The sequence below is a fragment of the Vanellus vanellus genome, assembly GCF_965231255.1.
Source record: "Vanellus vanellus genome assembly, chromosome: 4".
NCBI lineage: Eukaryota > Metazoa > Chordata > Aves > Charadriiformes > Charadriidae > Vanellus > Vanellus vanellus.
The window spans coordinates 46,111,958-46,256,136 of record NC_138909.1 but is presented as its reverse complement, the minus strand read 5'-3'; the positions used below and the strand labels follow the sequence as shown (position 1 = coordinate 46,256,136).

At 44.7% G+C, this 144,179-nt stretch overlaps 2 protein-coding genes across 2 annotated transcripts; both read right to left on the bottom strand.

The window, feature by feature from the left end:
• Positions 1 to 19,686: 19,686 nt before the first annotated feature.
• LOC309671537 (5-hydroxytryptamine receptor 7-like) lies at positions 19,687 to 28,321 on the bottom strand (the record flags this gene model as incomplete). Its single annotated transcript, XM_082482796.1, has 2 exons — positions 19,687 to 20,458; positions 27,813 to 28,321. 2 exons carry the CDS (start codon positions 28,319 to 28,321, stop codon positions 19,687 to 19,689), a joined length of 1,281 nt encoding a protein of 426 aa, XP_082338922.1.
• Positions 28,322 to 44,610: 16,289 nt separating this feature from the next.
• On the bottom strand, positions 44,611 to 135,013 carry SLC4A11 (solute carrier family 4 member 11; the record flags this gene model as incomplete). The annotated part of the gene is made up of 21 exons (XM_082482777.1): positions 44,611 to 44,674; positions 47,819 to 47,988; positions 50,155 to 50,350; positions 55,100 to 55,273; positions 58,122 to 58,290; positions 59,453 to 59,559; positions 60,330 to 60,579; positions 65,149 to 65,222; positions 65,530 to 65,662; positions 66,554 to 66,667; positions 67,503 to 67,628; positions 75,165 to 75,249; positions 80,176 to 80,382; positions 83,583 to 83,706; positions 92,930 to 93,011; positions 93,545 to 93,607; positions 94,246 to 94,477; positions 98,864 to 98,910; positions 109,147 to 109,299; positions 121,703 to 121,753; positions 134,788 to 135,013. The coding sequence occupies 21 exons, from the start codon at positions 135,011 to 135,013 to the stop codon at positions 44,611 to 44,613; spliced, it is 2,847 nt and encodes a 948-aa protein (XP_082338903.1).
• Between the last annotated feature and the right edge of the window lie 9,166 nt (positions 135,014 to 144,179).

Sequence of the window (144,179 nt, the reverse complement as noted above, 5' to 3'; positions counted from 1 at the left end):
CCTGCCCTCACGTCTCTTCCTGCTCCTCACTACTGAATGGAAAAGCATCTCGTCCACTTCTTTTTTAGCAGATCTGGCATGAAATTTAGGTGGTCTCAGGTTTCTTCCCACCAGAGTACCCCAAAGCATTGGGAAGGGAGGTAAGTGGAGGATATGCTTTAATTTGTCTGGCCAGATGCTTTCTTTGACATTGTGATTATAAACTTGATCCTGTCTAAACAGTTGTCTGGGTTCCCTCCCTAGTTTTGCTCCAGTACTGATGCAGGGGCAACAAGAAGGAAAGCAGCTCTTCTGGGTCTACCTGATAGATGGATATTGGGTAGAAATGAAAGGCTGGTCTGAACGCCCCGCCTCCTCGTTGCCTTCCTTCAAAGCACTGTCTGTGCTGAAGAATGGAGGTGAGATGTCTTGGCCACATCCGAGGGAGGGGATGGAGGGTGCTTGGTGAGGCTATGATGTCAGGATAGAGCTGTGCCTGCCTTGTTCCTGCTGCCAGATCCCCCCCTCCTCCCCTCCACTCATCATGATTAGATTATTAATGATAAGGAAAGGAAATACTCAGGTATATATACCATCAGAGGGTGTGCAATATAATTGCCCAAATCTGACATCTCGCAAGAGTCAGACTCCCTGGGGAAACTGAGGCCCTGGGTCCAGTAGGGATGTGACCCCAAATCCCAGGAAACCCTTAAGAGGTCCCAAAGAGAAGCCAACACTTGTGGCCCCAGTGAACATTGCTAGACACCCTCCTTTAGGTTTTAGTTAAGTGCCAGCCAACCAAACATATGGTCCTCTTCTTCCTTACCGACACAGGCCCGAGTCCCACAGTATCTCTCAGAGGAGACATCCTGTATCAGCACTGCTGGCATGTCCCCTGGCTGTCCAGTCAGCCTCACTGGGGACATGAGCAGCAGGACCAGCAGGCAAATAAAAGCACTTAGAAGAGCAATGCCCATCCCATTTGGTATTCTATTAGGCTTCCACTTCTCTTTTTTTTAATGTACTATTAGGAGACGGTAAGCATTGCTCTGGGTTTGGGCAGAAAGGACCTCAAAGGGAAAGAAAAGTCACCCGCAAGCCTTGGAGGCACAGGCAGATACATGCAGAAAAAAAAAAAAAAAAAAAACAGAAAAAAAAAAAATGCCCTTAAAATGTTGTTTTGTTTCTCTTGCAGTTGCTTATTTTACTGCAGAGGAGTTTGAAGTTCTCCATTTCCTGGGTGTGTTACAGGAGCAGCAGAGTTGAGACACAAGCTTTTAATGAAGTTTATGTAAATTTGGGTATGTTTATATTTAGCAAAACAGATTTAGGAGTACTAATAAAGCAGCAGATGAGGCGTAGAAAAGAGCTGGTGCAGTTTTTCACCACTGTTATTTTTCAGCTTCCTCCCACCATTCCCAACAAAAAGTCTGTTTCTGTTGCCAGTTTCCCTTCAAAACAATTGCTTTTGGAAACCCGTTTATCCCTAAGTGCTGCTGAAGCATCTCACCAAGTTCAGTTGCGCCACATCGCCTTTCTTCTGGGAACAACTGGGGGCAATTCAGCCCATATTTGCTTTCCCTGAAAGCAAATTAAATTTTTCCAACTCCACTGACTGATCTTTGTTCACTAACATGGGAGCATTGAGACAGGCCAAGGCAAGGCCAGGGTTTTCGTTATTTATAGTCAGACTGAAGCTGAAGCAGCCTTTTCCTTTGGAAGAAAGGTGAGGGTTGGTGCAGCCACTGAGTTCTGCTGGGCTTGGATGCAGAGATCTGCTCTGTGGATGCTGAGGATGCAGGATGAGCCTCAGCCCTGGGGATGTGGGTGGAGGAGGTGGCAGAGCTGTCACTGTCCAGTGACAGGTGGTGAGCGATCCTGTGCTTGTGGCTAGGAGAAGAGCAGGGGCTACCAACAGAGACCTGTGACTGTTATCCCTTCTGATGCACTGCCTGACCCTGGAGGAAGCAGCAGGTCCATCTTTGAAGACCACGGTGAAGTGACACATAGAGAAGCTGGAAAATTTGTGGGTGGCAAGTCAGGACAAAGAGTGTGATGGGTCTCCAGGTCCTCATCTATTGCATGGGACAGCTGGCTAACATACCGTGACTATTAACCTAAGAGCAGACATGCAGTGCATTGTCCACTGTCTATCCACACAATGCTGTGACCTGTGCTGACAAGTGCTTTGATTTTGCAAAGTGTGTGTGCTTGGAAGGGGGGGGATGAAGGAGGAATGAAGCAAGACCCCACGACCTGTAATGACCTGAGGGATGAGCCAGAGCTGTCTATCTCCATCACAGAAACACCCCTGAAGGGGTTAGAGGGGTGTTGCAGGGTTGACAGGTTTCATCCTGCCTCTTATCTCAGCCGGTCAAGGCCTCCACAGCCACACTTGGGTCTACCTGGACATTCCCTTACAGATGGGGAAAGCCGAGGAGCAGAGACAAATGACTCAGCATGTCCTCAGAAAAAGATTCTTCTGACCCCCACCTCTCCTGACATTCTGCTGCAGCCTCTTCAAAATATTTTCTGCTTGTCCCAGTAGTGTTTGTATTCAGAAATGAGCCTGATTTGAGGCTTGTTGGCATTATGCATTTCTATGGCAGTAACATCCAGTGCAACCCAGCAGTGTCTGCTCAGGATATTCCCTACTGGGTCCAAGTCACAGAGCCACCGAGTGCCCCCTCAGCAAGACCAACCTGGGATGGGGTTTCCAAGGAAGGAAGGGTGGTCCCAGGCCTCATTTTGAACAAATCTGTCCTTATCAGAAAGGAGCAGAAGCCCTTTGTGCACGCAGGGGAGTTCACATTGAACATAGCTGCCAGCTGCACACATGAACCCAATGAGATCTGCAGGCTTATCCCTGTGTCCGCTGGATGGCTAATGCTCTCTGTGCTTCATCCAGCCTATCTGAAACGTTTATCCATCCTTGTTGGTTCCCTCCCTCCCCCTGGGGTACCTCATTGCGATCACAAAACTGCTCAGTTTGGTGAAGAAGAGCAGTCTTTGATAACAGAGATTTCTATATTTGTCAGAGGTCAACATGAAACAGAAGGTAATGCAAATTATTACAAGCTACTAGGCAAAAGGTACTACAGAATTACCAAGAAATTTTCCATTTATGCCACCTTCATGCTTCACATTTCATTAACAAAGGGGATAGGGTCTAAATTTAGGACTGGCATGGTCAAAGCTTAGGTTTGAGGTGGGGCTTCCCCACAAGCTGACAGCCCCAAATGAAACAAAGCAGCGTGGTTCAGGAGGTGATAACGAATCAGCAAAACCCCATGCCATTCTCTGTCCACCTCTTACATCATGGCAAGGCCAAATTCCTGCCAGACGGATAGACAGCCAACAGATGAGGGTCTCGCTTCTTGTCTGCGTGATTTAATGGGCAGCAGACACACTGCATGAGAAAAACACAGCCACTTTCCTTCAACTCAGTCTGGGTTTCAAGTTTTCCTCAGGGAGCCCGTTCCTACAACACAAAGAGAGTCTTGAAGAACATGAACCCCCCCATATATTGGCAAGCACTCATGGTATTTTTTTTTTTCACAGGAAGCAACCATCTGTTTTACCAACATCTACCAGTGCTTTAATGCACACTGGGGAGAACGTTTGCAGAAGCTGTATGTTAGTAAATCAACACTGCTGAGCTGAGCATTGTATCCAGATTTTGGCTGCAAGGCTCTGACACAAAGAGAAAGGAAATGTGATCCACTGAGATCCATTAATTAGGCAAGCATGCTAATCAGGAAGTTTTGCTTCTGGGAGGACTTTGGGTCATGCTGTAGCTGTTGGGGGCATCTGAGACCATGTCCTCCCAGGGAGGACTTCATAGACCAAGTTCAGTGCTGCAGAAGTGGCACATTAATGTTTTTTACCTGGTCACCTCCTCTTTACTCCAGCTCATCTGGGATGAACCTACAGTCCATCTGGATCAGTCACCCTGATAGGGCTGTCAGACATCCAGAAAACATCATGACCACCTTCAGGACATCTTCCTTGCCATGGACATGGACTTATGGTATTTGCAGGCATCTCAGATTCTGACCAGTGGAGGAAGGGACAGCCCAAAGGAGTCAGGTGGAGCTGGGTGAGCATCTGGGGCTTCTCACCTAATCAGAGATACCTTTGGAGGAAATAGGCTTTTCTAGACCACTGACACCAAAACGCAGTCTCAGACGCCTGAGTGACCCCGTTGTTTGTGGTGACACGGGGATGGAAAACCAAAAGTCTCTGAGGACTGACAGATTCACAGCATTTTGACTAAATGCTGAACTTCAGTTGAATTTTCAGCTGCAGCTTCTTTTCAACCTGAAATGAATCTACATATCCCTAACTTAAGGTGCTGGAGGAGGAGGAGGACATTTCTGGATAAAAAGTGTTCAGTCCAGGAACCAGCTGTGATTGCTAAATCAGGAGATTTAGACACACGGGGGAAAAAAAAAAAGCAAAAAGACTGACTGAAAAGCTAAAAACACAGCCTGAAACATGGAGTCTGTCTAAGAGCTGCATTTTCACCCTTCTTTAATATGGGCTCCTCTAAAGCAAGGAAGAAGGGCACTGCAACCACAGACCAGACCCACAATGTTAATACCTACATAAAAGGTGTAAGACAGCAGGAGATAAGGCAGCCCAAAACTCTCCCCTTAGGTATCATGCCCGAGCTTTTACAAAATTACAAGCATGAAAAAACTGTATCTGGGACAACATGTGATTAGAAAATGCAAGAGGGGCTGAGCACTGCCTCTCATGGCTGCCCAAGGCCAACCCTTGCGCCAGCCAAATTAAAAGGGGCTGCTTGAGGCACCCCAAAAAAATGTTACCCTTGCCCTAGGGCAAGCACCAGAGGCACAGAAGATGCCGCTCAGAAAGGAGATGTTTTCCTGCTCTCCTGTTGGTCATCAGCCTCAGGACAAGTTGATTAACCCACTAATTGCTAAGCAGATATCAGTGTGATGCTGAGCTACTAAGGTGCATAAGGGCTTCTCCAGCTGAGGGTTTGAGACATCCCAGCTGGTATCCTTTGCCAGCCAGTTGTGGTGGCCCAAAAGGGAAGGAGCTGGGGGAACTGGTGAGTGTATTGACCAGCAGATGCTGCCGATTACTACATTCAGCTTCTGACATGTCGGTGAGTCTTGTTAATCCAAGTTTACATTTTAAAGAGAGAATAGGAACTTCCAGTCAAGAGGATTTATATGCAAGGACTTAACAGTTAAATTTATTCATGGCTAAACTGAGGAGCCCAGAGTTATTAAAGCATGAAATTGTGCCAGTCAATTAAAGTGTCAATCATAGCCAGCCTCATTTAGGAGAGTTGCTTTAATCCCAAGAAAGGAACATTTTTTTTAGCCTAGTGAGAGAGTACATTGACTTGAAGTTGGTTTTAGTGAAACAGTTGTTCCTCAGTTACTGTTCAAAGATTTGCCTTTTTTTTTATTATTATTTTCTGCTGTGCTCCTTCCAAGGTGACTTGTGTGATCCCCAAGTAGCGACATAGATGCAATTTGAGCTGGAGTAACTCTAGTGGGCTACACAGCAAACAAACAAAAAAAGCCAAATAAGAAAACTGATCAAAGAGATATTTAAACTGGCAAATATCAGAGTTTTGAGATGTCTTTTGCTTTTAAGCATATAACGGATTCTTCTTTTGTTTTTGGAACTCAGCAATTAGATTATTCTGCTTGTCAGTTTATGCAACATGTGTTTTTTTATTTGCTTTTAAAGCCTTTTTTTTCCCCTCTGGGCTGAAATCCCAGAATGTTTACTGCATTAGTGCTATGTTTTTAACAAATGATGACTGTCCTTTGGCCCTAGGTATAGCACAGCTATGTAGAGCAAGTCACATACCGGATTGTAATGAATGTATAGTCAGGAGAAACATCTCCAGAGGTGGTTTACCTGGAGATGATTGTAAGCCTAGGTGCCATATATGATCTCTTATTCCTTCTCAACTAAAGCTCATGAAAGAGAGAAAAAAAACATCTCAGGGTTGGAGGGGAAACAGGAACTCAGGGAGCCCAAAGACTTGGCCAGGCTTGCACTGTAAGTCATAGGTGGAGCTTGGTAGAAAGCCCAGCTGTCCTGCCAACTCATTTGTACACTTCATTCCCATTGATGACTAGCAGGAGCTATTTCACTTGAGCTAGAGGTATTTTGGAGGTGGAGGCAGCTTTGGGTACACTTTCCAGCAGCAAAGTAGTGGTGTGAGAGTTGGCAAGGTTGGTGGGAGGAGGAGGTGGTGGCTGACCTGCTTTTTCCCCCTTCCCCTTCCTGCAGAAGGGCCTTTCCAATGCCAAACCCAGCTGTGACATGAGCCAAGGAAAGGGAAAGCTTTGGGTGATTTAAGAATGAAACTCAGGCTGCAAGACAGCTCTGTACCCCTCTCTGACTGCAGTGGGTCACAAAATCTTCCAGTACCACCTGCTCTGCTGGATGCAGAGGTAGATAACCTCTCTTTCCCATTTGTTCCGAGGCCCTGAACACCAGTTGCCCACACTGATACATCCATTTCTTCCTGTCTTCTTCTTTGGGAAGGGGTTCATTCCCTTTAAGAAACACCTCAGGCATGGGTCTGGGGATGGCCCATGCCAAGGACAAGGTTTTGTAGGCACTATGGGTGAGATTGCATCAGGCTGGGGTCCCACTGCTGCCTCAGCAAGCCTTGCAACTCAGGCACCACTGCACAGCTCGATATCACACTGCAAGCCACAGCATTGTTATTTGAGGCCTAGAGTAGACAGAGGCCAAGAGTTGTGTTGGGTGGACACAGCCACCCTGACCCAGAAGACAAGCCTTGAGTTCTATGGGCATGAGCCCCTCTGTGCTGCTTAGCTGGCTGGCTTGAGATGCCTTCCAGGGGTAGGCTTTAACAGTATACAAGTGTTGCCTGAGTTTTCCCACCTGGGCAGGCCCCTGGCCTTGCCCGGCCACAGTGAGCCATCAGGGACAACACGGACAATTAGGCTTTGTGCGTGAGCGTTGGCTGGAGGCTCACATGAAAACATAAATGCAAGTCCACACCTGTTGGTTTTTGTTTTCCTCCTGGTGCGTTGCTTGAGATCTTGTGAAGGGCATGTATACTAGTGTCTGTGCTCTTCTGATCACCTCTGTCCAGCAAATGGGTCCAAACTGGAACAGGCAAAGGGTAGAGGAACAAAGAGTTTGTCTTAGAAGAGGAGACAAAAAGGTTTTTGGCTCATCCCACCTAGACAGCAAAAGCTAAGACATCATATAATTGCTCTCTATAAATATCCTGAGCAGGGAGTGCAAAAGGTAAGCACTGGAAACAAAGAGCCATTTCATGGAAAGCTCTTGCTGCCAAACTGGAAACTGCCCTGACCTTGCAGTGAAGGGATCCAGGCTGGGATGAGGAGGGGAGATCTTGGGCATCACAGTTGTGAGTGTCTGGAAAGGTCTTGGAAGGGAAAAAAAAAGGGGGGAGGGAGGGGGAAACTTGGGGGAGCTTATTCTTCAGCTTGGCCTCGATACACTCGAGAAAGGGGTTTTATAACAAAGTGTCTGTGAGGACCCAGGAGGTCTCTCCAGTCCTCCACTCCTGCCTCCGTAATGAAGATAATAGCACTTCATGCCTTGCAGGGGGATGAGAGACTAAGTATGTTGCAGAGGGAAGAGCACTGAGGTGCAACAGTGATTCGAGCATTATATATACCTGAGACAGTTGCATCAAGCTGTAATTTACAGTATTAAAAACAAGCCTATTTAATTACCAGGCTGCAAATTATTTTTTCCTGTTTCCACCTGCCGTGAGATATTGTGAGGAAAAAATAGCACATGTGCAAGGAGAGCCTTAATAAAAACTTCGGAGAAATATAAGTGGGTCTCATCTCCATAGGTATCAAGGTAACTTCTCTTGGTACTGAGAAGAAATTTTCCAAGGCTGGCTGTTTGATTTATTGTCCAAATCCTAAACTGGAACATCTCTGGCTTAGTTTTGGCAGTAAGAACAAAAGTACTAAGTGTAAGATGTCCACGTTGTTTTTCATTTTGCTGATGGATGTTTTGACAGCCAAGAGACTTGTCCCTATGATCTCCTTTTATTTCCCCCCCCCCCCCCCCCCACTTATTTTTATAGGACATTGGGGGGTGGGGAGAGAACTGAACTTCCCATCAGCTGGTGGCATTGTGTCAATCAGAGATATTTCTTTTTGTTAAATTCCAACTAATGTCTTCTCAGCTTTCTAAAAGCTGTAATATTTTTGAAGGGTCATCATCTTAGTCCTTGTGGCATTCAAAATGTTGCATGTGTGTATTTTTAATCACTGGCTTAAAATAAAGTTCACCACCGATTTAAGACGACCTCATTTGAATCTGGTCGGACCCTCCCGGGTCAGCTTTGACCCTGATTTGTCAGGTTAGTGAGGCTGAGTAAGCTAAATTTGCCAGCAATGAGACTTAAAAACCAAGCAGCCATGCCTTTTGGGTCAGTGCATCGTTGATGGGAAAGCTGACATCCCACAGTCCCTCCGGGTACTTTTACATGGCCAGCTAAGCATTTGTGCATCCGTCACATCCAAATTAAACCACAAGACTGCTCTAAATGGCCACTTCAGCCCAAGATCTTGAGCTGGGCAGAGAGGAGGGGAAAGGCCGTGTGGTGGGACAAGACTCTACCTGTGTATCTCCAATACAGGGAGGTGCACCCATAGGAGACCTAGCTCTATAGCTATATAATCTAATGCACTATAGCTGTAATAATAATAATATAATTATTATTATATCATGCATTTTATAATCTAGTGCATCAGCTTCATCCCAAGTCCGTTCCTTCAAGAAGTTCCAGCACGCACTGAAGTACTCATAATTTTCCCATCGAGTTAAGGACCCATCTTCTTTCTCTCTACTTCTATGCACTAGAAATTGCAAGATTTCTAACCTATTTTAATGGCATCACTGACACAGACCATGGCACTCCTTGTGTATGTGGGATTTCTGAGTCACCACCAGCCAATTATGCCAAGTGTTTTGACCCAGCTTTCCAAGACATGGCTACAGCTCTAGCTGTGGCAGAATTATACGCAGGCATGATAGGATTCATCCATTCAAATGCAGATACCTTCAATGTAGACATCTGCTCTGAGCAAGTCCCTGTGGGCTTTCTTTATAGTGCCTAGAAAGAAGCAGTCAGTTTGGTGTGGAATTCATCTCATCCACAGCAGACACCTAAATTTGGTCAAGAAAAAAACTTCCTAACAGTGTTTATTTCTCCCTAGCAAGGGCAATGGGAGCATTGTGTGATAACTCAAACATAAGAAGGCATCCAAAATTAGGTGATGTGAGTCCACCTGTTTCCATGGTCAGTGGAGAATTTTAAGTTGAACCTCAATGGTTTTGGTGCCTCTGGGTACCAGAGAAGCCAATGGAGATAATCTGTGTGTCTTCATACTGCAAGGATTTGGGAAGCCTTCATTGGTTGGGCCTGTGAAATGTAAAATAAACTAGTTTTCTAGCCAGTCAGGTTTGTATTCTTTTGAGGTATTTCCTGAAAGAAATTAAAGGAAACATCTAGCCTTTTATGTCTAGACACCATCCCCTATAAAGTTTAGATCCCAAAATGCTCTCCTGGGAATAGGAGGTATAAAGAGATAGCTCCATCATGCTGTGCTGTGACCCAGAAGAAGAAGAAAGGAAATACGGCCTCTTCAAAGAACCGCAGCTCATGCCCTTTAGCTCCTTTTTACTCTCCTGAATTATTACTGCTATGCTAACAAAGCCCATTTTGATTGCCTTAATCGAGTACCTAAATTCTGCAATATGGGAGTGAACTCAGCCACGAGAGCTGTAAGTTGAAGAGCAGGTTGTGGCTGATATCTGGGCAAATCATGGTATGAGAGGAGCTAACTCAGATGCACAACGTGTGCATGCCAGTTCTTGCGTGGGGAGGTCGCCAGAAGAGTATGTCCCCAGGCTTGACATGCCCTAAATATTGTCTTGCAAAATTATCCATCAGAGCACGGGCTGTTATGGGTAGCAACCCACGTATGGCGGTGGCCATGCCCAAGAGTTGCTAGCCTTTAGCTTTGAGCACAACCTTTTTTTTTGTGACTAATCGCAAAGTATTATTGGAGTAGGGGAAGGCACAGTTTCCTTCCCCTTGCCCCCTTTTGCAGCTGTGTTTGGTGATTTAGGAGACTGGGTGCTAGAATTCAAACCTAGTAATGGGATTGTGTTGATGTACTGATTTGCTCTATATCTGATGGTTGTACTGCTTTATTCTTCTCTGGGCTCAGTAGTATTACTAGTAGTTCATCTTTGTTGACACATCTTTCCTTGAAGCTTTTTAAAAAATATATTAGTGGGTTTCATAAAATATATGTGCTATATAAAAAAACAGAGGTGGAAAGGCGCTACATCACACTGATTTCAAGAAAACAACACACATCCTGAATTGTTATTTGCTTGATTTTCTTTCCCTGATCTTTGGTTCTTGCAGCATTTTCTCACAGCAATATTTTTGCTTCCTTTGTTACATGTCTGTTATTCCTACTAACATTTTTCCAACCACAGATGCAACCCTAGATTCATTTTGAAAAAGGTATTACAGGGTGTCGCTTTTTAGGAAACAACCTTACATTGTGAACTAGTGGGGCAGGAAAAGTCTGAATTAATTTTTGGAGGGTCTTCGGGCTAAAATCTGATAGTGCCATGGGTTTTCTGGTTAGGACCAGTTTTCAGAACTGTACTGGGTGCCCGAGAGAGAAATACTTTTTCTTTCTAGCACTGTTTAATATTTTTTAGTGTTCCTGTTGTTAAACTAAGGACTTATCATCATTAGACACTTCCAGTCAGTTTTCATTTAATTGCCAGCAGAAAAACATAAAGTAAGTGAGGAAGAACAGCGAGACAAACTGTAGGAAACCTGTCTCCCAATGGGATTTGTGGGTAACCCGTTAATTTTGGCATCCAGACACATGTAATAGGTGGTGGACAACACAGTCTATACCTACTGGGGACAGATGCCTCTTTGGTGACCATACCGGAAACGCTTTTCTTTCTCCCAGAGCAGCATGAACAACACTTTACAGAGACAGATATTGCCTGTAGCAATCTACTTCCCAGCTACTTTGAAGGCAATTTCATCCTTTGGTTTGGGGATGCAATCTGTATCCCAACTCTGCAATTCCAAGCCTCATGCTAATTGCTCTTAATTTAAATGACATATTTATATTGTTGCTGTACAGATGCTATAGCCCTTGCTTTACGATGCCATGGTTTGGCAGCCTTGAAGGCTCAGAGGGTGTCTGCACCCATCTTCTCCCAACAGTCTTCCACCATACCAGGAGGACATTATGTCCTGGCCTGGCTCTGAGAGCTCACAGAGCCCTGTATCTGATCTGAAATGCTGTTTGAATTGTTTCCCTACGGACTGTTGTGCTGGCAGGGCCAGAAAGACCATGCATAGGTGGGGCAGGAGGGGTGGGTGAGACATCGGTAGTCCCCAGGGTGCTGGGTATTTGGGCTGCACCCAAGGAACAACGTGTCTGCAGGCACCGTTGGACACATCAGTCTGTTTGCACGCTGATTTGTTCTTGCTAAAGGCTGTTGGCATTCTGATGTCTTTTGAAGATATAACAGAGAAGTGAGTCCTGAGAAGTGACAGCACTAAACTCTGATTAATGTCTCCAAGGAGTTAGATAGTCAACCAGAACGATTTTCTTTAAGCTGCATCAGTTTCCATATGTAGCTCAGATTTTTGTTGACAATGCTGTAGAAACGTGGTGCTTGGAAAGAGTGTGGTTTGTTATGCGGAATGTTTCTCTTTCAGCCTTTAAGAAGAGATGAAAAAGATCTCCCAAAGCTCTGTTTAAAGATCCCAGGATATTCATTTTCATAGTAATTAAGGAGGTGATTGTCCTGCATACTCCCATGCAACCCATACCTGAGGGTTCAGGTCCTCAGCTAGGAGGTCTGCGCACAATCTTGAGATGGGAGGAAGCATGGCAATGTGAAGTTCAAGGCTGGTGGAAGCCACAGATAACGCCCATGCAGCTTTGCTAGGGCATTGCAGGACTATACTTAAAACCTGCTATTGCTTCTCATTTAGGCAGAGCATCTTCTAGAGATGGGGCTGCAGTTCACCTAGGTATGTTCACACCAGGCACATGACATAAGCTGCCCAAAAGCTTTAGTCTCTGAGTTATATGACCAAGGCATTTCACAATCTAAAAATGTACCTTTGGTGTTTGGACTGTCTGCATTCAAACAGAAAAATCACAGGCTTCGAGCAGAGTCCTTGTGAGCTGTGCTAATGATTTACAAGCACCAGGCTGTGTTGTCACGTTCTGTCACCACGTGTCTGGCATTTGGCCACCCTCTTCCTCCGTCTTTTCCTTTGCTGTGTTAACAGACTGTTGACCACATTTGAAGGGTCAGAAATGTGAAGCTAAGGGTGGCAGAGAGGCTGAAAAAGTGGATCCAAATAACACTGTTTTTATACAGCCTTTCTCATCACCTGGAAAGAGTTAATTTTCATCGTCTTTTGCATGAGCTGGAGCAAGTACTGAAAGTTTCCAGCTATCTACACACCCATCACACACAAGAATTGCAGCCTGTAAAGAAGACCTTGCTTTTTTTAATTGCTAGAGCAGCCATTTGGCAAGTTGTGAGTCCTGCTGCTGTCCAAGGTCCACGTGCTCGGTGGGGGGAGCAGGAAAATGTACAGCGTGTGTAGGCTGCCCAGATCTGAGCCTAAGCATGTCTGAAATAGCTTGGAATGTGGCCGCTTTGGAAGCGGGGCAGGCTCAGGGCTTAGACTCAGTACTTTGATGCTGAAACACAGTGGGGTGAGCACGTAAATGCTGGGGGCTGAGCTGGGTGTAATGATATGAATATGTCCTGACTCTGTCAGTGATCATGCCTCCAGGAGGGCTGTTCTTGCTACCTGCCCACCCAAGCAATGTTTAGCTCCAGCAGTCAAAGGACGTGGGATTCAACCAAATTTATGAACATTGTCCTCCATCAGGTTGGATGTCAGACCCTCTGTTCATGTGGGCTGTGGAGAGAGCTCCTCTTCCACCTAGACTGGGAAACCATGCCATGCTGCACCTCCACCTTCTCCACATCCCCTGCCCAGGGACCCTATTCATGTCCATCACCAGCGAATCCTACCCAGGTCCAATTGCCACCACCTATTTCTGTTCCTTACACCCTGGGGTCAACTGCTTTCATGAGACCTCTTGGGTTCACGTGTTCCATCCTAGAGCCACAAGACCATTCCCGGGGTTATTTTTCCACAGGAGATGCTGCCTTTACCCCCCTTTAAGAGTGCCATGGTACTCTTGTCACAGAGAAGCAGATATCTCAAATAGGAAATGTGGAAACAACCCAGATGGGAGTTTTTGTGTGCTGTAAATGGGTGTCCACCTGGATGACCAAGAAGCCAAGCCCAAGGTTCATCCAGGGAGAAATATTGATGTAGCCAAAGAGAGCTAAATAAAACTCTTGGTTTGCAAGATATAGTATGCTCCTCTCAGAATAAGGCGTTCGTACATCATCTTTCAACTCCCACTTTCTTCTTGATTTCTTCCGAAACTGTATGTTCTGTGTGAAAGATCTTGTAGTCGTTAAAAGAAAAGTTGAACCATATAACAGATTCTGCTTCCTTCCCTGTGTGCCAGTGCTGAGAAGGGCTGGAAATAGACCCCTGTTGCCTTAATTATGTGCCACAAAAGGACTTTATAGCAGTGACTTGCCCTTTCATTTTGTGTTATTGGGATTTTGCTTAAGCTCTGTCTCGGAGTAATGCAAACAGAATACAGTCAGGCAACTGAAGATCTTGCATGGTGAATATTAAATGTGTCCAGATTAAGATGGCAGTAAAAAAACAAAGGGAAACCATTTCTTATGTAGGAACACAGGTGGAAAGTGTCATGTGCTGACTTTCAGTTTTATAAGACTTTCAACTTAAATGCTACTAAGAGAAGGTTCAAAGTAGAAGGAGCTTTTTCACGTGGCAGGTAGAAGATCTGTAGATTGTCTTGCCAAAGAATATGGATGATAAATTTTAACATGAATTTGAGTGGAAGAATAGACAAGTTATCCCATTCATAGAATAATTAGGTTGGAAGGGAAACCTGGAGGTCTCTGGCCCCATGTCATGCTCAAAGCAAAGACAGCTTCAGAGGCAGATTAGTTTGCTCAAGGCCTGATCCAGCTGAGGTTTGAATATGTCCAAAGAAGAAGATTCTCCCATCGTTCTGGGTGAATCTGCCTCCATCCTGTAATCCCCCTCAAAGTAGAGGTTGTCCACAATTAGCCCTCTCTTTTGCCTTTTCCTCACCGGGCTCAGCAGTGCCCTGGGCACCAGGTCCTGCTCTGCCAGGTGCCCCAACTGTTACATGGGGTACAGATGCGAGATTTGGCATTTGTCTGTGGAAAAGCAGGAGGTTACTCTGAGGCTTGCACAGAAACCATGTCTAAACAGGGAGTTTCCTGAACTAAAAGTGGTTGGATGCTTTAAAAGCAGTGGAGGGTGGGAAGGCATATGATCCAGACTGTCCTTGTTCTAATACTCTTCCCAAGGCATCTCCTTATGTCTGCTGTTGGAGAGGACTCATAGGCTGGATAGAGTTTTTATTTCAAAGAGAAGAATGTGGCAGAGGTCTACAAAACCATGACTGGTCTGGAGAAGGTGAATAGGGGAGATCACTCATTCCCCTTCCTAATGCAAGGATTAGCCAGTGCCTAATGAGCTCAACAGACGGCAGATTCAAAATGAGTGAAAGGAGACAGTTCTTTTCCTGAAAAGTAATTAAATTGTGCAACTCACTGCCTTGGGATGCAGAGTGGGAAAAACATAAGTCAGTTAGAAGAAAAGCACAAGTTGGAGGGTATTAAACACCACAAGAGCTCTTCTGGCTCAGCAAGTTGCTGAACCTTTAATTGCTGGGACACGAAGGATGCACTAGAGATACCACAACAGGTTTACTGGTCCATCTCTGTAAGAACCCACCACTGGTCTCTGTTTGAGGTAGGATCCTGGGCTACATCAGCTTCCAGTCTGACATGGTGCAGCTGTCTTAACACTATGTTATCATCAGGAGATGGTAGAGATGGCAGGACCCAAGTGGAGATGAAGAACACAGAGGGTTTGAGCTGTTGATGCAAATCTCTGGCACTTGTCTATCTCAGCGAAACCCATCCATGTAGTGCTGACTTCAGAGAGTGGGGAGGTTTCATGCTCTTTGGGAAGAGACACGCAGGCTTTTACCGCCTTGGGCTTTTCATTACATCTCTAACTGATCTCACCTGGCTTTGCTCAACGTCATTATCAAAAACTTCCAAATGCCAGCTGGGGCAGCCTTAGGGGTTTGTCAAAACTGTCTTTTCTCCCCAGATTGCTTCTGCCTGTGTTTCTGTATGTGTTTCCCTTGCACGTGGAGTGGAATAAAAAGCTGACTTGAGACCTACTCGTTTTATGCCTGAATTACTGCGATTTTCTCTGCCCGAGGCTCCTCATTCTTTTCCACTGCACTGCTGTTGGTCTGCTGGGACTCTCTCGTTGCTCATTAAAGTTTCTCTTGCCCTCCTAAACTGATACTTTTCTCCATGAGCTCAGATTTTTGCCTAAACATGGACTCTCACACAGCTAATTTCTCTTAAATCTGACCTAGTTTGGTTAGGCACATGCTTGTGCACTAAAATCAATTTCAAAATGGTTGAGATTTATTTTAAGCCTTTTTTTTTTCCCAGATGTCAAATGCATTGATTCCTCTCTGATTTAAAAAAAAAAAAAAAACCAAAAAAAACCAAAAAAAAACCAACAAAACAAACATGAAAAACACAGAGTATTTTCCGCATGATTTAGCAGCTCGTCTACAAGGTTCTTGACTGGCTTAACTAAATGGTTAGTGCTCACTCGTGTGCAGAAAAGGCCTTGGTGTCTTTGGATGCACATTATTTAGGTTAAATAACCTAAACACAATTTAATCTTGGAGAGTTAAAAAGCAAAAGTTTATGTGTATGTCTCACAGATGGAGACAATAACTACTGGAAAAATCATGCAAGCTATCTTGGTTTTTGAGCAAAATATTTTGTTTCAGTGAAGCTGTCATGTTTAAACATTTTTGGATGTAAACTTTTGGAATCGTTTCTGGGAACAAAATGTTTTCTTTAAACACATCTACAGCTTAAAATGAAAATATCAGGAAAAAAAAATTATCAGGTAAGTCTTGAGTGAAACAAAACATTCGATTCCAAATCAAAGAAAACATTGTTTTTTAAGACAAATGAAGCACTTTGCTTGTTTCCTTGCTTAGAAGAATTTTGGGGTTTGTATCATCCAGAATCATATTCTTTACCCTACTCTTTTTCTTCTGGAAGAACCATCAAATCAGAAAAAAACAGTATTCGTCTAACTTCATTTAAAAAGCTTAAACACTGTTTCATAGCTTTTCTGCAGAATACTTTTATGCAGTGCTAGAAATACCATCAGGATAGGGACGTTAAGTGGAATTAAACAAGATTATGAATTTCGAAGGCAGTTTAAGAACCTGTAATACAGAAAATAAGTAAACCCATGCCACTGTGACCTTAGGCATACAAATATACCTCAGCAGAACAAACCAGACTCTTTTATTATGTGCTGAATATGAAACAGGCTGTCTCGGGGCTTTCATATCCTGACAAGGCAGTCTGAATTAGCAGCTGGTTAGTTTTAATCCAGACAGCTCTGTCAAAACGGCACTGTTAGCTCTATAGCAGGGAAGGAGCTGGGGGAGCCCAGGGACGAAATCGGACCCTGCAGCAACTTCATGTCCCTGTGGCAGGCCAGACCCAGCGACCAGCTGCTGCTAAAATGTTGTGACAGAGGAGACGATGTCCCAAAGTGTTTTCTGCGAGGAAAGGGATTGTTTTTGATAAGCAGGTCCTCAGATGGGCAGTCAGACTGTGCCCTAGAGATGTGGTGTGGGGGGACTTATTGTATGGGCTTGGAAGCAGAAGCGTCATGAGAAGTTGCAACCAAGCTGGGGAAGGGTGATGTGTAGCCAGTGCACCAAGGTGAACATAGAGTCATAGAATGCTTTAAAGACATAGATTTTTTTAAAGATCATCTAGCTCCAACCCCCCTGCCGTGGGCAGGGACACCTTCCACTAGACCAGGTTGGTCAAAGCACCATCCAACCTGGCCTTGAACACTTCCAGGAGAGGGCCTCCACAACTTCTCTGGGAAACCTGTTCCAGTGTCTCACCACCCTCAGAGTAAGGAATTTCTTCCTAACATCTAATCTAAATCTACCCTTTCTCAGTTTAAAACCATTACCCCTCATCCTATCAGTACGCTCCCTGACAAAGAGTCCCTCCCCACCTTTCCTGTAGGCCCCCTTTTGGTACTGGAAGGCTGCTATAAGATCTCCCCGGAGCTTTCTCCATGAAGGGAAAGTAGAAAGGTTGTGGCAAGGTTTAGTACCAGTTCATGTGACAGCAGTGTGAAAGCAAGAGGGTGAGGGTATGCTCATGGCTTCTGCTTCATTGCATTGGTAGGGTCTCTGGTCTGCAGGATGCAAGACCACAGCACACCTCAGAGACACCACTCAAGTTTCTCTGGGCAATAGCAGCCATCTTTGGCAGAATGGTGAAGGAGAGGTCCTTACTGCTGGCATGCACCCTAGGCAGTTCAGCAAGGCTGGATTTTGAGTTTGTCCTGGGCAAGAATATATGACTTTAGAGATGCAGAGCAGCCTCTGAACAGTGGGCTCTAGGGACTGAATGTGGCTGCAAGGCCAGGCTGCAAGGCTTGCAATGCTCTGCTTTCAGCAGACAGTGTTGTCCTGTCATGGTGGGGGAAGCTCAGGCAGCCTTGCACAAACCTAACACTATCATACAACCATACATGGCAAACCATGGGAGTAGAAAGCAGTTAACCATCTTAACAGAATCACTCCCTACTCTCCAAAAAGCTCCTGGGTGGGATAGCAGGTGAAGCAGGGCTCCAGCTAAAGCTTTAGGATCTCTCCTGACTAGGTCCTCCTTAAATCTCTTTGCTGTCTGATCTTTAAGCATTTCCCACTGGAGAGCCATGCGACAGCTACAACAACCTCCCCTGCTCCTGTGTGCAATTCTGGCTCCAGCTGTGAGGACACGAGGTTGGAGAATGTCTGGACACATTGCTGTTCCTATGGCCAACCTCTCAGTCCCTCGGGACATTCCCAGTGGGCTTGAGCCAATTTCTCTGCTGTGAATCACCAGTCTAAACTGGAAACCCTTTTGGGCATCTATAGAAAAAGCAGGTATAAAAGGACATAGGAGAGAAGTATCTATTAAAAAGAGAGGAAGTGAGATCACAAGAGATTTCACAGGAGAAATCTTGATTACTAAGCCAAACCATGCCAGCAGTCAATGAAGACATCCAAAGTCAACTCATGGAGTTGTCATACTGCATGACATTGCAAGAGATGAGACGACCACCACTCAGACACTCTTGCTTGATAAAGAAAATACCTGTAGTGGAGGGAGGGCTAGAAACTCCTTTCCCGAGCTTCTGAACAGTCTGGCTTTGACAAGAGAACCCAGATAAGAAATGCTCGAACAGCTGACCCCACCGGAGCAGGCATCATCTACAAATGGGCAAGGGTTTGTGGGGCTGCAAAGCAAGGTTGATGCAAGGAGGTTGGTCAAGAGCAAAGAGGACTGCAGGAAGACAAGTCCCACCACCACATAAAAGTACAAAGACACTTTCAAGTCAAAGTGACCAAAGAATCTACACCAAATAAGGAAACCAGACTTTTTTTTTTTTTTTTTTAAAAAAAGGATTCATCATTTAGTGTATTTTTTCAAGCTTGCTGGACATCATACTGAAGCACTGTAAAGCTGTCAGAGAAATTACTTTTTTTTCTGTTGTCAACCAAAGCGTGCTGTTATGGAGTCAATTAGCCACAAATTATGAACACACATCGCTTGTCTGAGAATGAATTACAGTACAACCCAATAAACATAACTGTCTTTGTTCACTGGTCATTGCCCTGATGAGGAGGCTGTTGGACTTTCCTATCCAACCATAAAGGAAACTTCATGTTCATCTGTGTTTCATTCTGTGAGGGGAAATGGGGTCATTGGTATTACTGCTCTGACGTGCAAACCTGGACATGAGCTCTGTGTGTAAAATGCAATTACATTGGTGGAAGGAGTTCATATAAGCTAGGATGGCACGAGTGCTTGGATCTATAACGGAGCCTATAGCTGCTGTCACATTCAATAGAGAGGTGCAGCCAGCATCATCTTTACATAGTATATTCTGTGCCCTCCACAGACCTTAGAGCCCTTTTGGAAGGTGGAGAGCTACAGTCTTATCAAGTTTTTATGGTTTTGTTGTTGTTGTTGTTTGGTTGGGAGGGTTGATTTTTCCTTTTCTTTTCTTTTTTTTTTTTTTTTTTTTTAACAGAGGGGGAAACTGAGGCACAGAAAGGTGGTGTGATTTGCCCACAGTCGGTAGTAGACCTTGAACCCTCCAGTCTTGCTCATGGCTTCTCAGCTCCCACCTGGGACATTGTGAGAAGGAAGGGCTGCCCACTTGTTCCCAAGGTGAGGAGAACCGCAGCTCCTCTTGGGGTGAGGGGAAAGGGTGTCACTCTCAGTGGTGATGTCTGGCAAGGGGACAATGGCACACATGGTTTCCTCCAGTCCCAAGAAGCAAGGAACCTGAAAGGGAGAAGCAGGAGTTCATTGGTCAAGCACTGAGCTGCTCTACAGGATGCATTCGTGCCTCTCTGTGGCTTTCAGAGCCTCGTGCATGCTGGCGGCAGAGAGCCTCCTGTTGATGTTCCTGTACCTGCATCTCAGGAGGTTCCAGAAAGTAGTCCTCAAGTCTCGGTTAAAGAAAGCATAAATCAAGGGGTTGATGAGGGAATTGGTGTATCCCAGCCAGAGCAGAGTCCTCTCCAGCCGCAGGGGCATGCAGCTGCAGCGGATGCCGCAGATGAAAGGCCGAGCTGTTGACATCAGGAAGAATGGAAGCCAGCAAAACGTGAATGCCCCCACGATAATGCCAAGGGTCCTGGCTGCTTTCTGCTCCCGTTTGAAGATGGAAATATTCTTTCGGTCTTGCCGGAGCAGTTTGGAGAGCGTAGCGCATTCCTCCACTGCTTTGGTACGCTTGGAGCTGTGATGGCTCCGGCTGGAGGCCTCCAGGCAGTAGACGCCTTCCTCGTCATAGTGCTTGGGTAAGTTCATGAACCGATGCTTCTCAGCGCTGACCTTGGCAGCTTTGTAGATCTGGCTGTACATGACAAGCATGACCGCCATGGGGATGTAGAACGCAACCCCCGTGGAGTAGACTGTGTACCCAAAGTCCTGGCTGATGAGACAGACTCTTTCCACGGTGACGTTCTTGGCCCAGCCAAAAAGAGGAGGAAGGGTGATGGAGGCAGACAGGAGCCAAACGATGAAGACCATCTTGGCCATCAACTTCCCATTTTGTCTCACGGGGTATGTCAGTGGCCGAGTAATCCCCAGATACCTGGAAAAAAGAAGAGTTGCAAAGTGTTAGGAGGGTTGCAAGGTGTGAGTGCTGTTGAGTGGTGTTCATTCCTAACCAGCTGTTTATGCTTTGTCACAGGAGAGTTTCAGCCCTGGAAGGGGGACACAAGAAATGAATTCCTGAAATGAAAATATTCCCAGGCATGTGCAGCTGCACCGTCTTCTGTGAAATGCATTTCACATCCCTTCAGTCTCTTGCCTGTTTCCGCTATTCCCCACTGCTTTCTTGCAACCACCCCATGAATGTTGTCGTTTACCAGCTGAGTGCAGCCTGAGCTCCACATGGTTTCCTTGGGAATAAAAATGCTTAGTTTTCCACCAGAACTAATCTGCACAGAGAACATGCAACAACTTCCAGCCATGGCATGTAACTCACTCCAGACTGTCACCCTCCCAGGGAAACAACCAGGAGTGCGATGAGTGATCCACAGAGTAATACTTGCACCAGGATACATCAGGACTGACTCCAGATGAAATGAATAGACTCATATCAGCGTTTAATAGGAAGTGGAAGAGACAACACCCTTCTTTCATTTGTCCAATCAACTTGGGAACTCAGGGAAGAAATGCAACCTGCAGCAGAGATGCTCCTGAGGCAGTGTGAGAGCAAGGAGCAATCTTGCCTTTGGGATGACTTAAGGATGTGTCTGGATGGGCACAGAAAGCAAAGCTAGTGATCAGGTGATGGACTGTGGTGCAAGACTGACAGCTGTTGACTCACACCTTCTTTAAGCTGATAGACTGTGTGTTTGCATCTTGAAGCACTGGCACCCATGGGAGATACCACTCTCAGCAGCATGCCCCATTGCTCCCCTCTCCATCCAGCCTGAAATACTAGGACAAACCTACAGTTTCCTGCAACATTTGCTGGAAATGGTCCCTAGAAACCAAGACAGGATCAAGTGCCAGTTGCAAATAGCTGGAGCATTCTGTTCCCTTGCATGGCCCACAGGTCCTGAAGCGATGGTGTCCAACCCTCCCTGGGTAAAATTCGAGGAGCTCCAAATAGGAGATCCCAAACCCGTGGGATGACCTCATAAGTCCTCATGCCTGGAGGTAGGAGTTACCTTGTTAGCTTGACTGAAAGGAGCTGGAGACTGCATCACCCATCAGCTCCAGGTTAGACTACAGGGTGTAATTTTGAACCATCTCCAGCCTTGATTGAGAGCGTTCATGTGACTAACAAATTGTGTCAACTTTTAGTTGGCAATTATAAACTATTTAATAAATCAGTAGAAAGCTGGCCACTGCCTGCTACCCAGTCTCAATCAGTCTAGCCAAATTCTCCAGCTGTCATATAGATTTCTTTTGTCACAGCCTTTTGCTTCAAACCTGCCTGCTCTCAGGATTTTGTAGACATTTTAGGCAGACCTAAGGCATCACCTTAGGCAGACCTAGGCATCACCTCCTAATTGTCTTGGACAAACTGTCCAAGGGGCAGTGGGAACAGCAGCTGAATGGATACTACTTTTTGCTGAAAGCCATTCAAGGGAAGAATGGGCTTTTCTGCCAAAAAGAAAATTTCTGCAGAGAGTTTTACCTCTGTTGTATCATTATTTTTCCCCCCAAATCAGTCTTATTGTAAGTGTTGGGAGATTTTTCTTTCCTTTTCCAGATCCTCCCCCAAGATTGGAAGAAGATGGAAATAAAAAAAAATAATCCAATTCCTTCTCCCTTCCTCACTGCTAAATAAATTCAAAGCCCAAAGTATTCTCCCCTGACTCCCTGATAAAATGAATTTGAATTCATTCACTGAGTTATTCTTTTCCTGTTTTTCTCTGTATTTTCTTCAGCTGGCCTTGGTCACAAAAAAACACCAAGCAAAACTCTCCACGACCACCTATGCTGCTTGAATGCCCAGCAGCAATACAGGCTGAAGGATGACATTCATGGATGCAAAGGCAACGCGACCTCTTGGGAAAGGGCTTTTAACCCCATCACCCCTTGGAGCCCTGGCTATGAAGGAGGAGACCTGATCAGATGGAGATGGACAACAGGGTTGGTTTTGGTCCTGTGCTTCCGAAACATGCCATTGACTCCTTTCTACTTGGGCTGAGCACAGTGAGAAGTGATGGACCTGGCTGGAAGATCAGGACTCAGAGAGTTGGGTGGGAGCAGGTTGGAAGGATGCTGCCAAATATCCCTCCTGCTGTAGGAAGGGGCTATGGAGGGAGAGCAGACTTGATGTTCCCAAGGCTGGGAGAAAACCATGCCCTGCTGCTGCATCTCCAAATTCAGCACCCAAAAAGCACTCCTCTGTATATCCAAGCCCAAAACTTTGCAAACTAATATATGCTGTGTTGTGTGATATCCTTTATTATGCTATTACTGGGTTTTCTTTAGAAGCTGATCCACTCGGGATTTGCTGAAACTTCAAGGAATTTACACGCTAGCCAAGTAAAATGCACAGTGACAAGATTTAAAAAGCAGGCAAAGCTGACACATTTCATCTGCGGGTGCCTTGTGCAGTCGCTGCTGGAGGAAATGGGGCCATTTTGAGGTCTTTGCTTACAATTTTGATGAGAGCGGGAAGACCTCAAAATAGGCCAGCGTTTACAGCAGTGCGGGAGGTGAGATTGCACAGACATGCAATGAAATTCAAATCAAATTCTCTTGCTTTGACTTTGGGTTTTTGTGTGTGCGTGTGTGTGCGTGTCTTGTTGTTAATCAAATTTAGTGGTAATCAGGTAACAAAAACCAATTCCCGGAGCAGCGATTTACCAGAGGTTTCTGCAGCTTTGCAGGACCCCCACCGTGCAGAGCTGACTGTGTAGCTGCTCGTTCCTTGTGCAATAAACTCCTTCCATGTCCTCGCTCCCACGGATGCCTGGGCAGCCCAAGCCCTGGCCATGGGGTAGGAGACCTGCCCCAGGCTGGGTTCCACCATCAATCCCATGGATAGGCAAATTCAGCACATTTAGTCTACACTGAATGTTAATAATTGAATCTTTATGCCAGGGGTTAAATAATAAAGAAAAGCAAAACCTCTCCAAGGTGCCCCTATCTGCATTCTGCAGCTGGCAAACTGGGAAAGGACAAATCTCTGCTCACACAGGTTGGTTGAGCCCAGATGAACTCAGAATGGGGGTTTCCCAGACCACACTGTTTTACCACAATCCCATGCCTCCTCTGGGCCAAAATTAAGCTCCATACCTTGCTTCCAGGCTGACACTGTGCCTGCCCCATCCTGCTGAAGGAGAGGAAACCTCCAGGTGGATGATGTCAAGGGCAGCTGGAGGCTGCAGCTACCTGTGGCTTCATTTCCCCGTACCCTAAGCCAGGGCTGGTGGGAGCATCCCAGGGATACATTCCAGCTCACTGGAGATACAATGCAGGGACTTACCTGGCCTGGCATGTGTTTGGATGAAGGACACAGGAAAGGCAATCCAGCATAACGCTGTGCGGGTTTCATCCCACCAGCTCTTTTGGGAGGCATCCTTTTTACTGAGGACAATGCCAATTTGGAGTACATCATCTGATTTTGGGTAGAAAATACTTGCCAGGGAGATGGGAGAGCCCCAGCGGGGCTGCCTGGGAAATGGATGGAGATTTTTTCCTCCACTAGGAAAACCTGAAGTGATATGTGGGGTTTGGAAAGCTTCTTTCATCAGCTGCTTGGCATTTTTATGGAGAGTTTCATCAAAAGCTGAACAGCCAAAAGGAGGTTTTTTCTTGTTGTTCTGTTTTTGGTTTGTGGCAATAAAGAATCTATAACATTGGCAGACTTTTATATAAGAAAATGTAAAAGAAAGATGGATGTTTCCAGCATCTTTCTTTTTAAGAGAAAAATCAATCAACCCCCCTTCAGACAAGATTAGTTCTACCAGCTTCAATCAAGAGGCTTTTAGAAAGCGCTCTGCATTAATAATCAATAATAGCAGCCCACATTTTAATACTACCCGTCATCTTGGACAAACCAAGCTTCTTTTATATCTAACCTAACCAAAATATGGTTCTTCAGCCATCAATAATAATGCAGCCTCCTCTGTGGCAGAAACAGGCAGCTGCCTCATGGTGTTGACCGAGGTGGCACTCAGGACAGAACTAGAGGAGACATTTAGGTTTCCAAGAAGCACCAGTGCTGTTCCTCTTTCTTGCAGGGCAGGAGGAACTGCTTGCCATCATCACTGGGTGAAATTTCAGTTAGTGCTTTACTGAGGTGACCAACTATTTCATCTCTTTTGGAGCAGATGTTTCAGGCTCTCTGCAAATGCAGCTGTCCTTTTGCCTTAGCTTTGTGGTTGCCTTTGCTTTGTATCAGCACAGAAGCTCAACAGTGTGCTTTTGGAGATGTTTCCATCAGGACCTAAACCAAAAATCCTGCCCATATGAAGGCCAGGAGGAGGTGGTGATCCAGGTGGGGTCCTGGATCCGTCGTCTCCCTCTATCCACCTCCATCAGCTACCTTGTGGGAGTAGTGAGGAAGACAGGTTGATGTGTAGCAAGGATGACTTACAGGATGCTCATGATACCACCCCAGGATAATTCACACAACTCACAGCCCATTCCTGGGGACCTTTGGGGGAGAAAGCAGTGGGATGGTGCCCCAGCCACCTACTCCTCCTTCATGCATCAGAAGACATCCCAGTTTTTCCCTTTCCCTCCTCAAGTCCCAGTACGGTCTGAGCCCACCGACCCCCCTGCAATCACAGCATGCCCTTCCTTCTACCCAGAGCCAAGGTGGCAACAGCTGGGAGGACTGTCCACCCCCTTTCCTCTGCCCTGCCAGTCTTCCTTCTGCTCAAATGACAACTTTGCTCTTCTTCACCTTTCCTGGCTAGAAACGCATCTTGAGCAATCCCCCTCTCACTGCTCAACTTCCCCATCAGGCATTTGGGGGGGGGGGAGGGGGGCACGAAGGTCTGGGAGCAAACAGTGATGCTGCAGCCCTGCCGGGCTCCCAGCACAGTGTGGTCCGCTTGCAAACACACTCAAAGAACAAGCCCATACCAGAAGACTCAGGCTCTACGGCAGCCTCTTGTATCAGGTTTTTCCTCCATCACCCTGCTGAGATGTCTGAAGCACAGAAAGGTCAATCTGTTGTATAAAAGCACCCAGCAACCTGCTCCCTCTCTCATTTCTTTTGCTGCAGCCCCCCCTTTCCTCTCTGACATCCAAAAAGGATGGTGGGGTTTGCTCAGCCGGCACCTGGAGATGTTGCAGCAGAGTTGAGTAGGTGCTTGAGAGCTGCGTGAGATGAGGTATGGGACCATCTGCCTATGGGGTGGGGTGGTTTTCCTTCTCTACAGCTCAGCGCTGGCAGCAGCATGAGTTTTGCAGCAAGGGCCTGAGGTTGCCCTGCTCCTGGGTTCCGTGGAGCCCCACCAAGTCTGTCTGGGTGAGCTGGGCAGAGATGCTCCCACAGAGAACTGGGGGGGTTTCCGAAGACAGAAGAAATGTGCCCACCAGTGCCTCCAGCATTGCCCAGTTAAAAGAGATCCTACTTGGCTGTATGACCCATAGGTGCAACTCAGAGCAGCACTGGGGCTGCTCCCATTTCAGCCAGGGATCTCAGTTACACAGATGCTACTCCTGTCCATCCCACACTGAGCAGAGTCCTCCTCCTGCCTTTCCCGTGGCCCTCAGCACTGCCTAGGATTCAGCCTTGGCACGTGTGGACCCCCTTATGCCGGTGTCCGCACCTCCCCAGAAACCTCCTGCCCAGACCCAGTCCAGCAGGGAAAGACAGACCAACGTCAACCGGAGGCTCCTGCCTGCTCTGTGTCTCTGGATTTTGGTCTGCTCACGGGAGTGGTGACATCGGGCAAAAGAGATGTGATGAACAAAAGAGACGAGAGATGGAAAAGGGAAGGGAAGGGAAGGGAAGGGAAGGGAAGGGAAGGGAAGGGAAGGGAAGGGAAGGGAAGGGAAGGGAAGGGAAGGGAAGGGAAGGGAAGGGAAGGGAAGGGAAGGGAAGGGAAGGGAAGGGAAGGGAAGGGAAGGGAAGGGAAGGGAAGGGAAGGGAAGGGAAGGGAAGGGAAGGGAAGGGAAGGGAAATTTTTAAAGCAAAGCCAATGTGATTAGTATGTAGCTGCTTCCCTCACTCATCAAGAGGAAGCACTGACGTTTCATTACTGCATTTGATCTCTTCCCTCTAACAGAGACAGACTTCTGTCAGCTCTGAATACACCTGCTTTTTATGAACAGGCTTTTTATTAAAACAAAGCAGGTTCAGGACCTTGCCATGCAGCCTGGGAGTGATTCTGCGTTCTAACCAGCAGTGCTGAGCTGATCGGGACCATGGGGCAAAGGGCGGCTCGTAGGGGAGCAGCGGCTGGCGAGGAGCGAGGGCTTCAGAGCAGGACTTGCTCTTTACTTGCTGGGGGTTAACATCAATCAGCAGCAGCAGGATTTTCTAGGTCCTTTTTGCCTTTGTCACTCGGCTTCATATCTGGGGAGGGTGACCAGGGTGGTTGTATAGCAGTGACAGCCAGGACATGGGCACAGCACCTCTGGGGTAGCTGCCGGCACCCAACACAGGCGCTGCCAATGCTGCACTGTGTTGTGCTCAGCTGAAGGCAAAGCGTCTCGTCAACTGTCTCCCTCCCCGAGCTGCTTATCACAAACCAGCCTGGCTCAGCGGTGCCAGCGTAAACCCAAACCAACCCCCTGAGAAAGCCAGCGCGCGCGTCAGATCTGGATCCGGCCCACCGGCTTGTCAGCGCAATGTCCCTAATGACGCAGGCTGCTATAATTAGACCCACGGGGGTGCTGACTTGCCCGAGTCTTGCCAATTTGCCAGACGGGCTTAGCCTTTCCCTCCCGACCCCAGGTGTGGGAGTTGAAGCCAATGCATCCTCACAAATGCATGTGCTGGGCTAAAGCAGGGGTTTCGGGGACTTGGGATGGGGTGGGGAGAGTTGCCAACATCCTTAGCCAAGGCACAAATCCAGGGAGCAGCAGAGCATCCCATAGGACTGGGCTCCAGAAGCCCCATAACCTGGAGTTTTCAAAGCGCGTATAGGTGGGTTTTATTTTTGTTTTCTTGAATAATTTTATGGTCTAGCCTCCTTCCAGGAGGTCAGGTCATGGGCCTATCCTCTAGGCTCTGTTCCTCAAGGTAAGGAAGAACAATGTGAAACAGCTGCCTAGAGGGGGAGGACTAAGCAAGTAACTTAGAGAAGTTACTTGAGAAAGCACCTTAAGGCCAGCTCCTCCAAAGGGACTGAGGCACCTAATTCATACAAAAAGCCTTCAGCTACCCCATGCACCTGGAAAATACATGTGGAAGCATTATTCAATGAGGAACATGATTCCGGTAGGCCTCAGCCTCCAGAAACACCCTTATATTTGAGCCCACTTGAATACGTGGCAGGTGCATTGTCCTCCCTTACCTGTCCACACTGATGATGCACAAGGTCATGATGGAGGCGGTGCAACACATAACGTCCATGGCGATAAACACATTGCAAAAAACCTTCCCAAAGAGCCACTCTCCCCCCACCAGGTCTGTGATAGTCACAAAGGGCATGACAGCGAAGGCCACCGACAGGTCGGCGGCTGCGAGGGACACCACCAGGTAGTTGGAGGGCTGCCGGAGCTTCTTGACGATGCACACAGAGATGATGACCAGACCGTTGCCAGCGATGGTCATGAGGATGATGATGGAGAGCACCACTCCAATGACAATCTTCTCAGTGTCCCCATAGAGCAAGATCTCCTCGCCACAGTCCGTCACGTTGGTGAGGTTGGAGGATGGCAGGTCTGGCTCGGCTGGGATGGAGGGTTCCTCAGTCATGAATGGATTTGGGAGCGATTTCTGAGCCGGGTGCTGCTGCTCTGCGTTCTCCACAAAGAGAAGATGGTGCTCCAGAAACCGCCTGGGGCTGGCCCTTAGCAACATGCTCTAAGCTCACCACAGTGGGCAAGGGCACGAGATTTCTTCCAGCAGTGACACCTCCAGTGACAAACCAGAACATTTTATCACAAACAGGCTAAGAAAATAAAATATCCCCCTCCCTCCCCTTCCATCAGCTCATGCCTCCCAAAGCTGCAGCTGGATCTCGTGCTCAGCAAGAAGCCGCTTCCCAAGTCTGCTTGAAGACACACAGGTTGCTGGAGGATGCTCAGGGAAAGCTTGTCTCCACTTTTAAAGGAGCACAAGCTGCCCGGTCCCCCTGCAACGGCTGACTGATCATCTGTGTGCTTTTCCGGAGGGACAGATAAAGGGAGCTGATCGTAATTGCCCATGTTATTATGCGTTACTGCCAAGCCGTGCTGCTGGTCTTGCACTTCTTTAGAACATTTAAATCCCATGAAACGACATGCATATTCTTGTACATGTGTTTCGAAGAGTATGTGACAACACAAGTCACAGCCCCAAACGTGCGCACACATGTCACCGGCTGTATCTCCTGCATGCCTTAACACACAAACTTCAAAGCTGTGACCGTAGAGCCATGCACACGGCATGTAGTGGCAACACACGACTGTAGATACCCACAGGAGCATGGCGCAGAGATGCAGCACGCAGTGAGATTGTACCCATCACATGCAGCATCCCCGGGGTACCATGCACAGGCAGGTGAGGGTCAGGGCATCCCAGCCCGTGGCTGGAGCCGTGAGCATCCCCACCACACACATAGAGGAGGTGCACGGAGAGCAGCTACCGCGCTTCCACCCCCGGGTATTCAACCCTGTAAGTACTTCCCAGGCACGGGCAGGGAAACTTTAGGACAGGGCTCACCCCTGTGCAGGGCTCCAAGCATCACGCACAACCTGCAGCCTCCTCGTTTTGTTTCAAAGCCCCTTTTCCCCTTGAAGGGAGTTTTGTTTAAATCAAAGCAGGATTGCAATCCCCCCCCCCCACCACCACACACACACACACACTTTTGCAGCTCCCCCCCCACCTCAGGCTGGGGTGATGGGGGTCCCGGAGTTACCTGTGCCGAGGTGGTGAGACATCCTCCAGGCGAGCTCCTGCGAGCTCCGGGCAGGCGAGAAAGCAAAGAGCCACCCCCGGAGCATCCTTCTCCCCTCCCCGCCTCGCCGGTCCCTCCTACCGCCCTCCCCTCGCCTCTCCCCGGGCAGGGACCCAGATGGTCCCTGGCTCCCTCTGAGCTCCAGGGAGGAGCGAAGACCGGGGAAGGGGGGTGGGGTGTCCAAGCCGGGTCCTGCAGCCACCCCAGCCCTGCAGCGATGGGTGGGCGTGTGTGTGGGAGGGGGGACGTGCGAGGACCTCGAGGGAGAGGCTGGAAGTTGCGAAGATGCCTTTGAACGCGGTCCTGCAGCTCAGCGAGGCAGGCACAGGGGCAGCTTGAAACCCCGAGGAGGGGTACAGAGAGAGGTTATTTCCAGAGCACCCTTCCCCATCATTATTTTATTTATTTATTTATTTATTTTACAGGAGAGGGTTTCTTTCCTCGCTCCATGCATTTCTCCACCCCTCTGCTTTTAGGAGGCCCCGTATCCATTCAACTCCGTGCTAAAGAGCAGCAAACAGCCAGGGAGAGGCAGATCCCTAAAGGTGAGCCTTTCCCTATCCTAGCAAAATCGAAACAGAGAGAACAACAAACCAGGCAAAAGCATGCAGAGATCCACATCCATTTCCCTTGCTGCCAAATGGTTCACGGGTGCTTTAGTGGTGGGATCGCTCCAATGCTTCAATCCAGGGCATCAGACAGCTGCTGTTCGTTCCTCCCTGGGTGAAAGAAGCAGAGCAGAGTCATCTCCTGCATTGGTTGCTCCTAAAGGCCATTCCCTGGGGAGTTCAGCCCGTCTGCCGCCTCTCTGGGGTGGGGGGAGACAGTGTGGGGCTTCTCCCCTTGCACAGGCTCCACTCTGCACCCCTTGGGGTGATGGGTGTCCAGCTAGGAGAGGTGCAGGCAGGTGGTTTTGGAGATGTTTTCAGGTTCAGAAAGTGTTTCTTGCTGCCCTGCCCCATGCTAAGCACGTCGGGAGTGAGATGGGCACTTCCATCCCTGGTGCCACCAGCTCCCTTGCCCATCCTGGGGCTGTGCAAACACCCTGGCACCCTCCAGCCCTCCCGGGGACAGCACGGAGGGCTCTCTATGGAAAAAAACACCGTTAAATGTCTGAGATGCAGAGCACTGCACTACCTTGGGTCATAGTTGGCACCAACCCCACGAGATTTTTGGGGCAGATGTTCCTTGCAAAAGTACATCTGTAAGGAAAGCACCGGTGAGTTAAGCAGGGCTGTTAAGGCTGTACTTAACAGTAGGGTTTCTCCTGTGCTGCTCAAGCATCACAGCGTGTGTGGGAGGTTGGCTAAAATAGCTTCCTCACCAGGGCAGGGTGTGCTGAAGCTCTGGCTTTCTGGCTCTTTGCATTACGTGGGAGTTTTTTTTCCCAGCCCCTTGAGAGTGACAACATGCCAAGATGAGATGGGTCTGATACACAAAGACAACCTACAAAGCCCGGTCCCTGCCCGACTGGGAGAGCAAGGGCTGCTTCAGTGGCCAGTCTGAACTCACCAATATTTAGTGGAAAAATGCACCCTGTATTTCCAAAGAGAAAGGGGGATCTGCAGAACTCCCCGCTGCAGGACCAAAAAAAGTCTGCAGTCTCAAAACTCAGACAAAGCCTCCCAAGAATAAAACCATTCGCTAAGGACCAGCTTTTACATGCCAAGGCAGTCTGTCACCAGGTGCCCCGAGAGCTTCAGGAAAACCATCTGCACACGAGCTGCCAACTCCTGCCCTGCTTCCCACCTCTGGGGTCAGGGTCTGGCGGAAGGATACGTGGTGGGGGACAAGCAGGAGGAGTTTTTCCAGCTTCCCTGGAGGTTCCCTTTGGGAGAGCAGCAAGCAGCTCCTGTGCATTAGCAAAGAATGACAGGGAGAGATTTTTTTCCTTTCAATGCACAGCTGGGAAGCAGCTGGCTTATGCACAGTGGTCAAGTTCAGGACCTGGCAGAGGAAGGAAGGAGAGAAGGTGCTTATAAAGGTGATGAGCTTCATGGTCCCTTTGCTCCAGCTGGCCTTTACCTATGGCAGCGCCCCAGAGTCCTGCAATAGCTTCAGGGAGCAGAATTAACCTCCCTCTCTCCTGTCCCAGCCCCATTTCTTTAGGATACAACATATATCTTCTGACTTCTGAAACCCCTGAAGGTCTGGGGGCTCCAGAGGAGGTTCCCACCCCCCTTTCCAGGGGGATATGAGCTGCTCTGATAATTTGGGGCACTGCAAAACTCCTGGAAAACCAAGGGCAGCAAGCTGCTGGCTAGCTCATGGGTCACACACTGAGTTGCTGGAGGGCACGTTCTCTGCACGGACTGATTTTTTTTTGAGAACAGAAGGGAAAACACCATTTTTTGTGTGAAGGGAGGATTAAAAATAATAATAATTCTTCTCCCTAAAAATCTTAGTGCAGCATTTCTCTAGCTGCAGGCCACAATGACCTTACTAAGACACTTGCTCCTGGGGCACACTGGGAAGTGCTAATTGCATTTAATGGCAATTAGTGGAGGAAATGGCCAGCATGCCTTAGCTTAGCCACCAATGGCTTTCTCTCTTTGGCTGAGAAGAAAGCACGGATTTGGAGGAGCAGGGCTGTTGCTGGAGTGAGATGAATGAGCCCCAAGGAAAATTCTCCTTGCAAAATAAAGCTGAGAAGTTGAAGACCCAAAATAGCCAAAGTTTTTCCCCTCCATCTTCAGGCAGACAAGAGATACAGTCAGTCCTCCCACCGTGCCGTGAAGGCAGTGCAGAGATACATTCTTCCATCTTCATGTACAAAAAACCATTAAAGTGGCTATTTTATTAACTATTAATTGTTAATATTACACCCAATTAACTCTAATGGCAAGGTAATAGGCACCGTTATTAATATGCAAATTCTGAGAAATCTCATTAATTCCAAGGTCCTCAACCTCTCAATGTTTTCAGGACTAGCATGCCAAAGCAATCTTCTCTGCATCGCAGGTGTTGACATTTCTCTCTCCAAGCAGGCAGAGCCTGCCCAGATGGATACAATTAATCACTTGAGGCTACCAGCTTTCAAGGAGCCTTGCTAAGAACTGCTCTTGCCTCTAGAAAAGTTCCCAATGAACTGGTGTGGGGTACCTAAACCCTCTCTGATTTGGAAACAGAGGGGCTTAACCCACTTTCACAGCGGGGCGGCCAATAACCCCACCATGCGCAGATACCGTAGTGCTTCTCCAGTGGTTGTGGTTGGGAATGATGATGCCTGAGGCGTTTCAAGGACCCAAAATGCTCAGTGAATCACCTCCTCTCCATGGACATATGTCCTGCTTTCCCTCCAAGGCTTCCCACTCCCAAAGACAGCCCCATTTCCTCCTGGTGAGCATTGAAGCCCAGTTTCCCAGAGGTGTTCACCCAGCAAACACCATCTCAGTATTGTGGGAATGTGGTACCCAAGAGATGGTTGGGTGTCCCAGACAATGGACCTCCAGACTTGGGGTCCAGCCCAGGGTGGCCTGCTTCAGCCCCTCAGTGCCTGCTGAAATGGGGCTGGCAGAGGTCTTTGGCACATGAACTGGAGTTTGGGGGGAAACTGACACACTTGAAAGGCCCAAGAAGGCAGTGAAGCTCTGCATTTAAATTTTCAAACCACACACGCCCTTTAAAAATCAACCCACAATTTTAAAAAGAACAAAAGGTGTTTGAAGAAGGGTCCCTAAATAAGACCCAATAGCATTGAAGTGGAGCCGTTTCGCTTGGACAAGGACAAGACGTCCTCCCCATCCCTCTTCCAAGGCATGAAGCCCTCAGCCCATCTGAGCATCCCTGCATCCTCCCATCCCTTTGTTTTCCCTCTGCACCACAGCAGTGGTATAGGGAATTGCCTCCTTGCAGAAACCCATCCTCTGGGAAGGAGGCAAACTGCAGGGGCACAGTGAGGAGACACTGCTCAGAGCGCCCTGCGGGGACCAGGGGACAGGTCTCATAGCAGTGACATCGGTAGCCAAAGGATTTCAGCAAAGGGCTACAACCAGCAAAGGGCATTCTGCCTAAAATCTTTTTCCACAAAGGGAAAAGCCAATGCAGAATTGATAAGTTAATGATGTACCTGTGACTCATAACTCTCAGAGTTGGGTCTTTGGTTTGTTTTTTCTTACTAAATCTCTCTGAAATAGAAAAAAGAAGAAAACAACCCAACTTTTCATCTATTTATAAAGGCACTGCATGCATTTTCCTGTTTAAGCAGATGGGGAGCAATTGGGAACCCCGTGGGAAAACACCATCCAAAGGAGACGTCCAAATAGCTCTTCTCAAAAAGGTGTATTTGCTGAAGAGAAGTGGGTATTAATGCTGTCAGAAACAGCCACGCTCCCTCTGCTGGAGTCTGCACAGACAGCAAGCAGCTTTTAGTGTTTAAATCTCCCATGATTTGCAAATTTGGGTTATCTGGGAGGGCTCTCAAAAAATTATCCCTGTGCCCCATCGCAGTTAAAGTCAGGGTAAACCATGTGCTGGCACCACCAGTGCCTCTTCCCAATGTCCCGCAAAGGTGGGACTGTCCCAGGGGAGGATGGGGGCAAAGCTGGAGGGTCATTTGCTGCAGGATGGGGATGAGGTGGAGGGAGAGGAGCCTCCAACAGCAAACTTTTGGGTTGCAGACCCTCCTGTCCACCCTGAAGCTGTCTATGGTGGGTGCTAAAAGGTTTTCCAGGGGGGCTGATGAAACTAGCAGAGAAAAATCAAAAAGCTTGAAATAGAAGAGGAAAGGGTGAAAAATGAGAGATTTAGCTGAAGTTTCCAACACAAACAGCCCTGCAGCTCTGGCTCGCAGTTGTAGCCACCCATTCGCCAGACTTTTATTAGCGAGCTGGTATCTTTAGTGCTCATTATTTATTCAAAGTGATGGACATGCAGCATTTCCACCTGCCGCTCTCCCGTCCACCGTCTCCAAGGGTTTAGGTAGAGTCTGATTTTAAATATATGCAGTGAGGTAGGTGCTGATTTAGTTTTTTGAGTTTAGATAGAGAGTCACACAGTGCCGACCCACCCCCGCCTCGATGCATGGTCCTGGTGTTACACCTCCAGACCATCCAAATTGGAGAGGGATAGAAGTGGGTGAGGCAGAGCAAACATTCCTGGACAAACCTTTACTAAAAGCCAGCAGGACACGGCCCTCTGGAGAGCAACGGGAAGAGCACAGATTAGTTCAGACCATCATGGCAAAGCTAGAGCTGGAAACGTGAGCTATGCTTACAGAGAGGTGGTCTTGCAGAGCTCTGTCTCGCTTGCGGTTTCTCCACACACTTAGAGCGAAACACCAAAGAAAAATCTCGGCGTGGGCTTCCCTGGTCCACGGCTTTGGGCACGAGTGCTGCACGAAGGCAGATGCTTTCTGCTTGGGGTTAGGAACTGGCTGAGGTTGCATCGAGCCATGCACCCACCAGCTCCCCATTTTGAGCGACTGGAAGCGGAGGTGGGCTGAGGCCCTTTGGATGTGGCAGGTGGGTTGGGGTGGTGGAGCAAGTATTGCCAAGTTTGGAAATGAAACCCCTCCTTGTCTTCTTTTGTCTGTCCCCTAGATGGCACCTGCTCTCAGCAGATTAAATCCCTGATGAAAACCAGCAGGTTTTGGTGCCTGGAAAGGCTCAAGGCTGCAAAATACTTGCCAGAAAACAAAAAACTAAACAAACAAAAACCCCCAAAACCAAAAAAACCCACCCCAAACATCAAAACCAGCTACAATTAATGGCTTTTTTGGGTCTTACACCAAGAATTTGAGATACCTGACCCCTTGCTGGCTGCAACATGTTTGCTACTTTCTCTTCTGGAGCATCTCTGGGCCCTCAATCCTCCCCAAAATACAGTGGACAGGGGATAACAGGTCCTTTCTCACCAGCTTTGCTGCAGTGGTATGTTTGTATCCAGGGGCAGTGACGGACAGATGCCATCAGACCTGGATCAGTCCAGGAAGCTATTTCAGTCCTTTATAGGGTTGGGAAGAGCAGGGAGGAATATGTCAACCCCCTTTTCAGTTTAAATCAAAGCAGGACATTGAGAAGGGAAATGTACAGACAAGCTCGTGTCAGTTCAAGGAAAGCCCAGATGCAGCCACCCTAAATAATCCCCTTCTCCATGTCCTCCGTACCAAGACATGGTACAGGGCAAACCCACAGATTGCACCCCTGGGGCCTCGCTCCTTTTTGATCAGTTTATCCATGTACTTTTTGGCCAATGGATATTTAAACCCCTCCTGCAAAGCTCCTGGCAGTGCATTGCCTGTGTGTCCTGGTGGGGAAGGAAGGACATGGTGGGGGGAAACACATCCCCACCTGACGCCTTCCTTCCCCAGCTCTGATCTACACCGAATGCCAATGACATTTAAACCAACTATCATTGGGCATCTGCTTTGAACAGGGACGCTTTGGACCTCGCCGGGTTATGGCCTTGCCAGGCTGCCCACAGTCACAAGCAGATGCCCATCTGCTAAAACTCCATGCAGTGACATCCAGGTGATGACAAGCATGTCCTGCCCACCTCCTCCCTGCTCCTCAGCACCCATCCTAAGGTGCTTGCTGCATTCTTATATGTTTATGGTCCTGACATAGCGCCAAGCACTTTGTTACACCTCACTTCAGCCCAAAGGTGCTGTACAGCCTTCCCAGCTTTCCAAGGCTACTCCTGGGCACCAAGCAGGGACCAGGGGAGAGACCCTCATGGACTGGAGAAAGGCAGCTGCCACAGAGAGACCATGGGCCCAGGTGACTCCCGTGACTCCCACAAGGCTTTATGTGATGAGCATACAACAACTTCTTACCCTCCCATTCTTGGGGCCTTCAGCCTGTCCAGGAGGGAGCAGTCTTGGGTGGGAATACACTCTCATTCTCCAGTTGTCTTGCAAGGGGTTCCCCAGGTGTTCGGGGCAATTCCTCCACCTATGCAATCCTTCATCACAAATCAAGATCTCAAAAGGGAGAGATATTTGCTGCACGCCCTACTCCCCTCCCACTCCCAGCTGCTGCTTGCTGCTAAGGCCTCAGTCCTCACACCAGTCCTGAGGATTGCTGGTTTTGGCTCGTTTTGGAGGTCCCTTTTTGGACCTTGCTGTAAGGAGGATGCAATCTACCTGCCTAAAGGCAACAAAGAGCTGCAAAAAGGGTTCACGAGCCTCCTCAGGCCCTGCTCCCACTTCACCCTTCTGCAGAAAAGGGTGGTATGTACATATGTGTGTGTATGTTTATACATATATCTATCAGGGTCACCAACATTGCTTCTAGGGCAATTCATGCTGATGAAGGCCAGAACTGGCCCTCTGGGTGGAGGGTGAAGCCCACAGGATGTGGAGAAATGCAGTGACTGGAGTCAAGGAGCAAGTTTGCAGACTCTGTCTCCATCTTGGATAATGCTGCCAGACCCACACGACCATTCTCAGCCTTACCCTTTCCTCAACCTCAGCTTAAGTGCTCATGCAAAAAGCCCCTTTCTGCAGAGTGAGCTCCTCAAGGATCCCAATTAGCTAGAGGGAGCCAGAGAGCAATTGTCCAAGCCTGGATCCTGTGGGAGGTAACTAGTGAATTTATTCCTTGGAGCAGTGGATCATTCTCAGGCTCCCATACAACACAAAATTCACTAGGTTTTAGGGTCATCTCTGGTTTGGATTATGCCACAGACATCAGAGCCACAAGGGCAATGCTAGCCAGGTCCAGATGCTCTCACTGCACCGTATGAGGTAAAAGGTACAGTTATTTCTTATATTTCCCCATTAAAGGATGAAGGAATCCCATTTTTGGCTCCCCAGACTCTCACGGGTAAGGGAATGTGTGTCCTTACATTCACGGTTGAGATGCTCAAATGCTACAAGTGTTGGGGATTACAGAAGTATCTCAACTACAGGGATCCCCACTGGAGAAATATGTACATCAGCACCAGGAGAGAAGTCCAAGCTATGCCGGGAGCTTAAGGTTAAATAAAGGACACCGATTAGGCACAAAGTAGAAATATATAAACAGTATATTTCTTTTTATTTTGTTTTTAAATACAGAGTTTCCTTATACAATAAAGGAATCCCCCCCCCAAGCAACTCTTATCAAAAGAAATCATTCACTGTAAAATCAACACTAGATAGAGGCATGCGCTTTAAGAGCATATTTAGCAAGTGCAATATCTATAGGCCGTATCTCCCTAAATAGGAGCATGTGCTTTCCCTCACTTAAAATAGTTCCCTGGCAATCTGTGACAGAAACCTCCTGGTCACCAAATATAGAAATATTTAACCACTTACGTGTTACGTGACACGTTGGAAAATAAACCCACCGCTGGTGTTCTCCTGGCATGCTGCAGGCCACCAAGCGGCTCCGCTAGCACTCTCCCGCATGCAAAGGGGATGTGGGATTTGAGATGAGCTGGCTTCTGCCTCAGGAACTTTTCTCCTCTTAAATCACCTCCTCAGAGCTTATCCTGCATTTATACTCCCTCCAAGGAAAGCAGGAGGGGAAAGCGAGGGAGTAGTTAAGACACAGCCCCTTTCTCAGGTCAGACCAAGGGGAAGGGGGTTTGGTTTGCACTAACATTCAAGAGCGCATACTTTGGAGAAGTAAGGTAGTTTCTTTAGCAGCTAGACTGCTGCGCTTTAATAAGAGAATTCTTATTTTCTGGGGTAACAACATCTGTGTGGGAACAAAGTACAACTTCACATCAATAAAGAAGAGAGGGAGAACAGAGGGGCTAAACACTTCCGAAAATAACAGAGCACTAAGCCACTTTACTTATTAAATCAGAGTGGCTCTGCCACAAGCAAGAGGCTAAATCCTCCAAGCGTCAAACAGCACAATAAGCTTCTCACTTTCCAGCAGCTGCTGTGCTTTGCAGCTGACTCATACTGTCTCCCATGGGAATAGATCCACTTGGACCTGCTGGGCACTTCAGATCACAGCCCAGCACCTGCCGGCGATGGACACATCCAATGGACGTCCCAGCAGCCACAGCTTCCAGACTCAGGCACCTAAAACCAGGGCCCTAATTACACTTTGGCTTCAGAAGTCTTGGAGATGGGAGGTAGCTGCTAACACCTGCACAGGTGAAGGAAGCTCCGCAATAAAGATGCAAATCACTTAAAAGCCTGTTGATGCAGGCTGGGACTCTGCTGGGGACACAGTTTGAAACCAGGGGCACTGGTCCCAAATTTGAGAAGTTCAGAAATGTGTGATGCTAAAGATATATGCTTTGCATAATAGAAAGGTGGCTAACACAGCTCCCAATGTAAGCAGGTCACAGAGAGGAGGGTACACTGTATGAGCTTGGTTGTGTCACTCAGATGTCAATCACCCACCTCCTGAAAAGAGATCACTTGCAAAACCAGAGGTGCCATCTCTCACAGCACCATGGGCTGCACCTTCTGCTCCAGCCGCATCTGGCAGAGACCAGCACGGCCATGTTACCCTGCCATCGCTCACATGGGCACTTGCAGAAGCCATCTAAGTCATCCAATCATGCGAAACTTATCTAAATTAGATGCCTGGAAAAAAAAAGCGTGCTGAGACACTGATTGTTGCTGATAGGCAGAGCGAGAACTGATCTCAGCCCTTCAGCAAGACTCCCAAGCACCGAAACTGATACTCCAGCTGTTGAATTTGATACGCTGATTTTCTGCAAAACCCTGATCATATAACATACTTTACTGCCAGAGTTGGTTTTGTGGGTTTTGTTTTGCCCTTTTTTTTTTTTTTTTAAATGCTAAGAGCAAAAAGCCAGCATAGCTCAGGTCAAGAGGGAGAGAATTTAATCGCAAAGTGTTTTTTAGTTTTCAAACTCTCTGCTGTTTTGTTCACCTTTGGGACTCCCACCTGCAGCTATGTGAGCTACTGATCGCTTTTACAGCAGCAAGAATTTGTCACGCAGATCAACTGAGATGCCACATGCATCCCCCTCTTCTGCTCCAAAAGCAGACTTCAGCTCTCCATGTGAGCAGCTCTTTGCAGCAGAGATGCAGATGGGGAGCAGAAGGCAGCATCTCCCCCAGGACAGACTCTTAATATTTAATGTGACATCAGAACAGTGCCAAGCGATCCAAGCTCATGCAGAGTTCTCTACAACAGAAAGACAGACACAGCCAAGGATTGTCTTCTATTTGAAAGGAAAACACAGAAAAGCTGAAGAGGAAAGTGCTAATTTGTATTTCTAAAGCATGTACCCCAGCAACTCCCTCATCTGTCTGCTCTTTACACAATATTGACAGTTTGCTTTTTGCAACCAGATCTGCAGCCAGTGGTGTAATGGACAGGGTTTGGTACTTAAATGCCTTAATTAGATATGAAAACAATTAGAGAAGACTATTCTCCTCTAACATCTACAGGCCTCAGCATAGATAGAAAATGGAGCAAACCCATCCCTTTGCATCTATTTAAGTTGTTTTGGAAGCTTGACAGATGAAAGGAGGACAGCCCAACTGAAGCACTATACCATAAAGTAATCATCTAAAGAGATGCAGAAGACAGTGCAACTGTAGGACAATTATGAACCCTTTGTAATTGCCTATTATGGCAAAGTGAGCCCCAAGGGAGCAGCTGCTGCTATGCTGCTGCTTAGACACAAGCTTGAGCTCTCCAGAGCAAAATTCCCACTCGGCACTCTGGCAGCATTTCCACAGTGGGGATGCCAGCTTCCAGAGAAGTGCTGGGGAAGAGGAGAGCTGGGTCAGGAGATGACAGGAAACGGCTTGCACTAAAGTTTTGGGGGGACAGAGACACAGGAGATGAGCTTGAGCCAATCCTAGTTCTGCCCATTAACCTTCCAGGCAGGTAGTAGAAACACTACAAAGGGCCGATAGAGAACACAATGAACAAGAAAGCTTGATCAATTAGCATGAACATGCATCAACAGATAGTGTAGATACACGCTTAGTAGGACACAGACTGGAAAATGGTAGGTGCTTTTGGTGACATGGTGTGTGTCAGGTCCCTTTGTGGCTGAGAACTCCACAAAAAAACGCCCAACTCCTCCCCTCCTACCCCCAAGTGTTCTCCAGCTATATCCAGCTTCGGCCAGCTTCGTGTTTCTTCAACGAATGTCCACAGAACACAGTTCAGCAGCATTTTCTAAAGCAGCCAAATGATACCCAAAAGTTTACAAACAGTTTCAGTCTTTTGGTACAGCTGGGGATATGGACCTTTTGAGGAGAATTGTTTGAACTACAGTATATGGAAACACAACCATCTGCCATATTTCTTTTCAGAGCATCCCAGTTCACACAGGTCATCAGGAAGCGAGTATCACATTCCAGTTGTTGGGCTCATCTTGAAGCATTTCACCCGATTGCAGCTCTGAAGCAAACAAGTACAATTCATTTACTCCACCCCCATCCTCTCGTAGCAATGCACCGATGCATATCCAAGTAGAGCTTGACATTTATTATTAGTAGCTTCAAATGTTGACACCAGAGAATTTGGGGATTGTTGCTAGTGAAGTTGTCAGATTCGCTTCCTAAGCAGTCTAGAAAGTGCTATGCTGCCTGCTCAGCAGTCCATGTTTTCACCAACTTTCCTTAATTTACATGGAGAAACACATCTATTTCCGTGCATAGCATGTCAACAGTATTTTTGAAGGCAACAAAATAAGTCTCAGACCAACAAAACTATTCAGGTATAAATCCAATTTTAATTGTCAAGCTAACTTCTAGCTCCTACATTCAATGCAAGGATCAAAAACTACAAGTTTGAGAGTAGAAGTTTATTCTGTCCCTAGTTTCTGATTGTTTTGGCAGCTGTCAAAAGGTAACTTCCAATAACCACTTGTTTCAGAAGCTTTTTACTACCTTACAGTTCCAGGTGAACATCATAGACTCTCTTAATAGCTATCAACATCTTTCAAACCCAGTTCTTTGGCAAGTTATACATAGCATTGTGCGTATATAAAGAGCTTATAATAAAACTTCTTTTACATTCTAATTGTCTTAACCTTCACAGAAGTATTAAAGTGCTCAATCAACTCTGAACAAACTCTCCTTCCCTAGTTAGCCTACTTCCTGGAAACGTCTGCACTTAAGTCAGCAAAACCAGAAGCAAACAAGAACAGAAAAGGTATTTGTATGAAAAAAATCCTCTGCAGGATGATTACAACTCCTTATGAGACAAGGGGCCTTGAGTCTCACTTCTCCCTTCTACCCGTATATTGAAATACGGTTCCAAATGTTCAACCAGTCTAAGCCAGCACAACTTCTTTTCCTGAGTTGTGCTGATTTCCCATCAGTTGATTCCTTGACCCCTGACTTCTGTCAAAAGAAAACCCTGCAAAACAGAATCCTATTGATGCTACAAAGAAAATACAAACACTGAAATCATAACTTTTAAAGCAACAGCAATAAAAGATATAAACAAGAGTTGTGATGGATATTTAACCCCTCCAAGCTATTTGGATTTTAAATGACCTCAGTTAGCAACATTTGACACTGTCAGAAATCAATGCTTTTAAAGCATTTTTGGTCCTTCTAAGTGGAGATATGGAGGGTACATATCAAAACTATTTCCTCTGGCAAGACCTGTGTGCCAGTTCACCCCACAATTGCTCTGTGCTGGAGGAAATTTCACCCAGGGGTTCTGCTCTTCCTCAAAGAGGACCAGAGCCACAGTCTCTTGGGCATGTCCTCTCCTTCCTCCAGCCACAGCATCCACAATACGATTTAAACCAGCCCACAGGGCAAATTCTTCCTGCCAAGAACTGAGACACCAGAAATGCAACCCCAGGACATGTACGTTTAATAGCTTACTCAACCACAGGATGATGCTTTTCATTCTGCCTTTGGTTAAATCTTTTGACATCCGTGGGAAAAACACGTTATCTAAACATCATCAGGCCTTTGCACTCCTTGTCTTACAACAGGTACTGAACTGTTTGCTGTCACCTGCTCTTTTTCTGTTGACTGAAGATCAGACGTACTTTTGCCACCTCTGCCTTTGCACTGCCCCAAAATCTTGTTCGCTGTTTCACCCTGTTTCTACATGTAGACCTTAGTAACAGCTATTAGTGATCTCACCACAGAAATGTCTCAAAAGCCAGGAAATATTGATGAAGGTGGTCAGAAACCATGCACAGATTTATACCTGCTGTCGTGCTATTTATCAGACATGGCATGAGTTACCCCTGCTGCCTTCAAGACTGACTGAAAGCCAAACCCATGGCATTACCTGCTTTGATGTACTGGGGTGGCCATCCTGACCCTGATACTTTAACAGTCCCACAAGAGTTGGTTGGTGGAACAGGAAGGTCATGCTTTCAAGGTTACGCAATGTTGTTTTGCTTGCTAAGCTGAGGGCCTTCCCCTGCAATTGCTTGGGGATACATAAACCATGGCCACGTTCTTGGGAACACTCTTACTGCTTTCCTCCATCAAGTACCACTAATCAATACGAAGATGAAGGGTTTCATAAGAAAATAAAAATTCAGTTTTCATACATGTTTTAAAGCTGTAGGCAGCTACAATACAATGAAATACCATCTGATGTTTAGTGCAAATACACCAAAATCTTCAGTGAATCTGGCTTAGTTTCGGCATAAAAGCTTTTTACCCAATGCCTTCCTTCTTCATTAGAGAGTTGGTCTTCCTCATCATGCAGAGGAACACCCAATCAGTAGGGCATGTGTTGATAAAAACTCTCACCATTTACTGGGCAAGCAACTGGTAAGAAACACTTCTGTGTTAATAATATATTTGCATTACATGTTATATTACTCTTCTTCCCTTGTTTCTGCTGCTTTGAAAGTTCATTATCTTCAGCGGTGCACACTTTTCTTATCACTTTACCTGTGATCTGTAGTGTGCAAAGGGCAAGCACTGAACTAAAGGGCAGCTTGTTTCACAGTACTCCAAATAAGAAAACTGACCATAGTACAAGCAAAATTAAATAAACTGAAATACAAGACAGCAGAAATTAGATTCATCCAGCAATATAATATAATGTCTGGGAGTAGGGAAAACTGGAGATTAGCTACAAAACAGAAACAATGAAATGACCAACAAATATTGATTAGGTGAAAGAGGAAAACTTTCATTACATGCTGTACATTAAAATTAAATGCAAAAATTCACATGTTGAAGCATCAAGACAGAATGATGAAGGTCTCAAGCCATGGGAAGAAGAAAGCAAAGGAACACCTTGAATATAGCAACACATGAACAAATCAGTAACTGAGCAGCTTCAAAAGGAAAAAAGCGACCATATCTCAAATAAGAAAAAGCAGCACTGAAGCAGAGAACAAGAATATGGTCCAGACATCACAGGTAACACTGACTGCACAAAACACTTGATATTTTGAAAGAATCAGGCCTATTTGTATATCTATGCAAAATATATATACACAAATCCATATGTATATATGTACACATAGGCACTACTGTACATATGTATATTCAATCATTAACACAACTGCTCTTTGATAAGTTTCAGCATCTGACTCTGGGTGCAAACAAGAATGTTGCAGTTGTGCAAAACTACATGTCTGTGTTTGATTACCGAGAAGTAATGGTAGAAAGACCCAAAATAATTCCCAAATAGTTTAGAAACAGATGTGGTTTCATCAACATTGCCATGGGAGCCCAACCTCTGAACATTTCCAGATCATTTGTAGGAATTAAATATCCAAAGCTGTGGATTGTATCAGTACAAATTATATCTGTTTCCAACCCTGCTGATCTGAAGAGATGGCCAGACATCTCTCCTGACAGTGATTTAGCATGAGGCCATCCCACCCAGAATACCAATTTGGGAATACTGGATGCACGAGAAATTGAATTCAAATGCCAGAACAGGCCTGTCATTCTGCAAAAGAAGTGTCAGTTGTTGTCCTTATAGTGTTTTGGAAGAAAGGGATGTGGTGCATAAAAAAAAAGAAAAAAAAAAAAGAGACTCCCCCCACCCCTCAAACAAAGGAACACATGGCAACTCTGAGAACGCATGCTCCAGCTATATGGACATGCTGATCTTTGGGGTTTCCAGTTTTGGGATGTGGAAAGTAGCATTTTCCATAAAGCTTGCTTGCCTCACAACTCCAAAGAGCATCAGCCTCCCAAGTCCAAGGCTGTTTTGGTCTGACACTTCAACACTCAATTGGTCTTTGATATGTGTGCATTACCAATGCCATATTAGAGCAGAAAGAAAGTGGTGAAAGAAAGAACTGCAGATAGACTGTCCTACACCTCGGCAAAGCCGCCTTCCAACTCCAGAAGAACTGTCCTCACTGCTCCACGCGAAGAAGATCCCGTTTAATGCTCTGCATCCATAGCATCCAAGTACTTTGCTTCAATGATCCTAGGGAGCAGGTTATACCTAAGATTGAAACAGAGAGAGCATATTAGTGCTTGTTTATGGTCATGTAACATTTTGTTTGTCTGTCCTAAGACTCTTAGTTGAGTTTGTCCACAGCCATGCATACAATAGATTCACCCAGCTGAAGGGGAGATAAAGTAGGGGAAATAAAAACAACCAATCCTGCAAGCAAATACAGCATTTATAGGAATAACAGTGCAGAGCTCCTACTGGAAGAAGCCTCCTCACTTCAGTTCAAGAGGAAAGCGAACATCCTCACAAAGTCACTTTCGTAGAGCATCCTATCACCACAAAGTCTTCAAGGTGCCAACAATGCAATCTCACTAGCTCCTGGTTTGTGCTGGGGAGGCAGGTAGTAGCTTTAGTAGCTTCCTGCTGCCTCCAGTTTGCTGGGTTACTTTGCCAAGAATCACCATTTATTCCTCATTTCTACTTTCTTCACCACTTTCCCTGTAGGGGAAACATTGGCTCAAAAACCTGCATTCAAGCGTTACTTGTCCTGCACTTCCTCAGTTCTCCAAGTACCCTAGGTCACTCCTTTCAGCTCTCACCACAAAGAAGCTTTAATAGACAGCCCAGAAGCTTTGGTCTTTAGAGAAACAAAATATATCAGCAAGACTCAAGACCATGGCAAGAGGATAAAGAAAGGCTGTGACATCCATTCCTCCAGCTGCTGGTAAGACTCCATCCCAACCCAGTGTCTGGATTTTCCATTGGATCACAGTGATTCCCTTACTTTTGTGTTTGGTTTTTTTTTTTGTGGTTTTGTTTTTGGTGGCTTTTTTTTTGTTGTTTGTTTGTTTGCTTGCAAAAACATCCTCATGTATTAACATATTTGGGTGAGAAAGGCACAGTGCTATAACAATATGCTATGAAGTTGCTCTCATTAAATCCTACTGCATATTTGACACTTTTCCTTGCTTAATAAGGAAGCTATTCTTCAACTGTTAAAATAAGGCACAAGGCACTAGGAAAGCCAGTATAAGAGTTGGAAGGGCCTTTTCAATAGCTACACAAGAGATCCCAAACAGCACTTACTACTGAGAAGTACCAGAATATGCTTAAGTAGACCTGTCATGAAATAAAATGTTAGAGAGCCGTGGGAGCACAGATAAGCATCAGAGAGAACTTGGAAAGAAGATTCTTCCTCTCTGAGCAACCAAAAACTAGTCATCCTAAAGTTTTGAATCAAAGCCAGGAACTGGGGATACCCAAAGAGATCACATTTTCTCCCAACAGCCTGTTCTCCACTGCAATAGTGAGAGGCCATTTAAATCCATTATCTTTAACATTACACTAGTGGAAAAAGATGGTCCCTCACCACCGACAATGCAAATCATGCATCTAATGCTGTTGGACAGATGGAAATGTGGCTTTGAGACAGAGAAGTAACATGGCTGATTTTCTGGATGGAACACTGAGCCATGACTCACTCATCTGGGTTTGATTCTTGACTTTGACCCCTGGCTACTGTCCCATCTCCTCTTCCTCCCTTCACTTAAAAAAAAAAAAAAAGAAAGAAAAGATATTTCATTTCTTCTACTCTGTCTCATCTATTTAGAGTGCCAAATCTTTGTGAAAAAGTCATTGTTAACTACAGAGATCATGCATCACGGTGCAGCCTTCTCAGCTGGAGTCTGCAGAAACTACATGAAGGCAAAAGAAACCAAGAGAAAGGAAAGCCAAGGGAAAATGTCTGTATTGTGCCAGGTAGCACCATCCTCCCCTTAGCAGCATGGTTTATTGTCCAGCTACTAAAAAAGCTGCTCTGGAAAGACAAATGAGTTAGCAACAGAGCTGGTAAAAGATGACAGTATCTTATTTACTCAAAAGAAGATATCTCATTTGCACCACTAAATTATCTAGCTCTTATTACAAAATCAGGTTCTTTGACAGCACTCTCTCCACGCTAATTTAGCTTATTACACTACATCTGATACTTGAATTTTTGGCAAAGAGTATCCCATGTTTCCTTTTCTGTACTGAGCTGCTCTGTGTGGAGACCTGCAATTCCCACAAGAGCCAATCATCCAGCACTGCACACAGTTGAAGTATTTACCAGCCACTTAACCTGTCATCCAAAGTGACGTCTATGTGAAGGGTGGGTGAGAGACTCTTACTATAGGAACAATAATTTCAGTGTTTTCCAAGATTTTGTTTATCTTTAAAAATCCTGCCCAAATAGCTCTAACCTGATCCTGTTGAAAGCCATGGTAGTTTTGACATTTGCTTTTGTTTTAGAAAGAACTGGATGCATCTTTAATACCCAACAAAAACACCGCAATAGCTGCCTTTGCACATTATTACACTGGCAGACCTGAAACTTTGAGATCAGACAGAAAACCTCCAAGATTGCTAGCTCAAAGACAACCAAGTATTGCTGGATACCATGCTAGCCTAAAAATAATCAAGTGGACTAGCAACAGATATCTTCCTTCCAAGATCTTATTATGGCTTCTCATTATATCCAAAGGACAGAGAGCATGAATGATTTAACTGGAGAATAATGGGCAGTCAGTGCTAACGAACATTAAGGAAGAAATTAGGTAAATTTCTCAATGATCCTCTCTGAAGACTGCAAGATACTGTACAGTCCTCCCAGTTTTAAAAATACATCTTAATACTAAAGCGGCCAGTTTGATCTAACTGATCATTGGCAATGACATTCAGCAGTGCAGGTGGTCTGTAAGGTCACCACAACAGAGCACTGGCTAAGAGATAAGTATTCCTCTTCGGAAGCACAGGCCTTAAGGAAATCAAATTGCAAAGCAAGAAGAAACATTATCAAATACCACTTAGAGTGAAGGCTCAGCCTACAGCTTCTCAGGAAGATCAGGCATCTCACAAACTGTCAAAGGAGACTTATTTGCCTCTCTGCTAGCTGGAATAATACCTGCCAGCCTTTGCACAACACCTATCATCAGTGAAATCACAGGCTCTCTGCACTATTCCTCTGCAAGCCTGAGCAGCTGGTGGAAAAAAAACAAAAAAAAAAAAAAAAAGAGAGGTCACCACCACCCACTTCCAGGATCTGGCTACTCAAAAGTACCATCTGCCCTTCCAGACCACTCAGACTTCCTGCAGTCTGAGCCTGAAGCCCTGAAGGTATGGGAGACAGGAAAAAAAGGCAGCCAAGCTTTGTACCTGATTGGGATCATCCCTATCATGATGAGCGGGAAGATCATCTTCATGTAGGGCAACGGTGACATGCCAAAACCACAGAGGATGAGGAGCTGTAGGACCTGCAAGCCTGTGAAATAGTGGATCTTCCTCTGGGGCACTCTGCGGATGTAATGTGTTGGAGGATAAGCAGTCTGGGAAGAGAAGAGTTACATGTTAGATATGCAGTGACCTGGACTTGCGACTGCAGAATGTGGCACAGGCTTTTAAACACAAGGGTTTTAAGGAAGTGTTCTATTCACAAACACACACAAAGAATACATGAACCTGTTAAGGACTCTGATGTTAAAAGGCTGAATGCAGGATTTGTAGGGTTAAAGCAAGTGCCTTAAACCACAGCATTGGCAGCAACACACAGAAGATGACTGGGCACTAGAAACCCGGAGAAGAAAAGACACCACACAGCCAGGATTGCCTTTGGGAGCATCTGGAGTGCAACAAAATATCTTGATAAGTACAGTAATGAGATTCCCCTGAGTAGGATTATCAAGGCTTTACAGCAACACGTGAAGTGCCTGTGGGGGTGTGCAGGGGAGTGATGGTAAGAAGATGTGGGTGTTGTTACTGCTGGATGGTTTCTCCACCTGAAACCCAGCTCCTCATTATTTTTAGAGCCTTCTGTCCTCTGCTGATCAGATTCCATACTTGCCCCTGGTGGCCCCATTTCATGGCTGAACCCTGGTAGGGGAAGACCAGGAGACAAGACTGGGGAGGTGCGGGAAGAGGCTGTACTCAGACTGCTGCAGTGATTTTCTCAATTCATAAGCTATTCATTTTTGAGAAAGAAGGGGGGAAAGTAGTGACATTAATAGGCTAAATATTGCTCGTGGTTTCTTTTGACAGTTACTTGCTCATGTCTGAGCAGAGGCTTTGACTCACTGTCTATACATCAATGAAGAGTATGAGCGACTGTCTGCTGGCACCGATACAGACTCAATGGATTTCATATTGCACCATGACTCATTAAAAGGTTTCCAGAAAAGGGAGATCTCCATATTTGAGAATACTTTTTAATTTTCCAAACAGAAGCTTGGAAAATTCCACACATAATTTGTACTAAAAAGAGAAGTAATATTCCACGTACATCAGTAACTATTCAGTCCTGATTTGAAAATTGACATGACAAACATAATCTTTAACCAGGTTTCACAGTTTTAACCTCTGGGATGTAATATTAGAGATCAAGATAGATTAGCAGAGATGCAGAGCCAAATGTTGGGCTTATTAAGCCCTTGACCCTTGTTACATAACAGAAGGTGAGCCAGAGATTTGTTATTGCTCCCAGGTACCGCCTACACTGCAAGCTAACACCTTTTTAGCACTTGTAATAGAGATGCCTTGAAAACAGATCTAGATTTGTTTTCATCCCACATCAGAAGGGTTTCAATGATGCAAGTAATTTCGTTTTGAGTTTAAAATCCTATTTCGTGGCATTTCACACAAATCAATATGAAAGTGTAAATTACAGCAAAAAAATTACCTGTTCCGGATCTGTGTTGGGGAAATCACAGATAACCATTTACCAGCATCATGCACTTGCTTTTTAATATTTTTTATTACTAGTTTTAAAATGCATGTCATACTGACACAACACCACAGTGGGTTTTTAAAACTTACAAGCCCTACATTCAGTGAGCAAGTTTGTGCCATTGTTTTTTTAAAAAGGCATTGTTTGAATGTATTTTTGGTTTGCACTCCACACAGTTTAGAAGGCATCTTCACTGTTAGGAGCTATCCTGGCTCCATCCATGCACTCATCTTTGTCTCTCCAGAACTGATCTCCAGAGCAATTTTAACAGACTGAAGAGAGAAGGATTGTATACAAGACATTGCTCTGAACAAGAAAGCTAAAATGCTTTTGTGGCAGGAAAATGCAGAAAGCAATTTATGCAGAATTTGAAATAGACAAGATGCAGTGCTAGTCTATGAACAATTCAGTTACCACCTATTTTTTTAAACCAACAACCACCACACCACTTTTCTTGTTTGACACTGCATTATTGTTCCACTCATTTGTACACTTTGATGGAAAAGACTTCTCAAGCTCATGTCTAAATGGCAGCCAGGCTAAACTAGAGATAGCAAGTTGCACTCCTCCTTTGCAGAGAAAGGTGAAAAGGATATGCAAAGTGCAGGCTGGAGCAGGAAATCAACTTCCTGAGAACATGAGTTTTGGGGGTAACCCCATGCCCAACACCACCAGGTTTCCACAGTAGCTCCTGGCACAGTTTGTTTGGTGCTAAGGTTGTAAATACAATTTCCTTCTCTGTTCCACCAGGCTGGTGCCCCAGTCTGCATACCTGTTCTTTGAGCAGAAGAGCCACCCTTTCAAAGAGCTGGTTTCCATCAATGGAGGTCAACGCAATGTAGAGGAAGAGGCCATAGAGGACTGGCTTTGGGATCCACTGGAGAGGGAAAGGGAGGAGCAGGAGCGAGAGGCCAACCAAGAAGTTTGCCACTAGACTTGTCAATCGGGTCTCCTTCACGCTTACAATCCTGGAAGCAACAAAATAGGGATTAGGGGAGTAGGACAATATCCCAGTATCCATGTAAGCTTATCACTAGGGCTCACTACTCTGCGTAGGTGCAGGACACGTGCCGCTCGGGAAAGGGAAACTCGTCTCCACTGCACGGAGATCAGCACTTCTGGCCCCGTGCTGATACTGAGAAGGCAAGGCTCTGCTGGCTCCAGGCCAGGCACTTAATCCACTGCTCAAACAGAGCAGCTGGAAAAATGCCAAACTCCCTTTCTGCAAAGCTCCACAGATCCTATCCTGAACTAAATTGCCCTCTAAACTAATTCTGTTTAGCACATTGCAAAAAAAAAAAAAACACCCAACCCAGGCAAGAATCCTCTTTCTGGGCAGTAATCCTTTCCTTGATTTACCCAGTGCATATGCAATTGGCTTCTATCCAAAAGAAAACTCATTCACTTCTATGGGAACTAATGAACCTCTTGTTTAAAAAAAAAAAAAAAAAAAAAAAAAAAAAAAGAGAGAGCCTGCACTCTTGACTGCGAGTCAGCATTTTTGATGTATATGAGGATCTCCTTGTTTATATGGAAGGGAATGCTGAGAACACTACACAGGGAGCTAGAAATTTAATTCTGCTGCGGATAATAGCAATAGCACTGCAAATTGCCTATTACCATGCAAAACGTAATTAATTAATGCAAATTTTCCAGAGCTGACAGACTACAGATTGATTTGGGGGGGGAGGGGCAGGGAAGACTGACAGCATGCAGCAACTTTCAGAGCCTACTTGGGGGGGGAGGGGAGGTTGCTTTGTTTTCTTCTTTTCACTTCAACTAAACCTGTGAGCACCTCCTAGTTTGGGGGGGAAAAAAAAAATATTACCAGATAAAATAGGAGGAAAGAAACCCCTCATCTTTCAAGAGTACTTATAAGTAGAGAAAAGGGGGATTCTTAACTTTTTTTTTTTAGAAGATAAATCCACCAAATTCAGTGGGTAAACTAATGCGTTATCAGGAGAAATTCTTGTCTATAGGCTGTTTTGGTGTCATCTAGTGGCCTCATTCCCTGGATGCGAGACATACTCCGAATTAACCCTGTACACAAAATACTCTGAGGATGAACACAAGAGCCAGCCATGAGATCTATCAAAACACATTTCCTTCTTTTACATATGCACTGCTGGGAGTTCATAATCCCTACAGTCCTAAAGAGGATTTCTTCCCAGTCAATTCTTTCAATATTAAGTTTGAGAGTCTTGCTTATAAAGTAAGGTCAGGTTGAACTTCAAATCAGTTCACACATTCAAGAGCATAGTGAAGCTGTGAGGAGGAGAGACCCTTCCACCCCTGTATTTAGAGAGGGATAAGGAAAGGGTGACAGCCTAAGGTTTGCTGTCAGGATTTGGATAACATGGCAGAATTAACACGAGCAGTCATGAGACCTAAGGAACAACAGATATCACAAACAGTACACAAAGTACCGAGGACAACACTTGAATTCCTCAGTGAGTAATGGGACAGATCATACATATTATCTAGGACTACCACAAGAGGATGCACAGAAGAGCCACAGGAGGTGTTAAACTCTAAGTAGTCTCCCCCTTCCCCTGGCTAGGTTTAAAAAGCAGAAACCACAGCTTTCCTCCTTCCAAACAGATTTTGTTTCTGCAAGAGGTCAAGGGGTTCCTGCCAATGCCTGGAGAAGCTGAGGGAGAGTATGGCACCTCTCTGTTATCTGCAGACATCTCTTGCCAGCTCTGGAAGAACTGAGATATCAGTGGATGTAGTTTGGCACCCTTTCCATTGCCTCCAGGTCTGGATCACCACAGACAAGAAGTCTTGGAGATGAACAGAGCCAAGTAGCTTAAAGTGCAACTGCAAGTGCTAATTCAGAGTAATTTGATAATCTGATAAGGAGTGGTCAAACTACTTCAGAGTTATCAGAACCACTACGAGCCTCTTAAGTGGCCCAGTAAAGCAGGAATGAAAGGACGCACGAACTGATTTAGTGCATACCCAGGTACAGCAAGAGTTCCCTTGGCTTTGTCATTGGCCAAGCTAAGAGGAAGCACTTCTGCTATTTCATGCAAAGATGTAACCCACTGCTTGGTATGCTCGTGACCTGCAAGAGTCAGTCCGAGCACGCACAAGTTTTCTAGGCTCCTTGCAAGTGAAGTACTGCAAGCCAAAGAGTTCAGGATCAAAATTAGATATGAAGATACCACATTTCAATCAATGCAAGTCTGCAAATACAGAACAGCTCAGAAAGCAGCCCCTTGGTAATGCATTTTTGAAGTTCATGAAATTTTCTGCTGTCATCTCTTGGGGATGCAGCAATATCACAGCACCGAAGAGTGTTTGATCACATACAAGATGCACTGCAACTACTACTGCCAGCTCCTGCCAATGCCACATATTAGAGCAGTTTTGATTTTCTTATCAGAACATAATAACAATTGCTCATAATTGACCAAACATGGTATCTTTAAAGCTGAGGTTTCTCAGCCTCAAACTGGTCTTCTGCCACTTCTAGCACCTTTCTTATTTCCAGGGTAAGGAAATTGCAAACAGTCACATTAAGTCAACAGAAAAAACCCTGTAATTTGCATGTGTTCAGAATCTGGTTTGGACCTTGAGGAAAACAGCTCCAGAAAGCCTGTGCTGTGATGGAAATTAAGTAATTAATGGAGTTTAAAGAGTGTAATCCAGGCTCATTTCCCCAGAATCCTTTACAGTTAGCATGGGATTAGCCATTCCCAACCTCCTCCATATGAGTAATGAGACTATTTGCAGATTGCCACATGAAACTCAAGTGGTTACTCTTCAGGGGAGAAGAAAATTTTGCTTTCATTGTGACAGATCTTTTTCTTGTTTATATTATCATCCTCACTGAGAACTTTGATTTGAGTGCAGGAAAGGAGCCTACCAAGGGAGCCAGAGCTGAAAGAACTCCTGATTTTCTAATTGAGCTTCAGTATATTTCTTTTTCAAAATAGCTAGCTACGAGAAGAAAAAAAAAAAAAAAAAAAATGATGACAACATTGTTAAGAGTCTCCTGTTTATAGCTCAATGCTTTGCAGAGAACAAAAAGCTTCAGTCTCAAAGGGAGTTCAAATAACTAGGAAATCCTCATTCCCTTTTTCGCTCCCAATATCCAGTTTACAGCACTCATTTAGGTACCGATTTGCCTCCAGCAGAGGAAGAGCTGTGCCAGGAGGGAATGTGCTTAGTGAGCTTAGGGCATCCCTCAGCCTTTTCAGGATAATCAGTGGAGCCATATCTAAGTTAGCATGGCCAAAGAGGGCTCTCTGATGCTCTTTTTGGGCAGCTGGGTGAAGGAGCAGAGGACAAGGGCAGAAGATAGTCCTTAATTCAGGCAGGGACTTGACTTTGTCAAGGAGAAAGCCAGAATGCAGAATCAAGACGGTCGGTGGCAAAACAGGAAAAAAGCCACCAGGTATTAAAATTGACAACAGAAGATGCAGGAGGGAGGCTTGGCATGTGGGTTTCAACATGTAAATTCTGGATCTCACAAAGAAAGAGAGGAGAGCAGAGGTATCCCAGAGCTGATCATGGACACCAGGAGCAAGGGCATGGATTAAAACCCTAAAGAACTCAAATTATAAAGTTGCTCTTTTTTTAAATAGGGTTCAGCATTTATTCAAGACAGATACAGTTGTGGGAACAACTAATACCAACATATACTAAGGGGAACATGAGCCCAGGGTGCTAATTTCCCAGGAAAGGTCTGTAAAAGCATTGCAAAGAACAGCAGTACTCAGCAATTTCCAGATGTGAAAGGTGAAATTTGTCCATCACTGACCCAAAAAACCAGCTGTGCCAGGTTGGGCTGGGCCAGCTGGCACAAAGAACAGGGTGAAAGTGAAACTGAAATTAAAAGACCGACCCAATCCATCCCCCAAAGTAAATGACCACTTAGCCTCACTTTTGATAAGTGGCAACTCTGAAAATGGAAACCAAGACAGGATAATTAAAACTAATGGCATGTGAGTGGAAATTACCACTTCTGAGGTAAAAGCACTCAACTGTAACATACTGAGACCAAACAGACCAGATAATTTCTCACTAAATCTGCTCCAGAATAGAGATTATGGTTTTGTGTTTGTTTTGGTTTTGTTTTTGTTTTTAAATAGGTCTCTGATAAGAGTGTTTTGGAAAACTCAGAACAGCAAAAAAGCTAGTCTTGAAAGGAAAGCTGTGACCTGGGCGTGGCTTCACCATCACTTCTGCTTAAAAACAAGAGAATTTAATAAGCATCGCACCTTCCCAAAACGTGGCGGAAGATGCTATGGGAGCTCTGAAACGATGCTGCATTTTTCCTACCCTTTGTAATAACCACTAGACAGGTTTCAGGCAATGAATCAGACTGGGATTTTTTCTGTTGAAGACATCTGGAAAGATCTGGCCAAAGCATCTCCTCAGATTTCCATAAGCATAAACCTGAAAAAGGCCTTGTCCCCTGGAAGAGTCGGCCAATTTACATTGGAGTAGGTGGAATTCCTGCAGGCTGCCATCAGCCACTGAGAAGAGTATAAATTTGTCTGTCCTAAAACAAGTGATTTGGTGAAGGGGGGATGAAGCAGGGTCACAGGCCATGCTGGCTGAGGTGGCTTCATTTGGTGTATCTCCCCTCCACCTTCCTATCTTGCAGGTCTTCAAGACAGCTAACTCCGCAACCACTGTATCCAAAGAATTAGGAAACCACAAATGAAACCAAAGAGATCCAAGACAACTCCACAATTCCTACTTACGTTTCGTATATGTGTCCATTTTCAACCCTTTCCTCCACGTAGGCCAGAGCGCGGACATGCATTGGGGAGTGAGGGAAGGCAGCATGGATCCACGGGAGGCCGAAGATTGACAGCCCCGTGTTAATCAGAGCAACAAGGAGGAGGTCCCAGTGATAGGCAGTTCCCTTCACCAACCTGAAACAAGGTTTTTGTTGACAGCAGTTACACCCAGTGCAAACTGTTAACAGGCTGCTCTTGCTGAACCTGAGCTCAAATGCTAAACGCTGAAGTATGCTTCCATGCACAAAGTGATTTCATACTTCTGCCTTACAGCCTGCATTACATGAACACGAAAGGTAATGAAACTTGATCATTTACTCCCAAAGCAGTCATCTCCTGCAAAGAACAACGTTGAGCAGAAAAGCAACCCACTAAAATAACAGCCCATCAAAATTTCATCAGCATTTTGCCACTACATTTATTGCAGAGTCCACTCAAAATGTACACGTATATCTCCTAGCAGAGTCCATGTGGGGAGGAGTTAGGAACCTGGGCATGGGTTGCCAAACTACTGACACTGAAGTTTACCACCCATCTTGTTTTTAACCCTGATATCCCTCTCTCCATGAGCAGAACATGCGCTCAGTATGCTGCAATAACCCCCTAATTTCGTAATTGCTACTGCATGATAAGAAAATGGGACATGAATTCATTAAGCTTCAGCTCCTCCTTAGCAGTCAACCAAGGAGATAAGCTCCTAACTTTGGTGAATGCAGGGTAGTCTCCCCATTTTGTTTCTTAGGGAAGGGGGAAACTGGCAGCCTTCACCAAGGAAGCTGACCACATTCCCACTGCCAACACTGAACTCCCACCTAGTTTAACCTTGAGATATTTCGCAAGATCTGCCCCTTTCCTGAATACACCCATCTGGTACCAACTGCTCAGATGTCATATGTAAAGTTTTAAAAAAGGCTGGGGAAGGACTCAGGTGTCAGACTGATACCAAACTTAAAGGTTTATGGCTGTATTTCTGCCTGGGCATTGGAGCAGCCAGCCATGTTCACTCTGACACAACACAAGGGATCAGCTGAATTGCTTGATGGGCACCATCAACCAGAAAGGGAGCATCATTTAAGTATCTTAATGTCACCCAGGCAAGCTCTGTTCAATACTTCAGCAGACCCTTGGAGCCATCTGAGATACTCTAGGACATGAGGTGCATGGAGCTAGTAGACATGACTAAGCACATGAATGTCTATGCCTAATGTCTATTTCAAAGAGCAGGAGATGCCATTGTTTGGGCAGCCAAAATCTTGGGTGGAGTTCGATTTTGGAACAAAAAAAGACTCGTCCCACTGGAAGTGCTCACCTCCATTGACTGACACGGCCACAGGGTGATGTCTACATTGTAATGGCTCTGAAGCTGCAAAGTGCTGGCAGGAAGGGTGGGACTCTAAACACACTTCCTGTCTTGGCTCACACTTCGATAGCATGGTCCCTCCTGATGTGCTGCTTTCTCAGAGCAAAGGCATCTCCAGCATCCCCAAGATTATCATTTGATTGTCCTGTCTGCCCTTTTCAGAGGGCTTTCTATGTATGAAGGCCATACATCTAACAGCAGCATCATTTTAGTCCCCTTGGGACACTGGTCTCAAGTCTTGCAGCGCTGTGTGATATATACACTTGCTTTGACCGATGGATAGACTCCACTGAGCTTGTTTAACTCCACACACATACACATCTAGATGCTTTAACCTAGGTTATCTTCATACAGCCCAACCAGCCCAGTATTCCTTGGATTGTCCTATAAGCTTGCTTTAATTATTCTTTAGCAAAGCACATCAGTGTACTTTCCAGCAAATATAGTCTTTTCTCTGTTTTGTTTTTTTTTTTTTTTTCTCCCCCCTACAGGAGATAATCACTATATTTGGTAAGACACCAAACAGCACATTCTCCATTTGGCTGGTATAGACAACACTTTTTATTCTGTGATGGTACCACAAACAGAAAGTGTCAGGTCCTAGTTGTTCCATCCCTAAAAACCCATGTCCTGATACCTGATCAGCATAAGCTCAGCCCTGTAACAAGGCATTATGAAAAACACTCCAAAGCTCCAAAGACTATTTTTCATTCCTTGAAGACACCAAAAGTTTAGAGGAACTCTTATTAGGAAAGAGATGACCCACTTACATTACAGATTTATGCAACACTTTAAGTAAAGGTATATAATAAAGATAAGAGGGGAAAAAAAGTAGTCAAAGAAAACCAAATTAGTATAACTGAATTTGAGCTTGTCTCCTCTTTCCTGTCACTCCAGCTGCAACATGGAGAATGCTAATGAACGTTATGCAAGGAGAGAACCCTCCCACACATTACATTAGAGAAAAAAAAATCTGAGACATGGTAGTTTCCCTGGGAAAAAGAGTCCTACATGTTCATTCTTGGTATCATATCTGATCGCAGTTGGCACAAAAAAATCAGAGGGAATATTGTAATAGTGCAACATCTCAACTCAAGTTTGCACATAAATCAGACCTATCAGACATTAGACATACTGTTTTTCTTCACTTCCACCTTTTTTAGTTGGAGACTAGCAGCTCCAAACACTTCTTTTCTGATGCTCAACTGCAGCATATCAAGCTATGACATTTATGCCCATCATGGACTTCTCATTTTCAAAAAATTTTCTGTACTGCAAGAGCAGTGCAAACATCCATGTGTGTCAGACACTCACTAAATATCGGGAGATAAATCCACAGACCTCAAACTACACAAAATATCTATGTAACATTCACATATGGGAAAAGAAGAAACAGGCTGAGGTAATGAGCTCATTAATGCTTTTGACTCACTGCCACAATATTGGGTTTTGGAGATGGTGAGGAGTTAAGCAGCAGAGTTACTTTCATCTGTGACAAGAGTAGTTCTGAAGAACACGTGCTGAATATCTTTTCTGATATTCAGACAAGCTTTGGACAAGCAGTGCTGGGAAAAGACTCGAGGATGTCCCTCCACAGAGGAAGAGGAATACCAAAAGCATTACCTGTTCTCCGGTGCATTTGTGAGTGATGCCACGATGTTCTGCTCTATGAAGAAGAGCATAGACAAGAGAAACCCCAGCCCCATGGCGCTCATCACTGACCCAATGGAGAGGGACTGGACTGGGGCCAGCACGAACAAGCTCTCAGATGGGTTGTAGTTAAATTTGGACACTGGAAAGAGGAGTGGAATGATGTTAGGAGGCACCTTCATATCCAACCAGTCACATGGACTCAAGTAATGTTTTACCCACACCATGAACTACTAGGAATCAATGCAGCAAACTAAGTGTGATGCTTTGGCACGTGGGAGCCAGAAGACCATAGAAGACAAGCTCATCTGGCTGTTTTAGCCTATATTTTGCCTCCATCCTCTTAGAACTTGGCTGCCATCCTGATTTGACATATTACTGCTAGTTCTAGTGAAGCATTACATATATTTGAGCAAAGCAAGAGGGAAACTCGTTTTGCACAGATGCGAGGTATTTTTAGACTAGAAAACCTTATTTTTAACTAGCAGTATACTCGTCCTGCTCAGTTAATCAACTGATAGAGGCATTTTAAAACTTGCTCATATCCAAGAAGCTGTGCAAGGCATTTTAGTATAAAATTAAAATGCCCCTACTTTCCTGTCATTGGAAGAAATCCATGACTAGGGACAAATCACATACGGCCACACATCATTTTACAATCCAACTGGATGGAATGGCCATCACAGAAAAAAAGCCATTTCTTATTTGTTTCCATACATTTCCTCACATCACCCACTCACGTCACCACAGGACAATGCAATTCCTGTCCCCATTATCGCTTCCTGATATGGAAAAGCTGATCTATTTGGCCAATGAATGGTGTCGCATTTTTAGATTTCCTTGTATAACTTAGAACTGCCCAGATGCTCCGCACCGTTTCACCTAAATTAGGAAAACGTAAAGTGGAGACAAAGAGGACAGACTGGGATCATCAACTCTACAGCTGTATGACTGGCAACAATCCTTCCTGCCTGCTAATTACTCTGCCCTTTGTTCTTTGCCAGAAATTGTTGATCCTCTTTATTGTAAGAGATACATACTTTAAACTACACTGAAATGGAGACACACTGAAACAATTTATCTAGATAAAAAACTTCACTTAGCCTTGTTTGATTAGCGTTTTAAATCCTATTTCCTATTGAGGAAATCTGAGCTCTTAGGGTGGTGAGAGGTACACGCAGTATTTGTGAAGTTTTATGGAAGAATTTTGTTATTTTTTAGCAAAACTTTCCTAGGATTTAATTTGTCCTACACCCTAAATAGCTTCCCCCAGTATTCCAGAGAATAAAAAAAATATAGCTTACTTTCGATTTCCTTGAAGATATAGGAACCCACAACAGAGAAAGTCAGAACTGAAATTGGTAAGGCACAGTCGGATAGAATTTCACGTACTCTCGCATGCAAATATGGGCTGCAGTTTAAAGACAAAAAATTTCCATTAACACCACACTGTAGGTACAATCGGTCAATCCAGATAGTATTAATGCTTTAACAAGTGAAAATTCAGTCCAATCTTGCAATTCTAAAGAGATACTTGGAATGAAAAATTAGTCTTTAATTCAGTCTTAAATCCTCTGGAATCTATAGCTTTTGAAGGTTGATAAATGCATAAGCAAAATCCATAAAGAAACAAGAAACCAAGATGCAAGCTAGAAAAAAGTCCTCTAAGCACCAATTTGTGTCTCACTTCAGTTTACATGCTTACTCAAGCGTTTCACGTTAACAGTTTTAAGGGTAGCAGGAGTAAAACCTAAATTAGAACTGGGCATTTGATTCCCAAAAGCACACCGAAGATATATTCTCAGTAGACCTTCTGGCACCATCAGGGAATTCTGCCCACCAAAATGGTTCAATGCCTATTTGAAGGGGGGGGGGGGGGGGGCGGAGTTAAAGGAGTTGAAACATGAAATACATGGTTCAACCAAGGGTTTTTAAGTCGTCACTCATGATGCCAAACCAAATACAGAAGGGCATCGTCCAGTGACCGAACATTTTGTTCTGCTGCTAACATTTTCCAGGTGGCCAGCCAAGTTCATCTCTGGCTTTGGGTTCTACCACCATTAATGGAAGAGTTCCACCTGACTTTTCTGGGTAATAAAATTAAGATCTAAACCATTAGCAATTTCTCACAGGTAATATGAAATAATCAGTAGGCTGAGCTCTAAGAGTGAAGTAACTCACCTTTTCTTAAACTGATAGAGCGTATGACCAAGCCAAAGGGTACCCAACATCAACATGAGACTAAGGACGGCAGTTTCACGTCCATAATGCACATCATGCGTGCCTGTTTGATTCTCTAGGGACATGGATCTGCTCACTGATGAATTCATCAAGAAGGTGGTATTGATGCCGAGGCTTGGAATAGCATCAGTTCGTGCTTTTTCCAAGTAACTGTCTCCTGTGCGCCCATGGTAGTAATATTTCTTAAAAACTGTACAAACAACCAACAGGCAAGCATTAGGATAGGTTTGTGACAATCAAAGCAAGTAAAATAAAGTGGTTCTTTCTTGCTTGATCATGCAGTATTAACATTACACTTCACCAGGTTTATAGCTCTACCCCTCAAACCAGTGAAAAGAAATTAGCACAGCTGCTTCTCTTATGAAGTCAGTGGTTTACAAATGTATTTTTCACTTATTTTAACAGTAAAAGTTAAATTGATCTAAAGCAACATGTTTGAACTGTAAGGACTTCCAGCGGTAATTATTTATGCGATTTTGCTCCTAGCACTGGAATCACTGCTCTTAAAGAAATATATACATATACATGTATAGACACCTACTTTCAGCAGCCTGGAAAACAAATTCACCAGGATCTCTGGAAAAGTTAGGAGCAGCCAGGCTGCACAGTTCCTTAAGTGGACTACAAAACGTACAGTAATTACTTTTTCTCCAATGCTGGTCCAGATTTTAAAGATAAGTGTTGATGACATCCAAAACCTGGTAGAACATTTAAGTTTACACTGCAAATTGAAATAAGAGTTTCAGAGCACCTGAAGTAAACCTGTTCAAGTGAAACACCCAGCGATGCCTTTGGAACTGTCCATAAAGGTAATAGGTTAGCTCAGAGGCATCTGTATAAGTAATTAACAGTTGCAAACACATTCTTGCTCTTGAGCATCTAAACAGCTGGGTTCCTATTTCTATGATATTGGCTAGCTCCAAGCATGTAAATGTGGTTTTGGGATGATTTCGCCTCTTTGGGGAACAAGAGCCTGAGGTGCCACAAGGAGCAAGTAAGACCAGAAAGATGGTCGTTGGGCTTTGCAGCCTTGGTACTCCCATGTTATATGATCAGGTGGCAGCAGGCAGTACCAGCTCCCCCCCATATCAATGGGAAGATACAAGAGGATGGAAACCACTATGTCAGAGCTTTGCAGTCCCTCTACCTTTCTTCACTTTAGTCAAAATACCCCTTCAAACTTTGTGCAGGGAAACTCATAAATTTAGGGCAAGACCATCCTCTTTAGGCAAAAATACAACAATCTGAAACTTAGGGTATAATGCTTTTCGTTAACATTTCTCCCTACCCCCAAATAACAATCAGGTTTCCGAAAACCCCAGGCACCTTAGCTTTTCCGTCTGCAGCAGCTACAGGGAAAGCAGGCAAAACAAGCCATAATTCTAAATATTTGAAAACCAGCAAAACAAACTTTAGATGTTCTTGCAAAGCACAGTTGGCATTTGCAACCACCTTGAATTTGACCCAAGCAGTTTGTGTTACTGCTGGTTTGAAGCTCAGCCCAATGTAAAATGCCCCATGTTTAGCTATGCTGCCATTTGAACAGAAGGGTTATTACCACTTGTACCACCTTTGAAAAGGAGTCGGGGCATTCAACAAATGGATGGGGTCAATACGGCACAAAGGTCACAATAGAAAAGACAAGTTACTTCACATTCAATACTTTGGTATATAAATTTCAAGATCATAGAAGGTTTTCAGTTTAAAATGTAACCTTTCAATTTGCTCTCAGCAGCAGCCAGAAATGAGGAGATCATTGCACTTCTAAAGCAAGAGAAAGGTTCTCCCAGTAAGGAGCAATCTCATTATGGCCTCTGTTAGCACTGCGTATTTCTGCATCGCGTGCTACGGAAGAGGCTCTGCTATCATTTCCTCCCTCCATCCTCACAGCTGTGTCCAACCCACACAGGACACCCAGTAAACTGAGGCACAGAGCACTGCCATGACCCACACACTGGCCCAGAACAGGTTGTTGGAGGATTTGCAGTTTCCGGCTCTGAACATTAAAGGACCCTTTTGTTACAACAAAAATGATTATGGCAGTATTTCCTGGGGATTAGCAGCTGGCCAGGGCTAAAAACTGGTTCACCATCTCAGCTGACCCCAAATGTTTCTAAGTCCTAGAGAAAAAGCAAAATTACTGACCATATGATAAACTGACAGCACATACATTCTGCATAGTTGCAGAGTGGTATTTGCTTGTCTCTGTATTTAGATTTGGACTTAAGCGAATAAGAAACAAGTTAGTTTTTTGGGGGTCTCAGGGATTTTCACAATTTCCCCACACTTGGCTATACTGCAATAATACATTTAGGGTTGAGCACATCTTTGGCGCCCCGTGTTCAGCCCAACACTACCTCAGGCTGCAGTTCAATTTGCACCCACCTCAAAACTAGGTAGGATTGCTCCACTCAGTCCTGAATATAGGGGGGGGGAAAGACTTTTACTTCACTCACGTATTTTAGTTAAAGCAAAAAGGACATGTCAAGTTGGCTAGTCAGAGGCCTTCCATGCTGCACCACGGACTTGCTATAAAGGATTTGATTCCTGCAAATTTATAGTTTGTTTTTATAACAAAGAGAGGTGAATCTTGTTGCCCACATCCAGAGAGAGCAGCAAAGCAGGTGGTGCCCTTGCTGAAACAGAGCCATTCTCAAGCCTAGTGCAAGCTCAAGTTTCCTCCAACAACATTAACTTGCTTTGTTTGCTTCAGCCGGTTCACCACCATTTCCTGCAGAGTGCAGATGTCAAGATCAAACACACACAGCTTCAGTGGCTGGGTCACACAGCAAAAAACAAAGTGTCACCAGAAGAGCGTGAATGCACATGGCTTGACTCCTCTGTACAGTATCGCATCCCTCCCCCCTTCTTTCCTGCACATCTACGAGTACCTTGCAAAAAAAAAAAAAAGCTACGAACAGACTGAGGAAAACATCTGAGCAAGAGCAGCATGTCCCCTGGCACTCAGGAAGCCCCAAAGCCCCTTGTCAGCTGGCTAGCTGTTACCACGATGCATCTAGCAGCATAGTACCAACTTTCTCTTCCTACTTAACTGCCCAGCTGAAGTTTTGAGTAGGAGAGGGAGATGGCAGCAGCAACCACCACCTCCTGCTACAAAACAGGAGTGGAAGACAACAGACAAGCTGAGCTGCACTGGTGTCATGTGTTTAAATATGAGCACTGAAAGGGTTAAGGATAAAAGTCTGTGCCTTCCAGAATCTGTGCCCTTCTGCATCTGGGAGCATGGCTGGACCCGGGGTCCCATCTGTTGATGCACTGAACATCCGCAGATGCAGCTCAAGCTAACATGAGCTGGCAAGTGAGTAGAGTGGTGGTTTGATTTTATTACAGTTGTTCCTAATAAACTCAGCCTTTCCCAAGTACAAGGGAGAATTACACTAATTCACTAATTACACTAACTTCCAGGATCCTCTCCTGCGCCCACTGCAGCACTTGCATATTCCTGAAAGTCTGGCAGCCGAGATCAATGGATGCTTTCCGTACCTTTAAGCTGCACTCCATTCCCCTGCTATGGGAAATCAGCTGTCTACTACAGAAGCCCTGTGAACATTTGCATTTCCTAATTTTTTACAGAGCAGTTGAATATTCTTATGAGGAACACCTTAGTAACACAGGGAGACTGCCTCATGCCTCCAGAACAGGACACTAACAGCACACATTAAGCAAAGCTCACAGCTACACAAATAAGCAAGGAGAAAGCAAAGTACCCCAGAACAGATTCTCCTTCACCAAGGTTTGTCTAAGCAGGATATTTGAAAGATGCAGGTGTTCCGCAGAGAAAAACACCCCTTCTGATTGCACAATCAAAGCATACGCGCAAGGAGCCAAATTAAGGATTTCCAATGAAGCAAGAAAATCTCACTACAAATTGCTTTGCAATATTAAACCTGCTCTTTGAAGGTATTCTTGCATACAAGATACCACAATGAGCCAAGCCCAAGGATCTTGAAAACAAGCAATGTGCTCAGTGTGTCCTGATTAGGTGTGCCCTGAAGGAATTCAAGGGATAGCCCAAGTTGGACAACAGGTCCTAAGAAACAGGGAATGTGGACTTGGCCAACTCCTCACCGGGATGAGCAGAAAGGTTGCCATCCACATGGCATTTCTGTTCACATTTCACCTTCACAGTTACCTCCTGATCAGGATTGGCAGGAGGTAAGAAAGATGCCAGAGAAATTTGTTAAACCGCAAGGCTGCTCATGGATACTCACATAGAGCTTAATGCAGAAATGGGGAACCAAGTGGCTGGAAAGGGCAGAAGAGCTTTAGGAGCATGCTGGAAGGTACTGCAGTCTTTACACTGCATTAAACAAGGGTCTCAGAGCTCACATAAGAACAGGCAATCTCAACCTATCTTTCAACTCCCCTCCATGTAGATTTAATAATGTGGGAAGGAAAAGAGGTCAAGATGCACTGTGTTCAAATTGGACTTTTTTCTTTCTTGACAGGACCATTCAAAGAGACTGGTATCAAGACTTTCACAGCAACATTAATATGATTTCTCCATTTGTTAAGACAGTAATCTTCGCTAACTGAAATTTGAGCTGATAGAAATTCTGCATATCCAGGTAAACTGCTGACACAGGGCTGCTTCAATCTCACACACTCATTTTTTTCCCTTAAGACTCTGAATGAACATGGAACAAGTAAACGTCATGCATATTTGCACCCTTCTATTTCCCTTTGACAAGGAAGCAAAGCAGAAATCTACAGTGAAAAACATTGTTGCAAGACTTACCTTTAATAATGCCTTTGAAGGCATCAAGTACAAACGTGATGGATATAAAAAGTGCAATTATTTCTTCTGTTGACCTGTGGAAAAATCCCAAGAATATACCCATTAGCAGAGTCTGCATTCAACTCCATTCAAAGGAAAAATCAGCATATTCATGCATTTACATGAAAATATACCAATTTTAGTTAGACTCCACCTCAGGAAACAAAACCCAGCAAATCTTTAAAAGCTTCTTTCAAGCTGGAACAATAAGCTGAAATGATACTAGCCTCATCTCGCAAAATACATTTTGCAGCAAGTTTGTAATTAAGGAGCTTGTGGAATGTATAATTTTTCCATTTGCTGAATAATCTGATCAAAATATGACTTCTTGAAAATAGCTACCTTTTAAAGAGCTTCATCAGAAGACTGAAATTAAAGAGGGAGTACATCACAAGGAAAAAGCTGTTCCACAGTCCAATCCAGGCATAGAAAGCACTGAAATCCAAGTTGTAGTCATCACAGATTCCTCGGATGACTGCAAAAATGAAGCGTTCACGTGTCAGATTAAACTGTTGTCATTACCACCCTGTGATTCCCATCTGCTTGATGGCAAAAAGAACCAATTTCAAGACTGCACCACAACGCAGTTATGGCAGATATTAGTAAAACTCTGGTCTTACACTCCCATATGAACACTGGACCAAACCAAATTGTTCTCCTCCCTCCCCTTTTCTCCACTAGAAACAGGAAGAAGCATTTGGGAAACTTTCCCCAACACAGTTCAAAGTTCATCTTTCCTAGGAATCATGGCCATAAAAATCAGCCCTTGGAATTGCTCTTGCAGACAGTTTGGGGTGCTGTTGAGCAAGGGATCTCACACGTGCTTTTGCACCCCATGTACTTGGTCACTGCACTGGGGACAAAACCTCATGTCTTAACTTTTCAAGCTAGTCATAGCCCACCTGGTTGTTCCTACAGATATTGAGCTTGCTCCTTTACACCTCTGGGTCAGTAATATCAGCTTGCAGCTGTAACTGGAAAGCTATTGAACACACCTTAAAGGCCAATCAAAAAAAACCAAAACAACACAATACAACTTTGTCTCAAGCTCTTATCCTCAAGTTGGTTAAATGCAGCCACATGAGAAAACCATCAGATGAAAAAGATTTCCTCCTTGAAGCAGAAAAAATAATTATTCTCAAGTAATGTTTTTTCTATGCAAAGACAATTCCTTTAGAAACCAACTTTACCTAAACCTGAATCAAATTCCTCCTCGCTCCCTTAACACCACTAGCAACCCTTTACTATTGATTTATTAAACAAATGCACCTAAAGCTCTAACAGGATTGCAAGGTTATTGTACAAGGTCCCATTTCACTGACAGCAATCACATTGGTCCTCTGATGTACACATTTAATAGACTTACCATTAATGTAGAGTGCTAAAGGAGCTGTAGTTAGGAGTACTACTAGAGGTTGCCCCGAAAAGAGTGCGTAAAGCAGCCCTCCAATACACTGGCCAACGATTGTCTTCTGCACATCTACAAATAATTAGAAAGGATGGAAACAAACAGGGTTTTTAACAAACACCTTCCTGACCAAGGAGCATTTACAGGGCATAGAAGTCAACTGCTAACAAGTAAGAGCAATGCTTAGAGAGTACAGAGGTAAGATATTGAGAAAGGAAAAAGTGACCCTTTGCTAGCAAACTTGTACTAAAAGTTTAGGATGCCATCAGGTTTTCAGGTGTTGAAATGTGAAAGTTGGGTGGACTTTTTTTTTTTTTGGGGGGGGGGGGGCTTTGGGTGTTTTGTTTGTTTGTTTGTTTTTGTGGGGGGTGGCAGTGGTGGGGTGGGTGTTAGTTTTTTTAATTTATATTTATTTTAAACAGCTATAAAAACATAACCAGTATTTGTGGAGGCCTTCAGAACAAGATTTCAACTAAGACTCTTATGAACTGTAACAGCAGCATGAACTGCTTCAGGGTCACAACTGGGACAGAACAAAGCACACAGCTTTGTTTTTTGGTATAGCATCCACTGCTATACCAGTGGTTTGGATACTGGCAATCAAATTCAGATCAAAAGCACAGGAGCTTGTACTATAAAAAATATGCAGATCACTATGCAGTTAAAGGGAGCATCATTTAAAAATACAGTAGCATATATCTGTATCGGGTCAAGTCAGATGATACTATCCAAAGTAGCGTTCAATTTTTCTAGTCTTCTGAGAAAAAAAAAAGTCATGAATGTGACAAAAAAGCCTTCCGTGGTGTTCTATTCATCAAATAAAAACTATCAGAATTTCCTGTCACCAGAGCTACTCAGCTTGAATACATGGAATCCCATAACAGATGCACAAAACTGATGAACTTACCAATAACTCCTCGGGTATTTTCATCATTGAGTGACCCAAACGCAATGGATGGAAGGAGGCAGGCAAAATACAGAAAGATCATAGTTGTGATGTATTTTCCTATAGCTTTGTTGTTTCCAGTAACACCTAATGTAAAACATAACAAAAGTCTCATTTGTACTGCCCACTTGTAAAGCACTGAGACCCTACTTGCATCAGCCATATGTGCCATTAGTTCTTTTAATGCTGAAAGGCAAAAGCAGAAATTCGGTCCACACTTTAAATGCATAGGTAGGTCTTTAACGTTTGCTTTTGCAAAACTGTGCTCTTTTATTCATCTGGGATCAGAAAAAGCAGCACCAACATGCCACCAGACTGCTTCAACAGACATTCCTGGCATCATCAAAACAGGAAATACTGGAAGCCTTTTGTTCAGTTTTGCCAGCCCCAAAACCTTGGAAGACAATCAAAGCAGAGGCTTTAAGTTTAGGGTTCATAAACCCTCCACCCCTGCCTTTTTAATACCAACTTTATAGGTATTCTGGACTATGCCCTGAATGCGCTTCACAATGATCACTCATCTTTGCAACTCACGATGCTTTGGGCAGGAAGACACGAAGCACTTCATTTTTCCCTAGGCAGAAATCTGAGGTTATAGGCTCGAATCAATAATATGCTATGCTGAGCCAATGAGTGCTAGCAGACTTGCAAAAACAAATAGCACAAGAGGTCAGGAATGCGTACATTAAGAGTTTTGCTTTAAAAAAGCCCTTCTGAAAGAATAGCTTCTTTCTTTTCCATCCACTCACCCCCTCTCATCTCCATCGGAAAAAACACACCAGGCCAAAACAAAAGCAGCCAGCAAGAGAATTAAAGTGTCATAATTTGAATTTAAGGGCCTCTGAAGTAGCTTCCTTTCCTTTTCCTGTTTTCAGGCTGATGTCCATCCCCAGTGAGCTCATATCACACAAGAGAAAGGATAAGAGATGACAACAGCTGATATTGCTCGAGGAGAACATACGTTTTTCCACAGAACAGCCTCTTCAGAGAGGATAGACCAGAGAGGGCCTTTTCAAAGAAAACCTTGAAACAGCCTTCAACCATGTGCCACCATCGCAGCTGTGGCATCAGAAACAAGACACTTGGATAAGCTTGGAGTTGCCCAATTCCCCTTTCTGGAAGCCCTCTGAGCAGTAAACTCCCACACAGGCATGGACCCCTAAGCTCCCAAATGCCCATCTAGCCTTTGCTAACATCAGTCCTTTGCTGAGGGAGCCACAAGCCAATGAGTTGAATCAGAAAAAGGCAGGCTTTGTATTAAAGGCTGTTGGTGCAACACTGAGAAAATCTGGACATTGCCACAACAAACTAACTGTACCACTGGAATGGGGAGGGGGGGGATAAAAAAAATAATCACTCAATTACTTTGGATCTTACCTAACATCCGTTTTCTGCACCATTTGCAGTGCAGAGATAAGGACAGGAGGATGCAAAAACCAAAAGTCAAAAGACATGTCACGAACATTAAACCAGCATTGAAAAGGACACCTTGTGATGGTTCCTGTTCACATACACGAGAGGAACAGACATAAATAGGACTTCTGATGCTCAGCATCCTCAAAAAAGGGCAGGGGCTGAAACTTGACAAAAGACATCTCAAACATGCAAATATGAGCCTGACCTTCCAGGAGTCATAGGACCAGCTGTTTCAAGCCAGATTCCTTTCAATCTATTGTGAGGATTCAGAAACCACAGACCACATTCCTGACCACTCTTGGCCTGAACCAATTCCTGACCAAAGGGCCTGAAATTCTTACAGATGAAGCTTTCTTATGTGATCTCAAGTCCAACAGCTGCAGGCTCCTACCTCACACTCCCAAGTGCCCAAGGCCTTTAGAGTAAAGGAAAGGCTTGGCAGGGCAAACAGTGGACCAAGTGGTAGTTCTGCAAGTAGAGATGGTCACATCCTTGTTCAAAGGACACTGTGCTGCTCCAGAATACTGCTTTTTGGACAAAGGAGTCTTTCCAACATGAAAGGTCAGAGGCAACAATGCCTGAAAGCTTTGAAATCATTCAAAGACAGGCAGCTAGGACCAGAGAAGCAACTGGTATTAAAAAAAAGCTCGTTTGCTGAGCAGAGAAAGCTAAGTAAGTGATGAGGTGCTTTCTAAAAATCTTTCAGGTAGATAAAACATAGCATGAAAGGGCGAAGCCTTGAAAAGCATCACAAGAGCTCATGCATGGCTTTTAGTTTCAGCTTCAATCCTCGCAAAGCAAGTAACAGGAATCCTTGCTGATCATGGAGGTCCTTATGCCACATCATGGTGGGGTCCAAGACTTCTAGTACAAAGCAGTGGTTTCTTTAGTCCACAGTCAGCCACATGAGAGCAAAGAATCCCTACTGGTGGGCAGCAAAATTTACTTCATAATGGAGACAATAACTACATCAGATTAAACGTACCCTTTCATGAACATGACTAATCACTTTTTAATTGTGGTTAAAATCATGAGCAAGTGCTGCCTCCTTGTACAGACTCACCTGAGACAAGCACTAAAATCCACAATTTACCTTTTGCTTTCTTAAAGTCAACATCTGGCTAAACATTATCAGGGTCTATTTGCAACCCAGGGACTGACATTATTTTATTTAAAAGAAGGTGGGCTGCATTATGATGGCATTTCATCTGTAGCAGGCTCATAAAGCCATTGAAAAATGTGTCACTCCAACTGCACAATGTAAATTTGTAGCAGAAAATCAGCTCTCAGTCCAGCTGTGAAATTTGAGTAGCTGACTATTACAAAAGCAATCCCCTGAAATTAAGGTACATCTACACATTGACATAAGAAGCAATTACGTTCATCAACACGACAGTTCTATTTTACTTGCTTGAATTTCTGAAATGTCATAGTTTTTAAAAGACAAGGTTAGACTTCCAGAGAAAACTGCAGCATTGCTGGCCTCACTTTATTTGGTATTCTGCATCAATAAGTTAACGACCAAGAGACTGAGGCTAGAGCTCCTTAAGTCTACTAATCATACATTAACTGAATCAAAATCGAGACAGATGGACATTCTATGAAATGCCTGACTATTAATGTTCTTTCCCAATTCTCTGAAATATCCAATGCAAAACAGGTTTAATTATACTGATCTGCAGCACAGCAGCAAAGATGTGTCTATTAAAGCCCTAATTTAAAAAAAAAAAAAATAAAAATCACCTTTCAGTGGTAAAAACCTCTTTTCATAGATTTTCAGCCATAAAAACCTCAAAGCATTACGAACTTCTGCTAATGCCCTCAAGCTGTGATTTCACTTATGTTAGTAGCTGCTGGACTCTGCCCAGTTTTCCAAAGATGAACATAAGATGAACCTTCCCTAAAGTCCTGTAAAGAGTAAATCACAGTACAAGTGAGACTAAGAACTTAACTGGAAAAGCAAATCTACTCTTACTGATTTCAGAGCAGAAGCCAAGCATATGCTTAGACTAGAGAAGTATGAAGAAACAAATCCAGGTCTCAGAGCTTTCCCTTCTTCTCTTGTTTCTTGCAGCCCATTTCCCATGAAGTGCTAGTCTCTTGGAAGAAAAAACACCCACAGACAAAACAAGATGCTGTTATGCATCTTTAATGCATTCCCATTCACCACTGACAAAGAGAGACTTCAAAAGCATCAGAGCTGCAAACCCAGGTCATGATGCCACAAAGTCTCTAACCAGTCAGTCTTCAAGTAGCTGTTGAACTTTTACACCAAGGTGATACTTAAGAATGAAGGGCTGCAGGGTGATGCAGGAGCTATCCCATCGTCTAACCTAGGGCAGCAGAGGCACTGAATAGAAGGGAAAAAGCCTATCCGCAATCTCTTTATTTTTCCTCCTCCCTCAAGAATGCAATCCTGCCAAACAGTGTGGCCACTGCAACCAGGTGGGAAAGTCAATGAAGATTTCACACATGCCACAGCCAATCTGCAGTCAAGTTTTTAGCGCCTTTAAGCTCTGCACTATCTTAGCAAGACAAAGCTTCCCTTTCAAATCTCATTTTTCCAGTGCCTTTAATCCATCCCTCTAAGCACACCTGCATTACAGGAGGCTTTGAAGATCTCCCTCCCACAAAACAGCACCGTCAAATCCCAAGGATGCTGCCAGAAGATGCGCTTGCATCACCCTCAGTAGCTGGTTAGGGACCCTCTGCAGGACCAAGGACAGGGAGGAATCCACACCTCCAGCTGAACTATCCACCCACCACAGCAGTGTCAAGGACACTGGTCAAGGAAAGCAGGGGGAAACAGAATAAATCTCAGCTCCTTCCACAAGAGTTGAAGGGATACATCAGAACACAGCATCAAAGCTCACCATAAAAACCTCAGGCCCCTCAAATTTCCCCCTGAACACTCCAAGTGCTATGTTTGTGTTTATTCCTCTACGCTGTACCAGGAAGTACACACTGAAGAATAAGGGCAGCAACTTTAAGGGGTTTCAGGAAACTAGTAGCTGAGTCCATGCAGAATATCCTTTTTCATCCAGACCAGCCTCAAAACAAGAACAAAAATATATTCAGAAAGTTGGTATGGTTCAACTGAATCTTTAAGAGGAATAATATTGATACACGTGTTTTGAGCCTATTTGACAAGATCAGGATGAAGTTCTGTACAAACAATTCTTTTTTTAAAGAAAGCAGAACCCCACAAAGGCTGTAGTCATTAAGAGGAGACTAAATGACACATGTTATCCTAACTTTAAAGGAAAGTTACAGGTGTTCTTAGGTTCAGCATAATCCAATTGTTCATCTTCAGACGCTCCTGCTGGAAGACACCTAATACAAGCCATCCACATCACTAAAGTCCTGTAGAAAACTCTTCCTTGATCCTTGTGTGTTCAGTAAAATGCACAAGACTTCCACAACCCAAAGCAGACCTAAAATTGACAAATTCCTAATCTGGAGGAGAAAAAAAAAAAAAAAAAAAAAAGAGAGAAAGATGACTCCTTTCTTTCCTCTCCCATGATGGTTAAGGATAATTTAATGTCCAGCTTCGCACAGCATGTGAAGACCAATCCCACAAAAGTCCAAATGACAAAACATTTTCTGGCCCTACAAAAGCCTTATTATTTATCACCCTGCCCTTAATCGGTTTATCTGTCTAAACCAAAACCCCAGGACACTTCTCAGATTGAGGATTTGGAGACTCAACCGATTCAAAAAAGGCATCTTTATATTTCAGAGCTCTTTGATGATGCACGTGTGGTTGTCTGGAGTGCAGATACTTGGATAACTCAAATCCCTAATGTTCTGGTACACTGCTGCTTTGAGATGGTCCAGGAATTTCACATTCCTGATCACCTTCGGTCTTGGTGGTTTATGGCAGATTCTTTATGCTCCATCTGGTTTTCATTCCATGCAGATCCTTAAAGAATTTATCCTAATTTCTGGTTTCTGGGAAGAACTGGTACATACTAATATATATAGGTTTTTAAAAATCCTCTTTTCCCCATATCCCATTTGAAAGGGCAAAACTGCTCTTAAGGCGAGTACTTCACATTTGATCTGCAGCAGTTCTTGAGTTTCACTTGGTTCATTTCCACCTCTTCCACTCTTCAGAAACTGTATAACAATACACTGACACTTTTTAAAATACATTTGCATTTTATACCAAAACCATTTTTCTGAAATATTTGTAATGCTGGATTCTCACTATGACAGTATTTCATCATTCAGGGCAGATGCACCCAATGAAACAATTCTTTCAAGCTAGACAATCCCAGCACCTTGTTTGGGTAAAGCCTGATTTGCTATGTACATCAGTTCATGGAAAGGTTGTGGACCTGGTTATAGCTAACAGCCCCAGGGCCAAGAGGCAGCACACACAGGTTAATTCAGATGCATGCAGAGCCAGAATGTGGACCCTGAAATGGATTTCCAAATCTGTTAAAAGTCAATGTTGGCTGCAGGACTATCATATGATGCTTTTGTTGGGACACTGACAGCCATAGGTAGAAAAAGCAGACACTGCTCTGTCTTGAAATGAACATGGGTCCCCACAGGATGCTTCTCCCTGAACAGCAATCCTGCAGCGCTTCTCTTCTGAAGTGCTTCAGTATCCCTTTATAATGAAAAGTTAGACTTTGACAGCCCTACAAAGCAACAGCAGTAGAAATGAAGTGGCCAGAACCAACTCCAGAGGCATCCAGATTAGGACCCTGAATCTCCTACCAGATATGGTTCCATTGGTGACACATGAAGAAATATTTTTTCTGTTCTATCAGACTCCTTACCACTATCCTGAAAAATAATTTCTCGTCCCCATTTTTCCACAACATACCCTCAATCCTCAGAGAACATAGCATTAGTTTTACCTCAAACGGAGCCTGCCTGCCTCACCCCAAGCCTCCTGTAAACAGTCTCTTCCCAGCAGTTACAAAGCACCTGGAGAAAGCATCCAGCACTCAACCACTGAGCTAAGCCAGCATCTCATCCCATTTTATTCTTCTCAGCAGAGTGGATACCACCAGCCACAAAATGCATTGTGGTAGAAGAAGCATTCCTAGTCAAAGCTGGATTTTTGTGGGAAGCAACTACTTTGCAACTTCCACAGACATATGGCATCTCCTTCAGCCAAGCACCCAACAGCTAATTGCTCTGTTCCTCTGCTGGTGATGACCATCCTTGTTGAAATGTAGTAGAGAACTTGCATCCATACCCTGCTCACGCTTGCTTCTCAAGCTTAAGCTGCTGTGGAAAGTGGCTTTGCACTAGAATACTTGTCTGCAAAATGGGACTTGGGTATGCATCTTATTTTCTTATACCAACTCCGAGGGAGATAGCCCTCAGCAGAGGTGCAAGTGGGGAAGGCTGGGACACTGTGGCTTGAGCAAATGAAGATTTAACAGGAGGATGGTGTCTGATAGAGCCCAGAGATTCTCCCTGCCTACACTCTACATCTTTATTTTATGCAAACTTTCTGGGTTTGATATTTGAATATATTAACCAACTCCCCAGTAAGCTGTAAGAAACCAAACATCTTTTGACATCAGGCTGAGGCTCCATAATCATGGTTTGCCCAGAAGACTTTTCACACCCTTTAAGAATCTCCAAAAGTGTAAGTTTAAAAGCAAAAAGGGAGAAAGTGACTCTTAAAACCAACAAGGCCATTGTGGGAGCTATATAAAGCCTGAAACCTGAGGCTCAATATAAACACTGTATTGCTACTCTTCTGATCTGGCTACCGCACACAAGCTATACCCTGTTTTTGAAAGCACTGAGCTGAAGTTACTGCAGCTCAGATTTTGTTTAACCATTCTCAACTCCCACAGTATCACCATAATTGCTATTGATACTGGCTTGCAAAGATAGCAGAAAGCACCTATTAGGCCAGTGCTGACTAGTTAGGTTGCAAAGAGTTGATCTGTGTCTACACACGACAACAATCCATCCATTTAATCGCCTCATTGCTTAATAAAAATTAAAATCCTTGTCTACATACAGCTAGCATCTTCATTAAAGGAACACTGCAAGATTATCACATAGTGTGCCACGCTGCCTAGTCACAGGCTTTTGTCAAAATATTCTTTTAAATAAGAAGAGAGCTATTACATGTACCAAAGAACACATTCAATGCACACTGTAAACAGGACATCACATCACAAAAATTCAAAATCAGGCCAATGCTTTCATAAACATTGGCCAACATACCGTCAGTGAAGTCCAAAGCGTACACTGGAAATCTTCGTGCAATGTCATCAGAAATCCCCTTGCCAACATTGAGAAACTCATGCAACTAAAGAAAGGAAGGAAGTGCTGTGTCAGTTTAAAGGCTCATGCATTGTTAAAGAGATTAACCTCTGTATTCAATACTGATAGGAGCAAAACTGGTCATTTTGAATAGGGCATTCAAATCAGATTTTGTAATGATAATAAAAATAAACTCTTCGCATTTCAATTTATATCCTCAAAAGCATTGTAAAGGAGAAAATCCCCCAGACCACCCCGTGTTCCTCCCTTCCTTCCCTTTTCCCCCCTCCCATTCATATCTGTATCCCTGCTTTGCAGGTGAGGGAGCTGATACACAGCATGACCCACGGAAAACACCCTGGCCAACAGCAGGATTAAGACCTTGAGTACCCTGGGGTTAAACATCAGGTCAGAGATGCCTTTTCTATTCCTCTAGCCAACTTTTTCTTTAGATGCTACCACAAAACTCTTCCCGCAAATCCACCTGAAGCCTCTGAAAAGGCATCCCCAGCAAGTGCTCCCTTCCTTCGCATTGTCATGGGAAAGGAAGACCTCAGAGGCAGTGAGGGAAGACTGTCTACACCTCAAACTCCACCAAAAGGGAACAAGCTTGAGCAACTTCACATAACCAAGCCATAATTTCTGCCCATTCAAATACAGCAAGATCATTGCAAAAGGGTTTTAAAACCCCAACACGTTCCCTTTTATTTCTGGTTTGGGGGCCTGCAAGGTGCAGTATGTTTGTTTATATGATCTGATGCTCACCACAAGCAATAAGGAGCTTTTCAGAAGTTGTGACAGCTGCTATTGACTTACAGCCTCCCAATTCTCACAACTACATCCTTACATAAAGCACATGGAAAGCATCAGAGTAGGCAACACTTGCAAATGAGGCACCTGTCAGATTTTTTTCCTGTTATCCTCAACTCAGAGTGCACATACAACTCTGAACATCAAATGCAGCTTTATACAGTGTTAATTACCCCAGCTGTCTCATCTAAAATGTATGTTTGTTGCAGAACTAGACACAGAAGACTTATAGCCTCTGCTAGGGAGTGTAGAGGGGGAGGCAGAAACCACAGATCCAAAGTTTACACCAACAGATCATCTCAAAACAGCATGGACATCTTCCTTTGGTTTATGTGGAAACTGATAAAAACTATTGCTTTAGAAAGGACTTGACACTAAAGTGCTCATTTAACAGACTACACACAACTTTGCCTTTTCTCATGGGACTCACCTGCTTTGCAGTGCCTGGAAGATCAGAGCCATAAGTAAAACAACAAGGAAACCTCTCTGTAGAAGGAATACACTGGGCACAGCAAACACTAGGGTTTGGGGTGCAAAAGACACCACAGAAGACCAGCTCCTTTATCAGTGACTATGACATCTTATATTTCATCTACTTAAGTCAGTTCTGTTGCATTTTGCCAATACACCTGTATTATTTTAGGACAATTTTAACTAACCTGAATGATCAGGATGAAAAGAGACACCAGCATAACATCTGCATTTTAAGTATTTCCAAAAAAGCTATGAGCTTAAACCATATTTGGAGGCATATTTGGACATCAAAGCCATATGCACTTGAAAAGCAATTTAATTTCCCTCCTCCTGCCCTGCTGAAAGACATTCCTGAAGGCACAAGTCAGAACAGAGAATCACAATAGCTTTAATGACTAATATGTTTACTCATCTCACTGCAGTGAGTACAGGGAAAATGATGCTCAGGGTATCTCATCTTCCGGAGAGGCAGCCAGACGCTTGCTGCTGGGCCAGGGAGGGAAGGGGTTCTCATGCACATTGCCTGTTTGTAGGCAGCAGTAAGCGTGCAGAAAAGCACTGCCTGCTTTTCTCATCAGTAGCTAAGTATGGAGAAAGCTGTTTCTTCTGTATGGCTAATCCTCCTCTTAGTTTCCTCTCTGCCTACTAACCTCATACTCAGCTTGGATTGCACTGAGGAGAGAAAGGACCAAGTTTACTGACCTCTGAAGTTACTCTGCCCTTTTTGGTTTTACTTTTATCCCCCAACCTATCCATCATACATCTTCATCATCTAACTCTACTCCAGGCATGTTTCAGTCTGGCTTTTTCCTCCTGCCATCTTCTGAGCCTGCACCTCATGAAGTTTCCAAAAATCTTGGGAAGGACAATGCTGACATTTCATTCTTGGCCTTTCTGATTTGCTTCCTCATACACTACAGTGCTGGGTACTTCTTGGACTGCCATTCCCTGCTTATTTCTCCTTCAGTGGATCAAGTTTGGCTGACCCATTGGCTTTCCACTCCTGCTTGAGTGTAGGTGGCACCTCTCTCATGGCCCTGTCCTCTTTTTGATTTAACATTCTTGGTACCAGGTGACCTTATTCAGAATGCCTTTCTGTCCCAGAGCTACATCCCCCATCAACCTCAAGGCTTATTAGCCTTTAAGAGCCACAGCTCAGGTACCCAAGCACCAAATCCTCCTTCAGTCTCCTATTCTCCTCCTCTGCAAGTCCTTCCAGCGCTTTGCCCATGTTGCTCTCGATACACTAGGCAGGAAAGAGTGTCAAAAAGGAGCACACAAAAAGAGCCCCAAAGTTCATGAATTTCCATTTCACAAATCCCTTCAAGTATCTTGCCATAAAACAACCATTGTTTGTATTAGAGGCTAAACCAGGACTATGAGTTACACAGACAAACAGAAAATACCTGCTCCGACACCACCAACCCTTTCTCAGCCTTCCCCCTAAAGTACTTGGGGGGCTGCATGACTATTTCACACACAGACCAGAGACACACACTATCCTCCCTCCTGCCAACACTGAGCCAGCATAGCCCAGCCCTCTCAGCAAACCCACACAGGTATCAAATGGACACAAAAAAATCACAGCCAGAAAGCATCACAACTGTTAAGTGCTCCTCCACAAACAAAATCACAATTAGAGGCCTCAGTAAACAAGAGGATTTCAGGCCGACTTAATTACGACTGAGTACGTAGCCTTGCCTAAATAATCCTCCAAGATAAGCCAATGCAAACTGACTGTGCTGTAAGCACAGCATGGTATGCAACTGTCACATTCAGTAGTTTAGCAGAGGTAAAAACAAGCACTTGCAAAAATCCCACTCGTACACAGAGCATTTGAGGCCCATTTCTCTCCCATCACTGCAGGGCCAAGGGAAGAAAGGAGGCAGATTTTTATGCTACCAAGAGACTACCCTCCTGGCTCCTCCTGAGGGCTCAACTTGTAATGATACAGTGGCTCTGGATTAGGGGGCTCTGGATTAGGGTATTTATTTCACCGGGGGTAGTTCACAGGTTGAAATTACACTCTGGTCTCATATGAATTTGTGCTCGTATTGAATGCTCCCTTTCTAGAAGGCTATATCACAGGGCAGGCAGAGGGGGAAGAGATGCTGCTAGAGATGGCTGTCATAGGAACCGAGGAATGCAGGCTACAATCTCAAATCAACCTCACCTCTCCAGGCAAATCTTTGCTTGCCAGGAAAAGAAATCTCCATGGCAGTTCTTAAGGTCTATGCTGGCAAGGTGGGGTGGGGGACAGCTTCTTCCAAGACACATGAGAAAGCAGAGTTACTACTACACAGTCTGTGTCTCCCGAGAGCTGAAGGATAAGATATTTTAAAAATAAACATCTACCAAATTCAGACCAAGAATGGTCAATGCCAAGAGCAAGCACTAAAGAAACAAGTGTCGCTATCTACAGCATTAGCTCAGAGCCATCAAAAATCTGCCTAGCCAAGATTGCTTGCCCAGCAAAGCAGGTAGGAACCACCACTTCTCAGGGCCAACACCTACAAGCTCTGTGTTGCATCCAGCCCTCCTGCTCACCAAGCCACAGAGCAGAAAATCCTCTACAGGTGTTTAAAAGGGGCTAGTTTTGCAGAAAGCTTCAACTGCTCTACCAAAACCCCCTTTGAATCAAGCGCAAAGGATTAAATGTACTTTACCTAAATTAAATTACTGCAACTACTCCAAATACCACCAACTCTGAATGGCCTAGGTTTGAAAAGGGTTTCAGGGCTTGTTCTGCAAACTTAGGAGCAGGTATGGAGCCTAGCAAAGTTCAAAGCATTACCTATAAGCAAAGGGATTCTGTAGGGGGAAAAAAAAAAAAGAGCTTTGCTCATTTCCAGATGTGCAGATCAAAACCTTTTAAGTCTATTCCAGGGGGAAAAAAAAAAAAAGTCATAAGTTAACCAGCTTCTGCACTGTAGGCAACCCAAAGCTTTAAGGTTATTTGTAATTGTGTTTGTAATTCAGGGACAGGAGCAGCAAGCTAGAGATGGCACAGTTTATTTTTCAGGTATGCTGTCTGGTTAAAGAATGAATTTCTGAACGGAAAAGCAAAGCAATGACCAATACACAGGAAATTCCAGAAAAGAAAGCTGAATTACAGCATTTCCCTCGAACTTTAGAGTACAAAGCAAGTAACATTTTACAGAGCTACAGATCAAACAGGGAGAAGTCAGGCCAAGTACTGACAGGCAACTTAAGTGAAATTACCATGCAGGGATGTCCAAAAAGTCTTTTGGCTGCAGGAAAGACGAGCAGCAACTTCTTCAGAGACCTCATTGTAAGGATTAAGTACCTTGGATTGACAACGCACAGTGATCCATTAATCACACCCTTGACTAAGCATATGGAATCAAACTCCTGTAACCAGTTCAACCCTCTACTGCTCTGCATCCCTTCAGCACCTGCTTTGAAGCTTTTTTTTTTTGCTTTGTGGTTTTTTGGTTTGTGGTGTTTTGTTTTTTTTTTTTTTTTTTTAAGATTTACAGCAGGAGCTGAGGAAGGTGGACATACACACAGCAGCCATTTGTAGAAACCTCAGTACTGAGAGCTTGCTAGGAGAGCCCGACAGATGCAAGCAGCACAAGCGCTTCATCTCCTTATACAAAAGTCCTTGCAATTATGCATTTGGAACCCACTGAAGCAGGGGCATGGCAAGAGACATTGCCAGCCTTACCTTGAGTGGCTTAGGACCATGCGACTTGTGCCCGTCGCTCATCGCCGAGGGTCTCTGATTCACCACTGTCAACAAGTGGCGTTGGTGAACTAAGGCTTCCTTGAACTCCTCTTCAGTTTTGGTTTCTAGAAGTTTCTGCCGAAAGGTTATGTCTGAAAACATTGTGGCAAAGGTCCTGCCCACTTCTGTAGCTGTTTTGGTACTTTTCTGAGTGGGGAAAAAAAGACAGAAAAACACCCAACCTTTTAAAACTATTTCCTTTCACTTCCAAAAGGTAAACCCACTGATTTGCTGCATTGGGCACCTCTGAAGAGCAAGCTGCCTGGCTTCCAGGACCCCAGAGACACCCAATGGGGAAAGGCACATGTGGAAGCTACCAGAGACGAACACACCAACCACAGCAGGAAGGCATCAGCATACAGGCCCTGACCAGAAGCACAGACCAGTCTTACTCGATCATCTTCCCAGAACTGGAGCCAAAGCTGAATCATGCTGAGCATGCATTTTATCCCTGGTCTCCCTTCAAGGCTGCTAAGACTAAACAAATAAGTCTTCGCTATCCTACAACATCTCCGCAATACTGCTACTGAGGTGGAAAGACCCTGTAGTCAAGGCTCCTGCAGGTAGAAGTGTCCTGATATCTTTTCTGGAAGACTGAAATTATTGGGCACATCTGCTTCATCAGCCTCCTATTTTCTGGGCATTAAAAGTCAATTCAGTTGGCCCCTCTGGGGCAATTCTGGCAACACAAGTGGAGATTTAGAGCTCTCAGACAAAGTAACTGCTAGCATGGAGGAAAGCATAGGAAAGCAGCAGCTAAGCACGCTCACAAGCGGCACTGTCTATTATCGCCAACTGCCTGGAAGGGACAGGAGACCTACAAACATGAAAAAGGAACAAGTGCCTATTTGCAGGCTTTAACATTTCTGTAAGCCACAGGCATTATCTTTGAGGGTCCAGCTTCAATGGTATCCGAGCCCACTTTCCTATTGCTCCAAGCACCCTGGATATTAGATACGAAGGGAACAGTAGACTGAGCTTCCCGAATCCCTGCACAAACCCAGCAAACCCTGACCTGTTCAACTGCTTGTACCACTTTGGTCAGGACAGATAAGATACTCGCTAAAGTAGTTATGCAGAATCATAGCTCATTAAGAGCTCCTTTAGATGCCAAGTTTTAACCCCTCAACCTTAGCTACACTCAGCGCTCATCATGCAGCAACTGCTAGAGACACCCAAACAACCACCCTCCTTTGGACAGCCTCCAAGCTGCTCACATTACTGTGAAAAGTAGTAGCAAGCATATGTGATTGATCTGAATTAGTTTTCATGATTCATAATAAAGCAGATCAACAAATTTCTTCACAAACACAACCAAATAATTCAGCGCTGCTTGACAAAGAGGCATGGACACATGGGTGGCCCTACACTAGTCCCCAAAATCATCACTCACTGCTCTGCCTTCACCTCTCCTCCACCACCCTCTCCCCATCACAAGGAATGTCCCTTCAGACATGCTTGCTAGGACATGTTCAATTTAAGTTTCTAGGGAAGGATTTGGATTTAAGTGAAGAGAATCTGCTCTGGGAGTTGTTTTTACAGTTTGTAAGCTCAGTCCTTTCAGACTGACCCAGCCTGGATTTGTCATCACAGGGGAGGCTTCTCCTCTCATGTCTAAGAAGCAGCGGTCCTTGGGCTGGATGCTACAAGGGGTTACTTGAAGCTGCTCAACAATGCTCCCTTTCTTTGCTTTCCCAAAGAAATAAGAACGATTTGGAGAAAGAGCACAGAGATTTGCAAGAGAACAAGTTTTTTCCATCCTCCATATTAGAGAAGACCAAGGAACTGGATTCCTCAGCACAACAGATGCCCATTTTCTGGGCTTCCCCCCCTGCCCCCAAGCAAGGCTCATTTAATCTGTTACTGTCAGCAGGTTAATTATTTTAACTGCTGTACCAGAAATACGTACTTAGAGCTGGCTAGATAAACTCATTTAAAATAAAAAGCATATTGGCAACTGCAGCTCTGCTTGGCCTCCACTCCCTTTCCTTAATTTGATGCTGTCCATTGGAATTGCAAACTTTCAGGATACAAGCGGATGCAGAGCTGTTCGCTGGGTGCTTTGCACGTAGCTGGCTGGAGATAAGCAAGCTGCCACACAATGAAAGAGATCAATGCAATTGCATCCGGGTTCAGTTGTTTGCCTGCTTCTTTTTATAAGGAACATCAATATGTTTTCAGCCTGTTGGGTGAGAGATCTATGCCAAAAGCATTGAAATGCTCAGTTGGGAAAGATCTGCCAGAAATCCTGGGAAATAAGGAAACACCAGTATTTCCATTTAAAAAGAGGTGGTGGTGGAGGGGGGAAGGAGACAGAGCAGACTAGAAGGTCCCAAGGTCACACAGATAGCATTGAAGAGCAGGAAATTGAATCAGGATATGTCCTGTTTCAGACAAGGTCCCCAACCTCGCCAGCACCTCCAAGAAGCACAGACCTAGTATCCCCAAGGTGTAAACAGCCAGCTTAAGTGTGAAAAGGTCTTGAGCTTTGAACCGTTCAACCATTAGCTAGAAGAACACACCATCTTGATCAAGCCAGAGCTTTCTAGGAAGACAGGATGGCAATCACCAATTGACCTAGATGCCCCCCCATGATATTGCAGTAAATGCGTACTACTATGTCATTTGTTGGCCTTGTCTACTCCAAAGAACCAATAAGTACACTTGAGGAAGCTTTAACCTTGCTGCTTTGAGCACCAAAAGCTATGAAAACACATCCCAAAGGACCTCAGCACAGTCTGACCTTACAAGCACCGAGGTCCCAAGTAGTCTCGCCCATACTGCAATAGAGCTCACAAAACTACATTTTTCTCCTGGTTACATTATTCCATCTACAACTACTGCAACCACATCTGCAGTGTAACTGTCAGTCCCCTCAAGAAGGTTTGCTGGGAAGCAACCCAGATCTCTGCAGTAGGGCATCAGCTCTAAACTTACAAAAGCCCTTCACAAGCATGGCTTTAACCAGGAACAGCATTCCTTACCTCTAAAAATAGTAGATAAACTGGTAAAGCTGTAGGGGGAAAAAATCTGTGAAGCATTACTTGCATTATGGCTGTAGCTCTAGCAAAAAGTGTATGGGGACTACAGACACGCTTGATCTGCAGTGTTCTCCCAGTTAGGCTAGAGGCCATTCTCCAGTATGAGATGAGGATGCAGCTGACTAATCTACCCCTCACAGACACTGTTAGAATAAACCATCTTGACAACTGCTGGGAAGATCTCAGGCCTTTTCACATCCCCTTCTGTTTTAAAAATATGTTGTCATTAACCCCAGGAGGAGACCAAGGAAAAGCAATCTTGGGAGAACCCTCTGAAGCACCGCAGCAAACGAGTGCAATACTCACCATTTTAGGAGGAGCCAGGACTAATATCACAAATCTCACTTCACAGGAGTTTTCACCCCAGTTCTGAGGCCTCTCCAGGCGGCTGATGCAAACATGACGTCGCTGAAGGGACTTTATAGTGCAACTGTCAAGGAAGATGGCATTATTATACGTGGCACTATGACACATGGCATGCTGTCTCCTGGTGTGCAAAGTTTATAAACACACACAGTTCCACTTCAAGAAACAAAGTGTTGTTGGTTGTGCAAGGGTCACTTCTGAAGTCTTGAACAGTGACTTTAAGTTGCTGTTAGCCCAATTCAGCTATCTTTTTTGTAGAATTTAACATCCATGGTTTTATGGGAAATAACTTTCAAGATTTCAAGGCATATTCTTCCTCTTCCCCCATCTGCTTTTTAATAGCCAAGAAACTAAAACATAGCGCAACATATGTAGCACTTCCAGTGCTACAGAAGCTTCTACAAAAAAAGCCAAAAAGCCCTGTTAGGAAAAAAAAAAAAAAACAACACACCAACCCAACACCTACATTATTGGAAAGCAGTTTGCACTTCATTTCATTTCACCTGATCTCCCAAAGTGCTTTTGGAAACATTAAGACAAGGTGCCAAACCAACATATTCCACCTCTTTTGCCCTGGGCAGATCTGTCTCTGAATGGCATTCCCTGTTTACTCTCAGCTGTTATTTTTCCTCTTTTGGCACAGGTGTGTTACAGAAGCCAAGCTGACCTCCTTGCTCAAGACTACAGAGGCTGTAGCAGGTAGGATAACTGCTCTGAGGGAAATCCTTGCCTGCAATTCAGCCAGCCCTGCTGGGCATATGATGGCTGTTTGACTCCCACAACAATGACTAGCCACAAGTTTTTTGAAATAAACAGAGACCATCTTTGGAGGCCATGAAAGACCAGGTCTGTTTCTACCCTAGGATATTTAAACAGAGCTGTGATCTGGGTAGCCATCACTTTTCCTGCTGCAACACTCTGAAAAAGCAGCAAAGTAGCTTCATGCAGTTGCAGAAGACAGCTAACGCTAGCCTGGACTGCAGCTCTCCTGTTCCCATTAAAGCCACCTACTACTTCAAGTCTTCTGAAAAGCACCGGTGAGATATGTACACAGGTTTTACCTATTGACACTGAAAGAGGTATAGAATTGTGTTTTCCTAACTCAGTTGACCCCTCCCCCCCCCCCCCCCCCCAGTTCAAAGTCACTTTGAAATACTTGCTTCCCCTTTTATTCATCTAGCAAGGGCATATCGCAGTCCTCTGCGATAGGAGGATTCATCTCTCCTTTAACTTCTCTTCCATAATCCTATCCCATCTCTTTCCTTTAAAAATTATTCCCATGCCTGTGCACCCTGAAGGTCATCTCAGTAATGGCTCTTGGAGATCTTTGGCTGGGGATGTACTAGTCAGCAGCGCATTACATTTTCTTATGAAGTTCTTATTTTTTTTTTCCTCTGCAAGTTAAAAAAAAAAAATAAAAAAATCACACCACCAAGTATTTTCTTATTGAGTTTGACTTCCTAATCCCAGATTGGAAGCAGTCTACTTAAGCAAATTAATATGACAAAGGCACTTGTCTGAGAGCAACCAAACAGCTTAATTAGAACAATATAGGTCATGAGCAAGATGACAGTATTTCATTTTTTTTCCTAACTCCCTTCCACCACAGCCCCTTGTCCTTTGTCTACTCGAATCAGCTTTAGAATGTAGAAAGATCAAGGCAGGTCCTAAGGTTAGGAATCAATCTCTTCTAAAATAATTGAAAATAGAGCACAAGCTATCTTCTCAACTAAACCCATAGTTTGGATCTGCAACAATCCTTGTGCTTCCCTCCCAAGGGATCAAATGAGCACAGACAACACTGGTTTTCACAAGCAAATCAATGCCCTTGGTAGCAATCCTGCTGTGGCTAGACAGCATACAAGCCTTCTTATGTTACAGTTCAACAATCCAGTGGGGAAGACGGACAGACTCCAGGCTTTATATTAACAGGAGAACCTTCAAGTCATCTAACACCTTCAGTCCTCTCACCTTGATCCACCTGAAGTGGTCAACAGCAGTGAACAGTTAATGCACCATTAGCAAAAATTACCTTTATTTTGTGCTCCGTACTCAGCATTTTCATACCTCAGCTGTTGAACTCACTGAGTAATTGAAAGGAAGACTTTCTGGGCATTTTGAACAACAGTTCTGTTCCAGACATGGCCAGATGCAAGTATCGGGTACTTATTGATCATACAGCTGTACTAACATTTTCCAGACATCACCTTTCCTATCACAGCAGTACCTGACCTAGCAAGAAACTACTGAAGTGCAAAGCACGGCCAGAGAAAACTTACTACAGGGCAAGGGCTGATCACACCAGCACGTGCCTCAGAGCCCGAAGTGGAGCAGAATAGCAAGGCATGCACACAAATGTAAGTTTATAAGCGTTGTGGAGGTGCAAGTTTCCAGCTACCTTTCAGCACTGCTGCGCAGCAGTATCTACTTGCCTGTGCCCACTACAACTGAATAAATCCAAGAACCAAAACCTTACCATAAAAACCAGAATTTCAGCTTACTCCTACCCGAGGCAGGAAGGCCAACATGCAGGAGCCCTGCTTCCCTAGCTACAACATAAGTCATGTTGCAATATAGCAAGTTATTTGGAAAAAATCTATTATATAGTGTAATAATTAAGCAAGCCACGTGGGTTCTTCTGTAGCTAGCTTTCTCCCGAAAGTGGCAGGGTTATGTTTCAGCTCCAGTAACTCGTCTCTAAGGCTGTGCTTTCCAGAGATGACAGTCCTGCCAATAGCGCCAGTCCACAGGGCTACAACATCACTTCAGCTTGAGAGCTTCTCTTCTTGGGTATGGACCGGAAAACTTGACTCTTTAGAAGGCTGCATCACTTTCACATAGAAGCTAGTTTTCCTGGCAGCCACACCAAAAACTTGTGTTTCTCCAAATGAGGAGTCTGCTGTTTCCCTACCTTGAGGGACTGGAAAAGTGTGCAACAAGAAGATCTCACGGTGCTTAGGTAGTATTGGAAGATTTAGCAATACTGAGCACATTCACAAGACACCAAGAAACCCACTGTCATCATTACCCATTTTTATCTGAAAACAGTTTTATCCACAGTGCTGGAGTTTGAGACTTCTCACACCTATGAGACAGTGTCTTCCAACTCTTTTTCAACCTAGTTTAAGACAATGTATGGACACAATTTAAGTCAATAATAACCTTTAGAAATCAGGCTGAGTTGGTTTAGTGAGGGCAAACCAGAGTAAAACTAGATTTAAACAGGTGCCACAAAGAAGGTCTGATGCACCTGAGTACTGTTGCATGGAGGGGAGAAACACTGCCTTTGTGCAGAATGCAGTCTCATCTGCACCGAGCTTGGTCTTGCTCGGTTATATCCATTTGTTTGGGGGGGAAAAAGGGTGTCTCAGTACTTATAGTGCAAGGCCAAGTCACTTCGCTCATGCATCATTCAGCATCTCAAGCTCTTCTTCAAATTCAAGCCACTATTTAGCTGACTCGAATCCTATTCCCTGATGTAGCACTTACAGATCCCACTTTTGCTTTAATTCCAGAATCCAGATACAAACATAGTACAAACCAAAACTGCAGTCCCTGGTAGACTTGTGCAAATACTTGTAAAGGACAAAAATTTTTTTGTTCACATGAACAAAACAAGTTATGCAAGACTGCAGGTAAAACTCAGCATAGTTAAGGCCAAGAGGAGAACCACTTTTAAAATGAAGCAACTTTTTTCAAGTAGCACTACTTTTCAAGTAGTTTTTCAAGTAAATTCCCACTAAGGACAAAAATTCTGAAGGGTAAATAGCCAAAGCCCCTAATAAAACTGAGAACTAGCAAGACGTTTTCAGCTGACTAAATCAAGCCTGGTTTGGCCAAAGCCTCCAAGTTCCCTTTTGGTTTGGGTTGAGCTAAATTTCATTCTCCTTTGGTTTGGCCAACAAGCTGAAAAATCTATTTTCACCCAGTATTAGTCACATGCTAATGTGACTATGCTGGGCTATGATTTAATGAGATGCCAGGTTGTGTTCTCAGCAATTTTATCTTGATCCTCCAATAACTGAGCTCATAAAAAGGGCATTTAAGTTAAAGCAGGCATTCCTGCTTCGCTGTTCTCCTCCTCCTTCCAGCCTGTGTATCTAGAGGCACTGAGTGTGGCACTCAGATGTTGAGAACTGGCAATGCTCCACCAAAATCACTGATACACCGAGTCACATATGCCACAGGTCTGCCCCACGCCCAAGATGTTATCAGAATAATAACACATTTCTAAAACAAATCATAAAAAGGGTCAAACTATGAAGACCCAAGAGAAACAGAAACCCTCTTTAAATAGGGCAAGAAAGGAAGTTAATTCAGAAACAAATTATCCCCTGCAGTAAGAACAAGTGCCCAGCAGAGGTAATCAGCTAGCCAGCCTTTTCCTGTCCCAATGTAGAACAACAATGACACTTCTTGTTCTCATCCACTGCAAAGAAATCTTCTTCCACTGAGCAGCTCCAGGCACAAGCTTTCAGAAACCAGAATTTGCAAGCAAGGAATGAAGCTGTGACCAGCAAGCCAGCTCACCCGCAGCTTGGCACAGGGTTGTTTCAGCAACAAAGTTGCTCCAAGCTGAATATTATTTTAGAGTTGTAAACACACTTTGCTGAGCTCCAGAAAGACCCATCCCCTCTACCAGTTAATCTCTCTAGGGAAAAGTCTTTCCTACAGGTCAACATGCCAGGAGGCACCTCCTCCTCCCTGTACACATGCTGCAGGCAGTGCAACGAGTCATCCTTCTCTCCAACAGATCTCCTTTAGGGAGATCATTCCTAATGAAGGGTTTGAATTGGAGAACTCCCTTCTCATAACACAGAACCTGCAAGAGCTTCAGCTCTCCAGCATAACCTTGGACAGCCCTACAAAGGTGGCTACAGGCACTTAAAAGAAAATCAATCAGTTCTTTGAACCCAAAGAATACTTGAGAGATGATGGTTATAAATTTTGGAGAAGAAGCTCTTGTTTACAAGACTGCAAATCTTGTAATAATTCCTCTAAAGGATAATATTTGTTTTAAACAGTTGAACTGTTAAATTTCCCATAGCATCCCATTTTGCTCTTTGAAAGAAGGGGGATTATTCTGAGGAATACACAGTAACTGACACATCTCTATTTGAAATCTATTCAACAGTTAAATCAGAAGCAATGTGGCTTTTATACAGATCCACAAACCTCTGGGTCTGGACAAATCCTTAAATACATGAAATGGATCTCAAAAGAAGTAATGCAAAGCCTATTAGTAACATGCTTCACACAACAATCAGTTATACATTAAGTCTGAGAAGTTATTACTCTTAAACTTTACTTTATTTGATCAGCAGTCTTGCCTGATATCCAAAATAACCTCACAATACCTGTTTTTGAAAGGCTACCTGGGTTTTTCTGAGTTAAACTCTCCTCCGCAGGAATCATTGCAATTGCACACTACATCAGAGTAAGCAATTTTATAGCAATACGGAGCGCACACAAACCACTAAACCACTGTTTTCTTGCAGAACGGCTTCTTTCCTCTGCTTTGCCTGTTAAAACAGCTTTAGCAAATCAGTTAAATGTACTGAAAATAAGTCCTTCACCAATCCGTGTGCCTTATCAATGCAGTGAAGGGAAATGGCTCTTCAACTACTCAATCCCGACTATGAAGCGGCTTGCTTTCATGTTTTTCTAAGGATTCAGCTTTGGAAGAAAGCAATTATATCCATCTCCTGGCAAGAAGAATATAGCCTGGAAGTTGCAATGCCTGGGGAATTCCACTCAGCTCAACCAGCATTTGTTCAATAACCCACTCAGCTGGTGTTTCTCCTAGGTAGACATCAAGGAGAGAGATCTATCAGCAGTCAGTTAACAGTTACTTTAATATCTTTAGCATTAGGTATCCTTCACTCCAAGGGAAAAATAAAATCAAAAAGTAGATAACCAGGCATTTGCATCTCCATTTGTCAGAGAGCAAAAGAAAGAATTGGGTGTAACAGGACTTGTGTTGTGATGACTGCCACTTCTTCTTATACTCGCCATTGGAAAAGGAGGGGCGGGGGGGAAATCTTCCTTGGGCTTTTTGAGCCAGAGCTGTGCAACACCAAAACCAATAGGTCTCATGGGGCTTCTTCCCCACCTTTCCTGAGCCAGACACACAAAGCACCCAGTTTACTTCCTCCAGGCTCTGGGTGGTTCATGGGGAACTCAGAGCACCCTATGGAAGAGTATATTGATCTGCTGCATTCATTGCATGCTGGAGGGGTACAAAAGTACCTCCCTAAGCTCCTACTAAGAGCAGAGCTTCCTCATGCTAAATAGCTGATTAAGTCTCGGGATAACAGTCCATCACTCCCTGTTCTGGGACAGGTCTGGCTATGCCTCATCCCAAGCTCTCTAATGAAACAATCAACCAGCAGCTTCACAGTGAAGCAGCAAGAGATGTCCACGCCAGTTTGTCTTGCTGTTCTGGCAAATGCTATGAATAGGAGAAAGAGTTGTGTCCATGGTTCCTAAGGTATGAGATCATGTCCTTGACTGATGAAGCTAATCTAACTTTGGAGATTTGCTCTCTAGTTGGAAAACCATCATGTATACAAATACCTAGCAACCTTCATTCTTCTAGAGCTGAAGACTGCTTGTTTGGGGGGTATGAAGTACTGTGCTGCTCTTAGCTATGTAGAATTTTAACGAAGGAGTCTTAAGGTTTCCATGAGCTTACATACCCAGGTATGGCTTCAACAGGATCAGGTTTTGGTAAAAAAAAAAAAAAAAAAAAACCAAAAACAAAAACAAAAAAAAAACCACAAAAAAAAACAACAAAAACAAAAACACACACACACAAACCCTAAATCCTATTGTGAACCAGAAGCCATTTTTTTCATTTTTTTCCTGGACTTCAGTGGAACATTCAAACCTTGAGATCTTCAATTCCCCAACAGTTTGTTCTGTCATGTGGCTATAAGCCCAGATCCATATGGCACATCTGACCTTGCTGGCAGTTCAATAGACCTGAAACTGTCAGGAACCACTGAGGATAAGTCAGAAAAGAAAGAGCAGCACACTCTCCAGCACAGAAGAGATGGAACTAAATTTTTGTTTACATTAGGAATGCTCTTCTGCAGCCAGACTCTGCACAACTCTCTGAAAATCCTACACAAGTTTTTTTCTTTCTGACTCTAAGCTAATTTCAGCTTTAGTATTTCCCCTCGAAATCAATGCAAAAGCAGCACTACCAAAAGCATCTATGAGCTGCTCTTCCTCATTGATGTAATCCTATCGTGATACTCAAGCCTATCTCATCCACTTGGAATAAAAAGTTAGTTAAGGTGCACAAAAAAAAACCCCAGCAGTGCTAATTTCAAATTTAGCAGACGGTATAGACTAAATTCAAGGATAAAGAATCCTTGAATTTAGTCAGATATCTTAAAGGTTCTTCCCACTCATATGGGGAAATTTTTCATCAACAAATTCCTTTTACTTCAGAGTTTGAAGTTGTTTTGCAATCTGACTTCAAGAAAAATGTAAGATCTAAAAATATGGTTCACAATCTGTTGCACAATAGCTACAGCAGAAATACAGTGCAATAATTAGATAATTATAGTTAATAACTCATCACTGCTTTCCCACCACTTTCTTCTCCCTCTTCAGAATAACAAAAGGAAGAAACAAGGAAAGTTTTGCACAAGACACCTTCAGGCTGTAAGCTTATTTTTCAAATCATGTCTTGTCATGGAAGCATCCACGTGAGTAATACTAGCATTTAAAGCTTTGGCATACTTCTACAGAAAGGCTGAACCTACCCTTTTCAGCTTCATTTATATAGTCACAGCACTCATATCGTTACCTCTAGAAACACTTTGTTATTAAATCAACACTCTCCAAAGCCCTCCATAGAGCCATGTCACATGCCACAATAGAAACTTCCACCCTCTACTCTTCCTAGATTAGGACGTATGTATCCTCATTGCTGCTATCCTACCTATGGCATCCAAAAGGGAGAAAACTGCTCAAAAGCCCTCTTGGTTGATCAGTACAGAAAGACCATTTTACTGTATAAACTCATCTTCTTCGTGCAGGCTGCTCTGTGCATGCCAGGCGTAAGAGTAGAGCTGACGGTAGCACGTGCAGCACAGACATTATCCAGTTCACTTCTTTCACAGAACAGTGCCCTGATATACAATAGTTACCTTTTTACACAGAGACCACATTTTTCTCTTTCATAAGAGATTAGAAACAAGGGTGGGGTTTTTTGTTTGTCTGTTGGTGCTTTTTTGATTTCAAGTTTTTAGTGTTTGTCCCCCCCCTTTTCCAAAATCATCTATTTCCAAGGCCGAATACTCCATATTTTTTTCCCAGCCATAAGTAGAGGATAGGAGAACTGCTAGTAGAAAGAAAACTATTTTGACAGTTGTCCTAGCAATCAAACTGACTGTGAAGGCTAGAATATGTTCACACACTCCCTGAGCCTTCAGGCACCTATCCAACATACCCTAGTAATTTCTCTGGGAATTAACATATTTCTTGACAACTTGACTCAGAGACTGCATATGCATAAAGCAACAGAAGTCAAATATTGCTTTGGTTGGCTCAGGGACAGGTTCTGGCCTTCCTCTGTGAAGGGACATTTTGGCTCACCCAACACACTTCACTTCAGGACAATAATTTCAAACCTTTGTTTTGGTCAAGTGGAAGCTGGGGCGGAGCCACCACGTCTCATCAAATCCCAGGTGACAGAGTTCTTACTGTCTTAAGGGTCTGCTCCAATGTTTAACAGTGCTGAAAATTAACTAGTGTCTGAATTAATTGTCAGACAAAGTATTCCATGTCTAAATAGTGTCAGAATCTGACTTCAATTTTCAGTTACAAAGTTTAGATGTTTTCATCAAAGGACCTAAGAAATCTTTTGGTACAAGTTCCCAGACTTTGGCAGGCAAAGTAGTCCACAAACCAGCTTCTTGTCCCTTTCAGAAGTTTCTCTCATTAACATTTCTCAGTAACTAGCATTTTCTGGTTCAGATTTGTTTTTTTTTCAGCATTCTTAGCTTGTTAACACCAGATTGCAATAGCATCCAAGAGCTTAATGCCCTGTAGAGACTGTAGTCATCTCTGCTCAGGCTGCTGCTTGAGCATTTGCAAAGAGGAGGAGTCCAGTGCTGAGACTGAGATCCCACAGGCCAGGATGCATAGATGGAGAGGGCACCACCATCCCAATTTACAAAGGCACGTTCTGAACCGCTATTCTTCCCAGCAGGAGTAAAAGTTACAAGTTTTGAGCAGCTAGTGGATTCTGCTAATCTAACCCAGGTACTTACATGATACAGAGCCAGGACTGTTGATACTGCACCCCTGTGACTGTCGCTGTGACCCCTTGAATTGTATCTGATAAGAGGTGAACTAGGAAAAGAAGAGAGGGAAATGTTACAGGCTGTCCATCTTTGGTTTGCAACTGCAAATAACATTTCCTTTCAAAAGGAAGCTGAGTACTAAGACAAAGCATACTTATTTATCTGCACAGTAGACTGATGCAAGGGTGGGGGGTGACAGAGAAAGATGGAAACATTTGTCCTGATGCTTCTGAATTCTGTCCTTAAACTATTCACAGCTTGGAAAGAGAGGTGTTTTCTCCTCCCAACATCAACCTACTGCAATATTAGGTTATTAGATTAGCATTACTTAACACACACAAAGGACTGGAAGAGATGTCTTCCGACTCCCCTGCCCTCTCTCCCCCTTTTCCTAATTACTGTTCTCAGATTATTTTATGGCACTGCTTAATTTTTCTTTATTGGCAGAAAGCCTAAATTAAAGAAATTAAACGCGAAGCTTTAAGACAGGTAGGAAGAAGTAACTAAAGCATGAACATGCTTACTACATGCTCAGGACTTGACATATCTGTTAAACAAATTCACTCAGGCTGTGACAGTTACATTTGAGGTGCGATGTACATGTTTGTGTATTCATTCCTGTTGACTCTGAAACGTCATGGGTGCCTACAGAGAAACAATGCTTAGTTAAGCTTCTTTACATCTTGGGTTAAAAGGTAGCGTTTTAGACTACGCTATGACATTTGCTGATAACTTAAGGTGACACGTGAGCCAACAACATCGGCTAGGGTTACCCTAGTTGATGTTCTGGAGGAAAACTAAGTGCCTCTCATCCCTTCCAGTGGGCTGGGAGCAACATGAAGGCTTAGCACTTCCTAAACAATTACTCCTCCAAAGCAAACTTCCCCAGCCTGTGTGAATTCAGATGGAGAATCACAAGGTCAAGGAGCCATTTCTGAAGGGACACTGGCAAGTGTCTCTTTGCTGAAGAGCATTGGACACTTGTCTGAGGACAAGTACGCCTAATGGGTTCAAACAGACAAGACACTGAAGTGCTGTAGACTTTTCAACCCACAGAACACCACCACGTGTCATCTTAATGAAATGGGGGCAAGACTCCACCAAAACATAAAAATCCCAGAAACCTGAGACCCGTTAGCCTGGGTGACATGGAAAAATAGAGCCCCAGGGTCTAATGCAACATGCAAGTCTGGGGACCATATAGTAGTGAGTGTTCAACACGCCACTAATAGAAAGGATGACAACAGTAACCCACAGGCAAAAGCAAATCAAGAGTTGATTACCATTCCCTTCTCGTGGGGTCCCTGAATCCGTGAATAAAGTGCTCATGATTTTTTCAAAGTTGCAGCTGGGCTCCATGTTCTCAGGATCTTCAGCAAAGTGTTTCAGCATCTCTCGAAGAACATCATCCAAGGAGGTGGCCGTTTCATCAAGGATGATGCTGGCTCTGGCCAAGAACCCATCCAGGTCTCGGTGGGCTCTGACTTCTTCCTCAAAATTCTTTAATTTCAGGTACTGTGTTAAGAAGGGGTCAGAGCATTAGACAACTGCACACAATACCTAACAGCAAAAGCTTAGGATCTGTGTAGTTCACAAGTAGTTTTGTTGAAGTTACTGCCACCAAACCACTGATTCTGGAATCACTTTGATTGTTCAGATCACGTTATAGAAGAAAAGGAGTTTTATGTTGTATCATTAATGCACTGAAGGCCTGCATCTTCAATTCTTATCCTAACAGAGTCACTATAGGTGAATGCCTAGGCACCATTTAACACCCTGACATAGAAAACAATTAAAAAATCGTTTTGTTGCCTAGGATAAAGCACAGAAGTCACCCTAAAAGCAAAAGAGCTTAAGGTAGCATTTTAAATCTTCTTTAGGTTTAAATAATTTGAGAAGTTTGCAAAAACATGGGAGAAGTTATTTGGAAGAAATTGACTCCAAGCTCAGCGTGTGAAAGAGTTACTAGTATGCATCTCAGTGCAACCTGACCCAGTTCTCAAGCTGGCAACCATCTCTCCTCAGTGCTCCCAGTTAGGGAGCCTGAAGTGGGAGATGGGGAATGCCATCTGGCCCATCAACCTTTTTGATTCTTCCTAAATTTCTATTGTTCCCACTCCCAAGTAAGTTTTCTTCCTTTGTGCATAACATTTAGCTTTGAACCAATGTGTGATAGGAAGTAAAAAAAACCCAACCAAACAAAAACCAGACAGCAAAGGCTGATACTGTCTCAACTCTGCTGATTCCCTCTGCTCTCAGACTTGTTGGTCTTGAGACAGAAGAAACAGCCATGCTGTATTACAGAACCTCATCTCCTTTCTCTATTTGCCAGCTGTGAAGTTCATTAATTGAATGATCAAACTACAAATGCATTGTTCCTATTTCCGTCCTTGGAAATCCACACACAGAGTTAGCACTCACAATACTGGTCAAGAAGGACTGACAGTCCTGTCCTTCCCTTTAACAGCTTAAGACTGAGTGACAAAATGGGAACAGCACTTTGTTATACAGATCTTCCTTCTGATGGAAAACCAGCCAGGCTTGAATTTATGATGTTGAGGACCAGATTGTCAAGATACATTTAAACTCTCAGCTCCCCTTAAGCTCAGTAAGAATCAAGCTCCGAGTTACTTTTACAAATCTGACACCAAGTTAACTCTACAATCAGGACCTTAGCACAGTTCTCCCCCAAGTTACAGGGCCACCCCAGAGCCTGAATCATGGATCCCCTCCTCTCACATACCCTCTATACCTTTTCCATTTATAGCCTAGACACGGGGAAAAAAATGCTAATATCTCACTAATTACTGTAATTATCAGAGCAACTATCAAGTTGTCAGTACACATCCATTGCAATTAGCACTGTTTTACTTTGCATCAATCACTTCTTACACAGCATCCTTGAGAGGGAGGATTCTCTGAAGGATTTTAGCTCCCAGCCTCAAGGCTTTGTTACCATCTGGTCTTAGGAAAGGAGACAGTGACACAGCTACATTGCAACTCCATCTAAAAGAGACCATGTAGCTGCAAGTGGCCAAGTCAGTCTCAAATTATTACTGCATGAGAGCAGATTAAAACACCTATCACCATCTGTAACACTGAGGTTCATGGGGTCACCATATGACCAGTAGCCACCTCCTAAAGGCAACTCATTTCAGCTCATGTGGCATACAGAATCCAACCTAGGATGTACGTTCAAACAATAAAGAGGCCAAATGACCTAGACAGCATTTAACAAGGTGGAAGTTAATCAAAGGTATTCAGAAGAGGGCTATTATCTGCCCATGTCATCTCAATCAACACTGATCATCCAGTGAGCTGTGCATAACAGCATCATTTCCTTGTTGCAACATGACAGTGCTTTCAGTGGCTTATTGCAAGTCAGCTCCATCTGTGCCACAGACTTCAGGCAATGCCTTGTGTAAATCACGTTCCACACATCAATCTTGGTTTATTTCCCTGCTTCTAGTCCTTTACAGGAAATAAGGATTGGTATTGCCCTTTCTATTACTCCCATAACATTGGGGAAGATATGCACACTACAAGGCAACTAGCCACCATGAAAAGATATGAATACATCACTCCCTAAGACAAACCAAGATGGAAGAACTGCTACAGCAACACTGCAGAGATAGCTCAGAGCAGAACTGTTCCAGTCAGGACACCTGCTGGTTTCAGAAGAAATTAATGACTGCTCCTTCACAAATATTTTTAGCTATATAGTCAGTTCACACCAGGATACTTGATGCTGGAAACTGCTTAGCAAGAAACTCAAGACAGCTACCCAATAGCCATTTTAATTGCATTGAGTATCCTTGATTGCAAAGCTGCATATTGCATCATGGAAAAAAAAAAAAAAAAAAAAAGAGGCTGTTGTGCCAAAGGGGGAACACATTGAAACAGCCTCCTCTGGCTTCAGGCAGGTCTCTTGACCAACCACCATAAGACAAAGTTTCACACTCGATCTGTGCAAAAAAGGGCTCTCAAGACTACTCATCAAGGCAACCCAAAATGCAAGTTCTCTTCTGGGTGACCGCTCTGGAGACCACCTCCCCCTGCAAACACTGCAAGAATACTACAAGAAGGGGTGTCCAAAAAAGCATGTTGTCCTGAACAGAGCTCTACCTGTGCCATTGCCATGGCTGCACTGGGCAAGTCCCTCAGAAATACACCGTGATGGTCATTAATAATTCAAACCATGTCAAATAGCTGCTCCTTATTTATGTCTACCAAGTGCCATGCCAGATAGCAACTTGCCCAAGACACAGACTGCCCTTCCAGCACTCTCAAACAGGCACAAGAACCACAGACTACCACCAGAGATGGGTTCAATCTAGCAGGAAAATGTCTCCAGGACAAAAAGCTCTGACCCAGCCACTCCTTCTAATGATCCCCCCCTTCCCAGACACTTGGAGCCATCTCTTTCATGACTCAGGTCCTAATTTCCTTTGCATTTGAAACACACAATTTCCACTTGTCCTCCCTGGAGGCAAAAAACTGTCAATAGTGTCTTTTCTCAAGCCCTGATAAAGCATGCTAGCTCTCTAGTACTTCTCGTTCAACACCACACTAAAATGCTCAAGCATGAACTACAGGTAAGAAAAGCAAGAATCCTATAGCTCTAAAAAGGAAAAATAAAATAGAAGAGACACGTGTTAGCAGTTTCCAACTATTTCTTATCAAATGCAGATCCTGCATTTGGGCTTAGAATTTGCACGTTAAGTGATTAAGTTCTTAGGTTACTTTCCATCAAGTGTATACAACTCAGAACCTTGGCACTAGTGTTAGACAAGACAAGTTACTGACAAATACATTTCCATTCCTGAGCACAGAATATCTTATTTTAACTTCTACGACAGAATATCAGTTTAATTTTTTGTTGTTTTGTTTGTTTGTTTTTAAACTTGGGGGGAAGGTTTCTTCTACTCTTTTCCTTCCCCTACTAACTCAGCCTGCTGAAATACTTTTTCAGGACTTGAGCTGTCTCAGAGGCCTAAAGGAAAGCAGAGTTAGAGCTCTCTGGGCTTCCCTAAAAAGCTCCCAAGGCTTTGGTACACTGATTTAAGAACCCAAGTTAGAACCCAAGTCACAACCTTCAACGAAGCCTACGATATATGATTTCCCAGGATCAACGATACTATGAGTTTTCACACAGCCAGCCAGCCCATCCAACGGGCAGGTGAGGGATGAGTCCAGACAACTAAAAGCCACGGCTCACAGCCCCAAAGACCAAGACTGCATGTAGTATTAAATACCAACTTATTTCCTCTCTACATACTTTCTGTATACTTTCATAGTTGGAGATCTGTAGTAATACAACCTATACAAGGTGGGTTGTGGGGTTTTTGGGTTGGTTTTTTTTTTTTTTTGCACGCGTTTCCACCTTATCCTTACTGAGTTATGATCTCGAGAGCAAGTGTAAACTAAGCGTTGCTTCCTAATCGTCCTCCTAGACTGTGTGTTTCCAGGGAATTCACTCCTGCTGAACCTCGTGAAGGCAGATCTGATTAGCTGGAATAAACAGGAAACCAAATCACAGCAATGTCTATTGGGTGTTTCTGCTTTCAGCTCGAGAGGAGCTCAGCAGCCTGACTCTCTGTGGTATATACTTGGATCGCTTTGCAGGCAGCTGCAGAAGAGAAAGTGATGAATTAACATGTCAAGGAATTGTCTGGGACAAAAAGCAGTGGAACAATCAGAATTACAGAGAAATTGTTTGGAGAACAAGCAGCACATAGCCTTTAAGGTTTAAATAAAGACAGAGGAATTCAAGGAAAGACATAAATATATTTTCTGTTTAGGCCAGTAAAACCCACCTCCCCACCCCCATGGAATGTTTTGAGATCCTCTTCTCTGCTTCTAGATGATAAAAAAAATTGATCACACAGCATCCCTACTTACCTTCCTTGATGTGTGCAGTAACACGCAGCCAGCACTTTCATTTTCAGCTAGAAAGGGAGGAAAAAAATAAAATCAGAAAAGTGTTACCATTGCAGGTACCTGACAGGCAGCAGGAACCAAGCAGAAGGCTTAAAACAAGGTGCAGTATTGCCCTCTTGGCAGAGGATGATCTCTAGAGAAAAGCAGAGATTCAATTTTTACATTTCCCATTTTGGAAGCGTAGACCAAGTGTACGAGCAGCCTGTGGCATTATCTGATCTGTTGGGGGTTGTATCTTGCAGCCTTTATGTTGTTGTTTTTTGGTTTTGGTTTTTTTTCTTTGTTTCGTTTTTTCTTTGGATTCCCTACATATTTTTACTCTTCGCTTCTTCCCTCAACTCCCCCCAAAAATCTAACTCCTAATCCTTTAAGTAATCATTTAATCCAATGCGTCGTTGTTTGATAGATTGAGGCTAAGATTGCATGAATCATGCTCATTTGGAAACCATTCTTGTCCTCATTAAAGAGTCAACAACACCCAGGCACTTCCAAGGGAGCGGGTTGGGAGAGATCGCACGCAGTGACTTGAAGATGAGCACATTAGTGTCCTGTCAACTCGCCACGCTGCCTCCATAAATCTAAGCGTAAAGCAACAGAGCTCTTGGGAAAGAAAACTGCTCTTTAGAGACTATTAAACATCACTTAATATGCAGCCAAGATACAGGGACGAGGGTACCCGGGAAGTTCCCAGTTCAAAATTCCAAGCAACAGCATTAACATTTTCTTAGGGTATCTATGAAGCAATTTTTTGGGTATAAGCTAAAAACACAAATAAAACCCAGTTGTTTTTGCCACAAGCCCACTCCATACTGCTTGCAGCCAAGACAGCTTCTCTGTAGCATCACTAGTACCAAAGGTACTGCGTGTGCATCCTTCTTTTTCCAAGTCCTCATCTTCACATTGTCCAAAAAACCTGCAAGTCTGAGCTGCTACCAAAATTATACATGAAACACATGAACAGTTTTCATTCAAATGAGCGTAGCAACAGCATGGAAAAAACCACCGAGGACCAAAAACTTTTCCAGAGGCCAAGCTGTGGAAAAATACCAAGATGTAACACACTTACAGCTATTCGGATGAGGTTTTTGCTTTCTTTGCAGACCTGGACTTCCAAATCCTAACCTACAAGAACTGCTGACCACACACACAGGTACCTTCAAGCCCAGCCCTACTACTCTCCAAAAATAAGCTGACTGAGGATGCAATTCACATGAAAACACCAGAACTCAAAAAAAGCAATTATTTTTTGCATGCAGAAAGCTCCTTTAACCAAAACCTCCCCTGATCAAACAGGAATTCAAGTCATGTCTACAGTGGGGTTAAAAGGCTGCAACTCAAAACTGGGAACAGAGTTGACTGCAGTACAGAAGAGAGAAAGGATTGCCTTTGTCTCCCACTAAACAAAATAAGATGGTTCAGAGGCTTTGGTTACATCACCCAACTTTTTCCAAAGTTCACTTGGATGCTGTACATGTGATTAAAAGCATCACTTAAGTAGACAAGTCTACTGGTGCAACGGTCCCAATTATTACTAGTTGACACATCTTTTGAAAAACACAAGCTGTTTCATCTAAAAAAATGCTATTTATTATTAAAAAGCAAGCACCCAAATAAACCAGAAACATCAAGCATTTTCCCTAGGCTCTTACAGTTGTAGTTTTCCAATGCTCACTTACTCAACTTACAGCCTAATTACACATGCAAAAGTATGCTGGAAGATTTGGAAGCCATAAATATTCATTGATGAGAAAACATGTTTTGGTTTTTCTGCTCTTGCAAGAAATAGTTCTAGAGACAAACACCCACAACCCCGAACAATAGCAAGCGTATGCTAAAATGATATCTGCAGTCTGTCCTTACGGATGCATGCAAACACAACAGAAATTCACATTGTCTTTTTACCATACAGCAACTCTTGGCTCCTCTTATCAGTTTCAAGCACGTTTCAATCTTCTCTGCTGACAGGTCTCTCGGGTACTCATCACAGATGAGCACCGAGTGCTGCTTTGTCAACACAAGCAAAATCACCTATGTCTGTTAGACCAGGATCTTTCAAAGTGGGTACAGATGTGATGCTTTGGAAGGCCCAGAGCCTCATTCATCATTTCATACAAACAACATGCCACTCAGACTTGATTCAGGGAAAGGATGGATGTGGCCATCCCAGTTCTGGGCTGTTATCTTAAAGGCCCACTGGAGTGCTATAACGTTACTTGGGGATAGTAAAAATCCACTGGAACATTAAAAACAAGGCGGGGGGAGGAACACACAGACTTCCCAGGCTCTTCTGCCTGGCTTATGAACCACCCACTTACTGCAGGGGAACCCACTAGGCAATGTAGTTTAAAAACCTGCATGAGGTTGCCCATGACACATCCATTGAGAGATAGCTTGGCTAAAGCCCAAGACCAACCACCACCAGCTTGCCACCCAATTTTTTCCTCCTTCATGGCACTACAACTGCTTCTCTTCAGTTATAGAAGAACTGAAAACATACAATACCCTTGACCCTTGCTTGACCCTTGCACCTCCACAGAGGAGCTGTTCATGGAGAAAAAAATGGATACACAAAACCATGGATTCACCCTCTACTGACAAGGAAGAAACTATCCAGTCATCAGTTATGTCTCACTACCAGGAGTGACAATTAGACTTCACACCTGAATGTCAGAATTAAGCATACTTAAACAGAAAGAAGAGGTCAGGGCCATGTAAAATTTCCATTTCTATTTTTGTGATCCTCCTTGCTGGACAAAGCAGTCTGCAAAAGTCTATTCTGGGCAAGCGAGCTAGCTATGGGCATTATTGTCTCTGTCCTTACACACAGTTAAAAGGAGAGCTGCCAGGGGTGGCTGACCTTATCTGTTAGGCTGTGCTCCAGGTTCTGCCCAGGGGAAAACCAAAAAGTCAGCAATGCATCTCTGACATCCCCTGGCAGCCAGATCAAGGCAACACACATATCCCGAATTGCTAGGATGCATGCACACAAGCACGCAGCATTACTGAATATGCTACAAGCAACTTGCTGGGAGTTCACTTCAGTTTTAGCAACACTGATTAGTTGCCAACATTAGACTTAACACTCGTAGCCTCATGTCAGCACATTCAGAGCCCTGTCAGGGCACTGTGGCATGCCTCCGCCTTTTATTTCCCACCATTTACAGAAGAACAGGACCCATCCAGCTTTGACACGAATAAGGAGATATAATACTTGGATTCAAGAAGTGTGGCAGGAAATTTATTTACTATACTCCAAAGCAGTTTCATCCCAGCTGCCCTTTACATAACATCCCTGATAGCAACCCAGAGAAATGAAATCCCTTACCTGCTTCCCCTCCACACCCTGTTTAGATAATGACATCTTCTATGCAAAAACAACCCTGAAAACAAACCCATGAGTGTCATATGCCAAAGTTTAAGGCATTTCACCTTTTGCCTTAAGAGATCTCCTTTCACTTAAGATCCCCTTTCCATCCCTTCCCTTGTACAGGTCCCCAGTGCTGCCCTTAACACCCGAGAAAAGCTGGAGCAAAGCCACCCCTGCATGTCTGCAGCATCTTAAGACCATTTTTCTTTGGGATAAAGGAGTGGCAATCGCAGAGTGGGAACTTTTTGGCCGTGTAGGTGTCAGTGCACGTTACTTTAGATCTACATGCACTCCCCAGTGCATCTGCATGGTAAACAGGCTAAGTCGTCAGAGCAGAATACTACATTAGCTCTTCCTTGACTTTCTCAGAGAAATATCAAGGATCCGGCTTGAGGTTTAAGGTTTGACTTGATGGGGTTTTAATAATAAAAAGAAAGCTATTTTATCTGGGCATTGGTGATTTCTTCAGGGCTCTGAGCTAATCTAAGCCTCAACCACTTGTGCTGAACCACACTGTGAGCAGCAAAAACTGTTCTGCTTTTAGAATCTGTTGCCTTAAAAAAAAAAAAATAAAAACACACCAGCATACGGCACAAAGGGAGCTTGTTAGGAGCAGTGGAGATACCTCTAACTTGTCACTGGCAGCGAGGGATTGCACAAGCATGATCTCAAGGCGATCCTTTGCTTTGCTGTCCTGCTGTGGCTGCACCGAGTCTGGACTCATCCCCATCATACTTGAGTAATTTTGCTTAAATATTATTGGATAGATAAACATGCCCAAACTACCCCACATTCCAATGATAGGGTGGTGGGCTGAGCTGCAGCAGAAAACCTAGATTTAGCTGGGTTTATCCCTCTTAAACCAACACCCAGGTAAAAAAAGCAGGTGGGAATAAGCAACAAGCTGCAAGTTTCTGGAGCAGGCTGGAAAGGAGCAGGCAGGGCAGGGAGAAAATCCTCACCTGAGTAATTCCCAGCACAGACACCGCAATGGCTGGGCAGGTGTAGAACTATTGTCTCGCACATCTCTGGCCATTGTGGAGGAATTGGAAAGAGAGGCAGACAATACAGACTGACCAGAGCTCTCGCACAGAGGCAGGGATAAGATAAGAGTACTGAGTGCTGTGTCATTTGTCACACCCCCAACTCCTCAGACATGCACGCACTACAAAAAAAAATTATTATTTTTTTTTTTTTTTAAAAAGCTGTATTAGGTTTTGTCATTAAGTTTGAGGCAGGGGAAATAGATGTATTTTTCCATGCCAACTGGAGGGACAGGGCACTCAAAATCCCAGGGGAAGCTGCCCCAAGGCAAACGCAAGGTGAAGCACCTAAAAGGGAGAACACTGCCTTCGTGCAGAACCACCCGCACTACTCAACACCCCCCCACCCGCCCCCCCGCACCTCCCTTGGCTTCATAAGCACGGCTTTGAAAACACCCTCGCCAGGAAATTCGGAGGGAGGCCATCTCCCCCGGCACACAATCGGTGTATCCACTTTCCATTAGAGTATAGGAAGCTTCGGGAGCCCAACATCCCACGCTGACATCAAACTGCTAAAACAGGAGTTATCAGATGGAACGCGTGGGTCAGCATTGTGCCGCAAGACATAAAAAGGACCTTGGTATTAATGTGAGGAAATGTGACTATTGTGTACAGAATGATACCCATTCAGGCCCAGACCACTTGTCTCTGGACACTACTCTCTCTGGAATATCCTTGGCGCCAGCATCTAGCATTTCTCCTTGTCCCCTTAAAGAAAAAAAGTCATCTCGGCAGGGGCTGGGCCATGAATTAGAGTGCCGTGTTTTGCTCAGAGCAGCAGTGGCGGGCGTGCACGTGTGTGTCTCTGGAGCAGATTACAGGAAACTGTTGATCCTCTGTATCTAGGAATGATCAGTTGTCCAGAGGGTGGAACAGGCTTTAATTTCTCATGAAGCATAAATCATGTCCCATTATTTCCCCCCCACACCCTGACAAAACCACATCCTGCTTTCCTATTGGCTTTTTGCTGCCATCAGGATTTTGCCGCCTTCCCCCAAAAAACTGTTTCAGGCACCTCTCTGCAGCTAGAACCACTAGTATGACCATCAGCTCTAAGTGGCAAAACATACTGCAAAAGTTGAGCAGCTACAGCTCCACAAATCCCTGAGAAATTGCACCCAAGTTTACAAAAAGAGTCCCATGCAAGTCCCTCTATTGCAATCTGGGGAAAGAAGGAGAAGGTGAATTGTTTTAAAATGAAGCTGCAAGAAGAACAAGGTCTAAAGAATTGTTTTAAAACCCCAAATTGCAAGAACGAGGTCCAAACAATGACAATATTTGCCTGGCTGATTTAAGGGAGCTTCCAAGCAGATAAGAACACTATGACCGACAGCAAGGCTGTGGCCCTGCACACTTTGCAGACCCACTGCAACAAATGAAGTTTGCATTGCCTGTCTGCCAACTTTAAGGCTCAACCTGAACCAAATTGCTCTATTCGTTTGCAGGGATTTATTTTGAAGCGTGCTGTAGATAAAGCAGCAAGCGGTTGAATCCCCTAGTTCAGTGGTTCTGCGACAGGCTAAAGGGATGCAGGTATGTTCACCTGCAGGCCAGGGCCCAGAGGGATTTATGGAATAGCCCACATATAAAATACAAAAAGGCAGTCAATTTCACATCCAGATAGCACCAAGAGAGAAGGGTTAATACACTTCTAGCCGGATGAGAGAACAGGAAAGCAGTGGTAAAACCATGTATGAGCCTGCAAGCCACTAGACAGCTAACCTGGTAGCTATCAAATAAACAGGGCTTGTAGCACACCAGTCTGGAGAGGAAAGAGCCCCCTCCCCCTGCACAGAAAACTCACTGATGCTCCTCATCCTCTCTGGTACAAATTCCTAGGGACCAGAGCATCAAGCTGGGTTTTCCACTAGCAGCACAGAAAGGTTAACGTCCCTGCTCCTGTGGTGGGGGCTCCTTCTCCAACCTCAGGCAAGTATGCCCAGTAAAAAGGATTTCATTTGGGGTAGGAACGCAGTACCAACTTTGCAAAAATACATGCAGCAGGGCACAGACCTAACATTTTACTTATATGCCTTAATTGTGACTTAAGTACAAGTCTCTGCCTCTCTAAAAAACATCTCAATTCTCCCCCCAAAATACAGATACCAGGTCCAAAGGCATGCAGCTTCAGATAAAGACCCACCGTCATGTTGGAGCTATTAACATTTGTTGAAAATGGAAGTCTTGCCACCAAAACCAAAGCTGGAAGGATGAGAGGCAGAAGCAAATAAGAAAAGCTTTTCATCAGCTATTACAAGGAAACAGTAAAACACCCAGGACCTAAGTGTCAAGACTGAGAAGCATTTTAGTGCCTGGGCATCTACACTGATTTGGGCTCAGTATTCCATACAACAATAGCCAGTAATTAAAAATAAGATAGGCCATACCTTAAACCCTAGATTTCTTCAGGCTACCCTTATACACATCTGTGCACACACAACCCAGCATTTTATGACAACGGTTAATTGTTGGAGCTTTATGGGCTGTGCTATGTTTTGTTGGCTCAACGTTTAATCCCACGCAGCAATCTTTTTAAAACAGAATTACAGTAAAGTGCATCCAATTATGCTCATAGTGAGCTGTACATCCATCATATGGAGATTAACAGCTCGACAGGATGATGGCAGAGTTGTCACTGCGTCTGTAATTCCACCTACGTTGCCTGCCAGCACCCAGACCCCAGGGTACCAACTCATCCCCTCCCCAGATGGGATTTTTGGATCTTTTAGCCCTATGTTAAGGTGGGCTGCAACCTCACAGCAGCTTGCCAGAAAAGGTCTCCAGCAGGAGACAATTTGGACACCACATTCATCACAGAGACTAAACTGTGACAACCAGCACAGGCATGCAGAGGCTCACAGATATCACAGAGCAGCTATTTATCTTGTTTCAAGTCACATTAGAGGTTTCCCCTGCTGAAGACTTAGCAAATGCATTTTATGCAGCAGGTGCGTCTGACACTAGGGAGCAAATCAACACAAGCAGCACTCCTTGCAGAGGGTGGCCCGTGGTCAGTCCTTCTCTGGCCGGGCAGCAACCGTCCAAGCCCCAGCAGGTGTTGCAATGGGTTGCATGACACAAGAGGGCAATATCGAGCCCTCTGGCACAAGGAGGCCTTTCAGCTCCAAGATTTCACCCAGACTGGAGAAAGTAAGAAAATGGGATGGGGACAGAAACATGTTAGTCCCACACTTGCTTTTCCACAGTGTTTGAAGAGCACCAGAGGATCTTGTAGGATCCTGAAGCACTAGCTCCCTTGGGGGTTGGAAATGAGGTATTTGAGGGGGATCTTCCATTGCCTGGACAAGACCTGCCTTCCCCCCCCTCCTCTTTCTTTTCAGCTTGTCTTGCTGGAGACAAGCACTACAAGTGCTCAACTCCAAAATTTTGTTCCAGGAATGCAAAGCTTGGATATAAAACAAAACACCCAGAGAGCAGCAGCAATGCAAGGGCATTTCTGAAAAGTGTTCCCTTGCAGAGTTGAACATGAAACAGTACACTCCCAGGCGTACCTCAGCCGTGGCATAGTTAAACCTCATTTCTGGAAAGAGCTTAGAAAGCTTGTGAAGAGGGTATGTTTTCCACAGTTCAAGCTACTTTTGTTAGAAGAGCTTAAAGGGCTCATCTCAGCCACTTTCAAACACATGAGAAGTCAGCTGTCCAGGAGGATCAGCTATGCTTTCTGCAGCCAGGGACTGCTTTAGTATGTACAAAATCAACTCTGGAAGATGCTTCAGCAAAACCCCCTGTGAGAAAGAGCTGACAGCCCAGATGACTCAAAACCTAGAGTCTGAGGAATCCTATGCCTAATACTCACAGAGAACCACCTGTATTTTGGCTACCTGGACCACTGATGCTATCATGGGGAAAAAGAAGAAAAAAATAAATCTCACTTCACACCTACCCTTATTGAAAGTCTGGACTTTAGTTCTGCCTGAAGCCCGTTTTTAAAACCTCGGTCCTTGCATTTGAAAGGGGACTCCAGTACATCAGCAGTCCGTTTTTCCCTAAAAATCCTAAACATCTCAGCTGAGCAAAAAGGATACAACTAATACCACCATCAAACGTCAGTGCTTGAGGGAAATAAGGAAGCCTTTTTTGTCCTGTTTTGAATGGAAGGGAAAACACTTATAAAAAGCCCAGGAGGACACACAAGGAAAGTCAGCTTCTTCAGACTCAGAAGAATCCACAGCACGTGCATTCCTCATCCCTGAACAATGCACCCCACGGCATTAAACCCAGACTTGTCATAGCAGAGTACAGTTCCCCTTAAATCTTTCAATTAAGATGGCATTTGTAAAATTGCAGGCTTGAAAATTGCTAGATATTATTCTTAAGTTAAAGCCACCGCTCCAATTCAAAAAGTAGCCTTCAAGATAGTCAAGCAGAAGTGCAGGCCATGCCTATTCTGCATCACTGTTTCAAATAATTGCTCACTATAAATCAACTGGTATTTGCTCATAACCTAAAAATAACTTTGAGCAAATTTAAAGGATTCTCCAATACTGTGATGCCAAGTATAATCCAGAGCCCTTGCATTTAATCTCCAGAACAGTCAGTGCCCACACAGGCAGCCTCCAGTCTGCCTCCAGCTGCCGAGCTGAAACTCAGACTGCTGCCATGTCCCAGAGGCTTCATTTTCCTAGGCACATACCCCTAAAACCAGGCTTTGCTAGTCCTCCTCGCTATTTAGCATGTGCCTCAGAGAACATTAAAATGGTGTGCTAGAAGCAAGCGCAACCTCAGGGATTCCCCCCGTCGATAGCAAGTATTTCAGATAGCTTTACAATCTGCATTAACTAAGCTGTTTGGAAGTCCCATCCACCTCGCTCCTCATGTTGGGCAAAGTTTCTAAAGGATGCTGGCTTGGCAGGGAGTACACAGAGAGCACAGTTTTGGGCAGACATGTCCATCTGCAACATGACTGCCCAACCACCTCCTTTATGGCTACTTGGCCTATATGAGCCAAACCACCACTCAAAGCTGACACCACAGCTCCCCAAGGGTGGAAGCCCCAGGAACCCATTTTGCTGGTGGGTTCACCCCCAGTGCCCACACAACACTGCAGGCACCACTGCCAGCAAATGTCATCCTCCTCCTCTGAATGAAGCTGCCTTGTAGCAGGCATAGATCCCACTAAAGCATTTTTGGGGGAGCTTGGCACATGGGCCCTCACCTGGAGGGGGTAGTTCGTATTCATAAACGGAGCATAACACTTAACAGCACTGCCCTATACTGTAGGCATAGCTGTGTGCTGCAAGGGCCTTACCTCCATCAGGAATGTTTAACAGGCTGGTTTTCTCCTCATTTTTGCTATCTGCTTCAACACAGCAGGTGTAGGGATTGCTTGCCTCTAGCCAGGATGATTAAACCCGACAGGAACGTGTCCAACCCCAAGAGTCCCTCCTACACTCTTTCTTCCCTTACTGGCTGCTGTGGAGAACAGCGACTGACCCAGGCGACCCACGGCTCTGACTCACCTCCAGCATTGCAATTCAAACATGATCAAAACAACCTCCAAAAACCTTGGGAACCCCCAGAGCCACGTTCGAGCTATCTACAGGGACCGATACACACCAAGAATCCTCACCAGAAACTGCTCTCATCCAGTGACTGGACCACAGCCGCAAGACAGCAAGGCCCCAGGCCCCAAACTCTAGGCCTTGCTTTGAAAGAGCAAGGGAAAAAGGAGTCAGAACCCTCCATATGGATGGCTGAAGAACGGCTCGGTGGCCGTACTTTTATTGTGTTTTCCTAAAAAAAAAAGTGACCCCAAAATTTCGCAGCAAGGAACGACCACGTCTCACAGCCCCATGTTGGGGGGCAGCACTCACCAGTGGCATTTGGCGGCACCTCCAGGTTGACGTTGACGAAGAAGCGGATACTGTCCCCTGAGACGATGGAGGAGTTCACCGCGTCGAAGAGCTCCTCGCCCCCCGTCTCCTCCTTGGCCTCGCAGCCATCATCCGTGTCGCACTTGAGGTACCCTGTCAACGACATGGGGAGGGCGGTTAGCCAGGCCGTGCCAGGACCCAGAGCCGCCGGGGTGCGGGCGTACCCACTGATCATGGCCACCGAGGGCTGCAGCAAGGACTCAGCAGTGCCTGGGGCCTTGCGAGGAGCTTCTCTTCTCCCCTCACCTGGTGAGGGCTGAAAGTTATAAGCAATAGGCTCTGGCACATTTTAGGTTGGCCTCAGGCATGCGTCGGAAGGGCCGCTCCAGAGCCTGGCAGGGTGACAGCACAGGCTTCGCACGCCAGCCTTGCTCACCAAGGCAATAGCAGAAGTAGCAAATCCAAGGGGCTATGGCTCGCTCCTCTCAGATCAAAAAAAAAGCTGCGATGAAAACTCAGACTGGAGACCATATAAACACGAAGCAGCGACCCAGAAGCAAGAGCTGCGCCACAGCCCACCCCAAATGCAACACATGTTCATCAGCTCAAGTCAGGAGCAGCACAGCCGTTCGCTTGCAGTTCAGCAATTTGAAACTGAGGGGGGAAAGGGAAAAAAAAAATAAAATAAATGTTTCCAAGCAGACACCTGATAGGACAGACAGACCCACAGCTCCCCAAGGGGCAGCGGAGCAGGTCACAGGAAGCAGCAGCACCAAGAAAGCGAGACAAGTTTCTTAATTACAGCGGACAACTCCTTAGCCTTTTGCAATGCTTCTAATTAGAGTTTAACCTAGCCTCATTCAACAGCAAGCTGGTTCGCTGCAACGTTTTATTACGAAGCAGCTGGAGGACTCTTGTGGCATGCTCATGTATCATGTTTAATTAGGAGAATTAGGGACATTATAGAATGTCAATTTTTACATTACCAGGATTATTCAGCAGCTTCTACCCATCTTCTGACAAGTCTTTTATGCCTAATTTGAAGCAGGAGGGATATATTTCATTAGCTTGCTTTAGGCACTACAGCAAAATGAAAAGGGTGAGCTTCAAGGCGGAGGCTTGAATGGAAACTAAAATATTGATGGCTTTTTTTAAAGCCTCATATAAGCAAATGTAGAGGTGGCAGCAGCTGAAAGTAGCTCACACAGTCTCAGAGGGATCTCGAGCCAACAGCCCACCACCGCAAAAAACCAAGCCACAAGCAGGGAGGCCACAAACAGGAACTTGGCAACACAGGACAGGGGCTGCAGCACTTCCTGCCATGGGTGGCACACCGACAGGCACTTGGCATCTCCCCTGGAGGGCTCACAAGGTGCCAGGGGTTCAAGCACTCAGGTAACTTTTGAGCTGCTTATCTGAGGCATGGGAAACCCAACAAAAAACACAGATGAATCCCCCCCTCCCGATCTCTGCCTCCTTCAGGAGGAATAAATGTGAATCAGTCCTATCAGAACTGCTCTGAAGGCTGCAAAAAGCATCCAAGTTGCTGCTGTCCCCAACCAACCTGCCAGACAGCCAGCAAGGTGCACCAAGGGTGCTGTCCTCTGCTGCTGGTGGAGATGCCTCCATCCCTGCATGATGGAAACTTGTCCAAAACAGACAGAAAATGAAGTAAAGAGAACATACAGACACAATACCTAGAGTATCATGGCACTGTGAGCACCACCAGGTATGAAACATCTGCACAAGGGCTAGCAGATGTGAGGTGCAACCTACGTCCTGGAGAGATGGACGAGAACCAGGCAGGGTGCCTGTTGGCTTCAGAAGTACTACAAAGCCCCAGGCAAGCATCTTAAATCACAAGCAAAGTGTCAAACCTGATTTGGTTCCTCTGAAATGCATGACGGACATCTTAACTTCTCCTCAAAGGAGAGCACCCAGTAGTGCTGACAGCCCTCCTGATGCTACCTTGGGCCACCCTGCACAGCAAAATCAGGCTGAAATGGGCTAAAAACCATGATCCTGACTTTTCCATCTCAGCCATATCCAGGATTGCTGCCTCAGGGAAGTTGTCGCAACACGTCTGTGCTTCTCCATCCTTCTCCCTTGGCGCGTCAGACAGGAAGCACATCATGGCAAGATGCTTTGAGCACAGAGTTCAGAGAACAGAGCTGAGGTTTTTCCCCACTGTCCTAATGCAATTAAGACACAGATGGACAAGAGCCAAAAAGGGAAAACTATTTATTCACTTCCCAAGCCTACTCAAACTGGCTTGATAAGAACACAGCAGTGGTGAACCCTGAAAACAGAGAAGGCTGGAGACAGGAGAGAAGCCGCACAGGGACTGGAAGAAGGGCAAGGGTGGAGTAAGATTGGAGGGTTGGGCAGAGGTCAGCGAGGACTCTGGCAAGGGATGCATCCTCTGTTCCTCCCTCTTTAGGGAAGGAAAGAGCAGAACAAAAGGCAGCCGAGCCTTGTGTCCCTTGGGCAAGGGACGGACAAAACACTCAGCTTGCAAATAATCCCAAACCTGGGCTGTACAGGAACTGCATTCCCAGGCAGGTGTCTGCTTTGTCACTAAACTACCCCAAGGCTTCAAACCACTCCTGTTTTGAATCCGTGAGCCTATTAATCTGTCAGGCATTTTAAAACACGAGCAACTTCTGCTTGTCAAAAGCAGGGTCACCTCGAGGTACGAAGATGAGCTGCATGCATGGCAGATGCACCTTCCCGTCCCTCTAAGCAGGGTTTAATAGCTGCCTTCAGCTCTGGCAGCTGTTTTCCCCCCGCCATTGCCTGATGATCCCCGAGTGCCACCCCTGCTGCTTGAAGGGCGACAGATGCCACAAACAACAGCAGAAACCCTTCAGCTCCTCTGAAAGTTTGATTGATGTCTTGCAGAAGTTCAGAGCAGGATCCGATGCACAATTGCACAATTTCTGTGAATATCAATCAGGTTTCCATATAGAAGCAGAATCTCAGTAACACTTCATAGCCTGTACTATGAGCAGTTGCTTCAGGGAGGTGGAGGGGGAACTTAAACACCTTTACATACTGTCTCAAATTGGCTGGGGAAGAGTTTAAGACCTCCAAAACAGTGCCTCCCCCATCTCTATCACTTCATATGAAGACAGCATTTGCTGAAGTGCCATGAGCTACATGACAGCGTGAGTCAGACCTCTGAGCACAGGAAGTGCCACTTCAGCCTGAAATATGGTCTAGACGCACTAAAGAAAAGAGATTTTGCTGAGTAGGAGGCCAGAGTCAGGAACTGAGTTAAGGTTGGCTGAGAAGGTCAGAGCAGCCCTCCCACACCTTGAAGACCACCTTGTGGTTAGGATCACAGAATGGCAGGGGTTGGAAGGGACCTCTGGAGATGATCTAGTCCAACCCCCCTGCCAGAGCAGGTTCACCTACAGCATCCAGGCAGGTTTTGAATGTCTCCTGTGCGGGAGACTCCACAACCTCTCTGGGCAGCCTGTTCCAGTGCTCTGCCACCCTCAAGGTAAAGAAGTTCCTCCTCATGTTTAGATGGAACTTCCTATGTTCTAGTTTGTGCCTGTTACCTCTTGTCCCATCACTGGCCAACACTGAAAAAAGGCTGGTCCCATCCTCCTGGCACCCTCCCTTTAAGTATTTGCAAGCATTGATAAGATCCCCCCTTGGTCTTCTCTTCTCTAGACTAAAGAGACTCAAGTCCCTCAGCCTTTCCTCATAAGAAAGATTTCCCAGCCCCCTAATCATCTTTGTAGCTGTTTGCTGTACCTTCTCCAGCAGTTCCCTGTCCCTCTTGAATGGGGGAGCCCAGAACTGGACACAGTCCTCCAGATGTGGCCTCACCAGGGCAGAGTAGAGGGGGAAGATAACTCCCCTCAGTCCACCCTACAGGAGTCATCTTATAGCAAAGAGAAATGGAAAAGTGCAAAAAGTGCATGAGACCAAGGACGGCAGACACCATCCTTCAGTGCTGCAGGAACAAAAGTTAACTCCTCACCCTTTGCTGCCATAAGTAGCAGATGCCTTGACCATAAGTCTTCCTGTACCTCAGCCCATCCTATGCAACATGAAAATATGGCATCTCCTCGTTTTATGCAGTTACTGAGAAGAAAGAAAAAATGCAATTTCTCTAGCCAATTCTTCTCTAAAGCATCACCCCTTCCCCTGTAATTCATGCCTGGCCCAGGCCTGCCTTGCTCTAATATCTCAATACCCATCTCCATCCTTCTCTCCTTACTCTCATCACCATCTCCCAAGTCCTGCTGCTATCAACCCTCTCACAGCTCTGACAAGGTGCTTGCCCTGCAGCTATTTTGCTTTTGAGCTGAGTTTTAAGAGCCCAGGGCTCTGTTGGGAAGAGCAGTGAATTGAGCTGCAGCAACCGGAGGTGGCATTACCTCTCCCTCTGCTGCCTTAGTGCCACCTGGCAGCTGCTGCTGGGGTAATAAAATCAGCAGAGTAGTAGTTAGCAGGAAGCACAGCTTCAGCCACATCATGTATGTTCCCTAGAAAAGCTTAATTGCTCCGTGGGAGCAGCACTCACAGCCCAGGGGCTATAGACTTCTCCAAGAAAGCCAAAACCTTAAATCATCAAACTCGATTTCCTGGGAGAAAAGAAGCTGTATTACTAACAACATCATTTCACATCCCAGGTTATGAGACTTATGCCAGGCACAGCCCCAACATAACCTCTCGGGTGTGCCCCAGAGGAGACAAAGCCAATCATGTTATTTTAATCAACATCTGCAAGCATCCACACTAACCAGGAGGTTAGGAGTGCGGATGCATCTATCCACACTTTGCTGCAGACCCAGTTTAGCACAACAAGCCAGACAAAACATCTAAGGAGGAGGGTTTTGAGGGAGATTGGGCATTTTTCCTTTTGGCATTACCCAGATGTTGCACAGTTCTGGGCATATTCATGCCACAAATTTTTTGTTTAGGCAGATAGATTACTGCTACTGTTTTAGCAAAAGCTACATGGATGAGATAAGGTCCATGTAGCAAGATTAGCAGGGCAAAACAGGAAAGTTAAGATCAAAGCTTGTCAAAAGTTATCGACCTCTGCCAAGTCTCTGCAAGAATTGCTCACTTTATTTCTGAAGGACCATATATGCTACGTTAACACTCTGAATACTCAAAGCAGTTTTCTGGAAACCACCAATTTTACCCTTAACTTTCACAGTCGTTTACACTACAAGTCTGAAAAAGCGTTCTCATTGATAGCACCTGTTTGCACAACAATGCCTATTCCCCTCAGCCAAATCCAAGCCCCAGCTTTCAGAATCATGGGATGCATCTGCTCTTTTTTCCCCACAAAAATCTCTTCAAAAAGCAAGCAAGCTAAACTTAGATTAAAAGAGTTCTTTTGAGCTCATATGATTGGCAATCCAACACTATCAGCTAGCCATGCTAAAAGCCATCTCAGATTTCTCAAATGAGTTCTTAGGCGCAGAAGGCATCAAATTGCAGGACAGTCCTTTTTACTGGTTTTACAGAACAGCACTGCGTTCACCTCACCAGAACATAGGAGCAATGGTATGAAGTACTCCTGCCAGATTCAGCTGCCTCAGAAATTTCACCGAGGGAAAAGCAAAGGCTTGCCTTCTAACATCACTGCTTTAGATATTTTTGTCACTGATCCCGATCCATTCAGAACCAAAATCCAGCAGTTGGCCCCACTCTTAGTGTTTCAAGCCATAAACCTCCCAGAGCCAGCTCTGCTGCAGTCAGACAGTCAAGTGCAGGAGTTGGCAAGTTCTTGTTTTGGAAGAACCCAACAGCTGTTTGCATCCACTTTCTCAGAAGATTTATAAGTCAAAGAAGGACAACAGAAGCAATAATATAAATTCAACAGCTTTTAAAGGTAAGGGGGCATCAACTGGGACATCATCCTAAAAATCAGGTCTGGTTCCTTGAGCATCCCAATGCTCAGATGTAACAGTGTTAAGGAACTCAGAATTAAGCCCTGTATTACCTAAAAACTAGTCATGATACTGGCATTAAGTTAAAAAAAGTCAGCTTCCTCAGATTTTTCCATTTGTGGATTTTCAACTTGCTCTAACCAACAGACACTAAATTTTCAAGAAAGGCATGAAGTTTTAATTGACCTGAGCTAAAGCGATCAGCCTGAGCTTTAAGCTATAAGAGGGCTTGCTTTGTTCCCCAAGTACTGCAGACTTGCAGATTCACTGCGTCACTCAAAATACCCAAATCCCCAACACTGGGTGCAAAAGGAAACTCAATTAATAATGGAGTCTCCACCTCTGTTTTGACCTTTACACTCTGCACAAAAACAGACTCATGTTGCCTCCAAAGGTTAGATAACCTTACGGTTAGTTAATATTGGCAGGGATAAAGCAATCAAAGGATTCAGGTGAGACTAGGAAGAACTTTCTACAAGTGTTATCAGTTCTCCAATCCACACAGTATTCTAGAAAAAAGGATTTAAACAGCATCCTACTCTCACATGCTCACCAAGGCAAGCTTCTGGTCACATCTCATATGCCGATTTCAGCATAATCACCTACTTACCAAAATAGCTCTCCTTTTTCAGACAAAAAAGAGCAACTGTATTGATAGAACAGCATCTTTCAGGTATTTCCCTAAATTCTACATGCTCCTGCTGAGGCTAAACCTCAAAGTTAGGGGGCTACTTATTGTTTTGAATCACAAGTGTCTGAAAAACAGTTGTAAAGAATTCCTTCCTAACAAATTATTCCATTTCACAGACAAGAACAATTGCAGTGCTGTAGCCACAAAGCAATACCCTCTGAAGACTGCTATCAAGTCACATTTTGCAAAGCTGTCTCCCACAAAATTAAAAATTTAAGCCACGTTGATTAAATAAAGTAGTTGTGCATACAGCTGGATGCTTGCGAGAATGTTAAGCTTTTCTTTTGGTTCACAGTCAAGAGATTCCCTGGCAAGGCTCACTATTTTTGTCCTAAGCAGATTTAGCCATTGTGTGGGCAGGCAGCCACATGGCCATGGTTTATGCCAGCCCAGAAGAAGACAACTGGGGGAGTAGGGGTTGTCCACAGACTGTGTTTTGTTGAACTGCTGAGGGTTTGCTGCTGGCAACTCATTGGCAAGAGGGGCCCAGAGCTTACATCCCATGCTTTTGTCAGAAGACCTGCTTTATTAAGCCAAATATTATGGGCTTGGCACAAGTGGACAGTGACTTCCATGGGTCATCTAGATGGAATTTAGAGAAGTGTCCTCCATTCCCAGCCCTTCATGAATAGCTGAAGGGACAGAAGAGCTTCCCCAGTGTTGGGTGATGCTTCTTGGCTCATAAGCAGTCACTTTGAGCCCATGAGATATGGGTTTGCAGCCTTTTGGAGCAATAGCCACCTGCTATAGAGATATCAATCCGTTACCTAAGCTTTCAGAGTGCTTCAAGACCACAGATTAAACCACAAGCTCTTCTTAAAAAAAAAAAAAGAAAAAAAAGAGAGAGAGAGAGAGAGAGAGAGAGAGAGAGAGAGAAAGTGTCTAGCAGGCGAGTCACCAAGACCAGACCTGCATCCTTTAAATAACAGATCTCTCCAATACTGGCCAGCCATAACTTCAGTCGCATGTTTTCAACCCTTCAAGTCATTTTTTTGTCACAAAGAACCAGATGGAAATACAAAGTTTCCCCTGCCACTTCAGCAATAATTCATAACAGAACTGAAAGAACTGATCTGCTACAAAAAAAAAAAACACACACACAAACCCAGGCACTTTTGAATTAATTCCAGTATTGTATTTTGCAGCCAGACTTCTAGGAAATGTTGTGAATAATCCAAGTAATTCAGTGGGGCTTTGTTTTTATTTTTTGTTTTGTTTTTACAAAACATAGCAGCACGTGGAATTTCAGTTCTGTACCAGAATCCACAGAAATCAGGAGTGTTCATTTCATTTTAGGCCTCTTGATAGACAGTTCTCAGAAATGAAAATCTGCAAGAGACCTGCAAGCCACCCCATCAGGCTCTCTATAGGTAGAAGCAGTGCATCTCCCACTGGTAAACTGTGCATCTCATCAGGGGAAACCCATTGCGAAAGGATTTGTTTCACGAAGACATTGAGATTAATCTTCTTGTTAGGCAAACAATTCCAAGACAGATAAAGACAAATTTAAAAGAAAAAAAAAAAAAAAAAAAAACAGACAACCCACAGCACACATACCAAACTGAACTGCAAACTGAAAAACAAAAACAAGCAGATAAAATATATCCAAACATCCCAAGCCAGGCTGGGGCCTTGGGGCCCTTCAACACAACTGCAATTTATTGTGCCAGCAAAAGCAATTAATAAGTCAGAGGAGACCAAGCAGTGAGGGATTTGCTCTGGAAGACAAAAATTTATGCTGCAATATCTGTTGAGCCAGCGTTAAAACAATGCAACAATTCAAGTATCCCCAGCACTACACTGGGACTCCATCCTTTGGATTTTGCAAGAGGAACTAGAAAGCCTCCAGTTGTGTCTTATCAGGGAAAGTTCCTGGGTCAATTAAAAAGCTCATCACGCATTGGCAGATTTTAATCACTCAAAGCTAACACCAATGCCTTTCGAGCTAATCCACTTGTGGCAGGCACTGGGTACTCCCCCCCTACCACCAAGGAGGGTGCAGGAGGCTGACAGCCAAGAGACAATGTGCTGCTTGATGAGTAGTTATTCTGAACATTGATTGCTGAGCTGCATTTCATCAGAACTCCAATTATCTTCAGGTTTGGATCGGGTCTACGCAATCATCTCATTAGTCACTTAAATTCACCAGGAAGAAAACTCATTTGACAAACCCACCTTGCTATAGATTCACATGACTTAAACACACAGCCTGCTCATGGGGTGGGTTAGGGGGACAGCAAACATCACTGGACCATGCCAGATTTTGTTCATTTGCTTGTGCAAGAGGCTTGTTCCACAGACTCAAGACAATGAGTAAAAAGATGGATTTTCATCAGCAAGATATGTTAAAGTACAACTATTAAAACTGACAGAATACATAGACTGAAAACAGAACATGGCCAACAGCTGCCATCATACCTGCTGCCACCACACCCTCCATCAGAAACTTTTAACTGGCCAGGCAAATTTATTCCTTTATTTTTCCTTTTAGTGTTGCTTCTACAAAAGCTTTCAGCCTGAAGAAGAGAAGGCTCCAGGGAGATCTTATTGTGGCCTTCCAGTACCTGAAGGGTACAGGAGAGACGAGGAAGGACTTTTTACTAGGGCATGTAGTGATAGGATGAGGGGGAATGGCTTTAAACCGGAAGAGGGCAGGTTCAGACTGAACATGAGGAAGAAGTTTTTCACTTTGAGGGTGGTAAGGCACTGGAACAGGTTGCCCAGAGAGGTTGTTGAGGCCCCATCCCTGGAGGTGTTCAAGGCCAGGCTGGACGTGGCCTTGGGCAACCTGGTCTAGTGGGAGGTGTCCCTGCCTATGGCAGGGGGGTTGGAACTTGATCTTCAAGGTCCTTTCCAACCTAAACCATTCTATGATTCTATGAAAAGCAAGCTACTAAACAGACTTCCCCCCCCCCCCCGCCATAGTGCATGCGTTTACCTTATGCAATGCACTAAAGACCACAAAAGTGGCTTTCAATCATGTTCTTCCAGCAATAGGGGAAAACAAGAGTACGCTGGAAACAAGCACTTGGAGCTAAAGAGATGGGCTCTTTTGATTAACTTTCCAGATTTTTAGCCAGTTAAGAGGTTATCTAATAGGTTGATACATGGTTGGGACCATAATAACCCTTTCAGCTCCCAGAACATTCATACGTTAACAGCCATTGACTAGAAAATCCTTCCTGGACTTTCCTCAGCAATTAACAGAGCTACAAATTATTAAATACTTCACTAAGTTTTTATGAACAGTAAATATCTAGGAAATTTTACAAAACACTGCTTTGGTGCTGCAGCCAAGATTACCCTCACTACAACAGTTTAAACAAAAACTGAAGTCTCACCTTTAAATTTTAGCATTGCTGCAGCTGATACTGAGAACACAACAAGGGGAAGAAAAAAGTTCGCTGGCAGACACAGTCTCTGAACAGAGCCTCAGATATAGTCAGAAACAAAAACATCCTAATTACTAAGGATACAGAAAACCATATGTATATGCAAGATCTCTGGAGGAGATAAGGAAAAAGCTCGACTGTGCAAAGAGCAATAGTATCAAAAGATGTTTCTCTACTGAGAAAACGGAAAAACATAAGTGCTAAGAGAATCAAAGAGAGGTTTATTTTTTTTCCTTTGCCCCCCCCCCCCCACCACCACCACACAGTTTAGGGGATTATGGTTTTTTATTCTAAGGGTGGGGCAAGAGCATCTCCTGGTCTCCATAATGAACTGGCAGACCTGAACAAGTGGTGCCAAGAAACAGCTTAATGATTACATAGCTCTGTTTCAAAACAAGCAGTTTTGAAACTATGTGAAAAGGTAACTTATTTCACTATGGTTTCGTCTCGCCCTGATTAAGTTTATGGTTAAGTCTTCAAGAATCTGAGTGCATGAAACTTCTGTACAGAGAGCCAAAGCACTGCTTCACAGAAGGATGTGAATATTCACACTGGCAAGCCCCAAGATGCGCTGTCCATATATTCTGTGCAGAAGCACACAAGCTCTCAGTTAAATCAGGCAGTAAAAGGTGACTCATCGCTCAACAGCAACTGAACTTTTAAGAAAGGTCAGTTGGTAATGAGGAACAAGAATGACAGAAGATTTGAGTGTGAAATAGTCGAGAGATCATTTTCTATCACAATTAATATAGCATCCAATACTGCATGCAGGCTGAAGAGGAACTTGCAAGCAACCTTCCCTCTTTCCCCCAAACTGTATAGAAGCATAACAGGAAAGAAGTTTCACAATGTCATTTATGGTTGCTCTAAGGTGCCATCTACTTAAGACAAAGGAGGAAGCTGAGTAGTAACACAAATAGGGCAGAAATAAATGCTCACTGCCATGGCACCAAGTTGACAAAAAAGCTTATCTCATAGGATAGCTTTGGACAGGGAATGCCGCAACTACAAATGTGTTCTAAAGTCATCCAGATATCTGCCTGGTTTTTGTTTTTCTGTTTGGACAGTTTGAGGAAGACAAGACATTGAGTCCTGGGAGGGGCCGTGTAGAGCTTTTCCACATAAGATGCTAGAACAGACGGCTGTGCATGTTCCCTCTGGCAGGAGGGCTTGGGATGAAGTAGGTGGCACAAGACGATGGCCACCTCTGTCCCTCCTCTGAATCATACAGCAGCATTTCTCACCAAGCCTTTACTGCTGCTTTCAGCCAGAAGCTAAAGACATGTCATCTCTCCAGGTCCCAGCCTGGATCACCCTCTTACATTCCCAGTCCTCAAGAAACACCAACCACATCCCAAGGGGCCACAAGCAAGCCAGGGAAGGTAGGATGCGGGGCTACCCAGACCTCATGCCCTACATGACCTTGGAAAACCTGCAAATACCAGAGAAATAAAACCTCCCTGAGGTCAGGCATAATTTCTGCCCTTCTGCTACTCAATCCAGCCTTCAGAAAAGACATTTTACTAGAGGTGAAAGTACTCGCTTCCAATTTTATCCTTTTACTCCTAGAAATTGGCTCCACGTAACACTTGCAGAGAAGGCAAGCGAGCCAATGCCAAAGGAAGTGCTGTCAATAGCAATGCCGGATCTACTGCAGCTGACATCAGGCAGACATTCAGCTTCCCCTTCCTATATGTTAACCTAAGACTTGGACCCCTGGAAGAAGAAAGATGATCCTTTTGACAGCTACAAGCATCTATAGGCCTAAATAACTGGAGTATTTTAGTCTTCTGCTCTCATCATTTGGAAGCCCTGAATAGTCCAAGCAATGCACCTTCTCCAGGGCAAGAAACCTTAGGCCCTTAAAGGGTACATCCTGAAGGGGCTGGTCTTAAGTTGAACTCTCAAGATAATCTCTCCCTAACAACACTCACACATGCTATTTCTCCAAAACCAGTAGAGAACTTGGGATCTCACTGCACTTCAAGTTTGGCTGTACGATACTTCAGCCCTTTACGAGTCCAATATCCCCAAGAACTCAGCCACCTTTGATGGAGATGATCCAAGTTTCCAAACTCCACAACTTAATCTTGCTTCAAAGAACAAATCTTAGACAGCACTTCACACTAAAAGATGCATTTACCAGAGCCATCCAACATTTGCCTGATACTCTTGGCAGGATGTCTCCAAAGGGATCTGACACCTACACATGATCCCCACTCCAGAAAAAGACAAGCAAATACATCTGCCAGCCTGTTTCACAGGAAAACGTCATGAAAGAACTTGAAAAACAAGGAGCCACCCAGAATAGTCACTGATGACAACGAAGATGATTATTTACCGCTTTGAATATCTAGAACATCTACAGGATTTAAAAGCACATAGTCTGTTTCCAGTGCAAGATTACACAACTACCGTGCAAGACGGTCTTTGCATGCTGCTTAAGCTAAATGGATTTTTTATCGCCTGTTTCAAATTCTCAGCTAACCCTATAGTGCAGCTCTCTCTCCAATAAGGCAATACTAGGCACAAAGAAGTCAAATAATACTTGCCGCTCTCTTCAAAGAAGTATCCATTTCTTGACATCGCTGCTGGTGGAGACTCTAGAAAGATAGGGAAAAAAGGAAACATAAGAATCATCAAGATGCTGAATATCTTCACCTTACCACTAAACTCTCTGTAAGCCTGGATTGCAGCAGAACGCCAGCCCCAAAATACTGCAGGCAACAGATTTTCCTGAATGTGGCAATTTTAACCTTTTGTTTCTTGACTTTAACATTTACCAGAATATCCTATACAATCACAGTCACTGCTTGAAAGAAGTACTCAGACATCCTGGGCTGGGACCACAAAACAGCAAGACTAAAGATCAGGACAAGCCTCATCTCAGTAACCTATCAAACCTGAACAAGTGCCTCCAAAAATATTAAGAGCTAAGCATCTGTGAGGCTTTTATAAAAAATATACAAGCCACAATGAAGTCCAGGTTGTATCTTATGCTCAGATAAAAAGAACCAGTTTGTTTTAGAAGACAACAACTCAATTTAGAGGAGATTGGGATTTCACATCCTATTCTGCTGCTCCTAATTTTGGATATCCCAAAAGAGTGCTTGGCACTTGAAGATAAGCACCAGAACACTGTAGCCTTCCTTGGCCTGCTTCCTGAGCAGGGGTCTTGCAGCAAACACCATTGGCACCAATGGGGTCTCATGAGGAAGCCACAAACGGGAAATGACACTGACCAAGAGCGAACCCACACACACAGCAGCACCAGGACCAAATAACCATGATTCTTTATGGAACATACTTTATTTGTTAGTGAGTCAGTTCTGCAATTAATTGCTGGCAAATTGAGTACTTACCATGCAAAGAGGTGTACAAACAGCACAGGAGCACCTGCTTTCGGGTGCGATCAAAGTCTGGTACCCAAGCCCAGCCTGGCTGTTTTTAATACTAACAGTATTTGACAGTTCAGACTGCGTGGGCTAGAAGCACCAGCTTTTCTGTACAGGTGCATGTCCTATTTTACAGTGAGCTAACAGAGCTCCTTATTTCAAGCCTTGAGCAAGAGTCACCAAAGCAGTCCCTTAGAAATCTGCTACTAGATGCTGCCTCTTTATAGTCTTCTTCCCAGCCAAAATGCAATCAGAAAGAGGAATAGGTTTGCTCTGTCTTTCCCTACTTCATTAGGTTAATCAAACATTACCTACGCAAGCCTGGGATGAATTTGGGCCAACAAGGAAAGAGGTTTTGCCTGCTTTATTGTTCTACAGATTAGGCTTCCTGCTTTTCGTTTGAGGCATGAAACTGTTTCCCAAAGACCCTTTCTCTACCCCATAACTTTTGGCTTACAGGTTACGTACTTCCCACACACACACACTTTACAGTATGCCACATTGTCAAGCATCATAATTCATCCTGGTCCATTGGGAGCCTTTGTGCACCACCGATGGCAGCACCTTCCAGCCCTAACACTTGTCACAGCCCAGCACGGATGAGACCTTTCAAGTGCAGATAGCATTTGACTGCACAGGTTCCTGGAGGGACACCCTGATGACCATTAAAAAAAAAACAAACACAAAAACAACCAACAAACCACAACACGCAAACCCAAGGGCAATTCAAGCGTCTGGTCCAAGAGAGAAACACAATGTTCCAAGTTCATCCCAGAACAATGAGTTGGAGGAACAAATGCACCGTGGCCAAGGGGCACCCATTACACGAGTCAATTGTTTCCCTCCACCTGGAAGGGAAGGAGAAGATCCATCCAGACTGATTAGCACACTAATGATCAAAGGAAAGTTTTTAAAAGAGGCTCTTATTGTGTAATGATTGCATTTACGTATTTCAGAGAAACAAACAGAATACGCCTAGGCAGACAGATTACCCAAGGAACTGACATCCCCACCAGGATGGTATATCAATTTCTCATTTCTATTATGGCTTCTAAGGGAGCCTCAAGCAACATGTTCATCCTTCACTAGGCAAAATGAGACACTGTTTGCTTTTTCTTTAACTGAACACACCTATTTCTATGGGTTGATAATGCCTAATGAACAAGAATTCAGAGCTGGTTGCTTTCTTCATTAGAAATACCTTCTAACTGCAGCATTGCCCAGGTTGACATCACACCTTTACGGGAGACCCTGGTTTGCTCGCTGCTTGCACTAGGCATGAAAAGGGCAAGGCTGGGGTATTACAACAGGTAGTGCCATTTCATTAGGTGGCACTCGTTCCTCTGAGTCACTAATGAGCAACAGTCCCCTAGGCAACATGCCCAGGCAATTATGTTGGAGGTGCTGTTTTTCAGATGAGTCATAAAACGGAGGTCTTAACCTTGTAATTAAAGATGCAATGGCACGTTTGGGGAAAAAAAAAAAAAAAAAAAGTCAGGCGTTCACCCTACTATGTCCTGGCTGAAGTCCAGCAGTGGCAATTTGTCTTCTCCCTACGTAATGCTGTCCCATAGCGCCAATGAGATTCAGACTTCAAACCAGCCTTGTTGGAGCCTTCTGAAAAGTTGTTACAACTCCCACGGAAGGGGCTACGTACATTAACATCAGGAATGGTGTGTAACTATGCCCATGAGGCAAAAGGTGATGGGGGTGTTTACACAAGCCCAGAGACACACACAGAGCTATGGGACTAGCTTAAAGGTCAACACGTTAGCAGAAGTACAGGTAGGAAGAGCAGACTGAGGACTACATCATCTGCATCTCTGAGAATCTAGAGAAAGCGGTATCCATCTAACTTTTTAACTGAGCAGAACAAAGGAGACGGGTTTGGGAGAGAGCACAATTAATATCTTTCCTCCTTACGCATCAGCCCTCTTCTCCCCATATTTCCTCAATCAGTTTAGCACAAGCAAGTATAGTCATGTTCATGGGATGCTAGTTAAGGACAGGGCCAGCTAGACTGTGCTTAAGTACACGCTCAGTAGCAGTCAGCAAGGCAAACACATCAGCAGGCTCCACATGCCTCTCCTTTCACAAGGCTTATGGGATATTAATATCCAAGGTATCAGCTCCTTAGTCATGTTTTGCTGAAGACAGGAGCAATGGGTTTGAGTTGTGCAGAACTGACAGCAGAGTCCTCTCTTCTCTAGCAATAAGGTACATACCCATAGCCTGACATACACACACCCCCCAACCTGCATTTCCTCTCCCCATCTCACCTCCACTCTTGAAAAAAAGAGCTCAACCAAGGGGCAGTTATAAAACACTGCAGTAATCGATGCAATTGTTTATCTTAGGGAAACCTAGGCAGGAATACGAGTCTCCAGATACATTACAGATCAACATTACAATGCTCCAGCATTTGCCTGAAGTTGCAGAAGTGTTTCCATGAAGTATAAAAATCAGTCCCTGTGTTAGCCTCTGCAGGCTGGAGGAAGAGACCTACAGCCTGGAGAGCACTTTTACTACATGGTGGAAGTTTGCCCTCTCCACACCTGCACACCAAGGGAAGTCCCTCAAATCCCCCAAAGCCACATTGACAGTTGGTTTCCTCCAGGTTTTCTTTCAGATTTCAACAATTAAAGAGATACAAACAAATCAATTTCAGCAAGACATAAGGTCAGGCTTCTAGAGACAAAGCTGGAAAGCATTACCCTGAGGAGCTAAGATACACAACACAGCAAATTCACTCTTGTACCTCTAGTATCTCTCACAGAAAGGTTTATGTCCTTGCACTCCAGTCTGCTTTCTGATCCAATACGTACAAGGACAGCCAGACGCCAGACCAAGATACCAACTTCTATTATCTGCCAAAAAGCACGTGGTATAGCTCTTTTGACAATTTAAGCAGTGCTCTTTGTTTTTCAGACTTAATTTACTCCAGCAAATAAGTTTCTAATGCCACCCCACCTTATTCCCTACAGGGATGTCTATTAGATGAGACCAAATTGGACAGGCATTAAAAGTGTCACTACTTACTTGCTTTTTTAGAGAAAAGCTTCTGACTAGTTTCTCATCACTTCACAAGCATTGAATTCAAAGGTAAAAGTGAAGAGCTGAAGTACTGAAGTGCAGCAAAATGGAAAACAAAGCGTGTTTGTTTAGACTCAGGGATACAGATTAAGATTTTGGAAGTCACTTCCTTTTTACTTGAAGCTATTGCAGTGAGTCCAAGAGCCACCAACGGGGAGGTATACAAAGTTTACTTCTTAACTGGTAGGAAAATCAAGTTTGCTGTCATTTAAGGTGCTTGGTCTTTGGACTAGGATGAATCAGATGATCTGCAGAGGGAAGTATCAGACTAGAAGTGGGTATACTTCCTGATTTCTTACATTCTTACCATTTTTACATTTGCATTTAACAACAAAAACAGACAAAACCCTACCATGCTGTCCTCCATTATTAAATTCCTAGGGGAAATGTGTCTCAGATCTAATAACCCATTTTAACTCTCTTGTTTTAAGGTTAGTAATAAGTTCTCTTGAGCCTTGCAATATTAGTGGATTACAAATAAAAACACATTCTCTGGATACTTCAGTAACTCAATTACGATGTTCTGCTGCTGGCATCTTCCAAGTAAACAGCCCTCTGCAGCACAAGCCTTATATTGAAGCAAAACGTAGCTCTCTAATAAGTTTTCTACAAGCAGTACTTACAGACTTCAGCTTTTACAATTTCCCTCCAGTAAGACTCTTCAAGTTCTAGTGTCTCAATATTTAATTGCAGTTTACTTTGAGAAAACACCATTCTGAAAGAGTTATTGGAAAGGTACTTTTTCATTTACAGGACCTTTAATATTGGCTGTTCTTGGGTTGTCTCTGAACATAGGCAGCCTGTACACCCTGAGCATTTAGGTATACCATAAGTACTGATGGGAAAATATTGGCTACCTTCATCATCTTTGTGTGTGTGCTCCAATATCCTAATTTCTACTGCTTTGCAACATCTTGCCTTAAAGTTGATAAAACAAAACACTTGAGTCTGAGCAAGAAGTTACAACAAAAAAATCACCTGTTCAGCTGAAAAAGCCTTTAGACTTTCCCAATTTCCTCCCAGGAGGAATTACCAATTCTCAGCATGACAGACTGAACTGCTTAGTTATCTGGAGGGAGGGGGGGAAGGGGGGAAGGCACAAAGCTACTTTCCAGGAGACAATTCAGCATTTCAGGCTCTAGTTTTGAAGCAGGGTTTTGGCTACTTCGAGCTGACTTCCAGGAGTTTGGTAAGAGTGTCCATCACTACCGTTAAATAGTTGGGTACCAGCTTCCCTGCACGATGGGGAATGTTGCAGTTGGTTGCACCACCTCAAACAGATCCAGCCTGAACAAGTGTATTGGCTCATCTAAGACTTAGATCTGGAGAAAGATGACAAGGCTATCCCTATCCAAGGCTCCATCAGACCTGATATTTAATATTAAACTCTGACCTCGCTTGTATTCTTTGTTCTCTGCACCCCACCATGAATTAACATCACAGGACAAGGGAGCGTGCAGCAGCACAAGTGACCAGAGAGCTGCACCCAGGTTCATGCAATTTGGGGCAGGGGAAGAGCCACAATTTGTGTGTTTCAAATACCTAATCAAACTATGCTGCTCCCCTCCTCCACCCGAAGTCAGCAGAAAAACCAGACAGACTTAAGAGGGAAAAAGAAAACCCCACCACACGCACAAGGAATAATATCCCAAGGCAAACCTGCCGGAGAGAACTTTTTTCTTTCTTTAATTATGTGGAACATTGCTGAAAGGAGCCTGCAGTTGAGAGTTTAAAAATCTTTGTATGTAGCAAGAGCTCGACAGCAGGAAGATGAGAAAGCCTCAAACTCCTTTCGTAACACAACTGCATCGCCGCAGAATAGGAAAAAAGCTCACAGACAGCAAATCTGATCACACTGACTAGCTGATCAGTTCCAAGTATATCAATATTGCAGGATCCTCCCACAGAGCTTCACTTGTGCTCTTAAAACATGAGATTTTGGCAGTTTTCAGGGAAGAACTGAGCACCGAGGTCTCCTAGTGGAGACATTTGCTGCAAATTATTTAAAACCACCGAAGTCAGCAAGAATGAATGGACAGCAGCATGCAAAAAGCTGTTTTGCCTTAATTCACCACTTCTCATTTTTATCTACACCTTAAGTAGCTGAACCCTTCCTACAGCCCTGTACGCTTCAACTGGAAAACGCTGGTGAAAGCTCATATGGCACAGTCAAAGATAAGCATACCCCAAGCTGCTGTTCTGGGCAGTAACAGTTGACAACACAGGACAAGAGCTTGCGGTTTTACTTGTTTTCCTCTACATCTAGAGAGGTGTGACAAAAAAAAAAAAAAAAAAAAAAAAACAAACACACACCACACACAAGAGTCAGGGTTCCAAAACCCATCACCGTAATTCGAGGAAGCATAAGATGAGTAAGGCTTGCTTGTTAATACTTAGGCAGGAAAATGCCCAGTCAATACGGTGTATGGGCACTGCTTGCCTCTGGCAAGTCCAAACATAGACCTTTCCCAGAAAGCACCAGTTTTCATTGATAAAGGAAAAGGAAGAAGTAATAGAAAAAACTCAAGAGGGGTAAAACAACCTTTTGTAAGTCATTAAACGGGAAAAATCAGCACCATTATGTTCCAGGGAGTTTTATTTTGATGGGGTAAGAATCAAGATCAACTAAAAGACTCTTCTTCACCGCAGTTTTACAGTAAGCCTTGCTCCCCCTGCAAGCACCACGTGTGCTTTCTCAGTGCAGACACACATACACCCATGTTTCATCCCCAGCGGAGGCTGAGGGGGATAAACCCTTCTTTCACAAGACACACCAGAGCGCTATTCCTCCTTATACTATCCTGTATTGATAGTGGCATAGCTGCAGGGAAGGGCTAAGCACAACCCCACAACAAGCTACCCAGCTCCACAGCAGACCAGCTGTGTTCCTCCTCCCCTCTGATTATATCCACAGACCCATCACACACATCTAAATACCTTCCTAGTACTGCTTTCTACAACAGTATTTGAAGAGTAAAGAGTTAGTAACGTACCAGTCATCACAGTGAAAGCCTAAGAGCGCTCTCCAGACAGTACTCATGGGAACAGCAGACTCCCCTCTGTCCATGTTCCCCTACTACACTGGTGCCCCCCACTTTTCTTCTCAGCTTATCCTCCTCCTCGTGAAGCTATCAAACCTTTGAAAAACACAGCCAAACACTGAAGGATGGGTGAGGGGCTCATCCCCACATGGCATGCCTAGAGGTTTAATGCAGGCTGGTACACCAGCAGGTGTTGGCACCACTTTGTAATAAAGCAGAGATTTTCGTTGGAGACCTTTACCTAAACAGGTTGACAAAAACACCCTCTGTGTGCAACCACCTAGAAGAAAAGCAACTTTTGAGGTCTCAAAAGCAGTCTAGAAGACAGTCATGATCCAAGAAGATTTAAATCTACTCCAAACCCCTTCACCTTGGTAAGCTTTTAGAAGAGGAAAAAAAGCATTGGCCAGAGCACACACTGAGAAAGAAGGTGCTTTTAAGTAGCCAAATCCAGTGGCAAATTGCTGCTTTAGCCAAGAGACTCAGACCTGCAAGGACACAAGCTTTGCCTTCCTCATGTGTAGACACAGCCAAATCCTCTAGCAAACTTCACAGGAGAAGACATTTCTGTTGGTAAAGAGCACTTTTAAAAAGTTATGTTTAACATCCTCTTCTTGTCAGAGAATTGCATAGATGTGCCACTTGTCTCCCCTGCCCCCCTACTAGAAGTAGTATCCCTACAGGATTTTCACTATCTCTTTGCTTCCCACAAGGGTTTTGTTTCCCCAAAATTCCCGGTTTTAGGACTAAGAGGTCTGGATTACCAAAACTAAACATCTCAAACACCCTGGGAAGTGTCCCATTTCTCTGATTTTTGGAGGACACAACACCAGCCCTCTGACATTTTCTAGGCTATCCCATGGTGCATTAGTCACTTGTACATAAATTTTTGCTCCATGGATCTATCTAAACAGCATCCTCCATCAACATGACCACCCCAGCATGCCAATCCCAATCTAGCCAGAAACCACAACTTCACAGCTTCAGGACTGAGCAGGCACTAAAGTATCAAATCAGGGATTATATGCAAGGAGCTGGATAGTCTTCTGATGAAGGGAAATAGTGTGAGGAGGTCTTAAATCATGCCATGGTCACTCTGGTAAACAAAACCTCAGAACTAATTTTCACAGTCGCTGACTGTGAAAATAGAAAGCATCATATTGAAAGGATAAAGCAGGAAGCATCCTCCTGCCTGCGCACTCCCAAGCAAACACACACCCACACACAGGCTCAGGGATCAGACATGTCTGCTTTCAAAGCATCTTCCTCACTGCATCGAACAATTCCCCTCTCTTCATCCCCTCCCCAGCTTCCTCCAGAGCACCCATCACAATAAAACCATCTCATAAAAGATCACTGACTGCAGCAGTGACAGCTATGGGAGACCTTCCCCTCCAACTCCTCCCCCCATGCACACTAAAGGCTGGTAAATCCAAGCACCGCTGACACCAGCAGCACCAGGCTGCCCAGGTTGACTCATTGCAATTTAGCCCACCCAAGCAATTAATATCCAAGGGTGCCTCCCAGAGGTGAGCCACAAGACAAAGCGACCCTGTAAATGGAGAGCTATGCAGCTGCTTTGCTAACAGGATCTCTTTTCCTCCTTTGCCAGGTTTCTTAGCCAGCATTTCATAGGTGAGCAGGACAAGCCGAGAAGTGGGGGAACACCACAACAACACTTTGGGATTTGGCTGGCAGGCAGACAATTTAGGCTATTTGCCTTTTTTTTTTTTCCCTCCAGGTTGAAGGGGGAGGTTTCATTTTGTTGAGCCCTCTAAAAAAAAAAAAAACCAAACAAAACACAACACACAAAGCAATTTAAGACTTGCAAGGATTTCTCGCATAAGTGCAACATGGAGAGGAGCAAAAACAAATACCTCCAGAGATCCCACAAGCTGGCAAAGGCCCAAGAACAGACCAGTTGAGGCTTTTCAGTAGATTTTTCCTGAAACATTTAAATAATTTAGAAAGCATTAACTCTTACTGACAGCTTTTCAGACAGCTCCTTCACTTGCAGGGCCCTATCAAAAACCTCATAACTCTTAATCAAAAAAAGATACTGCAATGGCCCCAAATCTTGGTCAGGGTTGAGTGTGGCTTGAAAAAAGGTGCTTTAGACATATTTCTTTGCTGAGATGCTTTCCTTATACAGGCAGGTCTTCCAGAGGCCACCACCTGCCACTTATCCGCAGCAGTACTGTGTAAAACATGCAAAAATGGTTAAGAGACTGTCTATCAACATTTCATTTGCTTGGGGCTATTCAGAGGAAGGGAGCTGTTCCCTGCAGTGGTTCAGTTTTATTAAATACCATAAAAATTAAGCAGCTGCAAGGTGTAAATTCGTAGCTATAAGACCTCGTATTTGGAGTTAGGTGGAACAGATGCTCCAGCACCACCTATTTCACACTCCAGCATCCTCCCAGGGTACCAGGATCATGTTTTCGGGACACAAAAAGAAGTTTTTAGCCCCTGTCTTACTGCCACCAGAAACAAAAACAGTTACTAAAGAGGTAGCAGTGCCTGGTCCAAGCTTTGCAGCAAAGTTGTTCCTGCACTCACCGCCACCACTACGACCCAAAAAGCATCTGAATGAAACAGGAAACTAGCTCGAATTCACCCAAAACCAGAGGTTAGATCAAACCCAAGCCCTGTACTGGAAACACGGAAAGACACAGAACTAGAACAGCAAATCCAGCCACCTGACCACCAAACACACTTTCAGTTGTGGTTCCAGGCAAGACACTAAAAGAAAAAGGCTCCCCTTCCCATTAAAAGGGAAAACAGTCCAAAGGATACCCAAATAGTAGTCCAGCTGCCCTCTGCAGCCTCAACTGTCCCCACAGAAACAGGTATTTCAAATAACAACAGCCTTGGCAGGATAACACAAATCACCCCATAGAGTTTCTAGGTCTAGGAGCCACAAAACAGCAGCAGTGATAACACAACAGGTGGGGGGAGAGCCATCAGCACCAGATCCGATTTTGCTGTCCATCATTAACCCAAAATAAAAATGCCCTGGTCCAGTGGTGAAATAATTGCAGACTGGCAATCCATGATAGAGTGTTATTCATCAGGACATTGTTTATGGTTCGTCTACATGGCTTCCATGGCTACAGCAACAGGGATGATGTTTGCTAGCATTTTAGGCAGATTACATATATGCATTTTGTTTTCACTCAGCACTGCACTTTCCCCACGTGAAACATCAGTATGTAAAGCCTTGTAGACAGGCTGTTAGGATGTTTTAGCATTAATTAGAGAAGAAAAAAAAAAAAAACAGGACAGGTAAGATCCCTTGTGCTCATCTCCCCATACATATCTTGAAACTAAATTCAAACCCTGAAAGACAGCACTCTGGTTAATGTAAATTGAATTCAAAAGGTATTCTCCACCCTTAAACACAACAGCACAGAGACATCCGGCACAGGCAATAGATATCATCACTAAGCAGCAAAGCCCATTGAAAATACATCAAGTACTGCCTTACTTTAGTGAATTAAATAATTAAAGAGCTGGCAGAGATGGTTTTCTAGATTTCCTGTCCGAATGCATCGCCCAGCAACAGTGGTGCTTCAGTTTTGGGGTTTTTTTGTTGGTTTTGGTTTGTTTTTTGTTTTTTTCCCCCCAAGAACACAACTTACCTGCACTACTTCTTTAATAGAGATGCTGTTCAAACAGCCTCCACTCCCCTCCTGGCTGCTCCCCCTGAGCCACCACACTTGTTCCCAAATGCCACTTGCTCAGGTGGCTGAGGCGGCAATGGCTCGTGCTTTTTCAATGGCTCCAATATTAATCCATCCAGAGCATCTTTCTCCCTCACTTCCAATTGGTGAGTGGCGAATGGGTGGAGTGAGAGCGTGACCCATTAGCTCCCAGATGGGCACCTCCAACCCAGCTCTCCCAACCGGAGCAGGGATGCCGGCAAGCCGCTAACTTCACGCCTGCAAAGCACCGCTCCGCATGCCACTGCAGCCAAGGCTGGGCTTCGGGTTTTTCTCCTCCAGCCACCCAGATCCCACTGCTTCTCGGAGCTATTTGCCTCTGGTAGCAAGGAGGAAAAATAGAATAATTAAAGTGACCCTGCACTTCGGAGCCGGCAGTTTTTGCTGGATGCTGTACAGAGAAAGCTTGTGTGCCTCCTTAAAAAAAAAAAAAAAGCTTTGTGGCAGCCAGGCTCAACTGAAGTGAGAAGATACTGTACCTTACAGACAGAAGTACAGGGAAAACAAGAGGATGTGAAGATGCAGGAAGAAGAGAAGGAGGGAAGAAAACCTGCTGCTGAGAGGTAGATATAGCAAATTTCTTAAAGATACAGCTGCTATACTCTGCAAGCGCGGTGCCTGCCCGATTGCGGAGCTGGGCTCCAGTGTCGTGGTTTGTTTTTTTTTTTTTTTTCCACGCTACCCAGCATGACAGTTCAGCTGCACAGGCAACAGCAGTGCCAGGGTTAACACATGCATTCAATGAGAAGCCTGCATAAGGGAATGAGAAACAGGGCGATAAGTCTGCACTAAAACAGCAAGTTGCACAAAACAGAGCTGAAGAGACCTCGCCTCATCTAAAGAGACTTACATCTAAGCCCAGCGCTCGACTATGCAGTCCCTAAAAAGCTTTGGAGGGAAGATGCCACATCCTCCCCCTCCTCCAGCCTATTCTACTGCTTCACTTTCCTTACAATTCAAGATTTTCATAACAATAAGCCAAGTCTCCCCCAGCTGGATATTTAAAGCCCTGAGGAATGGTCTCTGCTGGCCAAGAAAAAACAAAAAGAGGGGGGGACCTAACTACCCAAAGCAACATCAAGTCAGCCTTAGAAAAGGCAGAGCCCTAAAAAAAGAAAAAAAAAAAAAAAAAAGACAGAAATAAACAGCGAGTTATCCAAATGCTGGCAAGACTGGGTCACTCCCCTACAGTAACTCTTACAATTACCACGACTTAAGTAAAAATTTACCAGGGATCATATTTACCAGGCAGCAGCAAACGTTTCCCAGCGCAAAGCAAGGCGAGGCAGGGCACGGCTCAGGAAGAGGCATCACTTTTAGCTGAGGGATTCAGTCAGAGCCACATACCCCCGTTTTCAGTCCCTGCTACAGACTTGTTTCCGCTGCATGAAACCACAGGCAATGCATGTTTTTAAACACCTCCTACGCATTTTCTCTGCCGAGACTGCTCATCCAGTCTCCTCCATTTTTATTTTTTTATTTTGCATGCCACCTGACAAGCTTTCCCAGGTAAGGCACGTCATATTTAGACTGTTAATAAGATGTAAAGGCAGTATACCCTAGCTCATAATGTACACGGGGGCGGAAGAGACCCTCGGAAATCTCTAGCCCCACTCCTTGCTCCAGGCAGGACCACCTTCAAAGCTACATCAGGCTGCTCAGGACCTCATCTCATCAAGCTTAATACCTTCTCAAAAAAGTTTTACAGTCAAGACTCCTGTCCATGGGATCAGCACTAACAGCAGGGCTCAGATCCTAGAACAGCAGAAATTACCGAGTTTCTCCATATAGATTCTTCGCAGTAAAGTGACGGGTAAAATTTTGAATCAAGCTAATACTCTTAAGGTACTTCCCTGTAGCGAGACAAATCAATAGAGAATCTTAATACCTTCCCCTATACCCACACTTAATACCTTTAATAACAGTTAAAGGACAGAGTTGACAGCATCACAACCCTAAAGGTGAAACGAGCCTGCCTAGCCTCCAGCAGGTATTTCAGGTTTCAAACACTGACGGATTCATTTCAGCAAGTGAACAAGCTTATGAAACAAAAGACTGGCTAAGATCAGTTTCTATTTTTATTTTTTTTTCCATGCTGAGGTTGTTTATCAGCTCTCCCTGGCCAACCTGCTCAGGCATGAGAGTGTAGCAGGGACCAAAGCTGCTCTGAGGTGGAGATGACAGTGGCCAAGCGAGCACCACCAGGAGAAGTCCAAGAGGAGAGTGCATCAAGAAAACTGTATGAATGCATCCACCAAGTCCTACCTTTGTTGCCTACCTCCTCACCCACTGTCTCCAAAGCCCCCCCAAATCTCAGTGGCCTTCTCTGTTACCCCAATACCACCCCCTCCCCAGTCCCCAACCCTTTCCATCCCCTGTCACGCACCGTCCACCGGCCCAGTCCACCTCTGTGTCACCAAGCGTTGTGGCCATGGGGCCAAGTCTTGTGAAGAGCCAGCGCTCGCCCCGAACTGGCCGTAGGGCGAGCGGAGAAAGGTGAGCCGGGGGTAGCAAAAAGAAGCCGGCTCCATTAGGACGGAGAAAATAGGAGAGCCAGGTACGAAGCAAACCGCGTCTGCCTTCACCTCCTTCAGCGGGTACTGTTGGGACATGCAGTCTCAGAGCCTTCTCCCCGAGAAGTTCCTTTTTGGAGAGGAATTAGTGCAAAAAGAAAGCCGCTCGAGCAGCCCCGCTGCTGCTGTCACAGCCCAGCAGAGCACACTGGAAAGGCTGCGTCTCCAGCCTGTATTTAAACGCCCCTCTCAGAAAGCAGAGATGCAGCACAGGAAGAGACAAATTCCAGCTCTGCGTCGGGCTGATAAGCCAGGTTTATAATATTCAAAAAAGTATTGGCATTACTACAATTCCCCCCCCCCCCCCGAATATCTTGTGCAGTAGCTTGTTGTGCACAATAAGCAAAAAAATAGCCCAATCCCTAAAAAAAAAAAATAATAAAAAAATCAGCCTGTTCCGGTGGGAACAGCCAACACGTTGAATAAAACAAACACACGCGTGTTAAACCCTGGGGACGCAATTAGGCTCAGAGCAGGGGGAAGAGGCGTTTAACTCCTGGCGTAAGAGATGGCAACCGGCGAGAGGAAAAGGAGAGTAAACCTGATGCCCGACACTGTGCCCCTGTGGGGTGCTTTTTCCCCAGGGGGTGAGCTCAAGTGGCAGCTCCCACCACTGCAGGGTGCCAGCACCTGCCCCAACACCAAGAGGGGAGGAAGGCCACCTCATCCTCAGCCCCCAGACTGCCTCCCTCCTAGTTTTCCACTCCTTATCTGCCCCCATGAGTGGGTAGCACCCAGCAATAACTCAATCACCATTGCTGTTCAAAACCCACCCACAGCATCTTGAGACAAAGGTTGCTCAGCTCCAAGCACTGACCAGCTGAGATCTGTCCACCGGCTTCAAATCTGGGATTCTCCCCCCCACCAAAGGCCACATTATCACTAGTCTCCATCCATCCCATCATGGTATGGCTGCAGGAATGTCCTTGGGGCAGCCACAGCCCCAGAAGCCCTTCTGCTGCCATTTACATCAGGTCCTTCAAACCTAGACAGCTAAAAAGCACCTGTGCAGGGAAAGAAGTTCCTGCCCAACACAAGTCAGCATTACCCACTCCAGTGGCTTACATCAGGTTTTCATGCTTTTTCTCCCCATCTTCTTGCAGTTTCTCAGCAGGGCATTTATGAGGAATGAAACTGGACTCTCCATTCCTTCCATACCCTACCCAAATCACAGCTCCCATTCATCCATCAGAGCTTGCGGACCCTTCTTCAATAACAGAGTTAGACTGAAGCTGTCCGTACTGCTGCCTTTTTTTATTATTTTTAATTGCAAGTCAGAGCCAGGGATGAATTTAGAAAGGGGGAATAGAAAAACCCATGGAGTTATAAGTGACAGCTAAGTGCTTTGATATCAAAGCCAGCACTGACAGATGCAGAAGCCTACAGTGCTCTGCTCCGGGCCAGCATGTCACCATGCTCTGCAGAAAGGCTTTATGGGGAGCTTATACTAGATCATATTTAGAAAGTTATATTGCATTAAAAAAAAAAAAAAAAACCACACAAACAAGAAGAGTTTTTCCACTTTCACCAGGTCCCAACACAAACTCCTGAAGGAACTGCTTTGCAGACTTCGTGATCACAAAACACTGCTCAGACTCAAATTACGAACTTCAAGGAATTGCCTCAGCATTCCCAGTTTTTAAACCTTACTGCACTGCATCCTTCACAGTGGACTCCTTAACCCCCTTTGGCAGTGAAGGCACCATGCCATGCCCCAGCTGCTGCTAGCAGCAAAGGTAGCTTAGATTTAACATATGCTGGATATCTGCTGGTGTGATTGGCTGTAACTTACATATTTAGAGGGCAGATGACAGTTTCATGATGATGAGTCATTAAAGTGTCCCAGAGAGTTGTTTACTCCCAGAGAAATCCCACATAAAGAAACAGGACTTTTCTAGAAATGGTTTTGCATTAGGAATGTGAAACTCGGTGGTTTTGCATTACGAAGAAGTAACTCAAGTACCACCCAAGCTAGAGCAATAGAAAGCTTTTGGATAGCAATCACTGTGACTTCCCAGAGACACCTAAATCACAGCACAGTATTAGAATTACTCACTGGGAAAAAAACTTAAACAAACAGCTTTCCCCCTAGGTAATGTGATTTAACACCTGTCTTTAGGCGTAAAGTACATATGTGGTACAGTTCTGCAAGGACAAGGTTTGGCTTTTAGTCTTATACAGGCAAATAAAACAGCTCCAGGCTAAGTCCAATACCTCCAGACTAAAATCCAACTTTGCACCTAACCTCAAGCTCCCTTCTGCATGAAATAGCAAACTTTTCACTGACACTTCATTCTTTAAGACAATACAGAAAACTTCCATTTTGGATCCTCTCACATTTAAAACCAAGACATTTTTGCTTTCACATTGACTCAACATAAAAATAAAGCTTGCTTTAACAACCGTTTACAGCCTTAAAAGATTTACTACAGCTTTACTAGAAGTCAAGGCACTATGAGTTTACATACAGATGTCTGATGCCACTGGGGGAGTCAATCGAGTGCTCCGTTTAAAAACTCAACTCATATTTCTAGCTATGTTCATTTAAACAAGCTGAAGCATTCAAATTGCCAAGGAACAACATGAGAGCCAGCAAGGAACTTCCTCTGTGGTACATAATTCTTACAGAGTGGCAACTGTACGAAAGCCACAGATATTTCAAAAGTAGAGGACTCTGGCTGAGCTGGATTAGCCAACACGTCTTGATTATAGCAGTGAAATGGGGACGTACGGCTCAAGGGTGGCAGCAATGACTGAGGTCACAGTGTAGACAGGACTGTGGTGTTACATCACTGCTTCCTTCCAGCCTCCAAAAAAAAGAAAAAGACAGCTGCAAAACCAACTCCAAGAGCAACCCAGGTGAGAAGGCTGAAATATCACTGGATCTATCCAGCCCTGGGTCAAGCAGTTCATCCCATACTTCGGCTATAGCTTTTGAAGGACAGGAACTCTGCAAAGCAGGGCTAAAGCTATGTTCACACCTAGAGAAAAACCCATATGAGAAGTCCTGCAAACACTGCACACTGGGAAAGAAGTTACATGTTCTCAGTTGCAGTTGTTCACATGCACATTGCAGATGGACAGCCACTCCACACCACCAGGTCTCAAGAGGAAGAGCAATAGTCCTGGACACAAAAAACAGCAGCGCAGAAGAAAGCTTTGAGGAAGAACATCAGATCTGAAATAAACTTTTTCTCATTAAACTGGGAGGGGGACAAAACAAGGACACAATCCTCTCCGTGAAAAGATCCTCAGAAGTTTGAGGACCAGCCTCCCGCTCGCTGCTTCGCAGGCAGCAAAGCTGTTGTGCCACCTACAGTTGCTTTTACTCCAGAACAAACTTTCCTACGGGAGCCCAAGTCCCTGTCATTTAATTTAGTGTCAAACCAGCGCTAACGCAGCCATGCTGATTAAGGAAGTGCTTCCTTTGATAAGGCCTGGGGGGGGGGGGGTGTTTGTACTTTAAAAGTTACTTTCTGAAGTTTAGCGTAAATCACAAAGTGCGTTTCCAAGTGCGTTTAAACCCACCCTGTCCCCGCCTTTCAAAGATACCACATCACTGGGGGTTTTGACAACGCACGCGACTGCCCAAGCCCTTTACACGAGTTCAGCTTAAGCCATATAGTTTCACTTTTTATTTATTTTCTTCTTTTTTATTGCGGCTTTTACACCATTACCAACACAAAGTCAGGCAGCCGCAAGCAAAGCGCCGGAGCAGAACTGAACACCACAACGTGCCGCCTCCCCTAGTTAGGTATAAACAAGTACCAAAAAAAAAAAAGGGGGGGGGGGAAACACCCCTAGAACAAGCAGCCAGGACGTTTACATCACTCCTTTACCCCCCCACACCCCCCCCCTTCCCCCCCGGTACTTCTTTCCCATCGCATCTGCGCTCCCTGGGCTGGAACATCCCGGCGCTGCCCAAGGAGCCCAGATTCGGGAGAGGGGTGTCACCACCTCCCGCCGACAACAGACTCCTGAACAACAACAACAAAAAAAGCCTTGAGCAAGGATGCAAATGGAAGATTTCCCAGATTTCTACATCCCCCTACCCGGCGCTCTTCCAAGAGGGGAAAAAAGCAGGATAACATCCCCATCCCTTCCAGACCGCCCTCCCCATCGCATCCCATCCCCGCAGCCCAGACCCCTCCCCGCTGCCGCACAAGGCAGAGATGGGGTGAAGGAGGCGGGGAGGGGTAGGGACACCCCCGCAAGCTGCCGGCGAAACTCATCACACCTGTGTCCCGTCCGTGTGTCCGTCCCCTCTCCCCCCCCCCCCCCCCCGCCAGCTGTGCCTCTCACCGCATGGCTGGAGGTGGAACACCCGTCTCGCTGCCATGGCTGCCGCGGGTTTTCCTCTCATCCCCTCTTCATCTCACCACTTTGCGGGGCTTTCGTGTGGTTTCGAAGGGGTTCAGTTATTTATTTATTTTTTTCCCCAACGCGCACACACACCACAAAAAAAAAAAAAGACAGCGCAGCCAAAAAAAAAAATACAGAGAGTGTCGGTGCGGGAGCGCGGGCTGGAAGGGGAAGGGACGGAGCGGTGTCACACCCCTGCCCGGGTCCTAGCGCCGCCCGCCCCGCAGCCCCTGCCCATCGCGCCCAGTCCGGCCCAGGACCTCGGGGCACAGCCCCGGGTCCACCCGAAAGGCAAGGGTTAAAAGTCCATGTACCACCATCACCACTCTCTTGTGCTGAGACTCATCACTCCAACTATGAAAAACAAAAACAAACAAACAACAACAAAAAAAAACCACAACCCGCCCAGTTCTCACTTTTCTAAGAGCACAAGGCTACTAGAAGTGTTAACAGGTGAGATGCTGCCCATAACCTCAGAGTTGGGAAAGAGCACCAAGCTGACAAGTCTTGCTTCTCCCATAAAGCATGCTGATGTACACCAGACTCCCACCATGCGGACCGGTTTTCTCTGCCCCTTCAAAACTTCCTCCGAAATAACGCAGTACAGCCAGCTGGGATTCAAAATGAATCCCTGGGGTACAGCACAGTGATATACCCCCCATTTCTTTTCAAAATCAAGCAGCAGCAATAATAACGTTTTTAAAAGGAGGTGCAGAGTGATGATCTCCAACCTGTAGACTTTGCTTGAAGAAACACAGGCATATTTCTTAAGCAACAAGGTTTGCAGGAACTTTTTTTTTTCTTGTGAGCTTTTCCCAGCCGTTGCTACCTTGTTTGCTCACAACCTGAGCAAGCCTCCGTGTTGGTTGTTTGTTTTTTTTTTTTTTTCCCCTCAAATCACTCTGCCCAGGAGGTAGGTGCCAAGAGCACTGGACACAAAGCACTTGGAAAAGCAATGAATGAAGCTTAAGGATCCTCTGCGGAAATAAAAGCAAGGTAGCAATTAGAAGCTAATAAGAAAACATTTGCATTGCCTCCAGTTTGTAAACAGTATCATATTAGGATAAGTACCTATACTACCCATAAAGGCTGGACTAAGGCTGCTTTGTTTCTCCATTTCCCAATCTTTCTTTCCTCTAAAAGGGTCCCGGACCTGATCTAGCTGCAGCAAGCAATTTGGGAAATTTGGAAGTTAGGGGTGAGGGGAGTTTAAATAAATCTTAACTCTCTTGGTCTCAGATCTTGGTCTCAAGGCAACATATCCAGAGTGAGCCATCCCCATCCTATAAATCACAAATCACATACAGAAAAAAAACTACACCTAGAACACCATTTCACACCATTTCAGCTGGAGGTAGGAAAACCCCTGCCAAGATTTCAAGGCTTAAGTTCAGTATAGTTCCAGCAAACATGGGAGAAAAGAACATTCATGCTTATTTAGCACCTAGATTAATTTCAAGGAATCAACTCACTTTCCAGGTTCAAATGCTAAGTGCCATCTCCTTCAGCTCACAAGAGAAAACCATTCCCACCCAAAAATCATCATGCGAAGAAGAGTGGGGAGAGCTGATTTTTATCCAGTTATGGTGGTTTGGAAGATGCATACATTGCAGAAGTTAATAGCCGTTTTAACGGTTTAAATGGTACACATTTAATACAACATTTAACTCCTTGTACAAGTTGAACACATGGCATCCAGTTACATCAGGTGATTGGGAGCCCAGTGCCCCAAGCAGTGACCTTGTTAGCTCCTCCTGGGAGGCGATGACCAGGAAGGAGACAGCTATGGCATTACATGCGAGAACACACAAGTACAACTTTGCGGGGCTGTATTTCATACAAGTCTCCTGCAGGGGTTTGTATGATTCCTCCAAGAATTGCATCCTACGGGCCCACAGCTATCACAGTGGAAGACTGGGCCCCATATCAATTTCCTTTTATACCCCAAACATCTTTCGCTATGAGAAAGGGTTATTACAGCAGTAGGTGTCCCTTGCCAGAAATATTAGCCCCATCACCAGTATAGCTTTGTGGAAGGTATCAGCTTATCCGATATGATGCCAGGTACCAGAGAAGATATCAGATAGACCAGATACCTTCTATCTGGCACTATCCCAGTGTCTCCAGACCTAATTTTTGCAATCAGCCTCCACTGGCCCAGCTAAGCGCAGACACCCAGAGGGAGCTGGATCCAAGGATCAGAAGTAACACCCTACACTGAGCTCTTCAGTTTTGTAAGGATCCTCATCTGAGTATCCCCCTCCAGCAAGTAACAAGCTTTATGCACAAAGACAACCTCCCCTCAAGGCAGATGGTTCATCATCCTCTCTTAGCAAGTTATTTCTTCTTGACTGTCTGATTGGCATTAAGTAGCTCTTTGTACCTAGGCTGGTTTGGGGCTAGAATCCAGCAGGAAGTGCATTTTTGCTTGCCTTCACAACCAGATCATACAGGACCTGATTGCCTGGTCCAGCAGGATCAGCCATGTAGCAGAGCAGACGATACTTGGGTCTCCTCCAAGCCAGGGACAGATACCAGGTATATTTGCTTTTTAGCAAGATGCTTTTGCCAAGACCATGATTTTTTTCTGGTGGGCTAGCACCGGAGCCTGCAAGAGTTTGGAGCCCAGAAAGAAACACTAGGTGGACCCAAGCATTGCAGAGAAACTCTTGTCCAGCACTCATGCATGAAGTAGTGCTGGGATTCCTCCCATGGCTGTGACACAGCCAAGGCTCTAAACAAAAGCAAAAAGTTGCTCATGGGATCAAAAAAAAATTAAGCACCACCATACCTGCAGTCAGAGTTGGTTTATTCTGTTTTAATCGGAATAACTGAACTCCTTAAATGCCCTCCTACCTCCTGCTGCTTTGACTGCAACTCAAGTGAAGTGTCACTTTGCTTCACAACTGGAGCTCCTGTTGCACAGCCCGCTTTGTGCTATCAGCTGGAGGAGACCAGCCCTGCTTGCAGGACAGTGCAATAAGTGCTGCAGCACAGCAGAGGGAGCAGTGTCCTGCTGGGAACCCCCCTCCGAGGGGGGGAACGACCAGATAACAGCTCCCTTTTGAGTTCGTGTCATTTGGAAAGGCTTTAAGTGTCTATCCCCCTACCATCTGCCTCAGTGCTCTTTGGTCTCACCCCCGAATCCCACAGGTCTCAACCACAGCACTAAGGATCCCATTTTGGGACAGATGTTTGAAGTTGCTCTGACACAATGGTGTGCAGAGACCCAGACTGGTTTGGGGCACCAGATTTGTTAAGGAAATTCAGTATCAGAGGCCAAGGTAACTAGTGACCTTGCAGTTTGAGTAGTTGCAGCCTGCAGATTGAGACATCAGGGTGACTTTAGCAACAATCACTTTTTTTTTTGGTGCCAGCCCACTGCAAAGGCACAAGTAAACATGAGGCAGGACTGTATCAGTACCTCCAGATACAAGGGAGCACATCTCAAGTTACCCTTTAAGAGTTCCCCACTGCCCCAGAAAGTCAATCAGCTACGAGAAAGAAAACTGCGGCAACAGTCACAAAACAACTCCAAGAAAAGGCACAACGGTCCTTTTAGCACAAAGGGGTTCAGGGGAGTTTAAGAGGCAGCAGCACAAGTCACGGACCCAGAAGCCTGATGCTTTAAGGCAAAGACACAACACTTCTTGCTCACCTTCACATCTAAGGGAAGGGCCAGTCACATCTAACAAAAGGAGAAATAAATTATATTTGATTAAGTACATAACTACTCATTCCATTGTCTCCCTCCAGTGTTTCTTTTTTTTTTTTCCCCAACAATTTCCCACAGCTCCTCAAGCACTGCTGGCTCTCTCCTACAGATACTTGGAGCTATGCAGGGCCAGCAAGGACGAGGGCTGGTGCTCAGACCAACAGCTGCTGGGAAGGTCAGAGTCCTTTAGATGCAGATTGCACCCAGATGGTGATTTCCTCCTGGCACTGGCAGGAGCTGGGGAAGGCAGCCAGTCACTCCACTGTGCTCCGCCAGAACTAGAGGTAGAAACTCCCTGGCAAAAGTCATGCCAGCATGCAGGTTTTATTAGGCCAGGACTGTGCAAGCCAACTTGTGTTACCACCAGTTAGAACAGGGAGGTGCAAGCAGGACTGCGTGCTCAAACATCGTAACTGTTTGATGCACAATCCCTACCCTAATCACAGTCCCCTCCCCATACCTCAAAACACAATTCATTTTTCTTGGGACAAAGATGCTGTCACCTCCAGGTTGTAGTTTAAGGGTCCCTTGCAAGCCTTTAAGAGGAGCAACATTCACCCAAGCATTGCCATCTTGGAAAGGAGCTGAATGCCACAGGAGTAAACTGCAGTGTGGGGAGGAGCTGACTACAAAGTCCCTGCTCCAGCCCTGCCTAAGGAGGGCACACTGGGGGCAAGGGATAGCATCAGCTCTTTGGATGCATTTTCCAATATGTCTCACCTCTACAGAAGAAGCAGAAATAAGGACTCCCTAACAAAACCTGGACATCCTGACTGGAAGGTCTAAGTGTGAAGATCCCACCTGCCAGCAAAGCAGGAGCCGGCATGGCTGCACACCTGCAGTACTAAGCTGTGGTTCATGTGATGGACATCGATGCTGCCTGAGCTTTTGTCTCCCAACCGCATCAGTTAGCAGGGACCAGATGAACCCGGTTCTCATTGTCTGGGGCCCTAAGGGCCAAAATATTAACTACAGACTACTTGGCCATCCCTGGAAGCTGCCTAGACCACAGGGCAAGAAAACCATACCCTTCCCGTGTGTCCAGGAAGAGGGGATGCTCAGGCCTTCCCCTCAGTAGGGACGTTAAAAGAGTTGCTCCTCATCCAGCCATCTATTTTTCACAAGACA